The sequence below is a fragment of the Poecilia reticulata genome, chromosome 12, assembly GCF_904066995.2.
Source record: "Poecilia reticulata chromosome 12, P_reticulata-male-v2, whole genome shotgun sequence".
NCBI lineage: Eukaryota > Metazoa > Chordata > Actinopteri > Cyprinodontiformes > Poeciliidae > Poecilia > Poecilia reticulata.
Genome location: NC_088841.1, coordinates 4888924 through 5010819, shown reverse-complemented (window position 1 = coordinate 5010819; position 121896 = coordinate 4888924). Strand labels below are relative to the sequence as shown.

The following is a 121896-nucleotide window of genomic DNA, read 5'->3' as shown; positions in this document are numbered from 1 at the left end:
TAAGTCAACAGTAACACATTTGAACCTGACAAGGGCCCCAGAGGAGAACCCGGTTAGAGGATCGGTGTCTCACCTGTTTCACATTTCCACCACCACGCAGGCACCGGGCGTTCCCATAATGCAACATTAACTCTGCCTATTATTCCAGACAAAAATGGAAACACAATCCTATTAGAGGAGTAAGAAAAATGGTGTGTTAGTGCACACACACACACACACACACACACACACACACACACACACACACACACACACACACACACACACACACGTGGCAGTGGCAAATCACTTATCCAAAAACAACTAGAGGTTAAAACTGCTGCCAAAATATTCAGTCTGCAAACTTTTCCACGTCGTCATGATGCAACTGTGACCTTCGATGCGTTTTACTGCGATATGAGATAAAGTAGAACATTTGTGTAAAGTCAGAATTCAGATTTATTCTGTCTTTTGATCACAGAAGATTAAAGTCAGAATTCTGAGAAAATAAACTGAATTCAGGGATTGAAGTCAATTCTGAGTGAATTCTTTTTATTTTATTTTATTTCTTTTTCATTGGCCCTTAATCTTATTTTATATAGTGATCAAATGTGAAGCAGATTAAGAATAAGAATTGCCTTCTAACTCAAACACCAGACAATTATTGCACAATAATCTGACATGTTTTACTCCATGTTTGGACTTTGTTTGTCCAGAAGTAACTAACGAAAAAAAAGAGCCATTGATCCAAAATTCACATAACTGGTTTATTTTATCTTTCTGGAAATCTTTACAGAGTTTCTTTTCCCCCCACAGAGTAAACCAAACAAGTCAGAAGTGAAAAGCATTTCATGTAATGATCATCTACATGAAATGTAGTTTGTCCATAACAGCTGTTCAGTCACAGCTGAGCCCAGATGTTCAAACCTAACAGACTGTTTGGGGGAGAAAAGGTGTTTCCGAAGCGGCGGGAAAGTGGGCGGGCGGGTCGGCGTGTGACCCCTGACCTCAGGACTTCACCTCTTGGCTTTCTTCTCCTTCATGATCTTCTTGCTCTCTTCTCTCCGGCGCTTGTTGACGGGGTTGCGCGGGTCGTAGATCTCGAACGTGTCCTCGTCCTGCATGTTGGCGTCCTTGACTTTCTTGCTCTGCTCGTCAAACTGCAGGACGTGGGCCATCCTAAACCAGACGGAGAGAGGCAGGCGGAGTTAAAGCCTCCGCTAAGTCGGTCCTCAAAAGCACTTCTGCCTACAGGCTAATCGGCTGCCGACCAACTGGGAAACTAAATTATTGTCAGAAAAAAAAGCTAAATGGGGATAAAGAAAATTTGAAATCCCCTAAGCCTAAAAATTGGTTGAATCGACTGTTACAGTTTTGAGGAATTTTGGCCTCAAATCTGTATGTTATTTGTTTAACATACAGATTTATGTTACATCAAAGTACAAGATACGTGGTGCGGTACATTACATTAGTGTTTAAAAAAACACAAAAGAAACAAAGTAAAAGAAACAGAAAACATTGTGTTTTAATGAATTAATATTATTGTGTGAGAGTATCAGTATGTGGAGCATGTGGCCCACTTTTCTTTGCAGAATTATTCTAGTTATGGATGAACAGATGTGAAAATTTGTGCCAATATCGACAGCCGATTTTGAACCAAATATTGCTGTTAAGTCCAATCACCAATACTTACCGATACTGTTCAGATATTTCACTCTCCTTTCGATGCTTTGGGAAATAAACTAAACAAAACAAAACAAACCGCTGACTTCTCCACTACTTCTATGCTTCAGTTAAACTTCCAACAATCCTTTGCTGCATCGTATGCGGCAAAGGATTGTTGTCATTGTAGTCAGCCATTTTATAGAAGCGCTGTAGATTCAACATGTTAGAATGAGACAACCTTTTATGAGCTGTGTGACGCTGTGAGCTGCTCATTGTCAACCCCATTGACATAACATAAGAGTAGACCCCGCATTGGCTGCTCCGGCGCAGGAAATATGGCGGCCATCTTGGAGCGGTCGTCCCTCCCACTTTGCTCAATCAAAACAGCAGAAGATGCCTCAGCACTGAGGGATATTGTTGTTCTGATCTATGGATTATTGATGTGAGAGCTCCACAAACATTTCACAAGTAAGATGGACATATAATAATATGTGTATATTTTGTGATTAGAATATTACTTTACTGTATTTATGTCCTCTGGCGAGATACCAGCTATTATTAGCTACAGTGCTTGGTGTAATACGGGTTCAGCCCCGCTATAAAGGATAATTGAGTTTCTGTAAATCTAAAAAAATTATTATTCTCTAACATTGACTTAGATTATCTGACACAAGAGCTTATGTTAGAAATGAAACAATGTAACATCCATCCATCCATTTTCTTCCGCTTATCCGGGGTCGGGTCGCGGGGGCAGCAGCTTCAGAAGGGAGGCCCAGACTTCCCTCTCCCCAGCCACTTCTTCCAGCTCCTCCGGGGGAATCCCAAGGCGTTCCCAGGCCAGCCGAGAGACATAGTCCCTCCAGCGTGTCCTGGGTCTTCCCCGAGGCCTCCTCCCAGTGGGACGTGCCCGGAACACCTCACCAGGGAGGCGTCCAGGAGGCATCCTGACCAGATGCCCGAGCCTCAACTGGCTCCTCTCGACGTGGAGGAGCAGCGGCTCTACTCTGAGTCCCTCCCGGATGACCGAGCTTCTCACCCTATCTCTAAGGGAGAGCCCAGCCACCCTGCGGAGGAAACCCATTTTGGCCGCTTGTATCCGTGATCTCGTTCTTTCAGTCATGACCCAAAGCTCATGACCATAGATGTAGATCGACCGGTAAATCGAGAGCTTCACTTTTTGACTCAGCTCTCTCTTCACCACAACGGACCGGTATAGCGCCCGCTTCACGGCAGACGCTGCCCCAATCCGCCTGTCGATCTTCTTCTCCCTTCTTCCCTCATTCGTGAACAAGATCCCCAGATACTTAAACTCCTCCACTTGAGGCAGGACGACCCCCCTGACCCGGAGAAGGCACTCTACCTTTTTCCTGCTTTCTTCTTCTTGTGATGCGGAAAAAGTATTTCCATTACAGCTTTGCGAAATACATCTATTTTGATAGGGCTGGTAAAAAAACCCCACCTCACACTTGCGCAAAAACTTTTAATAAAAATTTTTTTTTTTCAAAATTAGCGAGTTTCCATTTAGCGAATTTATTTTCGTTATTTCAATTTGCGCAATTCTACAATTAATAGAAACACGGCTACTGTCACTTGACCGACCTTCCCCTTCACCTCCAGAAACAAACAGCAACAAGACGGACATGAATGTTGGTTTCACTTCAGTCTTTTTAAGGAAACCTCCCTGTAAACATGTCCCACTGTGCTCGTAATGTGGCGCAGAGGCAGACGGGTTCAAATTGCGAGAAGCCGACGTGTCTTTGATTCCTCCAGTCAGTATCCTCTTCTCCACCGTCAGTAAATTCCTCAGAGGAGATGTCAGTGTCAGGCACTTCGCAGATAACAAACCAAAAACATTTCTTCAGCTGTCGGACGGCGGAAGCAGCAAAGAAAAGACCGTCAAACAGCTACATCTGAGCAAAGGATTCAGCTCACAGTCCAAGCAGATGTTCTCCTGAGACAACTTTCCTCCACTCAGCCACAAACAGCAGAATTAACTCTATTATTAATTACTGACAAATGTACATGTATGCAGTGTTCAACATCCCAGCACATTTTTTTGTTTTTACAAAATCCAGAGTTTCCCCTCCTGATTTCAAAACGACTGTTGACGGATGATTTCACTGGAACTTGGAAAAAAAAATTAGAAACTGGAAGGAAGGAGGGAATGACAGAAAACGGACAGACAAGGAAGGAAAGAAGAACACAAGTAAGCAAGGAACCTCCTGAAGAAGAAAAGAAAGGAAGAAAACCCACAAGTAAGAAAAGATCGAAGGAAAAAACGAGGGGAATGTGGAAGGAAGAAAGGAAGGCAGCAAACAAGGAGGGAAAGAAAGAGGGAAGAACAAGGAAGGAAGGAAAGACACAAGAAAGGAACAAATGAAGGAAGAACAAAGGAACAGGGAATGCAGCCTGGAATTACAAATATTTTTTCATCTTTCTATATTTATTTTCATACTTTTCCTGACCTGGAAAATGCTAAAATCAAATTCCACACATTTCTAGACTTTGTAACATATTCTGTGCTGGCGCATGCTTTGGGGGTAAACAAATGATTTGCCCATTCAGAAATTTCCTACCCAAACTTTTTTTTTTAATCAAAGCCACCTGAAGAATAAAATCTACACACATTCCAGACTGGATGTTTAGGACAAACACATTCCAGGATTCTACCAGGAATATGTTTCAGTGTAGAGGCTGCAGCGCTGTGCGTCCTACCTGAACGCCTGACATTACACACACACACACACACACACACACACACACACACACGTACGTATATATAGTTTAGGAATTTTTGCAACTTTTAACATTTTTTCACACAAAAACATGGTGGGACGTTTGTGGATTACCATGGCGACCCCACCACCAGAGGCTGAACACGTCTTTGAAGAACCGAACATGAAAGAAAATCAGGACTGACTTCCTGGTGACCGTCTCCAGGCTCCTGGAGGAACTCCTGTCCTCTCTGTTCAACATATTTGGTATTTTCTAGCTTCCATATTGTCGGCTCCTTTGGCTTGGCGAGCCGTTTGGGGTATAGTTCTGTATCAGCCTCTGTGTGTGTGTGTGTTTCCTGTACTCATTTGTTGTGACAGCTCATCTAGAATGTCACAGCCAGAGCCTGGCAGACCCCTGTCGACCCCTGCTGTGTGAGCAGGCCTCCTCCGGTAATTCGTCTACCAGCCTCGGCGATGACAGCCTGCCAACCGTTTGGTCTCTGCGTGGCAAAACGCCGCGCGGAAACTCGACGTTACGCAGCTTCATCCAAACTACACTCTGCTGCCGTGATGCAAAAGGTGTTTGGTTTGTTTTTCCTGCGTTTCGTAACGGATAACGGCGAAGCGACGGTGACAGTCGGCCAATCGGGCGTCTTGTAGACTTTGGGAGGATGTGAGCTTAGCTGAAGGGGAGGAAGGGTTTGAGGAGGGAGAGAGCCAGGAGCCGTAGACACACACAGATGGAATAGTTTACCTCCTCTGGCCCAGACTTGACTTTGAGTCTCTGACCTGTTGTAACCCACATTCTGTTCACAGTTCCTCTAGAGTGGCACATACTTCCCACTGTTTTTTTTCTTCTTCTGGGACTGCTATGCAACCCCCCCACCCTCGTCCTTCCACCCTACCTGGCATAGTGAGGAGTATCTTTGGCCAAAAGACGCTCCGAGCGCCAGACGACGCTTCTCGCAAATTCATTAGGGCCCCCCCACACACAGCCAGACTACACATCCAGAGTGTGTCTCAAGACTAATAGCAAGTACAGATTTTGTTATTCTAAAATCTTTCTCCCTGCGCGCAGACACTTTTCTCAAATTCACACACATGGTATTCATTTCAAACCCCTCGCTCGGTGCCGTTTGAGATCTTTGGTGAAAAACAGAATATGAGAGGAAAACACAGCGTCAGGGTTGATTTCCTGATGGCCGATCTGGTGGCTGCGAGTAAAATTCTGAGCCTGACAAACACACACACACTTAGAGACACAACATACACACACACATAAGTACAACTTGAACTTTCATGTAACGTAAAGCGCAAAGCGAGCTTTAGCTCCGATACGGTCAGGTTCACTGCGGGACCTGTTCGCTGTCCCTTTCCAAAGCTGAACTCTTCTCTTCAGAACTAACAGAAATCTATGGGAATAACGGTTTTTAACCTGGAAATTAAAATACTGAAGTTGGTCCTTATCAGGGCTGAGGGCCCAGAGGAAGCCACTGTCTGAAAAGTTAAAAAAACATTTAGTTCTTGGTTAAAACAGTTTTTGGTTAAAACATTTTTATTCTTCAATCAGTGAAGAAATTTTACTCAAGTAAGTGTAGCAATAGTTCATAATAAACTTACTAAAGTAAAAGTAAAAGCAAAGCATAGTAAGAGTCATTTTTACTTCATAACTCTGCTCCTGGATGACATAAGCTAATGCTATTTCTTTAAATGTTATCTCCATGGAGACAAACAGCCCAGTGATGGTGTATTTTAAATCACATGCTTCTCTAGTTGAGGAAGTTAAATTAGTCATATTGTAATGAATCATATTTTTGGCTCTTAATTAGAAAGAACCTTAAAGAAATATTGCTGCAGTATCAGAAATGGTTGACTATTTTCCCAGTAGGCATCGAGTTTGAAATGGTGGTTTCATAAAAATCATTAGGTTACTATTCTGAACAAATCTTCCTGTCCAGTTAGAAACGGTAACTATGGCAACAGTGCTAAGCCAAAATGACAGATCAAATTGTATCCTTATTGGATTTACAAGACTTGGAAAACATACAGCCACAAAAAAAAAAAATAAATAAAAAATACCTGGACACAAAATCAAGCGTGAATCTTACTGACCATCCTTTGTCGTCGTCCTCTGCCAGCTCCTCCACGTCCTCCTCCTCCTCCGGTCCCTCAGTGATGGCTGATGACAGCTTGGACTTGAAGCTGTTGAGCAGGGCCAACGTCTGCGAATTCATTACACATCCATCTTAGCTTTCACGGATCCCAAACAGAGCAGCTCCGAGGAGAGAAACTCGGCGAACGAGACGTTACCTGCTCCTCTCTGTTTGAGACTTTTTTCCGTTTCTGTTGCCTGAGCTCTTCGTACTTCTTCCTTTCCTCCAGGTACTCTGCCACGGCCTCGCTGGTCGGCTTTTTCTCTGTCAGAACGATGACACACAAATGCAACACAAGTTAACTACATATGTAGGTGTTTCCTCTGTTTAATAACATTTGAAACAAAACCAAGAAACACAAAAACGCTAACTTATTTTTGGTATTTATAATAGCCTGAAAAAAGAAATTTACTTAAAGAATACTTTGAAAACTACTCGAGCTAAGCAATGTGGACTTAAAGTCTTACCACAATATTTTATTGTACTATTGTGATAACAATAAAAGTGATGATAATAAATACTTATTACTGATTTTTTAGGTAACTTTAGGCACAGCAGTCATAGCTCCACAAGCACAAATACCGCTCTTGGGGAAAAAAAAAACCCATACATAAATAAGTGTGATTAGTGTCACTAAGTTGCTCACACTAACTGTGATAATAACATATATTAGAAAGTAAAAACAAAAAGTAAGAGCAGAAATCCCCCCACAACAGTGGAATAAATGTCTGAACGTGCAATGACCCAACCAAAAAAAAAAAGATCAGAATCAACAAAATGAACAAATCAGAATTAACATAAAGCAATTCTTGTACAAGCATAGAATAAATATTTATTCAGATAAAAATTATACTGACAATCCTAACAGATAATGAAAGATTGCATGTCTCTTTATATTACGTAAATATCTGGTTCCAATATGAACTGGGATGCAGCATGAGACAAAATCACCAACTTTTTCTTTCCAAAAGATGTTTTAGGCAAGAACCCCCCCCCAAAAAAAAAAACAAAAAAAGAAAACACTTTTGGCAAAAAAAAAAAAGACTTGGGGCTTTATTTTAGGAAGGTGGCGATATTTAAAAGGTCTTCAAAGAGTAATCAAAGTCAAATTATTATATTCAACTGACCATTGTATTTATAAAAGGGCAAAACCCTTTTCCAAGCTGGCCTGTTAGTCTGGGACAGGTTTTTAAAAAATCACGTCTCAGACTTTGGGACTCTAGTGAACCACAGTGTGAGTCATTGTCCACTAATGGAGAAAACGTGATACAGAGGTGAACCTTCAAAAGATGGTCCCGCCAACCAAAATGACTCCAAGATCCAGATAAATGTGGAACAAACATCCAAAAAACTGCAGAATAGCCAAAACACTGACTTCCTTTAAATCAGGTTAAAAATCCACATGTTTAGAGCTGCTTTTGACGAACTGCAGGTTTAACATTGTTCAACGTATTGGATGTGTATTTGCTTAATGATTTTGATAAAGGCATCTGACAAAACGTAATGCTTATTACTTCATAATTAGTGCCTTGATGATGTTTTTGTGATGCAGGGTTTCCCCTATGAGTATTATAAGTCTGGCAGGCTGCCAGGCTTTACTTGGGCCCCCACCAGGCTAAGCATTGCCTACTTATTTTAGCTTATTTTTTAATGTTAACATTTTTTAAGACTTTATTAATCTTCCAATAACACATAGTTATCAAGTGATATTTTCAAACTTCCTGTCAACTTTAAATATTTTTTAACTCAAAAACATGACGGGCCGCTGAATGAATGACTGCCCGAACGCCCCAACCACCGAGCTTAGCAAGTTTTCACAGGAAACCCTGTGATGTAAAAGCACTTTGAACTGCTTTGCTGCTGAAATGTGCTATACAATTAAACTTGACTTAAACTTGACAAGACCGCATCAACGACTCAAAAAGGAGGTCAAAATAGAACCAAGAACAACATATGAACGACGTCTGCTGGTCTCACATTAGGTAGAGTCTAATGTGCTTGTGGAGCTATGACTGCTTACAAGTTTTTGCAAGCAGTCATTGCTTACAAAAACTTGTACGGCCAGAAAACTACTGACCACAAAGGAAACCACGAGGACTCGTCCTTCATTTGCCAAAAGACATTGTGAAGATTCAAAAGGCTTACTCGTCACCTGACAGCCAAGTCAAAGCCATTACATCACTAAAAGTCTTTTATTTTGCTAATTTTATTCTGTATTTTTGTGAAAGATGAGCATGGAGACAATTTAACCACACAAATTACCCTTGCATCCCTGCAAATAGATGCTCTCATGCCCCCCACCATAATTCAGTGAAGCTGTTTCGAAACCACCAGCGCTGCTTGTGAACGCTCCACAATCCTGATGGGCTAATCTCTCATCAGCACCAACAGCTGGGAAACGGGAGCTAAACACAGCTTTCGGAGCAAGATTTATGATCGCCACCTGGTGATTTTGAAAGACCAACAGGACTCGAGAACACAGTCAGAAATAAAGTTTATGGATTTGGCGGAACATCCTCGGCTATAAGCGGCACGTTGACCTACTTAAATTCTGGGAGGGTTTGATTTGAAAATAAACTGCAGGGATATGAGAGTTATACGTTCTGATGCTAATCGGACGTTTAGATTTATTTTCAGGGGCGGTTTTACTTTTTTGTGCTTTAAATTCTAACGATCTGAAACAAAATGTTTTGATTGGCTGCTCTTTCCAGCGAGCCCGCCCCTAGCTGCTAACCAAAGCGATTCTCTGATCTAGAAGAGAGGCGACCGTATGCCGAGTCCTTGGTGCAGATTCCAAAGTCTGAAGTAAGAGCAGCTTTTTTCACACTAAGATGCATGTTGCTACGTGCAACCCCACAGATAACATGGTGAAGTTAAAAGGAAAATTTAGTCCAACTTATGAGTGGAAACAGTATTCAGGACCAACAATCCGCATGCTGGCCCTGGCAGCTCATGCAGTCAGCAGCCTACCGTAAATCTGCGCTCCGACACAGCCTGTGAAGTCAGAGTGGCAGACGGTGAGCACTGTCTGCTGGCTGGAGGAGCTCTTTCTTTCCACAACAAAATGTGATGTCACACCGATGGCGAGTACAAGGAGAGTTTTACCTGACTGGACGCGATGTGCAGACAGTGGCTGGATGCTCTGACGTGTTTGGGTGAAGCCAAATAAACGATGTAACAAAGTAAACACCAGACTGCTGGGTTTTATGAAGGTATGAGTTTCAATGTCACGTGTTTCTGTTTTGTGTGTTGTGATTTTTGTAGTGATTTATTCAGAGGATTTGACTGGGGAGAGATGGCACACGAAAAGCATATGTCAAAAGCAACGAAGATTGACCAAAGGGCTGTAAAATTCAATGAAATAAAGCAAGATAATCATAATGAAAACAAGAAAATATAGATAAAGGGAAAGTTAAAACAAAGTACAAATATACTCCATACCTGTCATTATAAAAGACACTCAAACTCTGTTTGAATCAAATGCCAAAGAACAAAAATGGGCCTTGAAGTAAAGACACAACAGACTTGACAGTCTCTGCGGTTTGCATAAAAAAAGGTAAACCGTTCCAATGTGTATGAACTGCAAAAGCCCGATCACCTCTGAATGAATTTTAACCAGTTTTGGCTGACCAAAGTACTCTTTGGTCTGCCTGTGGACAGAGATATGATTGGGGCCAAGCCAAAAAAAACATCTTAAAATCCATCCTCTGCCAAACAGGAAGTCAATGAAGAGAAGCCAGAACTGGAGATACATGTTCTCCTATTTTAGTACTTGTTAAAAGAAAGACATGCTGCTCCGTTTTGGATGGCTTGTGGGCGATGTCAGATGATTTATTTAGTCCAACATGCAAGGAATTACAATAATCAAACGGAGAAGTAATGACAGCATGAATCACATTTTCAAGGTCTTTGGTTGGGAGGTATGACTTCACCTTGGCAATTTGTCTTAGTTGGAAAAAAGCAGACTTCACAAAAGCATTTGTCTGTTTGTCAACAAGTCAAAGAGCCAAGACTGCTGAAAGTTATACATTTCCCAAATACAGAAAATCATGTCAGAGAGAATTGCATTTCAGACATGGGTCCTCATGTTACAAGAGCTGTTTGCAGCTATAAACAATGTGTATTAGTATTGATGTGTTACATCTTCTTGAGTCTAAGGACGACGGCTTAAAATGAAAGCAAGTCTTTCGTTTAGCTTGGTTCAAAGTTGGTGCTGAGAAATCTCTGGTTTCCGAAGCAGAACTTGAACCTGAGGATGTGGTACAAAGTTTGCATTATTGCTAGTTCACTGGAACTGGTATAATGGAAAATTCATGCGTCACATTTTAAGTCAGTTATTCACCACAGCATCAGGACACACAGGTTGTTGTGGCAAAGCAACAACACTGAGGTCTGAATGTAAAAGTGTCAACTGCCAGCACCGCTAAAACCTCTAGTTGAATTCAGTCATGCAACCCTTTCGACAGCACAACAAGTCATACCCCACCCTTGACACATCTTCTAAGGCCATCATAAACCAACAAAGACCCTCTATTACAGTACAGAACATCACAGAACCCCTCTGCCCCCCGCCCCCAAAAAACAACCAATCTCTCCTTTGAAGAGAATGCTGGAAACGTCTGCAACCATTTAAACTATCAATATTTGAGAGCTTTCTAAAGACTATTTGATTAATTATTTCAGTTTTAAAAGTATAATTTCTCCATGTCAGTAGTTGTTAAGATTAGAAAGTGACACTGTGTCATTTTAGGGTTCTTGCAAACCGATTTTGGACTTTCTGGCGACCATTTTCATTTTATTCTTGGATCAGCTGGACCACAGTGTTCCACTGGTTGGCATGCAGTTCTCCCTCTGCCTCTATAAATGGAAACAATGTGCTCATTTGTCAACTGTCCATTCAAAAGGAAAGAAGAGGAGAAAAATGTTGATCGACTTACAACGCAATGTAGTTTTTCTTTTAGTCTATAGTTATATCTGCTGAGGTGCAGATTTCCAGTTGTGTGTTGCAGAGTGACCACAAGTAGCTCACAATGGGATCTGACTTCATTTAGATAAGCTAATAAAATGAATGGCATGATCTGGGAACATACACTTACTACATGCTATGATATCTTTTTGCTACCGCATCTATTCACGGATATTTTTGTGGAACATAATTATCAAATCATTTGAAGAAAATCTGCCTATTTGCAGATACAGCATATCTACAATATTAGAAAGAAAAGGCATCTTGGGAAACTGAAATAACTAGGCACAAAGCTCCTTGACATGCTATTGGCTGGCACATTTGTAAAGCAGCCATTCCAGGAGCGGCATTCATTTTTCTTGGTGTTGATTGGATGTACCGTACCCAACAGTGGAGACAAGGAAGACTGTTAACATTAGATTCTGCGGTAATGCTAAGACAGTTTCCACTACGAATACTAATGTATGTTGTAGCATATTTGGTGCTTAAACTATTAAAATAAGAAATTGTAAGCATCTTTAGAAGGGGTCTCAAATATTTGCGTATTGCAGATATCTGCAGGTGGTTGTGGTCGCTAACCTCCGTGAATTCAGGCTGTCCAACTCCACAGTAATGTGTTTTGTTATCTTTTTTTCTTTAAAGGTTTTATTGGCTGTAGTGGCCTTTATTTGATAATGAATTGACAGGAAAGTGGGTAATGAGAGTTGGGGAAGACATGCGGCAAAAGTCACCAGGCCGGAAATCGAACCTGTGACGGCCGAGTCGAGGACTTAGGCCTCCTTATGTGGGCTGTGCTCAACCCCTGCGCCACCACAGCACCGTGTTTTGTTATCTTTGTTAGAGATGAACTGTGAAATGGTCTGGCAGCCCGAATGTGACAGTCGCTTGGTGGCGGACATTTTTCGATAACTGAATGTACCGCACCCTAATTCTAATGGATCAGACCAACTACAACACTCTTCAGTGTGGAAGTTTTTATTACATGAAGTTACCTGTATAAAAATGACCTTCTAACATCAAGAAGGCACTATCTGGAGAGAAAAACAAATGATAAAGATCAATTTTGTGCAGAAACATCACATGTGATGAAGGAAAAAAGAAAGCCTTGAACTTTGGTTTGTCTACTGCAGTGCTCTCCTCAGTGCTGCTTTAGGGGAAACCTTCTTCAAATTGATTTACGAGGCCAACAAGTGATCTCCTTCCATCCCACCCTCGGTCACCTCTGCTACTCGGCCTTCTCGCTGCAGCCCGGGACACGCTGGATGCTGACTGATGGCGCCCTCGGGTTCCACACGAGAAACACACATCACCGTCTCCAGTTGTTGTCAGCAGCTACTATCTTTAAGTTTGATGGCCTTTCTAGCTGCATTCCTGCCCCTCTCCTGTCACCTGGGCTCCGAGGGGCAACAAATCAAGCTGCTAATATTGTAGCAACCGAAGGCTGTTGTGAATGACAAAACGCTGCTTCTGAGAGATGAAAACGTTCCTTATCTCTTAAACAATCGAACAATTTTGAAGGGAATTCACAGAGGGACGAGGTCAAGCTGTCAGGCAATGATATTCTTTATCATAGGTTAAAGAGTGTCCAATTAGAAGCTTTACAATATGCTCATAACGTTCAAGCAAAGACAGGATGTAAAGATACATCATATTAGAAAACTACTTATAAACTGTACCAATCACTAAAGAATTCACAGGTAGAATAACACACTGCATATGAAAGCAGGATTGGAAAAAGAAGACAAACCTACGTTAACAGATAAAGGTGAGGGAATCTGTACACAACAGTGGACTACAACAAGCGTCCACTGGACCAAAGTTATTATAGTTAACTAAAACTAGAGAAATAACAAAAACTGAAATTGGGAAAACATCTTCATTAACTGAAATAAATGAAAACTGTAATTAATGGGGAAAAATTACAGCAAACAAGAACTATAATGTGCATTGAAGAAACTAACTAGAACATACTGAAATTGTAGATATAACATATTTTGCTTCCTTGTTTATGAATCTATTTATTAGCCTTTCAAACACACACTGACAAGCAGTTCCCGGTAGCTATCGGCAAATTACGGCACTCCGTATCTTTCCTGGAGGGAATTACGCACTAGTTCATAAAATGGACACCATAGTCAGTTGGTTGATCAAAAATAATTTTTTGAAAATAGTATCCTCTGTTGCCCAATGGATGTATATATAATCACAATACTGTATGTACACTATACAAAAATTAACCAAAGTATAAAAAAAACTAAAACTACTACGATAGCTAATAAAAAATAAACTAATTCTAAACAATATTTAACTAATAATAAAAACTAAGGGAAAAAAAGCCGTTTTTCAAAATTATTTTTACAAAATAAAAATCTGAAAAATGTGGTATGCATTTGTATTTAGGCTCCGTTGAAAAACTCTTTGTAGAACCACTTTGTAATGCATTCTAGTGCTAACATTTTTATATTATTATATGGATTTCTGGGTTTGGACTGGAGGCCACACACAACACGCTAATTTTGCTCTTCGGAAATAACAATTATGAAAATTTGAATGTGAACGTGCATCAGGGCTCGCGCTGACCACAGGCGAGGTCTTCACCGAGATGACGGCTGAACTCGGAGAGAGATTTAGGGCTTGAGTGATGGTGGTGTCAATATGAACCCCGCGATTCAGCCTTGCCGTTTCCCCCAGTGGGACGAGATGAAACAAATCCTCGCCACAGTGCTCGTCTGTGGCTGAGCAGAGCACAGAGATTTACGGCGCTTGGGCAGACATCCGTCTCCCCTGCAGTGGTCATTGGCCCGTGACATCTACGGATTCCATCTAATGGAATTAACCGTTTCTTCCAACGCGGAGATGTAATGACAGCCTCTTAAAAGTCAACTCCCGCCTCAGGCTCAGCTGGTATGGAGGCCCAAAGCGTAGGTTGGATACCTCCTGTGGTAAAGAATGAGCTGAAAATGTATCTCCCTGGATGTAAGTAAAGGTTGGCCACCGTAACTATTAGGGATGCACCGATCCACTTTTTTCACTTTCGATACCGATATCTGAGGTTTACCAATACCGATCCGATACAGGAAAATGGAGCTGAATTGAATTTTTTTAAACACAGACGTTAATTAATTACCAGCACAGCACACTTGAATACACCAATAGCGTCACAAGCTTGGTCAAACATGTAAAAACAATACAACTTTAATTTGTTGAGTCTGTGCAATTAGGAGTAGAACAGTCAGTGTGAAATAAATTACCGTATTTTCCACACTATAAGGCGTACCTAAAAACCTTCAATTTCCTCAAAAGCCGACAGTGCTCCTTATAATCCGGTGCGCCTTATATATGGACCAATATTGAGCCACAACAGGTCTAGCAACTACGGTAAACAGCCGCCGACTTCATTTTCGCCCGTAGAAGAAGCGCGCAGTGCATGCTGGGATAGTTGTCAAAAAACTGGTTTGTTAATAAAGTTTGACTGACCTATCTACCTACCGACCTGATAATCAGGTCGTCTGCAGGTCATTTTAGCACCAAGTTCTCGTCACGAACATGCTGTGCGCGAATGGAGAAGGGTGACCATCGTCTGGCCACGCCCCGGCCCAGTCGCGGATGGCTTTCCTCGCCGACCGGAGTCGGACTGTGTTTTTAACATTCTTTATGTCAACAAAGTGGCTTTAGACATTCATCCGGGGTGCTTCGACTAGGGTTACCAAGGAACCAGCCCCTATACATTTAAAGTCGGGGAGGCGGGGGAAGAGAGACAGAGCCTGCGGCGGCAGCGTGTCGGTTGGTCTGTGTTACCCAGAAAGCAGTTGGGCACAAGATCGCAACACCAACACCGTGAGTGAAACATCGACTCGGGCAGACTACTATATAAAGAACTCGGGGACCATTGGTTCAATACGGAACAGGTGGAAACAGTAACTGTAGCGTCTATTCTATGCGCCTTATAATCCGGTGTGCCTTATAGTGCGGAAAATACGGTATAAAGAAATTGACCAATTACATTGGTCAAACATGCAAAAATAAACTGCAGCAAACAAACAAATGGTTCAGAAAGTGCAACTAGGAATTCTAAATATTATAGAAAATAAATAATACAGCATAGAATTAGACTGAATAGATCTGCCCTTATAGATTTGGCACATTATCACGATACTTGATCAATAATTTAATTCAATATAAGGAAAGATACAGATATTAATATTGGATCAGTGCATCCAAGAAAATCATCAAATTACACTGAGACCAACTTTGCTTTATCTCACCAAATATATTTCATAAACTCACACAAGTTAGGATTGGTCTCAGTTTCTGTACTAGAAAAAACAAAACAAAACATGAGTGTTTGCGGAGAGAAAAACAATGTTTGAGCAACTAAACCCCTCATCATTGTCTCCTATAAATTTTGGTTAATGGTAATCCTACAGTGAGGCTGGTCCCAGAAGAACCCCCTGCAAGCTTTCTGCTGTTGCACAACAGCACACACACACACACCCCTCCCCACACACACACACGCACACACACACACACACACACACACACACACACACACACACACACACACACACACACACACACACACACACACACACACACACACACACACACACACACACACACACACACAGAACCTGAGGCTAACCTCTGTGCCTAAGTGGGTTTTGTAATGTTAAAAACCAACAAGAGACAGAAAAAAAAAGACAACACAAACCGCCCCCCCCCACAAAAATTGACAAGAGCATGACAGACTGCGGTGTGGCGAGGACCCTGAGGAGATTTGGGGTCAGGTTTTCTTCTGTTTTTTTTTTTTACAGAATCGCATTGGCCGAAACTGCAAGCTAACAAAACACGCTATGGTTTTGATGTGCAACTATGGCGGCCACTCAACAATTTCTAACCATGCAATTTTCAGCAACTTTAACACAAAAATGCAGACCCCTGGGGAGAGGATAAACTTCTGCAGCTAATTGACTAAATCAGAGGGTTGTCTGACTCGGTGTACATTAGCAGAGAATGCAGCGTGGACCACCCTCTTAGAGCGAGTGTTCACACTAAAAGCTGGAGTCATGACAGAGTACTTTTTAAGCCATTAAAAAAAGGCACCTAAGTTATAAGATGCATGTACAGTTACAGTTTGTCCTGGAACGGCAATAAATTCAGCGTTTAATGGCTTGCGCTAGTAAACGTTTACATGTACATACAGACAAATAAAAGCTATGCACATACCCTCCTTGACTTCTTCTGCAGGAGGGTTTGAACGCTCTTCTCTCCTTTGCTTTATGGCCTGCAGTTCCTTCTTCAGCTGCCGGACCTCCTTCTTTAGTTCATCACTGTGAGCAAAGGAACAAACTTTGAGAAAACAGACACAACTTGCAGACTGCAAGTCCTTGCAACCAGTTCTAAACCTGCAATAAAGAGGAAGGGTAAGACTGCAGGCGACACAAAATAACAATTAAAACCAGCGTTTAATTTCGTTTTATTAAATTGTAAATATGGAGATACTATGTTAGGTGATGTGAGTCGTCTCAAACATTTATGAGATATTTTGACAATTTGGATATGTTTTTACTGTCACAGCAAGGTTTCCCCCAGAAAACTTGGGTCCTAATTTGTATAGAATAGAACAAAAAATATTTCAGTTCAGATTTATCTTAGAGAAAAATTGAGCTGTTAATGATATACTTAAATTCTATAAAATGTTTGGAGTAATGTGAATTAATGTAATGTGAAACGTGAGAAAAGACCATTAAAAGCATTAAGTGAAAAAAAAAACTAATTTGAGATGATTGAACGTAGGGTAAAGATCGTCAGCTCAAAAGTCAAAACCACTACATCTAAAGTTAAGGTCACCTTGTCTGAGGATGACTGAATCTAAAGTTAAAATCCCCAGGTTTAAACACTTGGTAGTTGAGTAAAAGCTTAAACTCACTGGGTTAGAAGTCAAGATCACTGAGTTTCATGTCAAGAAAACCATGTCTAGTTAAGATAACCCAGTCTAATGTTTGGATTGCTGGGTCTAAACCCAAGATGACCGACTCTAAGGCCAAGATCACTGGGGATAAATTCAAGACGGTTGAGTCTAAAGTCAAAACAACTGGGTCTAAAATCAACATTATTGGATCAAGATCTCTGGGCCTTATGCCAAGATTACTGGATGTAAAGTCACAAACATTAAGTCTAAAGTCAAGATCGGATCTAAGGTCAAGACCACTGAGTCTCATGTCAACATACTCGGTTATTGGATCTAATTTCAAGGACACTGGGTCCAAAGTCAAAATAGTTTGGCTTAAAGCCTTGATTACTAGGTCTGTCAAGATCATTAAGTCTAAACCCACGCCCATTGTTAAAAGTTAAGACAGAGACAGAAGTCAAGACTGGTAAGTGCAGAATCGAAAACATCGAGTCTCAGATTAAGGCCATTGAGTCGAAAGTCAAAATTAAGTCCAAGCAAACTGGTAGAACCAGACCATGCAGATATTAAAAAAAAACACAAAACAAAAAGCTTGTGTTTTACATCATGATGTAAATTTACGAGCAGCTCATTTCTTAAGACATTGGCCAAAGTTTCTGGCTTCTATTTAGCACATAGTTTTATATTTTTGTCCCAATTAAAAAAAAAAATCCACAACCCTTCAAGAAACACTGGCAAAAATTGAATATGCAAGTAAATCTGTACAACAAACTTTGATTGTGTGCAGTAAACCACAAAAATGTTCTGCAGTACAAGAATTGGACAGTGCTGTTAGTGCCAGAGGTAGTAAACAAACTTTATACTTCCTTTGCTCAAATTGGCACTACATTAAGATTTACAGTGACTGGTCATGGCCTCCCTTTCCTGTAAAACCTTTAACAGGATAGCAGAGGCAGGCAAAGGCACATCCTTGATCCAAGATATTGTCTCTCTTGGCTAAAGACTCAACTCAACAGGACCGTCAATGCCAGGTATTGTTCCTCTTCATAAGTTAGGGAATAATACTACTGTATGTAGAAATGTTATGTCAGAAAATAATAATATTTTTGTACTGCCCGACAACTATTGGTGTAATCCCGTTGACTTGCCGAGAAGCACAGGTAAGCTGCAGAGTCTTGGCCCTTGGCCCAGCAACATGTGAGGCATCTCCGGAACAATCAATGGAAGCTTTTGTTACCTACGTCTGCCTCTCTGGACTGACATTCGCTTCTATTATTTTCTTTGCTTTTATTTTTGGCTTTGGTTTGTCTGTCTGTAGCTCATGTTACACTAGTTGTATTCTGACTCCGTCAGAGGAAAAGCAATGAGGCATCCTACCAAGGGGTGTCAACTACTGGGGCCTGGGAAATATTAACCGATGTGTGTGACTTGATGTCATGTCTCTTCCTTTTTTGGTTTCCTGGGCTTCTCTGAGAAATTTACAAGGAATCAGTCAGATATAAGGTTGTTATTAATATTTTTTATGAGACATTGTGTCCATGATAGTAATGCCACACAGATTTTTGGGACCCCCTATCCCTTCAAAACTACCTTATTTCTGTATCATAAAGATTTAACAAGGTGTTTGAAACCTTGCTCAGACATTTTGGTCCATATTGACATGACAGAATCACATCGTTTCTGGAGATTTGTCGGCTTCACATCAATGATACAAATTATCCATTCCACCATACGTTCATGCTGCTAACTCTAATGTCTAGCTGTAGAATTTGGACTTAGCAACTTGTTGAGATTCAACAAACCATGCAACTTTTTTCCCCAATATGTTGTCCAACTTTGCTGAGCAACAGCAAAGCAACAGCAAGAAAACATCTAAAAGATCTAACTTTGGACATGTTTGCTAAGCGGTGGATGCAACACTATATTTACTTTGTAGATAGGTGCTAACCGGCTAACTACTTGATGGTTTTGCCATAAGTAACAAAATAAACACATGGTCGCGGGTTCTTTTAGATACCAAACAACCTACTCAACCACGCTGCCACATACCCCAGGGCCAGTGGTGGAGAAAGTACTCAAAAAATTTACTTAAGTAAAAGTACAAATACACAGACAAAAATGTACTTAAGTAAAAGTCAAAGTACCACATTAACATTTTACTTAAGTAAAAGTAAAAAAGTCCTGGCTTTTCAAAATACTTAAGTATTAAAAGTAAAAGTACTCGCTGAATGCATTGCCTAATCACTAATATCATTAAGTGTATCGATCGTATTTAATTTTAATACATCAGTAATGTGCCATTTTAATGAACAATGCCACAGATAAAGCATGTTTTTATTGAGTTTACTCTGTAAAGAGCTTAGATATGTGATTCTATGCATCATAATTTCAGGGATGGAAACATCTTGTCTCCTGTCCTAACATAACATGAACTTCACTTTTTTTGCCACACATTTATTTTGAAAGAAATCCAACTGGCAGAGGAGGACATGGAACCAAGGAGCCACGTAGCAGAGTTGTAGTCTAGACCACCGAACCCTAGACCAAATCAAAACCAGCACCCTGCGCTACATGACAATAAAATTAAGTGCACCTATCAAAATTGCTTCTCAAATTGATCTGAAAGATTCACTTTCCCATAAAAACACCTAGATATTAAATACTTAGAACTGAAATAAATTTAACCAGTGACAATTCAAACTCTTCTTCATTCTGTTTTGTTTTCATCTCTGTGCCACAATACACAGAGGTCTCCTGCCATCCCTAAAGAAATAACACCCTGGGCGGTTGCCCATATTGCCAATGTCAGAAATTGTACCATTAAACATAGCAATTAACAACGCTCAACTATGAACACTGTCCAAGGCCCAATAAGCAAGAAGTAACCAAGCAGGAGGAGCACCGTGACTGTTCTCATCCTCCCTCCTGCTGCAACGTCTGCCACCATGACAGGTGACGAAAACAAAGAGCAATGAGCATGCTCTGTGTTCTTACGTTCTTGTTTTATTTATTCGCCAATTAAATATAAAGATATTTTAATGAAATAAAATAGCTACTGCAGTGTACGCAGAGCATTACAAGAACAAAGAACGGCTCTCAGTGAGGTTTCAGCACTATAGGACTTGGTCAAGATCCGTCCAGAAGAATCGGATCGTCCATGAATGTCATATCACTATATCGCACTTTGGTCACAGCGTTGTCCCATATATGCTACACCTCAGTCAACATCTCCACACAGTAATTCAGCGCATGAGTGACAACTTTTTTTCATCGCAGATGGAACATGTGTCTCTGTACAGCTAGCTTTGCTAGCATCACGTCCACAGATCTTACCTTTCTTTAAGCTTTCCTTCCAAGTGACGCTAAAAGTTGGACGAAGTCCCACCATCTGTGAAAGCGAAGCGCTGCTGATTTTACATGTCGCCATGATTTATGCAGCGCTATTATATTACTGACGCTCAGAGGAAACCACTGCGCATGTCAGGAGCTCCGCGTGCGAGTAAAGGTGGAGCCAATGGGTGACAACAGACACTAAGTCACGTTATTGCTTGGATTTTACGGCGCCACCTTAAATCCCTGAACTTCACATTTCAACGGGAAAAAAAAGAGCAACGCGACTTGGATGTAACGAGTAACGAGACAGTTTGTAGAAATGTAGTGAAGTAGAAAGTACAGATACTTACTGTAAAATGTAGTGGAGTAAAAGTGGAAAGTATCCATTATTAAATCTACTTAAGTAAAGTACAGATACATGAAAACTGTACTTAAGTACAGTAACGAAGTACTTGTACTTCGTTACTTCCCACCACTGCCCAGGGCAGGTGAAACAGAGTATGAGGGGCACAGGATAAATTATTCTATAAGATCCACTGAATCACTGCCTTGGAAACAGCATGAGCTTTGTAGGACTTCAAACGTCAGCCTTTGATAGCAATGTACATCAATGAGCCATGGTCCCCACTGCCTTGTCAATGGTTTACTATTGTTCTTTCTTTGGAGGACTGTTGACAGATACTGAACATTACAGACCAGAAACACATCAAAAGAGCTGCATGTTTGGAGGTCTGACCATATGGATAGACCATCTGGTGTATCAGGCAATGCCCAGTAGGCCAAAACATACTTCTGGGCTAGCTTGGGGCTGTCATAATTTAACTTAAAAAGTGTATAATTTCAAAATTATTCAGCCTATGAATAATTTCATAGAGTGAAATATTCATAGACAGTTTATGTTCCAAGCATAAAATGTCTGCTTGGAAGACATTTTATGTCTCCCAACAGAAGCACATGTATTCACTGTGTGTGGTCTTGACCTAAAATTCAGAAGTAGTGGTTGGACATCCTGAAAATATGAGCGACATATTTGGAGATGCCTTGGTCTTTGATCTTGTCTCTTTACTCTTGGGATAAAGGGACAGCAGAATGAATCCTGGACGGTTCTGGCAGGCTGAATGATATTCTCACCTACGCTACCGGTAAGAATATCTTCTTGTCATGGATCAGAGATGAATCTCCTTCTAAAACATCTTGGCACAAACTTGTCATGGAGATTGTTCCTTAACCTGATCTCTTCATTCTACAAAGGGAGAATGTTCATGTATCTGGACTCCTTATCTCTACTTCACAAACTCTACTGCTGCATTCATACCAAACAGCATTGTGATAGATTAACCATGAATGTATGAATATGTACATATTTCTGTTGCACCTTGTCTTAACTGTGTTGATCTATGTTATGCTGAACCTGATTTGTGTCTTTTCTGTCCTAAGCTGTTCAAAAAGAAAATAAAAAATTTTTATTTTTTAAAAAGTAGCTCATAAGTCATTTTTATTGACCTTGGCAGTCCATTGTTTGATTTTCTTCAAGGAAATTGAGATAATCTAATAAAATCTCTCAGTCTTCCTTAGTGTCAACGTTTGACATTTGAGTTTTACCAGAGTTGGAGATGAAGTCCTCTTCAGAAAATAACAAAAATATCAATGGATTATAGAAAATGTTTTAAGGAATTAAAAACCAAGACTTGAAAATAAATAATATCGACATCCGGACCAACATATTGGCTGTTGATGTTGACTGTGTCGTCACTGTACAATGTCTTTTTTTTATTTAACTGATTTGGTAAAAAGGCTTAAGTACTCAACCAAGAGTTGGGTTAATGACCCCATCATATTTTTATTTTGCAGTCAAACATTAACTTGAGATTGGTGTGATGATCAGAAATTAGATCCAACTTGCCCGAAACATGACAGCAGTTATAAAAAGTGAAGGAAAAGTTGGTTACAACTCAGTTTCAGTTCAGAACTCAATTAAGAAAATGTTTCTGTTGGAACTTATATCATCATTTATGTAAAGAAATGGAGTACCAATAGAGAGCTTGTATCAGTTTCAGCAATTACCAAGAAGACTTTCTATCTGTTTACCGATCTTTCTGTTGTCTTCTCATTCCTCACTCATGTTTTGTCATTTACTTCCAGATAAATAGACCTAAACTAGCGAAGCCATTCTGATTTCTTTTTGTCACTCCCTACTAGCGCTGGCAGCCAGATTGTAGTTGGGTGCTGCCAGCTACTGTCACTCCTTCAGAAAATGTAAAAAATGTGAAAACCAGAAAGCTGTGGATGATTAACTTTTCATAAAGAAAGCATATAAGGTGACTGGCAGAAGACCAAGAAATCCCTCATGATCCCAAACCGTGCAGCGTCTGCTCGCAGTCTACAGCTGACACAGGAATTTGACAACCTTAAAAATAGTACAGTGATGATTGTACGGTTCATAAGCAAAATTCAGTAGCTTTTCCAAAATGCAAAAAACAGACACAGTTGTCTCTTGAGGATTTCTTTGTGTTCCCTTCTAGCCTTCAACTGTCATTAAGAAATGTAAATACTGGCAAAAATCAAGGAGCTCCATCTTGAGACATGGCAGCTACGGTGCTCAAATGAGTCAAATATATGTGTAAAAGTAAGATTTTACCTTCCAAGTCTTGTTTATAGTAAGTACACAGCAGTGTGTGGACTGGGAAAGAGATGCTGATGATTTCTGCATCTAATTCTTTGTCTCTAAATTTGTCCTTTAAAAGGAACCTTCATGTGATTGTTGCACATTGCTGCCTGGAACTATTGAGAAAGTGTCAAACATTTGAGGGTCTGGAAATGTGTAAACTTGGCTGCTCCAAAACATACACAACCCAGCTGCCAAGAACCGGATTATCTCAAATAGTTGTCTGCACAAAAGTGGCGCAGAATGCTTTCTTGATCTCTGCGACCTTTCCCTAAGAACTCACTGGGTTATGACCAATGCCAAGAGACAGGTGCAGCCAATTAATACGCAGTGACATGTTGTCTGTGCTATGGCCCCTTGGTCAGGATAATTAGGGCTTGATGTCCCCTTTAAATCACCTTTTCCTAATAAAAGTTTGCTCTCTGAAAATGCTGTGGATGTTAGAAAGATGTTCCAAAACGCAAAACACAACTTGAGTTGCGCCCTAGTGGTCAGATGATTAAAAATTAAAATTACTGGCTTATAAGGATTTGAGACACCTCGAGTGCTGGAATGCTCCATTTAAGGAGGAGCTGAAATAACTATAAAAATTACTAAAGTACTTCAGGAACACCACTAATTGCCAAACATATAAACATATCAAGAAATAATTTAAACTTGGGTGGATGGGCTGTCTGTTGTTGCTTCAGTAGATATTAAATAGTTCAACGGATTTTGTTAGACTTTTTCTAGGAGGGTTGCAGGCTAGCAGGAAAGATGCACCAAATTGATTCCCATGAAGAAGAAGATATACTGCATGACAAAGTCTCAGGGTGTTTTCACAACTGACAGTCCGGTAGACCCGGTTTGGTTGGGGACCGGTTGCATTGTGTCAAGCGAACTAAACCCTTTGGAAAACTTGTTCCCTTCTTGGCTGTGATGCATGGATTACTGCATCACTAAATTACTGAAGAAAATGACACAAAAACCTCTGAAGAAGACACTGAGCACCACTTTTTTCTCCACAAAATGTAAACGAAAAGAGATGCGTTAGATTTCAGCGTTTGCAGGATTTCTCTTTTGTCTCTGGCAAAAGGCCACGAGCCAATTCTCCCACTAGCGCAAGAAACGCGTTTGTTTTGGTTCCATTTACCCAGAATGTCCTGCACTACAGTCCACTTCCTACTTTTTTAGGGGTCTCTGGCCCTCTTGACCGAGACCTATGTTTGTAGGTGGATCAGAGTTTGCGTTTTTTGGTTTGCATCAGACAGAGTTTGATTAAAGTGGACTAAGCAGGGCTGGTGTGAATGCACCTCTAATCGCACGGCTCAGTAAAGTCTTTAAGTCTTTTTAACTTTTGATCCCAAAAGTAAAAAAAATGAGACAGTTGAGCAACTTGTGTTTCATCAGAGCTGTTGTTCTTGGTGACGAGGTTGGTGAAGGAATGCAGTCACGTCTTTATACAAGCCATGGTATCTTTGTTCATCATTACAACAGAAAGTTGGAATAGACCTCAAATGTTTCAAGCCATAGAGGCCTGAGGTATTAGCTGCTATCAGCAGTAATTATCAATACTCGCCCAAATTTTCATCCATTAAGTGTTCATTGGTGTTTTTTCATTCATAATATATCTTCTAACTAGAGGTGTGCCGATCGATCGGTCACCGATCATAATCGGGCCGATTTTTGTGAAAAAGTGCATGATCGGTGATCGGCGATCATTGGATCTTGTTGCCGATACCGATCACCTGCATCTCATTTCGCAGCCTGCCTGTGCAGCTGGTCTCCTCTTTCTTTCACACTGCGCAAACGCGCAGCAACAAATCTTAAGTGATGTGGAACTATAACGCACTGAGTGAATGGGAAAGTTTGCGTGTTGCGGTGGGGTGAAGCACGTCAAAAATGCATCAACACAACGAAGCTAATACGACATAAAAACAATGGCATACTTGATGGAGTTTGGCTAAATCGAGGCTCACTGCAGTAATAAAGACATACGGAGGATCAGATAGCAGGTAAAGCAGTGCACAGCTACAAACACTCACCTGGATTATTAGCATGACGGTCAGAAAGCTAAACAAATAACCCGCAAAATTATTTAAGTCTTCGAGTTGTGATGTATGACACTGGTTCTGCTCTCGCTGTTGAACCGCTGCTACGCTACAGGTAGTAATATTTCACAGACAGAGCGCCGCTTCTGCTCCACCTGGTAGTGACTCTCACACCGAACCTCTGTTTAAAGCTGCAGCATCTAACTTAAAAAAATACATTTTACATACGTATTAAAACTTTCGTTGTCCTAACATGAGAGAGATAATCTCTAAAAAAATAATCAATCTCCTCCCTGTTCTGCATAATTACTCCGCTCAGTCAGAAACAGCCACTCAGAACTAGCAGTAATCAGCTAGCCGCCATGCTATCAGGAAGTTTTCATTCAGTAACTCAGGATTGTTTATTGTAATGGAGCCTGCATTTGCCTTTGAATGTTAAGTTTTATACTTGATTTTTTTGGCAATGTTGAGAGGTTTTATTTTGGCTCTTTGCATTATTTAGCCTCTTCAGAGCCTTCATATGTTATCAGTCTGTTAAAGATAGTATTATTGATAGTAGTACAATTTGCACAATGGCTGTTTTGCTTAGTTTTCTTCTTAGAAAAAGTTATTAAAAACAAGTTTTTGTCTAAATTAAGGTGAATTCATGGTTCCTTTTTCCACATAATGTAACCGGTAGTGTTTATGATAAAAAAAAAATAATTATGTGATCGGTATCGGTGATCGGTCCTCATGGGTGATCGGTATCGGCAGGAAAAAACCTGATCGGCACATCTCTACTTCTAACCTGATAGAATTCACTCTTTAGACACGTCCCCAAACCTGGACCTTAAAGAAAATGTGTTGCCTCAATGGGAAAGAAGCCGATTCTCACCCAAGGAGGAAGGACTCCCATAAACAATCTTCTTTATTCCGGAACGTGCCGTAACAGGACTTTGTTTTGACAATGCTCAAAGCTGGATGTCACCTTCTATTTTATGGCTATGGCATCCCCCACCTGCATCATTAAAAACCTACAAAAGTACAGCTAGATAATACGAATAACAGGCTCTACAGCCTGTTATTCACAGGCTCTGCAGCCACATCGCCGTCCTCAGGCTGCAGAAACTGAAAAGCGATTACCAGGAGCGGCAGACGGAGCCGGGCCCTGCTGGCAGAAGCAGCTCACACTGTGTCCCACAGCCATATGGAAGCGTTTTGCTTCCCCCAGTCATGCCCCGTCGGCTTTAACAAAAGTGCCGACTATCGCATACATGGCTTTTGGGACTCCGTTTCCGTGGTGTCTTTCATGAAGAACCGCGTTCTCGATTAAAGCGGACGTCTTCAAACACAATACGAAGATTTGATCAATGGAGGGACAAAAGGCGTGTCAAACCCTGAGCCTAAGACCCCAACTGGATTCTACCACATTCCTTATTTAATTGTGTGCATGTATTTTTTTCAGCCCAGGTGAAGTTAACCATAACTTGGCAACCTCCTCTCCGAGTTTTTTGTTTCAACAATCATGGCATAATGCAGTAGAATATCATCTGGTGGCTGGAAAGCAAAGCAAAATTCATTTGACCTGATGTGAAAACCATTTGGTATTGAGAGGGACTCCTGATGTCATGGTGTTCCCCAACTTTGATGAGAAAAATTTACTATGGTTTATAAATTTTACTTTGGTACGCAGTGGACGCTAAAGACTCACTCTCTGGCTCTCTAAGCTAGAGAGAAGCTGGAACTTCTCTCTAGCTTAGAGAGAATTGTGTTTTATTCAATTCTCCCTAATGTAGAGAGAATTTAACAGCAAGAGGATTGCATCAGAGTGATGCAGCTGATTGAAGAGCATTTATATGAGGGATGAGGATGAAAATGATCCATGGTTTTCAAGAATTTTTAGAAAAAAAATCTCTGAAAAAGTGTGACACATAATTGTATCCAGTCATTTTTTAAAGGGGCAGTATTACGTATTTTCTATAATTTTATAGGACAATAAAATAACTATGTTACATTCAGTTGTTATAAAAATTCTGTATATATCAAATGTCACTTATAAGAAATTTGACCTCATAATTTGACACTTTGAAATTGGGTCTCTGTCTCTTTAAGAAGCTCCTGCTCTTTCTGAAACTCCACCTTCAGGAAGTCATCACAACATGTCTCGTCTATTAACACTTTAACAATGTTTTTACTAGCTTTGTTGAAGTATCTCATATAATGAGCTCAGTAGATGTGCTATTCCACCAGGTAAACACCTGCTAATTCCTGCAGGCTAGTCTGAAGGAGTTGAGTTGGGGAGTCACAGTGCTCTATGAGGCGGAAACTTGCAAACTGCAGCTCTGAGCAGGGTGCTTTGCACAGCTGAATGGCTGCCATGGGAGATTAAAGGATTTCTCAAACATGCAACACTCCAGTTATGTTTTAATAAAATGATATACAGCTCAAAAAAGTTGGTTTGACATAATACTGCCCCTTTAAACCATGGATAATTTTCGTCTCCATCTACAGTTCTGCAAAGCTTTGTGTCGGTCCATGTCCGTCACCTCAAAACCAAGTAGAATACATTCAAGTTTGCAGTTGCAACTTGACAAAATGTGCAAAGGTTAAAGGGGAATAATTCTGTATGACTCAGTGCCATCTTGCTTTCCCTTCTACCCTGAAGACCGGACGGCGGTCGTTGTTCATCCTCGCGCAGAGAGTAGCAGAGCGCTCACGGCGGTGGGAGAGCGGAGCTCACCCTTCAACAATGCCCCCTTTGTCCTGGACTAACACCGTACCTACCAGTCAGCTCTTTGATTTCCTGCCAAGACAAACCACTGTGTTGGGTTACAGTTCTTGTGGCAAAACAATCTGCACTTGTGTTTAATATACTACAGTCTGCCTGCATCGGGCTGGCTGTCAGTCAGGATGGACACACACACACACACACACACACACATAACCGAGTGAGGACTGGCTCCTTATCCCATTAGCGCTAATGAGAGAAGGGGACGTTCATCACGCCTGTTGAGGGCTACCTGCTCAGAGGATACGGAGGAGGAATAACTGGAGCAACTCGCAGCATCAAAGAGAGATGAAAGACAAATTGCCATCCGTTCTCCTCGGGTCATTTTTGGACTAATGTTGACCCGCACACCATCACCTTCCTTTCACACTAGCGCACACACACACACACACACACACACACACACACACACACTGCTGGCTCAGACACATTCGCTGTTTGTTTCAACAGAGTAAGTAATTTGTGTTGCGTGCCAACATTTCTATTTTTCCAAAAGCAGGCCGACTGATGTTGGTCCAGTGAGCTACAACTGAGGCGTGCGTTTTTGTTTTTTTTTTTATTGTGGGCGGGTGAGGGGGGGCGGGGTTGATGTGGATGGAAATGGGGCTCAGGAAAGTGGACTTTGCAAGAGAGTCAGGAAGATCTGTTGAGATCTCTCAGAGTTTTTCAGAGTTCTGGACCTTTTTTTATTGAAGTTTGGCCTCCGTCCAGCAGGGGGCGCCACTGGTCATCCTAATGCTGATACAGAGTTAAAGACAGCAGAGCCCATATCATAACGGGAAAGAGAAACAATCCAAACAGAGTCCGGTTTGGGATGCAACATGCACTTTTTGTTAGAAATCTAAACATTCGACAAGCTCCTTAAGTTATCACCTTTAATAACGCTCATTCATAACAAAAATGTATTCATGTGCTACGAAAATGGAGGGGATAATTAAGAAAAAATAGTTTCATGATGGAAAAAAAAGCATGATCCGATAAGCACGGTTGAGTTTGAGGGCTAACGGTAGATAATGCACTTCATGGAGTCAAGTTTTAACTTTGCTCCAAGAACAGCCACACACTGTACTTCTGTTCGAACAACTCTGTTCATGGGGAATTGAGTGTTTCACATGCTTTATTCTTTCCGTCTTTTATTTTTTATTCAGCAACATAATTGCTTGCTGTTTTGTTATATTTTACAAACATGTCTAAGTTTAATAATGTGAGAAAACCACAATTTTCCGTTTATTTGTTTAGTATTTAATAAGGAGTTCACCCGAAATAATGTTAAATGTTAATTATTTTATAATTCATAAAAAGGTTCCCCCCAGAAAACTTGCTAATCCCAGTGCTCGGAGTGTTTAAAGTTGACATGAAATTTTAAAATATCACTTGATAGTTATATGTTACTGGACGATTAATACATAAAGACCAACTATAAAGTCTTAAAAAAAGCCAATGATTAAAAAAAAAATTAAATAAATCTACGCCTGGTGGCAGCACAAGTGAAGCCTGGTGGCCCGCCAGGCTTATAATACACTGTGGGAAAACCCTGAGCATACTGTGAAAAATGTTGCCCTTTATGCTAGAGAACACGCTCAAATACACACCCATTAATATTTGGATAAATGCCTTTTTGTAATTAGAACTTTGAGAAAATACCATGACATTTTTGTTGCCGTCAACAAGCCACTGGCATAATTCTGGTTGAATATTTGAGGCTTTTTCTTTCAAAATGAATAAAATTCCTGTAAATTTATTCTTATATTACATGTCATAGTAACTGTTTGGAAGTTATTAGAGTAAGTGAACCTCAACTTTAAAACCAGGTCTAACTTGATATGTTTTAAAATTGATGTCTAATTTACATCTCCGCCGACATGTCACTCTCTGTGACAGCAGACTTTACAGGATTTCTGAGAGAGACGGAGCGATTTTACCTTTTCTATTAAGCATAACTGAGACATTTAACTTAGGTTGACAAACTTACCACCAGCTATCAAACATTTCTAACATGTGGCTCTCTTAAGAAGTTAAAAATATGTTGGCCAACATTTCTCTGAGCCAAAACTAACAGGTAAGAAAACCTGTGAAGGAGAACTGAGTTTCATTTTCTACTTCCTGACAACAAGCCAACCATGTTACATTAAATGACAGAGATATTTTTGCACAACAGCTATTTTTAAACTATAAAAGACACATCCCTTTGTTCATTGTTTGCATGTCAAAAAAAAGAAAGAAAAAAGAAAGCTTTAACAAAATCCACCACAAACCATTGGAGAAACCGACAGACGCAACAAAACTCCTGTTCTGCAGTCATTTCCTGCCACAATAAGACAAATTTAATACGACTTCAGGATTGTTTTAGGAGAGCCTCGCCCAGAAGCTGCCAAAGTCTTCCATAAAGTCCTTCATGTGGTTGTGAAATTTCAAGGTAGTGAAGAGGGAGTTTACAGACCTTTTTAGATCAAATTTGTCAAACAATCTCGGGGTTGAGTTTATGATCGTCTCAGGATGAGACATTTTTAGATTTCTTATTGTAGTACAACTCTTTGTTTTCTTTCCTCCCTTTTTTCTATTTTAATTATATAGACGAGCAATATGTTTGAAAACTGAGATGACAATTATGAGAATAGTCTGATCTGAATAAAATAACTCAAGCTATTGGTGGTCTCACCTGGACTGACGATCTGTGTTCATTGCTAATAAAACTAAGGTTTTAGTGGCAAAGATTTAGCTCGAGGCAGCGTTTTCAGAAGCACTACAACAGCACCACCTGCAGGTCATCACCTTACATTACAAGTGAATTAACCGTTTTAATGTTTAGGAACTAAATCCAAGAGCAGATGGGATTATAAATGAGGAAAAGCTGTGTTTAAAATTGTGAAAATGAAAATGACCTGCGGCTGGTCTTCTTCTCTGTCTCCGTCTCGGCGGGTTCAGCCGCTGTCTCTGCACCTTTCTCTTTCTTAAGCTTTTTACTGATGAGCTCTCTCATCCTCTCCTTTTCTTCTGAGTCGGAATCCTCATCGCCGTCATCTGCCTCGCTACCTGACTGGAATATAAGAATAATATATATATATATATATATATTATATATATATATATATATATATATATATATATATATATATATATATATATATATATATATATATTAACATAAGTGAACACAATCAGAGATGCACGACTCGTCTTTCTTTATCCGTTTAGCGCTCTGTCCGACTTACATTAGCCGCATTCCCAGGTCTGGCTTTCTTCTTTCCTCTTTTAAAAAAATAGGATAAACACAGGTATGTTTTTAAAATGAGAAATAACAGGTTCAGTAATGATTGTTTCATGGACGTACTTAACGGCTGGAACAGAGCTGAGTCTGGGATCGTCTTTCAGAAGATCATGGCTGCTTTTGCTTTTTCCCTTTAACGTCTGGTGGAAAAATAATAAAGATGAAGATAAAGGCTAGCGATTAAACAACATTTGAGAAAAGTGGAAAAACTCATTTGGTCTTCACAAAATTCTCTTGAGCTACAAAAACAACACCTATTGAGTGATTTAAACACCAAGCTGCAGTTTATCCATCAATTGTCCCAACTACATGTCTTCTCAAAGTATTCCCACCCATTAAAGGGGCAGTATTATGCATTTTCCAGGCACAAAGTATAATTTTATAGCACAATTAAGTAACTATGTTAACTTCAGTTGTTATACAATTGCTGAATATATATCAAATATGACTTAAGAATAATTTGACATCGTGATTTAACATCTTAGAATTGGGCCTCTGTCTCTTTAATAACTCCTACTGAATGGTTGCCACGGGAGATTAAAGGATTTCTCAAACATGCATGAAATAATCAAGGCAACACTCCAGGTATATTTTTGATGAGGAAATAACATTATAGCATGACAAAAAAGCTAAAAAAAAAGTCAATTTTACATAATACTGCCACTTAAACACATAAAAATCTACAACGTGGCATCTAGTTGAAGATGGAGCTGAAATGGGGGTAGGAATAAATCTGTACCTGGCTAACTTGAGTCACCATTTCCTCATCCTCCTCAGCTTCTTCTCCAAATGATAAAAGGTTGAAATTTCTACAAAAAAATAAAAAAATGTTTTAATGGTTTTCACCAAATCGTCGACAACAAACGTAACATGACGGAGATAAATATTACTTAAGGTGTCCGATTGTAGAGATGCACCGATTCGATATTGATATCTGCATCGGTCATGATATTGAAAAAAAATGTAGATCGAATGCCACGTAGAATGTGTCTTCTCTATAAAGGGAGGATCTATTCAGTCTACTTCTATGGCCGTTATACTCCTAAATGTACTGACTGAATAAATTAAAGTTGTTTTTACATGTTTGGCCAAGATTGTGAAGCTAATGGTGTATTTAAATGAGCTGTACTGGTTCAGAGTTATTAAATAAATTTGTAATTTAGTACATTTATGTCTGTGTTAAAAAAAAAGCAAGATATTGGAATCGGAAGTGAAAAAAGTGGATCGGTGCATCCCTATCTGATTATCCAAATAACACTATATAACAATGGCAGTATGTGGAAAGAAAGACAAATAAGACACAATGATAAAATTAATATGATCAGACAGCTATAACTCAAGTATTCCCATCAAGATCGAACAGTTTATTAATGCTTCATTTCACATGGATCAAAATAACGTCCAGAATTATTGATTTTTCAGATCGGTTTTTATACAACACAGAATATTACACCATGTTTAGGCAATGTTTGATATTTCTTTTAAAATGAGTATCTGTATGATTATTATTCATTTAAAAAAAATTCTGTTTCATAAAAGCCTCTAGTGCAATGGGCCTTCATCGGCAGCAAAAAGACAAAATCTGAACACTCACTTTGTGGCTTTGGACTGGGATTTCTTCACTTCCTCTTTATCCTTTTCCTTTCTTGATTTCTTGGTTTCCCGAGGTATGATGTCATCAAAAGGAGAGTGTAACACCTGGAAGATATTAGCAACAAACCCTTAAAACCCTACGAAAATAACCCCAAAACAAAACAAGACACACTGGTTTCAGTGAAATACCTCGGCCGTTCTTATCTTGTGCGGTTTCAGCGGCCGCTCGTTTGCGTCGCATTCGACTTCTGTTAACCGGAGCAGGTTGTAAATCGTGTCTCCGGTGACCTGCAGATGGATGGAAAACAGGGGCCATGCCGTTATCTCCGTCTGGAGTCCAGGTGGAGGAAATGCAAGGCTTCAAATGTTACCTTGCCAAATATCGTGTGCTTGTTGTTGAGCTCATCCGCGCGCCCCAGCGTGAAGAAAAACTGACTGCCATTATCGTGCTGCCCGGCGTTTGCCATGGCGACCAAGCCCCGCCGTATGAAGCGCAGCCGGGAGTGGAACTCATCCTGAACGTTTCAGGAGGAAAGAAGTATTTTGATGCCAGTTAAGTTTGGGATGAAGATTATTTTCTTTACAGACGTCTTTGGTTTGTAGATTTCTATAAAATGTTAAGGAATTTTTTTAAAAAAGCATCGTGACCTTGAATGGGCGCCCGTAGATGGACTCTCCACCTGTTCCTGTGCCGGTTGGATCCCCCCCCTGGATGATGAAATCCGGAACCACTCTGTGGAAAATGGTCCCATCATAGTAACCTAGATAAGAGAGAACCGCATTACAAAACAATGCAGCAGCACTTTCAGTTTTGAGTTAAACACAGCTGTTTAGAGCTTTAATTTGGCTTAACTTATTTACTTTACTATTGTAAGTATGTGTCTGTTTGTAAATTTATATTTAATGTATGTAGTGAGATCTGAAAATGCTAAGCTGTATAAAAATAGTTATATATTTTTGTATATTTATTATAGTTTTATTTTAATTTTGTTACTTTTTTTTTCGTTTTAGATGCACCAGTAACACTTGTATATGTGTATTTGTATTTATAGTCACACTTATAGGTTTCCTGTATTTTTCTGTGTGCTCTGATAATCAAGAAATGACATTTTGCTCACACTTTTGGCACTATTAAAGGATTATCTCATCTTATTTTACTGTGCTGTATCATTTGAGATACTTATTTAAATAAAATGTACAATTATTATAATTATTATTATTAATATTCCTCCAGACGTTTATAGACGAGCAGCAAAAGCAAATGATGTGTGGGTATGTCTTCATGTAAATCTTTTTATTTTTCTATGTGGAATTTGACTGCCACTAAATTAAATGTATAAAATTATTGGATTTTTCAATTGTTTTAATGGTTGTTTAGACTTCTTTAAAAGGGATGAAAATAAATGTGGAGGGTGCTCAATTTAAGGAAACCTTACCTTGAAAAAAATCTTTTAAAAGTGGATGCAAAGAGAGACAGTTATTTCTAAATAAAGAACAAATGCTACTTCCTTCATAAAACCTGATATTATTTTGCTCTCTGCACATAAATATAAAAAAATAATATTAGAGCACATTGGTGAGGATGGTAAGGTGATGCACCGTAGTTATTCATTTAAAAGGCAGCTAATATTTAGATAGTTTAGTGCATTATTTCTCAGCATAAACGCAACAATTTTCTGTCATATATTCTAGATACAGGATCCTTCAGCTGTAAGTTTGTGACTTTTTTTTTTCATTGACTGCAGGTTCATTCTTACCTTCCATGCACAGTTGCACAAAGTTCCTGCATGCTTTAGGAGCCTCTTTGGACCACAGCTCGATATCAATCTCCCCCGCTGTGGTCTTCAACAGGACCTTAAACGCAACACAGAGGCAGACATATTAACCTGAAACTTTGCATTCCGCATTTCCCCCACATTACATTCCGTTGACAAGGACACAGATATTAGTCAAAACCCCACAAATGTATAAACTTTGCAGGTTTAACAAGAAAAGCGCCCACCTTTCCACTCGTGGGAGGCTCCTGGATGTAAATGTTGCTCATTCTGCAGCTGAGCTAATACGTTTTTTTGTGTGTAATGTAGGGAGTGTTAGTTCACCTTTAAACACTTTGCTCATATAAAAAAATAGTAGCAAGAAAGTGAATTATCCTTAAACTGAGAATTGCTTTTCGTAAATGTGAAAATTATTATGATTTCCTTCCCACAAACATGTTGGCTAGTGTAATGTTTATTCCCGAGTTCAAGGGTAGTTTCAATAGGCATAATTATTATTTTGTTTTAATTTTATGACGTTTAGTTACAATTAAAGTTGAAAATATTTTTCTAATTATTTTTTAGTAAATTTGAATGAATATGGAGCAAGAAACCCCACCATACAAAGAAATATTTAATTTAATATCATACAATAGCACCCCTCAGTGGATGAGCATTGGTTTAATCCGAGTGCTCTGAGATAATTGGCACGCAAAAACAGTAACGGGTATTTGGTTCCGGAAGTCACTAATTAAAGTAGAAATGTATTTAGAATATATTCCAGTTTAAGCGCATGCTTAAAATAAATATTAGGAAAAACAAACAAAATATATATGTGCACTATAATGTATTATTGGAGCTATAAAAGAAATAGACTGAAAACCCGAGTCGACCGGAAGTACCGCAACCAAAGAAGGACCAGTCGGAAGCTTCGCAGAAATGGCGGCCACCGAAAACAGTGTGGAGTTGAAGCGAAAAGCTGATGATAGTCAGGAGAAGGAGAGAGGTTCTGATGGGGATGGGGATGGAGAAGATGCAGACTGGGTCGGACCCATGCCAAGCGAAGCCACGAAGGCAAAAAAGAGAAAAGGTGGTGTTTTCAGGAGCGAATTAACAACATTATGGCGGTCATGTCCAACTTCTAATGTCTTCTCTAATGAGCCCATCTGTTTATTTCTCCTTTGCTGGTTGTTTCTCATTAGTGCTCGAATTTGAACGTGTCTACCTGGACAACCTCCCGTCATCTGCCATGTATGAGCGGAGCTACATGCACAGAGACGTCATCACACACCTGGTCTGTTCAAAGTAAGTGACGAGCAACAAGAAAAGTTCACTCTTGAAGTAGGACTCATCGGACACTTTGAGTAAAGATCGACTGCTTTGATCACGCCTACTTTAAAAGTATTTTAAATTCTAATCTTAAGCTGATCAAAGGCAGTCCGAATGTAAGAATTGGCTTTTTGTTGTTTTGGATCTGGGACTTTCTCACGCATAGAGTCTCTTTAAATAGACTGTACTACTGCTAACCATCTTGTTAAATCATGAACTTTGACCTTACCTGAGATAAATCACACCTGCAGTGCTTTAGGTATTGTTCTGGGTTCTTTTGAGACTCGTTGATGGCATTTTGCACACATCGGTGCAAAATGTTCATTTCAAATATGTTCGTCAACAATTAAGTTACTCCAAAACGTTCTTTGCTGTATTGTTATTGCCATATTGTATGGCAGTTATCACCACCATTTCCACACCTTTGTGGGGTGAAAAAAAGACCAGATACAGATGGCAACAAGATCAAAATAAATATTGGTTGTTCATATCAACTCAGTTGCATTTATTGGACCAAGACTGGTATGTTAAAAAATGACTGATATCGGCCGATACCAATGTTAGTACCGATATATCGTGCATTCCTACTTTGTTCCTCGTCTGCTCTTGAAAGTCTTCAGATTGGTGCAGAATGTGTTGCTTTTTAAGATAGTTTAGAAATTAAATCACAATTTGAACGCTGCTTTTGGTATTTAATCACATTGTTTTTGACTATAATTAACATTCGTTTGACTTGAAAGACCAAGTCAGAAACCTGCAATGGGATGTTTTTAGCGTAAAGACAAATTGAATCCACAAACTTTTAAGTTTGTGAGAGAATAAACACAAAAAAAACATATAAAACAGCCACAGGCTGTGTAAAAATAACCTTTGTGGTCTTATTTATTTGGTAGACGGCTTAAAAAAAATGTATTTGAAAAAGTCAACATGTTTAAACGTATTGTGACGCTGCCCCCTTTTTCCAGGACAGACTTCATCATCACCGCCAGCCAGGACGGCCATGTGAAATTCTGGAAGAAGAAGGAGGACGAGGGAATTGAGTTTGTGAAACACTTTCGCAGTCATCTCTGTATGAACTGAATTGAAACTGAATCCCGTTCCCCTGCGGCTCCGGCTCCGGTTCTGAACGTTGTCGTTGCTCTGTGTGCAGCTGTGATTGAGAGCATCGCAGTGAGCGCAGAAGGAGCTCTGTTCTGCTCCGTCGGGGACGATCAGGCCATGAAGGTGTTCGATGTGGTCAACTTCGACATGATCAACATGCTGAAGATGGGGTGAGTCCAACACGGCAAAGACACAGATGATATTGATTTAATTATTTTTATACATTTTTTTTTTTTACATGTATTTACAGAGTTGGAGTAAAACGTTTTGTTCCTTCATGGTCCAGCCACAAACCTACATTTACTAAGTTGAGATAATGAGTTTATTTTTGTATTATTTCCACTTTACCTTTATACTATTTTATCCGCGAATTATTATGTCTTCATTTCGGTATTGTTACATTTTCTTGAATTATTATGACTTTAATCTCGTGACTTTTTGTCGTACACTAGTCTCGTATCATTACGACTTTTTGTTGTATGACATTTTTTCTTGTATAACCTTTCTCGTAATATTACAACTTTATCCTTGTGACTTTTTGTTGTACATTATTGTCATACTGCTACGACTTATTTCTCGTATTACTATGACTTTATTTTTGTATTATGAGTTTTCGTCGTAGGACATTTTTTCTTATGGTATTCTGACTTTTTTCTCGAATTATTCCAACTTTATTCTTGTATTATTTTTGTCATGGTAATATCACCTTTTTCTTGACTTTTGACAACCTTATTTTCATAATCTGACTTTTTATTGTGCAACTTTTTGTCGCACTCGTATTATTATGACATCTCACATCATTCTGACTTTTTTTCTCGTATTCTTACGGCTTCGTTCTCATAACCTATACATTTTTTTATTACCTTGGCCTTAGTACTCTGTCGTATAACCAGCAGGAAATAGAGCATAAATGTAAACTGGAAGGTTTGTGGTTGTAACGTTTCAAAATGTGTTCAAAGTTAAAGACATATTGATCCTTTTGGCTTGTTACAATTTTTCCTCTGTGCCTGCAGGTTTCATCCAGGTCAGTGTGAGTGGATCTACAACCCGGGTGACGCCATCTGCACCGTGGCCTGCTCAGAGAAACCTACAGGAAAGATCTTCGTGTACGACGGCAGGGGGAGCAACGAGCCCCTTCACCTCTTCGACAAGCTGCACTCCTCGCCGCTCACCCAGATCCGCCTGAACCCCAAATTCAGAGTCATCGTGTCGGCCGACAAAGCGGGAATGCTGGAATACTGGACGGGCCTCCGCAACGAGTTCAAATTCCCCAAACACGTGGGCTGGGAGTACAAAACGGACACGGACTTGTACGAATTCGCTAAGCACAAAACCTATCCCATCAGCCTGGCCTTCTCCCCCGACGGGAAGAAGATGGCCACCATCGCGTCCGACAGGAAAGTCAGAATTTTCCGCTTCCTGACGGGGAAGCTGATGAGAGTGTTCGACGAATCGTTGACGGTGAGTTGACCGCAAGTTGACCGCAAGTCCTCCGCGCCGACGCCGCGCCCTGCAGTGACGTCACGCTGGTGTTCTGCTCGCCCTCAGATGTTCACAGAGCTGCAGCAGATGCGGCAGCAGCTGCCCGACATGGAGTTCGGCCGGCGGATGGCCGTGGAGAGAGAGCTGGAGAAGGTGGACGCCGTCCGCCTGACCAACATCATCTTCGACGAGACGGGCCACTTCGTCCTCTACGGGACCATGCTGGGCATCAAGGTCATCAACGTGGAAACTAACCGGTGGGTAATGCATTTTGCCGGATGATAAATTGTCTCAGAAATGATTGCAATAAATGATAATGTAGTTATTGAGACCATAATCAAGTAATAATAGCTTAAGTAAACCCATTCAAAGATAAAACAAAACTTTTAATTTTACCACTGGGAATGGAAAACATTTCAAATATTCAAAATAAGCAAAACAACCAAAATAATTCAAATGGATTTTGAAGTCTTGTTAACCAAAATTACATTTCAACAAATAACAATCATCCATTTTAGACAGGGAAAAAAGTGGCAGGTAGTGCAGAATAAGTCCTTCATGCTGGGTGTCAAATGTTTGCAGTGTTTCTCAAAATGGCGGCTTTTCAACAGTATTACAGAGGAGGAGCTTTTTGTCCAAATTCAAATGATTGCGCTGATTTTAACGGTCTTTTACTGCTGAGCGGTGAGTTTATGTCAATCTGTGAAACTGCAAACAGAATCACATCTTTTTCAACATATCTACATGTCTCTTCCACAATTAAAACCAGAAGCTTATGTACACTTTTATTTTCACCCAACGTGTCTTGGGTCAATTAGAATTACCAAAATAATTTTGATTTGCCACAATAATGAGAGAGACAATCTGTCAGAGGCTGATCTAAACACAGGAGAAGTTTGGTCTGATTGAACTTCAGAGTGTTGCTGCGTTTCCATTACGAAAGCGCGCAGAACTTTTTCAGTCTTCCGCTAATGTTGAAGAAACACAATATTGGAGTTGCGGCGTTTCCATTAAAGAAGAAACGCAATGAAAATTCACGTGATAAGTCATTCAAAAACATGCTGCGCCACGATCCTCTGACCACTTCCTGTCGTCTCCTTCGTTTTCTTTGTGTCTGTGGCAACGTCCGGTTGTTGACGGTCTGACTCACGGGATGTGAAAAACCAATAAACTCAAACTTCAACTTGATGCCAAAACTTTTTACCAAAATGTTTATTTTTTTAATGTCGTGTTTCCATTAATCGCATTTATTTTCCAAATGTCAAATTGTGGAACTTTATGGCCAATGGAAACGCAGCTATGCTTGTCTCTTTATTTGGTGTGTGTAAACTTCTCATTTTAACTGTTTTTTTTTTTTAGGGACGGTAAAAAATAAGAACATTATCTAAAGGAAGGGGCAAAAAAAACATGTTTTACATTAAATCCACTAGTTTCCATTAAGACAACTTTGCTTCTCATATGTTTTAGTCACATAATTCAATTATTAAACTATTATTATTTCCTAAAACTCCTTGCCTTGCCGTCCGGCCTCTCGACCCAGATGTGTGCGTATCCTGGGGAAGCAGGAGAACATCCGGGTGGTGCAGCTGTGCCTGTTCCAGGGCGTGGCCAAGGCCATGGAGGTGGCGCCCACCATAGAGATGAAGGCCTCCGACAACCCCGCCCTGCAGAACGTCGAGCCCGACCCCACCATCTTCTGCTCCGCCTTCAAGAAGAACCGCTTCTACATGGTGAGACGGCAGGACGGCTCGTTTCAACGGCCACCTTCTTTTCTCACCTTTTTTTAAATTATTTTTTATCTCTCATTGTGATTTTTGTTGTCAGTTTACAAAAAGAGAACCAGAGGACACGAAGAGCGCCGACTCGGACAGAGACATCTTCAACGAGAAGCCTTCGAAGGAGGAGGTGATGGCCGCCACTCAGGCCGAGGGGCCCAAGAGAGTGTCGGACAGCGCCATCATCCACACCACCATGGGCGACATCCACCTCAAGCTTTTCCCCGTGGAGTAGGTTTAACTTCTGAGCACGAGGCGCTCCAAGCTGCTTCCTACGTTTCAGGATTTAGAAAGTATCTCTGCTTTTTCTTTTGTGTGTGTGTGTGTTTAGGTGTCCCAAAACCGTGGAGAACTTCTGCGTTCACAGCAGGAACGGCTACTACAACGGTCACATTTTCCACAGAGTCATTAAGGTAGATTTTTGTCACCAGCGGCAGAACAAAAGTTGTTTTCTGGGAGAGTGCTGAGTTTTAACAAACTGATTTTGATTGAAAAATCTGAAGAAAAAAAAAAAGAAAAGCTGAAGTCGAGCCTCTCGTTTTCCACAGAGCTTCATGATCCAGACCGGAGACCCCACAGGCACAGGCATGGGTGGGGAGAGCATCTGGGGAGGCGAGTTCGAAGACGAGTTCCACTCCACGCTGAGGCACGACCGCCCGTACACGCTCAGTATGGCCAACGCAGGCGCTGGCACCAACGGTTCCCAGTTTTTCGTTACCGTGGTACCCACGGTAAGTCGTGCTCACGGCCGACTCGCCAAGCAGGAATTACTGCCATTTTTAAGCATTTTTCCACTTTTACTAGTTTTTTTTTTTTGTTACTTGCTGAAGTATTGTCAGGTTTTGAACAAGCAGGCGAATCTCAGGTTTGACGTTTGACTACCTGAATGTGGCTCCCATCCAGATTCATGTATCTGTAGATGTTACTTAAATGTTACATGTGGGCGACAACGCATTGAAAATTTAAAAATGGAAAAATATAAAGATATCCACGGCGAGATTTCCCCTAGAAAACTAGCTAAGTGTGGTGCTAGCGGCACCCCATTGCTTTTTTTAAGTTTTTGAAAATTGACAGAAAATTTGAATGATATAATTAAAAATATATTTTTTTTGCACTTCAATTGTCTTGTCACTTTTTAAATACTTTAGTAATCAATCATTCTGTTGATTATTCTGATGATTAATTGTACAAAATTTAAAAAAAGATATTCTATAGATTTTTCATTTACCTTGTATAAGCTACAGTTTAAATTTTTTTTTCCTCTCTGGACTTTCCTGTCGAGCAACAGTTTGAGTCACACGCAGACACCTGTGATTCAGTGTGGCTGAGGCTATCGCTAACTAGCTAATAAGCACTTGTTAGCTACCTGGCTAGGCTTTTGTTTTTTTGCAATCGTCGCCAGTGTGCTGGACGACGATTGTTTCGGCATTCTGTGAACAAATATTAGATCTACAGGGGTTAAGGATGTAGAAAACATGGCACAATATGCAATTTTCTTGTCATTCCTGTCATGATGCAGGTCTTAAATTTCATCCATAGTGGTCTTAAAAAGTCTTAAATTTAATTTGGCGACTCATCCAGAAGCTCTGCTGACTGACTTTAACTCTTCTGGTTTTCTCTTGCTTTTCTGCAGCCGTGGCTCGATAACAAGCACACGGTGTTTGGAAGGTGCATCAAAGGGATGGAGGTGGTGCAGAGGATCTCCAACGCTAAAGTCAACCCCAAGACCGACAAACCCTACGAAGACATCAGCATCATCAACATCACCATCAAATGATTCGCTCTTTCAAATTCCTGTACAGTGATGGCCGTTTTTACAGACTTATTAAAAGAAAACTTTGGATTGTAACCTTTTTTTTTTTACCCATCAAGTTCTGGGTTACATAACTGTTGAAAGGAGGAAACTTCAGCTGTACAAATGATGTCAAACATTTTTAATGTGTTTTATAGCATCACATTATTTATAATTTACAAAAGCCGTCATCAAGTCCACTTGTAACAAAGGTTTCACTGCGTCCTGTGCTTCCACGTCTCAGTTCTCACAAACTACATGAAAAGGCTTTTTCACACGTGCATTGTGATTTTTTTTTCTTTTCCTTTTTATACATAGATACAAATATTAAACATTACATAGCAATGAATAAAAGATCCAACTCAAACCATGGTTCGTCGTTAAGTGTCAGTGTTCGGTTTAACGTCTTAGAATAAAACGGTGCGCCATCTTCTGCGTGCTTCCATATCAACGCGCAAAGTGAGGAGATAGTTTCACAGTTTTTATGTTTTCTCTCTAACAACGAGGCTAACGCTCATCTGGCTCCACAAACGGAAGTCTGTTTCTGCTGTGAGAAAATAAAAGCCCAACAGGAAGTCATATTTATGAGATTCGATGCTCCAACGTCAATTTCAACTTCGGACGCAATTTTATCTTTTTTTTTTACTTAAGTCAACTTTCAAAGTCATGGTGAGATTCAAACTCAGAATTATGAGATGGAAAGCGACGCTCGCTCTCTTATGTGTCAGAATCGTCACTTTAAAAGTCTGAATTATAATTTTGCATTTCAAGATCACGACTTGGAAAGTGGAAAATACGACTTTGAATCTCAATCATAACTTCCTGTTAGGCTTTTATTTTTCTCCCCCATTCATGGCGGAAATGGATTTCAAAATGGGGAAAAAAAGAAACTGGAATAAAATAAAATAAAATCTGGCATTTCATCTTCTGCTCACAGAAACGACCCCCCTTCTCTACGTCTCTCCCTCTCCTGTCTATAAATAAATTCAGTAAACAGTTACTCTAACAGAAAGCAATCCATTCATCCGGAAACAAGCAGTGCGACCCCTTCAAGTCCAGTCCGGAAAATCACACAGGTTCACACACTTGGAGAAACTGTCTTAAGACGACTCGAAATGAGCCGATTGCACTACAGCAGGCGTTGCTGACATCAGGCGATGAGGCAACGTGAACACCGACTAGACGCCACTGGACTCACTGAAGCGATAACTGGTTACTAGCTCTGTTGCTAACGTCATTTGCAAAGATGTGCTGGATTTACAATACAAGGTCACTGTAGTCGCTTACCTGAACTAGCTAACGGTTAGCGAGTTAAACTTACAGAACTGAAGCTAAAAAAAAAATCACAAGGACTGCTCTGAATGGAAAGAATAGAGTCTAGACTGTCGCAGCACAAGGAGCGTTTCAGAGTAAATAGGTTCAAGCCGGCTAGTTACTGAAATAAAGTTGATGACCACGAATGATTGGGGGTTCATTCTGAAAGTTTAGAAGGTGTCCGTGGTTTTAATGAAGCCAGGGGAGACATTTCCATCTTTACTCAAGAGGAAAGATGAAACGAGGGGCCGAGCTTTCAGCCGCGTCCTTGGAGGTTTGGGGGTAAAGTCAGTAAGTGCAGGACGCGTCGGTGGCAGAATAATGATGATGTTTAAGCTACATCCAGGACTCCGGCGGCCACCAGCTGCCTGGAGAGCCAGTCCAGCCCCTCGTGGAGGCCCATCCCGCTGCGGGCGTCGCAGCCCTGGATGTGCCAGCTCCTCCCGCAACACAGCTTGTGCAGGCTCAGCAGCTCCGTCATCTCCTCCACCGACACGGCGCCCGGAACGTCCTGCGAGGCGAGCAGCGCGAAAAGGTGAGGGGCTCGTTGCCGAGCCGGGACGGGGTAAAATTAAAAGTAATGATAATAAAGACTTTTACGTCGTTACCTGTTTGTTTGCGAAGATGAGCAACAAGGCGTCCCGCAGCTCCTTCTCCGTCAGAAGCTTGGCCAGCTCGCTGTGCGCCTCCATCAGTCGGTCTCGGTGGCAGCTGTCGATCACGTACACCACCGCTGTGAGAACAAACCACGGGTTTCACAAACTCAGATTCAAGGTTTTATAAGAACGCTTTCATAACCATTATGAATACATCTTAAGTCATGTATCACAACAGAAATGTACAAAAGAGAACATTGTATTTCTTGCACAAAATGCACTTACATTGTGGTTTGGCAACAGAAGTAAGCTAGTAGCGAACGTCGTCCAACAAACTAGCCATAAATGTACCTTTATGGTAAATTAGATAAACGATAAGATATCGATAATTTTTACAATATTGATCATTTCTACTGTAATATGATCAATTAGAGGAAAATACAACTGCGTACCAGGACTATTGTAGTTTTAAAAAAATTCTTTTGATTAACAAAAAAGAAAAGTCTGAAAAAGTCATAAATTTGTAAGAAAAACTTAAAAGTTTGCCATTAATTTCACATATTTTCAAGAAGAACATGTAAAGTTCTGGAGCTCCAAAAGTCGAAAATTAGACATGTACGTATGTTTTTAGGTGGAAATTTATTGCACTTTTACTTCTACCTACAATGACCCTATTACGCAGACGTACAAAAATAGCTATCAAGTTCGTTGGCTAGAAATATTAGCAGTTAGCTAGTGGCAGCCTGAACCGCCTGAACAGAATGAAGATGTCTGTGTGTGTTGGTTCGTACACATTTTCTAACTTTTCCCAAGCCTCCAGCGGCGCTCAGACTGGGCAGTGTTTACCATGACAAGTTGAGATGCTAAGAGAAAATCAATTTGTCTGCTTGACTGTTCTTTAGGTTTATTTTCTATTCCCACTTGACAGTAATTTTTTTTTACTAGTAAACTTTCTAAATACTCAACCTGAACCTGAACGTACCTTGAGTGTTCAGATAATAGTGTTTCCAGAGAGGTCTCAGTTTATGCTTTCCTCCCACATCCCAGATTGTAAATTTCAAGTTTTTATATTCTACTGTCTCCACGTTGAAACCTGGGAGAAACAGGAAGGAGAAACATCTTTGATTTAGATGTTAACTGTTTATACTGCAGCCTGGTGTAGCATGTTTTTAAAAAGAGGCACTACCGATGGTCGGGATGGGCTGCATGAACTCATCCTGCTTCAGCTTAAAAAGGATGGTGGTCTTTCCCGCTCCGTCGAGCCCCAGAGTCACGACTCGGATCTCCATCTTTGGACCGATGTGGACTCTGTTGTCCTGGAAGGAGAACACATCCGTCAGTCGTCTGGTGTTTTTTTTTTTAAGTGTCTGTGGGTGGAGACAGCGGGTACCTTAGTGAAGGTGACGGGGATGCCGGCGTCCAGCTGAACGTGATCGGCCAGCTCCGTGAACTGGTGCTGCTGCTTCTGAAGAGTCTCCAGCAGACAGTTGATCTCCTGCTTCGCCAGCACCACTCGGCAGTCGTCCTGCGGCGGAAAATAACGTGATAACTCCAGGACGTCTGTGAATCCGTCTGATTGTTCATTTGTGTTTGCTTAAAAAGGCTCCTGACCTGCTGGAGGGTTTTCTCGCAGTGCAGGCAGGCGGTGGAGACCTGAGACAGCAGGATGGTCATGTCCTCCTGCTGCTGCCTCAGCCAGATGAGCCTCTCCCGTACATGAGCGTCCACCACGCTCAGGGCCATCTCCTCCTGCCGGCACAACGTCTCATGGAGGTCGGCGAAGTACGCACGGACGCAGGAGCGCGCGCTCTCCGCCGTTCCAGGGACCTCCCAGGGTAAAAAGGAATGTTTTAAAACAAACATTTGCAGGAAAAAGCGTCATCATCCGGGTGGAAGCTAGAAGCCTTACGTGTTCCGTGTGCGCCATGCCGACACCGTCCTCTACTATCTGCTCCCCGCCCTCGATCTGCTGCACGATGCCCACCAGCTTCCTGGAATACTCGGACACCTCGTCTGTGAACGTTCGGATGCAGTGGGCCATGTCCAGGATGGACGCACGGATCTGGTTGGCTTCCGTTTCCAGAAGCGCGTGCTGCACAGAACGCATTCAGACGGGATATTTCATGGAGCCGTACCTTTTCACGAGTTGACAGACAAGGAGCAGCTGTAAATGTCAATGTTGAAGCTTTGCCACAGATTCTTGTTTGGATTTAGGTCTGGATTTTGTTCTGGATTTTGATTGGTCATGCCAATTGTTTTATTTTAAGCTGTTAAAAAGCAGTGGAGGGCACTGCTAACTAAAGAGTTAGCTGTGCTAACCCTAAAGCACTAGTCGTATATAATATACTTCTATTAACATGGTGTTTGCAGAAGCTAATGCTAAAGAGCTAACTTCTACCATCTTGATATTCTGGCATAGTGTGTTACCCTCAAACCAATCAAATCTGTTATTTTGTTCCCTTTTCTTCTTTTAAATAAAAGTCTTCACCCCCTTCAAAATAAGAGCATGGATATAATTGGCTAATTACTTGATGAAATGCTAACAGTTCATAACCAATACTTCAACATAGATGTTGAACTTTATTCAACTGACCATTTACAAAGCAACCAAGTAAATTATCCCTCTAGAGTTTATCTGGAAAAATTAATTCAGGGAAAGCTAAGTGTGCTAAAAAGCTTAAAGTTAGCAAAACGCTAAACAAAAAAAATTAATTTGCTCCAGTAATAGCGGATTAGCACAAGTGTGGCCACCAGTGAAAGTTTGTCCAACTGTTGTGGAAAAATTTCTAAAAGCATTTTGGCATAATTTTTCTTCACCAGTTGAGTCTTGTGTTAAAACATTTACTGATTTCTTTAAAATACTGATATCTAGTCTGATGTTTTTGTGTAGCTTTTGGAATAACTTTTCTGATAATTCTGTCTGAAATGAAGCCGAGCAAGATAAACGTTTTCAGGAGTTAGCAAAACCGCTAAGCTAAAAATGAGCTCATTAGCACCACGGTTAAAAAGTTTTGAAAAGCATTAAAATTCACGACCCCTGGCCTACCTTGTGTCCTTGGTGCTTGCCGTATTCCTTGCAAACGCAGCACATGAGAGGCCCCGACTGGCAGGCCTCCTCCAGGCAGACGAACTCGATGGCGTGGACTTGGTGCTGCGGACACAGCATCTTCTCGTGGGGCTTGTCGGCCAGCGGCACCCGGCGGTGTTTGGCCAGCGTGCGGGTGGAGTGGGTGAGCTGGGAGCACTCGGCGCACAGGTGCGTGGCGCATACCGTGCAGTACATGGACGCCGTGTGGCTCTCATCCTCGTCGCAACGGATTATACACTGAGGAATTGGGGGAGAAGAGGATTGGAGTTTGTACTGTTTTTAAAAATGCGTAGAGATTTTTCTGTGCCTGTGAATACGGCCGCCTTACTTCTCCCATGCCTTTCAGAGCTTCCTCGGCCATTCCGGACTGGTTGCTTGCTCCATTCTGGAGGCGCTCCAAGAGTTCGAGCAGAGCAAAGTTCTTCTTTAGACCCCAAACTCCAGAGTCCCCTACACAGACAGACAGACTGAGTAAAAGATTTTTACAGCAAACTGGAAGAAATGGAGAGAGGGTACAAACTGTACAATATATTCTGGACAAATAAGCTTCATTTCTGGAAACTAATCTGCAACCCCAACTGCTGTAAAGGCAGCTGGACAAGCCGGGCCACATTAAGTTGCGACTTCAATCACGACTGTACAACCTGAATTTTATTTGTCCCTTTTTAAAGAAAAGAACAATTTACCCACCAATATCATTGTGTAGTGTTCATCTTTTAGGGTCTGGTGCAGATCTGGATGGTAACTAGTTACATTTCCTTAAGTAACTTCTTAGGAGTATTATTACAAAACCGTACTTTTTTTCTTTTACTTGAGTAATTTTATTATGCAGTATTGCTAACAATTCAACATCACAGACCTGCAGTTTTTGTTAAAGTTTGATAAGTTTTATGTTAAAAGAATATGATTTGGAAATATTTTTTTTGCCTGATTTTATTTATATGCATCATTTTCATTTATATTTCAGTCCATGTGGTGATGTGATTTTGTAGTATTAAATAATTGATGTATTGATCAGTTACTCAGTACTCAAGCAGCCTTTTTACAAAAATACTTTCCTACTCTAACTTGAGTTATCTTTTTATGTTTTGTCTTTTTCCTTTCTATCTGTCTTTGTTAGCCTAACAGTCTTTTAAGGTTTTTTTCACTGTCTAAAGTTTGGCATTTGATTCCTTTGGTTTTTGACCTTTTGATGCCTTTTAGCATTTCAGTTGGTTTCTTCCCTTGTAAAGCACGCTGTGCACCCTGTGCTGTTGTAAACATGCTGTATGAATGAATTTGACTTGGTCTCGATTTCTTGAATGGCTACTTTTTGCGCCGTTACTTGAGCACAAGTTTTGGGTACTCTGCCCACTTCTGGGCTGGTGAACCCCACTGCATTTTTACTGCATGTAATTCAAAACAAACTAAAACTTTTCACATCAAAATACAAAAACATATTCAGTTTATTTCAATTACTTCGATATAAACAGCCTGTATGGTGTTCGAGTCTGTGGAACCAATTTTCTCTTTTTATTCTAACTTTTAATTAAAACATTTAGAAGAAAACTTTTTTTTAATTTGGCCTCATGAGTGTTGGGTCATTTTCTGTCAACATAATTCTGAAAAAAAAAAAAAAGACAACCACCCACCATTGGGTGCCTAGATACACATTTCTAGGCGTTGTTGTTTTCAGTTTCACCTAGCACAAAAATAATTAACGGTATAAATATTCTAATTTCCTGAACATGACTTTGTACTTTGTGTCAGTCGTCATGCATTGGCCCATTAAGATATACTGAAGTTTGTGGTTGCAGCATAACAAAATGCTAGGGGGGGCGGGGGGGGGAGAAGTCAAGGAGCTCTGTAGTTGTAGTAAATGAAACTATTTTCCCCTTTAGTCTTGCTATTTTACTTCATCAGTGCTCAGCTGCTCCCGGTCCCTCACCCAGCTCTGTGACCTGTCTGTCGAAGGGGCAGCGGACCGCTCTGCCATGCAGGGGCAACCGGGTGAGACAGTCATGGCACACCGTGTGACCGCAGAGCAGCAGGCGAGGGACTTTGTCTCCTTGGAGGGAGAAGACGTCCTCACACACACCACACTCCAACACCTGCAACAGAGACGAAGCTAAATGAACTGCCCGTCCTCTAAAGCTTTGACAACTGCAAAGAGAGGGTGATTAATTTGACCCGAAGCGGAAGGATGCTTTCAAGGAATGTAGTTAACGAAGTGTCAACCCGAAGGAGAAAGTTGCAATTAACTTGGATCCCTTGTTCTTTTTTCCTGTTAGCTTCATGCAAATGCAAAGCAACACGCAGCTTCTCCATAACATCCCCACAACGTGTGAACTTGTGATTGCTGAGCTTTAGTTTCAAACAGCTGCAGGGCTCCTGAACCAGTGCAAACGCCGACTAGCGATGGCACACAGAGCTCTATTAGCATGCAACAACGCTTCCCAACAATACCTGCCCGCCTTACATTCTACATATATCTTCAAGAATAATCAGAAAGCAATCCTTTCACGATAAATAAATAAATATATATATATATGCATACGCAGTTCCTATAAGAGCTAGATTGTCCTTTAGCATCCGTTGCCAACAACGCCAACGCAGCAACCTTAGCTCCTCATTATACCCGAAGAAACCGAGCACAGCGACCCGAGTCTGACTGTTAATGTCCAGTAACATTATTCCAACCTTGACGGTGCTTCCATTCGCTCCCCTCCCGTGCCGGAGACAGGGCTCCATCGTCGCTACAGTGCCCTGCTTGTTTATCCCTGCTGCAGCGGAGGCCATTCTCAGACGACAGCGGAGAGGACAACCCACCCCTCCACCCCCCCGAGCACTTCCGCTTTCGTTTGCTAGGACCAGCTAGCATCCTCAAACTTATGTAAACTTTAGAATTTGAAAATTTCCACACTTTATCAGGTCGACGCCATAAAAGCCAACGTATTTTAGTGGGTCTTTATGTGATAGACAGACACAAAGTAGCGCATAATTGTGAAATGTAAAAAGCATGAAACGGTGTGATAAACAAAGCAATTATAAACGCTTATTTATCTTTTTTATTTAACGTGCTGCCAGGCGACATTGTAGCTTACATATTATTGTTCAAGGCAGGTACGCTAACTATAAAAAAAATAGACGCTAAAGCTAAGTTTACATAAACTAACGAGCTCTAACAATGTCTAAGCACTTCTGACTACATATCCCACCATCCCGCGCGGCGTTATTTTTGCATCACTGACGCATTTTGGACGCGTCTTGTTTTATCAAATAATTCTATACGCCGTTACAAGCGGTAAACTACTCTTTTCATGACGACAATAATCCTACCGAAGCATTGTGAGTTGGTATGTTTGTTAATTTAACGTGTTGTTGTACTGTATGTGTTAAAATCTAAAAAAAAAAAAAAAAAAAAAAAAAAAACGGAAGACGAATGTGCCATGGTTTTATATTCGGCGGGAGCAACACTGATTCAGTTATTGTTATCGCCAATAATTCAGGTTTCCACCAGTGATGTCTCAGCAGGCCCAGCAGACGGGGGCCACGGCCCCTGACTCTCCCGTGATGGTCGTCACAAGTAACGCGCAGAAATATGCCATAAAGAAGAAGAAGGTCCTCAGTGCTGAAGAGAGCGAACTCTTTGAATTGACCCAAGCTGCAGGGATCACAGTGGATCAGGAAGTCTTCAAGTGAGTGTCCCAAATCGGCAGAAATGTGAAATCTTTTAGTTTTGCCTGGTGGAGAAGTGAACTGATTTGTCCTTGCCTGACCAGGATTATCGTGGACCTGCTGAAGATGAACGTGGCCCCTCAAGCAGTTTTCCAGACGCTGAAGGCGATGTGTGCGGGCCTGAGAGTCACTGAAAGCTCCACGGAGTCCTCGCACACAGCGAGCACGACTGCAGCACCTGCAGAAGTCAAAGGTCAGTGTGCTTGTTAAAGTTAGGACGAAACTAAAATACCTTGAAGGACCTGTTTAGATAAACATTAGTAGGAGTATTGATAGTCACAACTAGTCCACCTTACAACCGCCTTGTCTTTAAATGTCTTAAGAAGTTTGCTTTTATCATTTTCCAAGTTCAGATAAATATGGAGAACAGTTTTTTTGTAAACACAGATTTATTTGATAACTCTGCACCAGGACAACAGACTCAGACACACCAATATCTTCGCAAGCCTGGTCAAACATGTAAAAACAACACAACTTTCATTTGTTCATTCAGTGCAATTAGACGTCCCTCTGAGCACAGAGCGTAGAATTAAACTGAATAGATCTGACCTTATGGATCGAGACCAACACAGATATTAACATCGGATCAGTGCATCTCAACAAAGAGAGCCTAAAAATAATTGGTATTTCTTTTGTTTACTGCTTCATGCCTCAGCAGTGCCTTGGTAACGTGATAATGCCTGGAAAATATAAATGCTGTTATTATTATTATTACTACTAGCTTCCTCCCACAATTTTTTCTTTGCTCCTCACTTCCTGTTTCACATATGTAAAATGCACATGTTCCTTAAGTTATTGTTCAGTTCAAACTCACACCGATTCCTCCCTGTTTACATCACCAGTAAGGGGTTTTCAGTCCTCACTGGTGAAATGAAGACCAAGCACAGCCTCTGTGTTTGCCACTGTTTCTTCAGATTTCATTTCTGTTCCGCACAAATTGTTTCTTTTCTTTCTGTGCCCCCTGCTTCCCGAAGAGGAAGAATCTCTGGTCTCTGGGAAAAGCCCCAAGCCCGCCGCAGCCCACCATTCAGCATCAGCCCCCAGATCCGCAAGGGTCAACACTAAGATTGTGGTCTACGGCCCCCAAGATGCTAGCTCAGCTCACTCTCAAGGTCCCCTTTCCTTCACCTCCATCTGGGTTTTTTCCTCAGAAACAGCAGTTCTCATAATTTTTACAATACAAACCCAGAGACTTCCTCATCCCATTGATTGTTTTGAATGGAAACAGATTTTTTTTTGTGCGTGTGTGTGCGTGTGTGTGCGCGCAAGCATATAAAAACTAGAACGTCCGTGAGTGTTTTCACTTTCACCATGCATTTCTTTTATTTTGAATAAGAACATTAGCATAACATAAAAACATGTTATGCTAACATTTGCATGTAAGCATAAAAATTATATGCCAACTTAACATTTAAAAATATTATGCTAACTTTTCTTATGCTAAAACATTTAGTAAACATTTTTATGCTAACAAATAGTTTATGTTGGCATAAAAAGTTGAAGAAAAAGGTAGTGAGGGGAGAAACTGTTTTCATTTCTGACCTTTAGTCAGATTAAGCATAGGCAGTTAGAAATTATACATCTGGAAAATAATAAATTATTTTTGGATTCATTTAGCATTAATCAAAATTTGGCAACATGTTCCTCATCTTACTCTGTCATTCCCTTCCCTGACCCCATAAGTGCCGTTCTGCTTGGAACCAGAGATCAAAAAATCATTTTTATTTTATCTTAACCTCTAATTTGTTTGATTGGTTATGTTTTTGTTTCAATCAGTGCGCAATAAACCCGGAGCAAGCCAGAGTGAGAAGAGTCGAGAGCCCTCCAGCCAGAAGGTGCAGCGGCAGCCAAGCGCCACCAGAGGGCAGAAGACCAAGAGTTCAGGCAGCAGTAGCTCTTCGTCACAAATAAACTCGTCATGAAAGCCTCTTCAGTGTGGGACCTTATGTAAATATGTAGGCTTAGTTTCGTATAAATTATTTGTTTTACTCTGTCACTGTTTACGTCTCAAATGGTTAGAATTTGTTTTATGTCCATTTGGCTTGTCAATGACAAAAGAAATGTTACTTTTTTCATCTTGACATTCATTTTGACAAATAATACTAAACATTTAAAACTACTATTCCTCTTTAGTGAGTATGCTTTCACCACAAGGGATGATGGATTGTTTTGCAAACAAAACTTATCTCCTTATTCATGTTTTTTAATATAGTTATTGCGTGACAAATGGAGATTTTACCTTAAGTGACATAGCAATAGTAATGTCAAATATTTAGGGTTTTTTTTATTTTAAAAATCCAAAATGCATTCATGTGTGCATGTTTTTGTATCATTAAACTCAACTAAATAAAATCTGTGAATAACTTGCCATGTTTGATTTGGTGTTTTTTTTTTTTTAACAATTTCAACGACATGATCCCTTTTGTCACCCCTTACAGAACAAAGGGCATTTGTGTTGGCAGTAGTTTCAAAACTACTCATGCTTTTTGCAACGTTTTACATTGATTTGTTACTAATTTTGCACATCTATAGACTTAGCTAAATACTAGCTCAAGCTATATGAATATAGTTGGTTTAAGACAAGTTTTACATAAACTTCTGTCTTTCAGTAGCAGCTTACCAAAGTTGGAAAAATGACTAGAAATCATGCCTGAATTTTATTTATTTTTTCCTGAGATTCCAGTTTCGGCTTGTGAAAACTAAAACTTTGTCCACACTGCTGTTTGTCGGTGTGGACAAACAACAATTTTTTTAGTCTTTCCCAAGATTGTTTATTGGTTTTTGGTCTAGTGTCTCTAGACTCTGATGAGACAACGTGCCTTGTTTTCATCTAAACAAGGCACGTCCAACAGTGTCCTGCTGGTGTTTTAATATATGTCCATGCTCCAACTCAACTGATTCATCTCTAGATATAGTTGAATTACATCTAGAGGCCTGCTGATGAACCATTATTTTCATTCAGCTGTAAAACCTCCGGAAAAACTAAAACATGCAGGATACAGGCTCTTGAGGACTGCCTGAGTCAAATCTTTTGCAGTATCTAACAGGTTTTCTTCCAGAGTCTTCTTCCCAGATCTACAATCTGGACAGGAAATAAAAAAATAAGTTTGAATCAAGTGGAACTGTGACAATATTGCCACCATTACAGAGGATGGTAAGGTAGATGACAGAAGAAAAATCTCTACAGACGTCACTAAAGCACATTGTTGCATCATTGGGTCACCAAGTCTCCATAACAACCATGACATGCCAAACAAGCTTGACAAATACGTCTGGGAATTTTTTTATTCTTTTTTTTACATAACCATGTGGGTATTGCTGATCTTTACTGAGAAACAAGAAGTTTGGGCAGATGACACAAATGCCTCAACACGGGCAAAATCAGTCCACAGAGCTAAATCCTAAGACTTGTGGCCCAAAGAAGAGATATGTGGCTGAAGAGAAGAGAAAATGGCAGACGGCTCCTGACAATAATCTCACAAAGACTAATTGCTGGGTTGCTGTGGTAAGAGGAAGAGCACAACCCATGTATGGAGACCTTACATGGGTTGGACTCAAACCTGTAACATTCATGTTGCAGGTTCGAGTCCCGGCCTGATGACCTTTGCCGCATGTCTTCCCACTTTCTCATTACTTACTGTCGTGTATAACCACTATCAAATAAAGGCTGCTTGATCCAATGAAACATTTTTAAAAATTCTATTTGGTGTTCTAGTGACAAAAGCAGGTTTCAGATGCCAACCTACTGGCTTGGAATAATGGATTGAAAATAAGAAAAAAAAAGACTAAAATATACTAGAAAAAGAAAAGAAAGGTTAGTTGGTAAAGCGTAGAGGTCGTAGTCCTCAATGTGATTGTCCTGGGTTCAATTCCTGGTCTTGGCCATTTGTTGCATCTTTCCCGTTAAATCACTGTTCAAGTTCTAGTGCCAGAAAAATCTTTGGAAAAACAAAAAGCAGAAAAGTTTTATTATCTCAGCGCACAGCTCTGATGTTGGGGCCACACTTCCAGGCTACATCAGGTCACTCTCCATGAACTGCAAACCCCTTTGCATAATTTGACTTGTGCAAATTACAGTCTGACTCCTAGCTGAGACAGTAAAAAGGGTCAGCTAGCGACATGCTTGTGAATTCAACGAACATACTTCAAAAATTTCACTTTTTTTGCAGGCTGTTGCAATATCGCCACAGCTATATTCTTGAAATTCCTTCTGTTTAACTTCAAGACTCCAAATCACGCTTCGGCTGAAGATTCTCCAGCAACTAAAGGCGGAGGAAGAGCCGATTCATGTTTGAGCTGGTTGGGATCTCTGCTTTAACATGTCTTTGTGTTCCGCTAACCAAGTGTCCTTCTCGCCTTGAAAGGCTGATAACTTGGAACATCTCGAGAAATGAATGTTTTCTTCGGCATCTCGGGGAGAGGAAGTGCAGATTTCAAAGTGTTGCTGACAAAGAACGCTCAATGCTACTGCTCTTATTCTGCTATGATCTTATTGATTTTTTTTAAACAGTTTCTTTTTCTTCTTCTTTTGTGGCAGCGAGAATAAAAGCAGAGAGTATGAGGAGTGGAAGATACGTTTTTTTTGTGTGTCAAACAGTGTGTGTATGTGTGTGTGCGTGTGTGTGCGTGTGTGCGTGTGTGCGTGTGTGTGTGTGTGTGTGTGTGTGTGTGTGTCTGAATTTTTATTCTTATGACCTGAACGGTTTAACTTCTATCACAGGGGGGCAGTAGAGACACATTTCCAATTAACACCGTCGAATTGTTTTTGGCCCTTTTTTTTCTTCTTCTTCTTTACAAATCAGCTCTGTCATGAGTGACAGTGAACTTGAAGCGCGTCAAGTTGTTTTGGTTTTTTTCTTCTTCTTCTGCTGCTGCTGCTGTTTGTAGTTTGGTCACTGACAGACGAAGTGACACCTCGGAGGTGAAAGGTGCAAGGAGAGAAGGAGAGAGGAGACACATAGGAAGGCTGCGGGGCTTTTTTATGTGGCCATTTGTCCTGTTTATGTGTCCCTGCCTCTGCTTCTCCTCTCCGCGCGCGCTGCATTGATGGCAGCATGCCTGTAATTGATGGCACCATATTGCTGTGGTGTAGCAGGTTTAATGGGGCTTGACAGAGCAAGGGAAAGCAGCATGCAACCAGGGATGGAACTTAACCCTTTCACACTCGCGCCACCCTTTCATCTGCCCCTCCCCTCCTTTCTCCCTCCCTGTACATCGGTGCGTGCAAACACAAATGAGAATACAAATATGCCCTGGGTGATTAGCTTGTTTACGATTCCTACTGTTTATCGGCGGTCATGCTAATGGCGGTTTGGTTCATGATCAAGGAAGGCTCAGACGGCCCCTCTCCACACCCCCCACCGACTACCGCTTCCGAAAATAAACACTCGCCAGCTGTTGGTGAGCGCTGCTGTTTTCGCTCAGAGGAGCCTAAATGTGTTTGACAAAAGGTAAACGACTGGGAATTTATTCCTTCAAAAGTTAAAAGCCGGGGAATGCGGTTACCTGACGCCGCCTGCAGGGGTCAGTGTATACCTAAACTAGCGCTCTGCGCGGCCTTTCGCTTCCTTGGACTTCCAAAGGCATTCCATGTCCAGATTTTTTCTTTCTTCTTTTTGGGGATGTGTTTATTTTTGTTATGGGGAGGGAATTTTATAGCCCCGCACGTATTCTTCCATTAAAACAGCTGGCGTTATCCTTCTCTCGGGGCGCACGCGAGTCTGTTCCTGTACACACTCTTATGCGCCATTAATCAATAGAGAGGATGAAACGATGTCATTGTGCGCGCGAGGCGAAGGCAGAGGCGAACCAGCGCGCTGAAGAATGAGCTAGTCAAAGCTGTTGGCAAATCATTAATGGAAGGTGTTGGTCTAAACCAAGTTCTCACACCCTCTCTGAGCAAGCTGTTCCCAGGTGACAAAAACCTGGGAAGAGACGCTATTTTAAGAGCCAACATCACACCTCTGGCCCCCTCCTTTCATTTTAAAAAAAGAAAAAGAAAACCCTGTCACTTTTATTCCCCCGTTGAATCCCTTCCTCCTGAAGAGCGTTTGGGTGTGGAGGAATATCATCCAATACCCCCATCACTCCCCCGCGTCCGCTCTCTCCAACCTCTCAACAGCCTGTGAACTCTCGGTCCACGTTTCTCTCTGAATTTCACTTTCCACCCCTCCATCTCTAACCCTTTCACTCTCCATCATCTCCAACACCCTCCGCTCCCCACCCCTTTTTTTCCCTTTAACTCCACTCCTCCGCCGTCGCTCTCCTCTCCTCTCCTCTCCTCTCCTCTCCTCTCCTCCAGGCCCCGGCCGCAGATTGGCTATTTCCTGCACGCGCCCAGTAGAGCCCTTATCAGCGGTAAAGTGCTGATTGTTGGTCTGTCTCTCAGGCTGACTGACAGTTGGGGCTGTGCTGCTGAAATGCCTGATTTGGTCAATGTTTGTCTGTGGGGCCTTATCTCCACGCCTTATATTAACTGCCTTGACAGTATGTGCAGGCAGTCTCTCTCCATCTTGTTGCACCACCCTCCCACCACCACCACCACCCATCCCTCTGTCCTCCGTCTCTATCTCCCCCTCACTCTCTCTGCGCTCTTCAGTCTTTCATCCACCAGCTAAACATTTTTTCCCCCTGCTGATCCTCCTCTTCTATCTTTGTCCCTTTTGTAGCTGCATCAGCACTTGAAGACCATAAATGTCACTTTTTGTCTTGTTTTGTTTTTGTTTTTCCCTTTGTTTTCCTTCCTTCCAAAAGCAGCAGCGATGTTAAAGCGAAAAGGGTCAGTCTACCCAAGTTAGAAAAACAACCCCCCCCCCCCACCTTTTTTTTTTTAACTTATCTGTAGTGGGGCCAAGCCATGCGGATCTTTCTGCTTCGATCTGCTGAGCTCTCTGCAGTAAATAGAGGGGAACTGACTGGCGTTTGTGCAGTAGAAGCTAGAACATTGTGCATCAAGAAGCCTTATATATATATATATATATATATATATATATATATATATATATATATATATATATATATATATATATATATATATATATATATATATACAGTATTTTCTCACGTTGCAACCATAAAGTTACATTTATTGCAGTAGTATTTTACAGAGGAGACCAACCCAAAGTAAACCATATTTTTTAAATCAAAGTAAAATATGGCTGTAAATTTTTAATACTCATAAAAATCAGGAAAGTGCGGGGTGTGTGTGTTTACTATTTATCCGCCATGGTCTATAGCGGATAAATACAAACACAAACAGACCAGGCAGGTGTCAGGACAGCGTTTTACACATATTTCAGAAACGCTCTCACACACACTCCAAATTATATACATATTTTTGCATTGGCAGCTTGTTCATTGTCTGATTTTGCATGTTGAAGAACTTGACTTTAGAGATGGGGAATGTTAGTTTCTTAGATTTCTGAAACTAGCTGGAGTTTATACTAAGCTGAACAGAATAACTCAGCATTTTCTAATGCTGAGCATTTTCTAACTCGGTAATGACAAACATTACTGTTTATGTCGTTTTGGTTTATTTTGTATTAATAAACAATATGGCTGTTTCATTTGAAAGGCTCTGGGTCAGTGGCTTGTAGAAGCCTGATTCACTGCATTCACAGTTGTAAGTTTTTATAGATATAACAGCTTTTCAGTTGTAGAAACCTCTCGCTTGTAGAAAGGGAGTTGTTTCTTTCCACTGTATATATAAGACACCATATATATATATATATATATATATATATATATATATATATATATATATACAGTGGCGCAACTACACATTATTCAGGTGGATGCGAAAACATAGATCAGCTCCCCCCCCCCCAGTGATGGAACGTCAGGGTGAAGGAGCAACGCTTACTACCCCCCCCCAAGGCGACGATACGTGAAGGGTAAAACTCGCTGCATTTACCTCGTTATGTGCGCGAGGTGAAGGAGCGTAAGGCGCGCTGAAGTGTATGGGAAAACATCATCGGCGCGCCCCAGACGGGGTTTTGGCGCTCCCTCTGGTGCTGCGCCCCTATGCGTTGCATACCCTGCATACCCACTTTTTGCGCCACTGTATATATATATATATATATATATATATATATATTGTAATAAGGATCTGAATAAAATGTATAGGATTTTTAATGATTTTCTTTGGAATATGTCCTTGCATTTGATGCAAATGCTATTTTATAATAATAACAAAATGCCATCACTTTCTATAAGACTGCTGCTGATTAAAAAATAATGTCTGTAGTTATTTACAAAGCTAGGTCGCGGTCAGTAAGGATGACCTTGTTATGTGAAACATTGCAAAACAGAGCTTTGCTTCTGAACTACTGCTGTAGGTTAATGAGAAAATGTTACCTGATCCTGTTACTTTACTAAAACATCATCTTCATCAAGTACATCTGTTAAAGGGGCAGAATAAGATAAAATTGACTTCCAAATTTTGCATTGTGTTATAATGTTATTCCCAGATCAAAAACATAAATAGAGTGTTGCCGCGATTCTCTCATCCCTGTTTGAGAAATCTTTTAATCTCCAGTGGCAACCATTCAGCTGTGCAAAACACCTGAGTGGATCTAGCTCCGCCTTTGAGACGAAGCTCCTCCTCAAAGCTGCAGAGCAGCCCTCCACCCACTCGGCTCCTTCAGACTAGCCAGCAGCAATTAGCAAACATCTGGTGGTACTGTGCATCTGCTGAGCTCATTATAGAATGTCATTAAAAAAAGGAGCTATGTTTTAATAACTTCCTGAAGGCGGAGTATCAGAAAGAAAGGGAGTTTTTAAAAGACAGAGGCCCAATTTCAAGGAGTTAAAATACAAAGTAAAAATTCTTTTAAGTCAATTTGATATATACAGGACTTTTATAACAACAGAAGTTAGCATAGTTAATTGATTATATAGAATGGCTCTATGTGACTGGAAAACACAATACCGCCCCTTTAACAGATAACAAATCAGCCAATCATACACATTCGGGCATCTCAATGAAAATTTCAATGATGGTTGTTAAACCCTAAAATTCCTTGGAAGCCTAAAAACATAATATTAGATTCCATTCTTAACACAAACTTTCTACTCATGAAATTTTACTGTTTGCAGGGTTGGTATGGGTGCTTGAAAGCCTTGAAAATGCTTGAATTTCAAGGTGTTTTCTTTTTGGAAAGTATAAAATCTTTGAAAGTGCTTTAAATTCAAACAGTACAGTTTTCAATTAAAAGTCTAAATTTGGAAAAAGTTATTTACTCTTGAAACCAGAATTTTTTTTAAATCTACCTAATAAAAAGACAAACACACATTTTTTTTCCTCACTGTCTGAAGTTAAATCAGACCAAGCTTCTCTTGTTTTAGGTCAGGTAGAATTACCAAAATTATTTCAATTTACTAAATGCCAGAAACTGTAACAAGAAAATTTCTTAGATTTTTTTGTCACTTTTTTAGTATAATGAATTTCAGCATTTGAGTATTGAGGTCATTTACCTGGACATAATTTGTTTATTTCAATGTAATGAATATTTATTAATCCTAGCGACTTAATGACTTATTGACCTTTGTAATTGAATAAATGTCTTATATTTTATACGTTAAACAGTGTTATTGAAATTGTAGGATTTTTAAAAAAATGTTATATCTCTGTGTTTTGCTCTTGGAACCAGTCCGTGTGTGAGAGAGAGTTTTCAAAACATAACATTTTGAATAACATATTTATCATATTGACAATATTTCACTCCTGTGTGCCCAAAAGCTGAATGATCCAATGGTTAAAAAAACTGGAGGGTTGTCGTGGTTACCATGCTTTCTCATCAGAATTAGCACTCACATAGTGAAGTTTATTTAATGGTAATGACTGAATATCTTAAGTCATCAGAGCACAGTCAATCTATAACTCTAGGATCTTCCTAATCACAACTTGGTCTTCTTTTCCCAAATAAGAGGAAAGCTAAAACCCGAAACAGTGTATCTGTAATCTGGGCGAAGAGATTTACTGTCCTCAGCAGGAGTAAATGGCCCCTGGGCTCTGTGCCACACACCGAGGAGGGACTAAATTAAACACTGTGACCTGTAAGGACTCGCTTTTCACGGCTTTAGCTCGCAATAACAGAGATATACGTTATCAGGCGCCTCGTTTGTTGTCTTAAGCACAAAGCAGGGGTATTTTTTTCCTGCTTTTTAAGGCAGGAAAATAAAAACTTGAGAAAACACAATGTGAAAAGTAAAGTTGTGGCACGAGGCGAAGTAAATACCAACAGTAAATTTGGTTTATGGTTCTCAGAGATGATTTTTATTAAGGGCGATATGGGTTTCTGCCCAGGGCAGCATGGCCTGGATGGGGTGGTACAGGGGACAACACGTTGCAAGAAAAGTAAGAAATAAATGGGGTTTTGGGGAATTGCACTTTGAGGGGGTTTCTATTGCTTTTTTTCCATCTCCATTCAATGTGAGTAGGCAAATGCCAGGGCCGACCAAAACCTTTTTGGGGCCTTGAGCATAATTTCATTTGAAGCCCCCCATACCAGCATGCCAACACCAGATTCTTTATTATTCCTAAACTCCTCTATATATGCAAAAATACCTACAATCATTAGCATAATTCATAATTAGCTTACAGCGTACTGTTGTTAATATGGCTGTTGATTTTAACTGGCAGATATCTTCACTTATAACATGGGGAACATGTCTTGTTATAAGTTAAAAGAATAAATCTGCCAGCGGATCTAGTAATTTTTATCAACATTCAAGAATTATTGACTTAAAACAAGCAACTATATCTTGCTGAAAAGTTACTTGTGGGTTAGTTTTGTCTTACTTCAAATGAAATAAGATATTTGCACGTGAAAGAAGACCAAAAATACTTGTAAGATTTTGTGTTTTTGCAGTGTACTAAAATCTTGCTTGGCAGGATTGCAGAGATGACTGTAATTACCAGGGTAAATATATATAAACCCAAATCCACGCTTACAGAAAATCCTGTTTTTCGTTAAGTAGTACTAATCAACAGAGACCGAGGAGGTAAACAAGGCTTCTTAAGCTTTATTTATTTATTCACTTTGTTAGCAAGAGGCAATTCTTCCGTCTGCTAATGGCAGCTGTGGGAACGAATAGAGTTCACACTCGCCGGGACCCCTGTTGGGTGCCAGGCTGTCAGGTTACACACAAGCCCACACGTAAACACAGACGAGACCGAAGGGGTTCTGTACAGCTGTGAGCCGCAAACTCACGGTTTCTGTCAACGCTGCCGTTTGGTTTTAACTGGAAACTTTGCTGTTTGGGAGAATAATCGGATGTGTTTTATTGGGTCAATCCTCAACTTTCTGACTTTGTTTTAGGTGCAATTGGCAACTTTTATCTGCTGTCCCACCACACAAATGTTGCCTCTGTGTTTGTTATTATGAACTGACTAAAAAACATTTAAGTGTTTCAGCAAACCTTTACTTGTTTGAGGATTTATTGTGGGAATGCCATGAATTGTTTACACTTTAGGTAAAAATTATTCTTAGAGAATAATGAACCAAGTTTGCAAATAATTAAAACGCCTTATTTCAAGGTTTAAAAAGCTACTTCCTCTTATTTTTAGCATAAAATCTCCTTTAAATTTTAAATAGTCTAAAGACAATGGGTGATTTTCAGTTGTTTATATGTTTTTTTAAAAAGTTTTTTTGGCACTTGTGGTCTTTATTTGCAGTATTCAGACAGGAAATGACCTAAAAGAAATTTGACTGTCATTTAGTACCTTGAAATAGGGCCTCTGTCTCTTTAAGAAGCTCCTGCTCTTTCTGAAACTCCATCTTCAGGAAGTCATCACAACATGGCTCCTCCATTAACCCTTTAGCAACATTTTTTAACTCCATCCATCCATCCATCCATCCATTTTCTTTCACTCTTGTCCCTTAATGGGGTCGGGAGGGTTGCTGGTGCCCATCTCCAGCCAGCGTGCCGGGCGAGAGGCGGGGTCACCCTGGACAGGTCGCCAGTCTGTCACAGGGCAACACAGAGACACAACCATGCACACACACACTCACACCTAGGGGCAATTTAGACAGACCAATTAACCTGACAGTCATGTTTTTGGACTGTGGGAGGAAACCGGAGTACCTGGAGAAAACCCACCATGCACAGGGAGAACATGCAAACTCCATGCAGAAAGACCGGGGCCGGGAATCGAACCCAGAACCTTCTTGCTGAAAGGCAAGAAGTTAATTTTACATAATATTGCTTCTTTAATTTAATTTCACTTTCAACAAAGTTATAGTTAGCATGTTTGCTAATGCTAGGATGATAACTCCTTTTTGCCATTGCTAGTTATCCTTAAATGCTAATTTCAGCATGTTAGCTAGGGTTGTTAGCATGTTAGCATTTCGACTGTTCTGTCTTTGTAGAAATTAACATATTAATATAATTTACTTACAGAAAAACAATTATTACAAGATTTGACATTTGGGCTACATGTTACGGCTACAAGGAATTGCGAATAACAATTCTCTCTAATTTTGACATTTTGGTTTGGACTGGTTGGTAAAGCTGTTAATGAGAAAAGAAACTAACCAAAACAACCTCTCTCATAAGCTGTTGATGACGATAAAAGTAAAAACATGTCCTTAGTTAATCCTTTTTCTTTTTTTTTGAGCGGTAACTTAAAGTGTTGCCCAGCTAGCCATCTCGGTATGATGTCATTGTTACCTCTGGAAGAGCTCTTGTAAGCAGAAGTAATAATCATTCAACTGTTGATTATAAGCTGCCAATTATTGACTGAAGTATAAACAAGGAAGATGAGTTTAATCATTTCCCAATTGAGAGACTTCCAAAGGTGTTTTCTTTTTAACGTGTGTACGTGTGTGTTGGAGTGCTCAAAATTCCTTTTCATTAAGGCACAGACACTGGTTACTGGTCTATCTTTATCTCAGTTAGATTTTAATGAATTTTTCTATTCTGTGTATTTCAACTGTGAATGTTTTAATTGCCTTTATTCATGCTGATTTAATTAATGCACCTCTACTGTGTATGAACTTTGAAACTGGTTGAGTTTTAATAGATTTTGAGCTTTTTTTTTCCTACGTGAGGAGAACTTGTTTGCTCGCTGAGATGTGGATCGAGTGAAGGATTGTGAATAAGTATTCACACCGCCATTGATCTTTTTACAATTTTTTCTCACTTTGTCACGTTACCACCACTAACCTCAATGTGTTTCAGTGAGTTTTTACCAGATAAACCAAAATAAGGTAATTATGAAGAGGCGGAAAAAATATTCCCTGAAAGGTGAATGCATTAAAAAAAAAAAAAATCTGTGTTGTGTTCTGAGATTCAGACCCCTTTTACTCCAATAACCAAAATAAAATGTCTTTTTTATGCACAGATGAATTATTGACAAATATGCAAGGATAGGCAATATGGATTTAAAGTTTTATAACCATATCTTAAAGTATTATTGTGATAATTATAAAAGTGAAAATATGAACTCTCTTATTCATTTTCTGGGTAATTTTAGGTGACTTTTGGAATAATCATAGCTCCACGAACAAATACTGCTCCTGAATATATTTATGATTCTTTTGAACACCAGTCACATCAATAAGTGGGATTTGTATCACTAAACCACTAAATCAGTGAGTGTGTTTAATCATATTTTCAAATTTATTGATGCTTATTGATACTCACAACGGGAAAAAAACAAAGCAGTGGAGAAAATAGTATAACTAACATTCCCAACAATACAGACAGTTTTGGGGAATTGTAAACGTTAATTTAAATTTGTTGTGGCAACAATAAAAACATTGCATCATGATAAGAACTTTATCACGATAAGTGACAAACGATACAATAAAAACTGGGTTTTGAGTTTCCAGGAGCTCCTTGAAAAATAGGTTTTTGGCTGCATCTATACGTATGGTTGATTAACATGCATATCTGCCTATGTTATAGAGAATTGACCTAATTGACTATTCAACATTTTTGTTAATGTCATCATGCGACATGTTCGTTTTAAACTGTAAATGAATTAAATAAACTAATAAAAAATAATTTTCCTAATCCTAACTGAGCTAGAGAACAAATGTTCTAGTTTGATTTCATGATGGACAAGAAAAATAAGTCAGTTTTTCCCCACACATTTCTTGATTTGAATATTGTCACCTTCCTAAAATAATGTCATTTTTTGCCTCTTTTTTTTTTTTTGCCTAAAACATCTATTGGAAAGAAATAAGTTGTGATTTTATTAGCAAAAAAAATGACTAAATGTGATACTTTGTTGATTCAAAATAGCCTGGGGTTGCCATTTAAAGTGTGGTTCCCCAGTACACACACACACATACGCATGTAAATGCTTGTCCAGATGTGAGGACGGCTGGAGATAAAGAGGCCAGTGGTCCTGCAGGACAGCTGCCCCTCCCCTCTCCGCTAACCCACCCTGGAGGATTCCTTTATATGTCAGGTTTGTCGTGTCATGTCCTGTCACTGCCCTGCCTCATGCGCACAATGCCGCACCGCCATGAGCATTTTGAATGTGTAAAGACGTGCCTTCACCTTCCTCCACGTGCATGCATGTACGAATGTATGCCGCTGCGTCTGCGTGAACAGAAAACACAGGTTAGCCGCGCAACCCTCGGCCGTCTGCAGCGCCGCTTGCTCATTGTGTTGGATCCTCACTCTCTGGCTGCGTGCCAACAACTGCCCCCCATTGTACCCACCATGAAAAGAAAGAAAGCCCTGTCGCTCACACACACACACACACACCACACACACACACCCCACACACACGCACGCACAGACACAAACAGACTTTCAACCGTCCATCATAGCATGCAACAAAAAAGCCACACAATTAGCCTATAACATGATGAATATTTACATACATGGCCGAAGCCGTAGAGGTTAATCCCGTTTCCTGTTCGCCTTCGTTTCGGTGAATGCATCCCCGGTGGAGAGTTCACCGTGGAAGGTCGGTGCGTCCTGGTTATCCAGGTGCACCAAAATGAATCATCGATGACTTCAAGTAATAAATAATAGAGATTATTTCATTAGTCTGAAGGGGTACAGGTGGCTTGATATGTCAAACCTCCATACACTGGCTTGAATATTTCAACAAATAAATGCAGGACTTTCTATGCATCAGTTACAATGTACCTTGAATGCATTTCATAACGTGATTTTTTGGATCATTTCATTTTATATATAACTCAAGTAAGTAATATCTGTGATTCATTAAGCCATATTTACTTTGGTATGATGATCATTTGAGGTCATCATCTGTCATATTTCATCAGAATCAACCGGCCTAAATGAAAATCACTGGAAGTGATTTTGAATCCTGAAAACAATATACAACTAAACAATGCATATCATTTGAGTATTTTTTATTATTTAAGAATCACAATGAAGGACTAGCATAGTCAAGTAACCATTTTATCTTCATGTGTTTATGTTATAAAAATGCTATTCTCATCAAATATGACTTAAAAGAAATTTTACTTCAATATTTAACACCTTGAAATTGGGCCTCTGTCTCTTTAAGAAACTCCTGCTCTTTCTGAAACTCCGCCTTCAGGAAGGCATCACAACTTGGCTCCTCTATTAACCCTTTAACAATGTTTCTACCAGCATTTCACTGAGACCCAGTTTGTTTCAGGAGCTCAGTAGATGTGCAGTACCACCAGGAGTTTGCTAATGGCTGCTGGCTAGTCTGAAGGAGCTGAGTGGTCTCGAAGGCGGGGCTAGGTCCACCCAGTCATTTTGCATAGCCAGAACGTTGCCACGGGAGATTAAAGGATTTCTCAAACATGCATGAAGAAAATCAAGGCAACACTTCAGGAATGTTTTTGATGAGGAAACATTATAACATGATGTAAAGCTCACAAAAAAGTACATTTTACAAGATACCGTCCCTTTAAATTAAACAAAAAGATGTTTCCATGTATTTTGGCTAAAAAAATTACATAATGCATCAATACCACCATTCTACAGTATGCTTACCAAACGTAATTGGTTATTTTATCTTGGCAATATTATGCCTGTCCAGGCTCACTTAGTGAAAGATGATAAATGTTTAACATTTTTAACGTCACTGAAAGAGGCACAACGTTTTAATTCACATTTTATGATATTTCATCCAGTGTAGAGATATCTTAAAGCTTTAGTTTCAGATATTACACATGGACATTCCTGATGACGTAACATTACTTATAAGGCACCAAACCAGTGAGTTCTGCCCATTGCTTTTCCCTTTTAATAATTTTTAATAACTTGAATAATACACCAATTGATCAGTGATCACACTCGGACAATTTCACTAGATCAGCTTTGATCTGTGAATCATCTGGTTAAACAAAGTTAAAAGTGCATTAGGTGACAGTAGGCAGCACAATGATGTAGTTTAATATGTTTATTGTTGAAACAACAAGAGGTTAGGGGCTTGTGTTTTGATGCATTAATCGGGTGAATAAGTAATTGTTTGAAAAACACGGCATGGATTTCATCAAAATGTTGGACTATCCATAATTTATTTGTCAAAGTTGATTTAAATATGTAAGGCCGGATGCTGTTCTAGCTCAAAAATTCTTAAAAATGAGTCAAAGCATGCATCCACTCTATAAAACGTATTGATTCCCGTATCTCTTCTGATGTCAACACAAATATCCAAAAAGCAGAACTAGCTGCTGTTTTCGCTTTAGCGTTCGTGTTTTTATTGTCAGCGTGTTCTTATTGAAATAAGTACTAACACCTTGCAATCCTTTTTCCTCTTCTTGATGGAAAATGTGACCATCTTGCAGATGCAGTCCCTTTACAACGTCGCTGATCATGCGTGACAGGTTCATGTGATGCAACACCTGGACATGTTTTGATTTGGGGGAAGAAAAAAAAAAAGAGAACGTGAGAAATGTCACACTCAAGGCACTGACTAGCCAGAAAATATACCAGGAACATTTAATATATATATATATATATTCCACCCCAAATCGTAAAACCTGGATTTTCATCTCCATACCTGCTCTCACACTTTCAGTCTGTCTTTAAATTTTCACTTTCTTTCTCCTGACTCCTTCAGAATTGCTTTTTATTTCTTGTATTAAAAAAAATCAGCTCCTCTCCACCTGTCTCTCTCGGCCTTGCCTGCACCCTCATACTAAGTCTCACTCCCTCTACCTCTGCCCGCATCCCTCCTTCACTCCCCCCTGCTTCTCCTCACCCTCTCTCTTTCGCTTTTCCCCTGGCAGGCTAGTGATTGACACTTACAAATTACCCGGCGGCAGTGGCATTGTGTGTGACCCCTCTCTCTCATCTCCAGCCCGCTGCCGTTTTGTCATCTAATTACTGTGAATCCCCGGCCTGCTCCCCACTGCTGCATTTTTAATATGGCTGCCCCCCTCTACTCTCCTTCTCCCCGACTTCACACTCTTTCCTCCTTCTCCTCCATTCACCTACTTCGCCTTACCTCTCCGCCCAATACTCGCGAGCCCTGACCATCATCTCTATATCCTCTCACGCGCCCTCTCCGAGTGTCTCCTCTCCACCGCCTCCATTATCACACCATCGCCTCTCCTCCTTCCTTCCTTCGGCTCCGTCCCGCGCGCGGATCAGTCCACGTCAATCTGTCTGTTTGCTGTTCCAGTTTTCACGGCTATCATTAAGAGTGTTTGGTAAACACGAGGATCAATAGGTGCTAATGAACACACGGTGGTTCGCGGTCTGTCACAGGACAGCATGTGAGGAGCTTACGCCGTTTCCGTCTTCATTTGTTTGCTGCGACGGCGAGTTGGGGGCCATTGAAGATTGGGGGAAAAAAAGGAAGTATATTTCTGCCAAAAAAATAGAGTATGTTAAGAAATTTCCTAGAAAAAAACGTGGAAGTTTCTACGCTTGAAAAGTCAAAAACTTGCAACAATTTTAAGATCGTCAGAAAAAAAAATGGAAATTTGTGAGTTTTAAAAGTCAAACACTTTTTTCCTAGAAGATTTCTGAGATTAATCTAAAAATTTTTTAGGTGTTTTCTTGCTCATTTTTGACTTTTGAAACTCTGAAATGTCCTTGTTTTTCCTAGGTTTTTGAGTTGTGTGGCAGAAAGTTACCCCTCCTTTTTTCTTTCTACTATGGCCCTGATACACTTTCGTAGTTTTCAACTCATTGTAACTGTATTGGTTGGTTTCCAGGTTATGCTGTGTGTGTGTGTGTTTATTTAATAGGGGTATAATAGTAGTATCATAAAAAAAACAACCCAAAGAATAATTCAATTTAGTTTTGATTAGACTACATGTTTTGGTTTTTATGTATTTCTTACTTGAAGCCAGAAACATTGAAAAGATTCAGTTTTTTATTCAAATTTGAAAACGCTTTATTAATTAAATGCTGTTGTAACTCATATCTTCAAACGATTGTTGTGGATGCTGATGCTGTGGGCAGGAAGGATCTCCAGTAGCAGTCAGTCTTGCATGGCAAGTAATCTGAAGAGGCCTCTGACTGAAGACTGTTGCTGTACGGCAATCTAATGACTGTCATCACATGCCAAAAGCTCATTGTCCTGGCAGTAGATATGATATTTAATGATAACACGACACTATCAGTTGTTGGCTAGCATTGGCTAGCGACCTCATTTGCTTTTGCTGCTTCACTTTAAATCTGTCTGGCCATAGAGTTAGAAAGCCAGGCAGAGAGACGTTGGGGTGTGTGGTATGATCCTTACCCAGTGTGATTGATGAAAGAGATGTTTTCAACTTTGTCCTGCGTTTTGGTCCTTTTAACTCCGCTCTGATTGTAGGTTGTAGGTCACCTATTATTATTTCTTTTTTTTTAGCTTTTGAGATGCTAATCAGCTATTCCCATTTGTAAAAGCAATACCTTGTCCCCACAGTTACACAGTAGAGGAAGTAAAAATATATATCTTGTGATTACATGAACATAAAGATTTCATAAATCTCAAACTGTTCAAAAGAATCTCAGTTTCTCACAGCGTTCTGTAACTGTTAGGTGTTCAACACACCTGAATCAAAAGGATGAATTAGCTCTTCATCGTGCAGTTAAGATTCTACAGAGTATAGTTAATGACATTACAATCAGATCCACGTGTTGGACCTGGGACACATCTGAAGGTTACAATTCTAATCTACCTGGAGGACTGACGAAACGTCATAAATGTGGTCCAAGTGTTTCAGATCTTTAACAGGTGACAAAAACTTGTCCAGACTCTAAAAAACCTGTGACATTCCCGTTTATGCCGTATTTAGTCTTTGCAACCGTTAACGAGAAATCTTGTGTGAAATGAATTTCATCATCTGCACTCATGTTTGTAGATTTTTGCATCATGAATTTGGAAGGTATATGGTGAGGAGATATCCTGATGTGGATCATTATTTCCCTCAGGGACAAAAAAAGGACACAAAAACTACATTCATATTCCAACGAGTAATCTTCCCCCCCGTCTCTTTTCAATTCTTTTTCTCAACCATCGTCCGCTCCAACTCAACTCATCTGTTTGGAGGTTCTTAGCTGGGCTAGGTCTAGTTTTGAGCTCATCTTCAGAAGCAAGGACTCTTGGTCCAAACCTTCTAAAAATGGCAACTTTTAACCATCCGCCATATTGTTTTATGTCACATGAACCTTAGTGTGTCCTGAGAACTTGAGAATAATCCCACATCAACATCCAGGAGGGAAAACAGCCGATCTCTTCTTCTTGATTGGACGTGTGCTTGTTTGTGGCCGGTATTTGTATAGCACCACCCTTTGAAAGACTCTTGTATTGTCAAAGTCGACACACAAAGCAAGTGGGAGCCAGTCAACCGAATCATCTGAGTCAGCAGTGCTTTCTGGTGAGTCCGTTAATCCGGGTCAACGAACCGATTCGGTTGAATAATCTGAGCCTCTTGTGTCACTATAGCTGCATGGGAAACCATAAAGTTCCCAAATATCATACTTTAATGACAGGGAGTCTACATACCTCGCTTTTTTATGTATTTCTTGATGTTTTGGTGTCATGTTTTAAAGATGGCATTAGCAGAACATAAAATACTGCCTGTTAGTTCCTCATTATGTATTCAGGTTTAAAACATCAGTGTATTTGTTCAGTACCTGTGTGTGGTGAATCAAAAGGACTTTACCAGAAATTTACAGAATACATACACACATTGGTGACACATCAGAGCCTGAAGCTTACACAGAGCCATACTGGGAGTTAGGAAAAAAAGGCAAAGTATGAAGGCAACATGGGAAGCGCGTGCAAGTAGAGAAGACTGCACTTGTAACCGGAGCTATACGTTTTAGAGGCAACAAAGCCAAATATTGGAAAACTCAGCGTGTGCCATCTGTACGCCTACAATTTCATAGGTCTTGCTCCTCGTTTCTTCAAATAAGTTCATGTCTAAAGAGTTTTCTCTGGAACATTCTCACATCTCACAGCTGTTCTTGTTGCAACCTTCCAGATCTCTCAAGTCTTCTGGTTCTGCTCTGCATCCACAGAACCAGAACCAAACGAGGAGAAACAGCATTCAGCTTCTATGCACCTCAAATCTGGAACAAACTTCCAGAAAACTGTAAAACACTGAATTCCTTTAAATCTAGACTAAAAACCCAACTGTTTAGGGTTGCTTTTGAAACCTAATCATGAAATATCAACAATCTGATGTGCAAAACGTAATGTTGTTGACTGTGTGCTCTATGACCTTGTGTTTTTATGATGTAAAGCACTTTGAGATGCCTTGTTGCTATACAAATAAAATTTGATTGATCTGCATTTTAAAGGGATTTAACCCCCCCAACACCCTAGTAGTTGTATAAATTAACATAATCTTAATTTTAAAAGTGTTTTGCTAGTGCTGTTGCTCTGTTTAACTATGCTGACTGTTTAAAAGAAGGAATAACCCAAAACATCTGTTTTTGCTAAATTAATTTGTACAAAACATGTTTCAAATGCAAATATTCTTTCAATGTGATACAAATGTAACAATTATTACAAATGTATTTTAATGATACATTTGTATCACTAAAATGTCACCTCAATGTCTAAATTACAATGTTGAACCAACAATGATATAAAAAGTTACAGCAACAGTATTTGCTTCACTGTAAACCCTCCAATATCTCCCCCAAATAACATGAATATATATTCATTTATTGTGTTTTTTCTAAGTGTATCATTAACATTTGTAGGATTTTCCCTGTTTTTCATTAAACGATGGTGTGAAATAATGTATGCTCGTCTTGTACCGCAAGGCTACAAATATTAAGAAACTTCACAGATTCTCGATACTCTTTTAAGGAAGAATGTCATGGTCAAACATGGGAAGCTTCAATGAATAGCGGAACAATACAAACACACAAACAAACAAGGAACTCCATCTCCTGCTGCCTATAGATGTAGTTTATGCCGTTATAGGAAGATTTCCGTCTTTCATGCAAGCACAAGGATAACCCGCTCGGATAAAAAATGTAAAGAATGACACGGTACAAGTGTTAAGACACATTTACACCTACAGCGGCCTTGCATACCTGCTTCTTTGTGTGTACGTGTGTGTGTGTGTGTGTGTGTGTATGTGTGTGTGGCTCAGCTGCCCACAGCCAGACTGAGCTCCCCTGCCGATCCCCATCTTCCAGCTAGAAATCAGCAGACCGTGGCAGGCTGCTGCTGCACTACAGCTCTGGAGGAAGAAGGGAACGAAAGAGAGAGAGGAATAAAATAAAAAAAAAAAGTTATTTCATTATGAGAACTTTCTCAAGTTTTTTTTGGTGTTACTTTTCATAGTTTTGAAGATTAAAAAAGAAAAGTTTTCCGCGCAGAGCAGGTGCTGACAGATGCTAAAGCCGAAGCAGACATTCAGCCGGGCAGGCAGGCAGGGCAGGGCCCGGGCCAGGCCAGGCGGGAAACGACCTGCCTCCCCCCACCACCTTCTGATGTAGCTCCAGGGCGTGGCAGGATTTAGCATGGCCTCATTACCTTGTCACGAGCTCGGAGAAATATGGGCCTCCTGAGAGAGGCTCAGGGACGTGGACTGATGAAAACAGAAAAGGGAAAAGGGAGCTGACAGCAGGCTCACGCAAAAGGACGGAGGGGGTTGGAAAGAAGGGGTGGGCATGGAAGGAGAGCGAGAGGTATGAGAGCAGGAAGGGGAATTGAGAGAGAAAGGGAGGAGAGATGTTGACAGATCTGGAAAAATAGAGAGACAGTGGGGACGGCTGGAGTATGGCGGGGAGTGGCGAAACTAATGGTCCTGCCCGGAGAGATAGCAGTCGATCACTCATCTTTAAACAAAAGCAGCGGGCTCAGGAGGATATTTAAGAAGTGCTTATTTAATTAAAAGTCCCTTTGCTCATATTTATGAGCCATCGCTCCTTCAAATATTAACCTTCCAGGTCCTGGGAGGCCTCTTACGGCTGAGCCCTGCACTGTGGACTTGATGGCTTGGACAGGGGCGACGTCGACGATGAGCCCCTCTCTTCAAACCCGGAGTTCAGTGTGGTAATGCTCAGATTGTTCAGTGATGTGAAGGTAAAAAGGTGTGGAAATACGAGAGACTGAATGGACTCAAACTTTGGGCGATTCGCGTTTTCCACAAATTATTGACCAAATATGATTGGATATCAGTTTATTCCTGTTAGAAATGACACAGAGCAACGAGTACATGGTTATGTAGGAGTGCGTTGGAGATGAAAACATGTTTTCAGATTATTTTAAATTTTGTAAGGTTTTATGAAAATGTAAAATTTAAAGAGGGCAGTATGATGTATTTTCCAGGCATTTTGTAGCACAATCAGTCACTTATGGTGGCTGAACGTCAACTTCAGTTGTTATAAAAATGCTTTACATATCAAATATGACTTAAAATAAATTTGGCTTCATAATTTACGCCTTGAAATCAGGCCTCCGTCCCTTTAAGAAGCTCCTGCTCTTTCTGAAACTCTGCCTTCGGGAAATCCTCTCAACAACATTCGACAGGTAGAATTTAAGAATCCAACAAGAGCGACGGAAACCAAGGAGATTAAAAACTGTGGAGATGGCATTGTGTCAGAGACACAAGGTGAGTTTAATCAGTGAATGCAGAGCAGAGAGAAAATCAGAAATGTAAAATAACAGGGACAGGAGAAACAGATTGGACATAACCAACCAAAACTGGAATTAATACCAAGATGAGTCTGAAGTGCGACGCAAAGAACAAGAAAACAACCCCGAAACTCAACACCGATGAAAGAACCAACATGGAGCGACACTAAGGTAAATAGAAACACAAGAGAACCTGAACACAACCAAGGATCATGAAAACTATTGCCAAGTGTAAACCTGAAGAATTCAAGAGAAACAAAGTTAATTACAGAATTATTAATATCTCTCACAGATTTAGATAAATTATTTTCATTTAAGCAATAAGTGCATTTCTTTTTCAAAAAAAGGCGAGCATTTGTGAAAAGGTAAACAACTATGTTGGGGGGAAAAAAATCCTTTTACTTACATTAATTAAAAAAATACTGTCATCTTAATATTATTCACAGTTCTCAGAACAAAAGTGTTGGTCAAATAAAAAGATGACTTCTGTCAAGGGTTTGAATAATTTAGGTTGTAGGTATAAATGATAGGAAAAAAAGTCAACATTTATTAAGAACACCCATATTCCACATTCCAATACATAGTCAGAAATTAGGCATTTAAGAGCATTTTATTGTGTCAATGTACAATTTAGATTATGGACTTAAATTATATTTATCCTTTGAGTGTCAAAAAACAAAAGAAAAATCCTTTATTCTTTAGCAGTAGCTGCATTTCTGTTATAAATGTGAGCAAAACTTCATCAATTCTCCACTGGTATCGAAAAAACACAATTTCACAATTGCAGTGTTTCCATTAAATAAGAAACGAGATTAAAATCACACGTTCACACGACAAGTCGCTAAAAATCATGTCGTTCCACAATCCTCTAACTACTTTCTGTCCTCTAATTCATGGTTTTGCGCCAGGTGCAACATCTGGTTGTTGATCATGTGACTCGAAAAAAGCATCAACATTGAAACAAGTGTTTTATTTGCAAAATAAATCAATTTCGACATGGCCAAAAAAACCACCTCATCCTTGCACCAAAGCTTTTTGCTGAAAAACTTCCCATTTCCATTATGCTAATTTATTTTTAAAATTGAGCAATTATATAGTCAATGGAAATGCAGCTATTGTCTTATTACAGTCAAGTACTCCAAGATGCGTGAAAAATTATAAATCAAAGAGCAAAAAACATGTTCATTTCTACAGACATTGCTCTGTCTGTTGACCCAATATTATGCAATAAGTTGTAAAAATGCACTTTACTTCCCACAGCCACACAACAAATATAGTAACGCTAAAAACTTACCAGTAAAACCTGATTTTATGCCTCTCTATGGTGAGTACTTCTCCTGTTTCATCTGCATGCCATATTCCTCGGCGTAACTCATCAAACTGAAATTGTCACCACCCAACCAGTCAGTGGCTTTGAGGTTTGTAGATTTCTCTGTTCATATTTCTCTTCCCCTCACTGACTGTTTACATACATCGAGACGCGCTCTCCATACCAGAAGAGCATTCTGCATATTTATATCCAGACATCTGTTTAGAGAGATTAATGTTGCCTTGGAGTCCCAGTTTATAATACAGGCCTCCTCTCACAAGTCCAAACAGAGATAACTGGTATCACATCAAGAGAGGGGGAAAAAAAAAAAAAGATACGGCACATCTAGTTTCTTTGACAAAACTCAACAACAAGCACTGCTGAGCTCCGACGCCCCGAAGAACTCCAAAGCAAATCTCACAGTGAAGCGTCTGTAAGCCGCTGAAGAGATGATATTTGAATACAGCTGAAATCCTTGAATATTTCTATAGCCTTCGAAAAGTTATGCTAACACACATTTTGTTGCAAATAAAGGTCTTATCATGTGTTAAAAAATATGTCTGAGATATCCTTCATAAAACGTAATATTTTTGTCCTTGATAACAAAGCTTTTTCAATACTGTATTTTTTTTACAAAGCCCATCTGGTGACGTGGAAAAAAAGAAACAAAAACCCCAACTTGTGGCCAGAAGTTATTCAATACGTGGCCACGAGTTGTTATAATTAAGTAAATCCCCATCAGTTATTAAGTTGTGGTCACGAGTTTTTTACAATTATTTTTGCTCCCATGTCACCAGATAGGCTTCGTAGCTTTTTTTTTCTTTGTTGGTGCTAAAAATAATAGTAAAGTTTGGTTTGTTTTTTCTCTATTGTCCACCCCTTCTTTGTGCTGTAAATGGGTATGCAGTTGATAGTGAATAACTATTGAACCATTGAATAATAAACTAAAACAAAAAACAAACAAAAAAAACTATCATCACCCCAAGAAAATGACACGTTTCAACCACATAAACGCAACAACGTAGGAGAAGTTCACTGCTGTCGTTCTTATCACCCTTCTGCCTGGGTCAACTTTATCCCAGGTTTAAAAAACTACAATATAAGATGCATTGAGTCACAACTCCTAACATCGTTCTGATGGTGATGGAAATTTTGCACTTGGGTTGCACCTGCTCTCTGTTCCATCTCATTTGCAAAGCAAATAGCTGTAATGACACGTCTGAGCGAAAACAGAGGCATTTCATGCACTAGATCTGAGTTTTTTCTCTTTTCACAAAATATAAACTTATGCAATCCTAACGGACATAAAAAACATTATTTTTTTTAGTAATAGGGCTTAAAATGTTTAATTGAGTTAATTGCAGCGTCTGCAAGTAATTAATAGTGACAAAATACATTTTCAAATCAAAAAACATTTTTACTGATGAATTATGGAATAAAAAGCCACATAGGCTCAACAACAAATACATTTATTTTTAATATGTTATTTAGGTTATTCAACCATCAGATTGGTGCAAAGTGCTATTATATTCATTCAGCATTCAAGTGTTTCAACAATCCCTGATCATTCATGGAACTTCTTTAGAAACGTGGACTCTGGACAAAGACATTAACATTGTGGACGTCTGCACTGCTGCAACATGTTCAGTGCCGAGATGCTATTTTAGACTTGAATAGCTCCACTGATAGGCTGACTTGTTATTGTACAACTTGCACACAAAAGTAATCTTTCCCAGCATCTCTTCAGATCATCCTTTGCTGTTGTTTGTGGATGTCGCTTGTGAGTCAGGTTTGCATAAAATGTATTCTATCGTTGGGATTAATCAGCCCAAAGATTAATTGGGTTACTAATTTAGTAATCCATTTAAGCCACAACTGTACAAAAATATATTTACGTTTTCATTTAAAACACCTTTGTCTGTAGATTTGTTTTAGCCAAAACTTATCAAGGGGCCTAATTTTAGCTTCGCCCTGTTCAGATTGACTAAGGGTAGTATTATTATTTGCATCTTTTAATGTATTTCTAATAATGTATAAGAAGTAGTACCAGTAGTAGTTAAATAAAATATCTGTAGAATGTGCTATTTCTTTTACACGGTTCATAAATTAATCATCAGATTAGTTGATAGATTAATTGATTATGAAAATAATCGTTAGTTGCAGCCCTGCTGTTACCAATAGCACTGAACTTTGAATTGGATGCTTTTTCTCTATGCTGACATATGTATTTTTATAAATGTAATTTTTTTTATGAATACGTGCATAACGTTTCAGTTTTAAAGCAGTAAACTGTGCTAGAACAGAAATTTGCTCATTTGTATTTTATTTTGCCTCCTTGTTCATTTGTCGATGGCTTGGCATGTCATAAAATTTTTAGTAAGGTCTCTAATAACACTTAAACTCTATGCTCGGTCTTAGACTCAGATAAATGTGCTATGTCCTTGGTGCTACAAGGTGACTATAGCTAATATTTGCACCATCTTGGTTCTCCTTAGCAGCCGGATTAACTGAACAATAAAGTTCACCGCCTAAGACTTTGGCTGCCTCAGCTGCCAAAACAGCAAATTCATTCCCCATAGTCTCCTCCAACACGTTGTAGTGATTTAAAATATGTTCCCACTCCTGCCTTGTCTTTCTGCGGCTGTCTGCTGCCGCCATCGAGACAGGCAATCTGTATTTTTTATATATTTTTTTCCCTTCTCCGACATCAGCACTCTCACACATTCACGCACATCCTCAGACTGAGGCGACTAGAGACACTTCACAATGTTCTCAGTTTCTAATAAGAATGTGATCACAGGTAGTACTCAAGACCTTCAAAAACGCTCCACTTAACATAACTGTTTTATGAGTCCGCTGCTCACTTTGTGGTATCACCTCACTGTCTTCAAGCACCCACCTGAGCTCCTCTTTCTTTCAGTGCAGTTATTTTTTTTTTTTACCTGACTTTTTTTTTTTTTTCAAACCAAAAATTGGAAGTTCACCTCTTTTTTTTCTCCTTTACTGACTGAATATAATGAAACAGGTGCAGAGTTTTGTTTCTGTGGAAGAGGAGGCTGCACACTATGTCGTGTTTAGAGATTCCAAATAAAGCTTCAAAAAGCCGTATTATTGAGGTGATTCCCGTTTTGTTTTAGTGGGTGTGTAAATTTTGAAGTATGGCGTTGATGGAAATGCCGAAATTCGAAACAACTGCCAAAAAGTTTGACACTCGCTTGAGGTGCTTTTTGGCTTTTCTGGAAAAGAGCCAACCATGATAAACGACCTCTGCTTCCTGTTTGTTGCAGGACTACGTAACATTAACATCTGAGGAAATGATGCTTTACATGTCCTGGTTGATTCCAGCAGATGGAGACATGCCTAACTTGCATTGTTTTTCTTTTTGTTTTGTTTTTTTTCGCAACATTTTAAAAGTCAACTTAAAATTCACATGACAACTGAAAGCTGCCGTAGCTTGTAAGAATTGATGGGCTTTGCTAAGCTGATGAGTATCAACATAGGGTCTCATCTCATCTTCAGTAAGTCTGAGCCAGACTTAACCAAGAAGCCAATTTCTGTTCTTCACCAGTACTGAGGTTTCAAATTATATTTTTGCTTAACTTATTTTTTTAGTGACATCAAACAGCGATTAATTTTCACAAAATATTAAATAATTGTGTAACTGTGATTTTTTAAAATATCTACACACACACATTGCAGTCTGATATCAACATTACCAGTCTTTTTTGCTGTTTGTTTATTGTAATCCATTCTTACCTCCCACCTGAACACATTTCTATTATTATTATTGCATTGTATGCACACATGCAGTGGCGGCGCGTCGCTTTCCAGGTGTTCTTTTTCTGGATTTGTTCAGACTCAGAGCTAGCGTAATGTTTGGTGTGGGTTTTCTTCAGCAGTCGCAGCACATACTCTATGCATGATGTTTTGTTTGGGTTGCATTGTGTGTGTGAAAGAGAAGGAATTCAAGGAGACGGCTCTGAAAAAAAAAATATCTAAAGGATAAAGTGCAAGAGGCCATAGAGGAAGCACAGAACAAGCAGGGAGAGAGAAAGTGTGTGTGCGTGTGTGTGTGTGTGCTGCATGTATGAGTATCGGTGTGTGTTTGCACAGAAGCGACAGACAAACAGGCCAGAGAGAGAAAGAGGAGAGAGGTTATTGCTGGAAAGCGTGAAGACAATAATGCAAACTGACACTTCAGAAATTAGATGCCGGTTGCCTTGGCAACAGGCCCTGGGCTAGGGGCTACTGGTGGTGTGGGGGGGAAGGGGTGAGGACGGGTGAGGGCGAGCGGGGCTGCGGAGAGCGCTCAGATAGTGAGTAAAAAGCGCAATCGTTTGAAAAGAGCGGAGCGAAGAAGCCCGTGGCGACGAATCCGCCAATCAATGCCGGAGAGGAGCGGAGGCGCCGGGAGCGAGCCCATGCACGAGGGCTCCGGAGGATTTCCTGGAGTGTTTTCACAGGTGACACACTCGCCTCAAGGAGGGCGAGGATTAGTCTCAGGCCGAGGAAAACAAACGGCATCACTACAATAAACGTGACAGAAAAGATTTACACACCGAGCCAATGAACAGCTTTACTAATAAAAATGTGTCATGGAGAAATCAGACACCAGAGAAAAGCGCTAACAGGTATTGCTAGGCTCTTGTGCTAAACTTCGTCAGCAGGTCAAAGTTCACAATAAATTATGTAATAACAGAAATGACCCTTTGTCTTATTTGGGCCTTCAGAAAGTCGTGCGTCTTAAAATCCAGCGTAACAGAAATTGGAGTTAAATAAGTTTCTGAATAGATTTTTGTCTCGCCGTGCTTATTATAACACTAATTTACTTAGATAAACTTGTATTGTTAGCATAAGTAAGTATAGATTCATTAAATGATCACAAAAAACATACAGAAAAATATTACTAAATAATGGTCATAAGGAGCTAAAGTTGAAATTTTAAACAATTTAAAATAAATCCATCTAATCATGTTTCTTCAGGTTGCACTGACAATGTTGCTCCTTTTATTGAGAGAGCGTATCTTTAGTAGCGTCACCCTGCTGCTGTTTTTACTTGTACACTTTGAACCTAACAGAGCCCGTCTCTACCAGGTCGCTGGTCACTGTATGAGAGGTCAGAGGTTACGATGCACAGCTCGTCTTCTCTTGTCTGTAACATCAAAGTTCATTATATTATTTTAAAAATAAAACTAAGTTCATTAAAGATGCCATGTGAAGTCAGTAAGTCACAGTGGTCTCCATGTCTGGTCAAAGGTTAGTAATTAGATTTGGGGAGCCACCATTTTATTGTCCATGTTTTGATCCTTTTTTTTGTTGCTTTGAACACAAATGATTAAATTGTGAACTAGTGATCTAACAGTGAATTCTCTAGATTGACAATATTTCTGAATGCTATTTATTGAATAAATAATGTAGCGCACATGAAAACATCACATTTGACCTTTCACCCACAAGAGCAGCTTTCTTCTAAGTCCCTTCAAAGCATCGTTGCTAGACAAAACAGCTCCTTACTCCACATTCATGGTTCCCTGGAATCTCCAACAATGTAAATGAATTAATTTAAAAATGTCATCGGTTTGTGCGGCTGGCACAAATTAACATGTAACAGTAAGAAACTACCAAATATATCAATATACAAAGTTTGTTTTTCACTGGATATATTTGTAAAGATAACTGATAATGAAAAAGACAATCATCATTTTTACATCAGAAATGATGAAAAGATTGATCCATCCTTCCCAATAATTTAAATCTAAATGTATTTGCGGTATTTATTTTCTTTTAAGTTTTAGGTAGTGGGAATCCTTTAAGCAGATAAGGAGGAAAAAAACAACAGTCAGTTTTACTGTGACGTGACGGCTGTTCTCCATAGCCTGGTGACAAATACAGTTCACACATAAAGATTGTGCTATAATCAACTTACAGCTTAAAGAAACAACTCTGAACAAAGTGTCTGATTTGAGGCTTCTGACTTACTTTAGTCAGTGAACGCATCAATCGTCAAGCCTCCATTGAAGGTTAATACCATGCTATCTAGCTTAAACCAAAGTTGCCTTGCTAACAGTATTTAGAAATATTTGGGAAAATATGAAAACAATTATTTTTTACTCTTACACTTGTGAGTATATAAAGAACTATTGACAAGAAAACTAAAATATTTAAATAGCTAGCATAGCATTGGTACACTCCACTTATGGTAGGGTTTGAAATTCTATGACAGGTTTACTGTATGTTATACTTTTTTGTAATATGGATTCAAATGGATTCAGAAAAGTGTGATCATTCTTCATAGAATAAAAAAAATTGGACCAACTAGCTAATGCGCTTGTTACTGTGCAACAGGACAACACAGACGCTGCGTTTCCATGTCAAAGGTGAGCAAAGCTAATGGTGACATTTTGTAACTGCTGTGTTTAGAACTAGAAACTTGATTAAAATCCCATGTGAATAAGTTTGCTCATGAGATAAGTCATTAAAAAATATCTTCCTGTTCTCTTCTTCCTGGTTGTTGATCATGTGACTCGTGTGATGCAGGAAAAAACTGTTTCCGTTGCACTTTTGCGAAAAAAAAACAAACAATTTCGATACGACTAAAATAACCCTTCTCATCCCAGCAGTAAAACGTTTTATCAGAAAACAATTTTTTTCTAAATTGCCGTATTTCCATTAAGCAAATTTAGTTTTGAAATTTCAAACTGCGCAATTATGAACTCACACATCCAGCCCTCAAAGCAAATAACACGTTTTGCAACATAATCCTGTATGTTGCACTGATTGGATATACTGAATAGAAAATTCAGTATGTCAAACCATGATATAATGTATGGATTTCAAATGTCACTGATAAAGTTTCATCCTCAAGAAAACAAACATTTAGGTTGTCATTTAAGTTTATGTTCGGAGGAATTTTTACCCCCAAAATTTGCTCCTTTCTGTAACTCAGCAAAAACTTTTAAAGCCTAAAAAAAAGAGCTAAGCAAAAAGGGCCAAGACCTCAGAACATGGAGGCTCTGCTTGATTAGGAGACGCATTCTTCTGCTTTGAAAAGCAAACGAAGGAATTTATCAGCAGCAAATCACAAAGTGATCTCTGCTCCCGACAGAAACTACGCTGACACTCGAGCGCAGCTAACAAAACCCGTCTTTTCACACCTCAAATTCCACCTGAAGGATTTTTATCATTTGCAGCACCCCTTGTAAAGATGTGGTACAAAAGCTTTACATTCATATGTAGTCGCTGCTTGTGGCATAAACTCACACTGAGTAGAAAGGTGCAGTTCTGCCACGGCGTGTTAGGGCTGCTGTAGATAGAAAAGAAAAAAAAAACTCTGAAATTTTCTAGAAAAAAATTGGGAATTTTTGAGCTTCAAAAACAAAACAAAAAAACTTTGCTAGAAAAAACCTGGAAATTTCATTTGAAAAGTCAAAGATTTGATAGAAAAAAACGACAAAAAACCTGGGAAACTTCTGAGTTCGAAACGTCCAAACGTCACAAATTTTGAGATTAATTGCAGAAATTTTTGAGAAACAACATGGACATTTCTGTGTTTCGAAAGTTTTCACATTTAGACACAAAATTTCCAGCAGTCGAATATTTTAAAACAACTATGGTGGCTCTTGAGAAGCGTATGATTGTACGGCGATGAAAAATAAACATCATCTCTGCTGGAAAAACTTTTAGAATATATTAAACAAAGAAAGAAAACGGTGACGCGACAACAACAAACACATTAAAAGTACAAGATATATGCTTCAGTAATAATCAATATAAAGTTTTGTTTTAAATCACTATTATTATTGATGATGCGTAGATCGTATCTGTACTGAAAATAATTATCCAGACATTTAATCAAAAGTTAATAATTTACCAAAACTTATGTGAAAATTGTGAGATACTGTGTATATATTTTATATGAAGTTCTCATTAAGTAGACGTTATTTACTGAACATTCAAAGATTATTTTCACTTCTATCCGCTAAATATACTTTCCATCACATCATAATGTACATTTACTGCATGGAAATGAATCTGTTTAGACTTTTTGTAACTAATAGATTACAGACACACACAAAAGCAACAACTCTTTTAATTAATACCTACAGCTTCTGAGGTATATTAATATTTTTCCAGACAAACACTTGAGCAGATTGAATGTATGAATATTCCTTTAAAGAGTCCAGCTCTGATTTCCTTTAGAGCAAGAGAACATTTGAGATTATGGAAGAGGTGTCTAATTAAAGCTTTAACCTTTTTATTCCTCCCCTGCTCTCATCGCGACCGCTTTTAAAACATGACTTGCAAAAGCTCCAGACGTAAGACAAAGGACAAAGTTAGAAACTCTAACTAGCAACGTACTCTGGCCACTTCCTCTGAGTCATAAAACTTTGCATAAAGCTCAATGTTTTCATGATATAATGGTAGTAAAATAAAAGTTTACAGCAAAAATGTAAGTGTAAATTGTCAACTTCTTGTTTTTTTTCCTCTGAAACAAAACACTACTGCTGTATTACTATAATGTTAATTATTAGCGCTATTTTAGCACTTTTAATAATTTTTGATGAAAAGAGCCTTGAGTGGGCAATGAGTAGGTCTGCTTAAAATTAGAGTCAGCTAATTCTTGTCCCAATAACACCCAGTTTGAATCAGTTTTAGATTAAAAAAAAATACATTTAAGGATCAAGGTTGAAATCCTCAGACATTGATAAAATACAATGACAGCAACAGCAAAGAGCCAGCAGAACATTTTAAACCATTTCTGATTAAATCGGTTGAAAAACATTAAACAGTGGTGGTGTGATAAAATATTTTAGGGTGCTGCAACTAGACAAAAAAAAAAAGACTATGTGTATGAATTTATTTATTGGGTCATCCATTTACGTCTTGATTGAAGACGATGACTCTATCCCAGGTGTGTCCAAAGGACATTCGTGGACCTGGGATTTATCGGCCCCCAACTGCAGTTCAAGAATGACGCAAATTTGTTTACTAAACTTTCTATTTTTAATCAAGGTACAATTATTGCTGACACAATTTTTTTGCAATGAAAAATGCTAAATATGACACAAAGTATCTTTTTTTAACCAAACTGTAGCGATTAGTGAAGCTTCGTTTATCCAGAGACTTTTACAGAAAAGCCGACTTTGCTGCACACAAATCAGCTTTTATTTCATTTATTAAAGTTGGCTAAGTATTAGCAAGATTTTTGAAAGAAAGTGACCCTAAGTCCTATTTTTATTACTGAGTAAATGTTTTCAACCAAGCATAGAACATTTTGAAAAATTGTTGCTTTACGTGTAACACAACAAAAAAAAAATCCTTATTAAGTTTTGGAATAATACCCCTTTTTTAGTGAAAAAAAATCTGACTACTTTATTTACTTGATTTTTTTTAGACTCAACAATTTTAGTCCAAATGACAAAAATGGACCTGCATTTTTCCAGAGGTGGCCAAGATATAACTTTGACTTCAGAATTATTCAAATCAGAATTATAGCTTAAGCAAGACTAATAAAATTAGCTGCAACAAATAAGCTTTATTAATCCCTTAAAGTCGGTTAAAATACGCATGTTTTTCAGTGTATATGGGCTAAAAGTTGTGCGTTTTTTTCTTTAGTCGCAGCGTTTAAAGCACAGAAGACCATTTTCTCACCTTGTTAGAACGTAGGAATCATGAACGGTCTCCTGTGGATTTGCAGCTGTCGTTGCGTTTAGTGTATTCTGCTTACAGCAGTTGGATCGCAGGGTCAAAATGTGGAGATGCTAAGAAGGCTTTGTTAGTCGTTGCATCAGTAAGATAGCCACTTTTGGTTACTTCCCATTTGTCACCGGATGCACACTCAACAAATTAACAGAAGTCCCCTATAAAGAAGACAAAGAATAAACATTATTTGTGAGTTATCTCATAAAAGCAGAAGTTATTAGCCGCTAAGAACCTAAATCTAACACAGGGAAGCTAATTGCCTCTAAACTCTCAGCTTACTGGAGGTGATAAAGCGAGATACGGAGATGCTCAGTGTTGGGCTCACGTAGATCAGTGTTACACCAAGAGTTTCGCCTTAAAGAAGAGCCATTAACCATGTTTAATGTGCCGGAGTAAATTTTGAGTTTGCACAATTTGGGCTATATTCAGGATTTATCAAGTGCAAGTTGATCCAATCATGTCAAACGATGAAGATGATGGGATGACCTGCAGTTAGGTGTTTTTACTGCTCGCTCTCAGAATCAGCTCCAAAAGAGCTGCGTGATAAACAGAGTTTCAGTCGTCGTAGTAGGATTAGTTTGCACAACATCATCATTACAAAAAGCTCCTTAGAGGCAACATGTGGTAAGATATTATATTATAGGAAAGGAGAACAGGAGAGAAAAATATTTTGAACTGTGGTTGAGCTGCTAGAACTGACAGAAGGATGGGGATGTCTCAGTGATAGAAAGGAAACAAAGAGGTAAAGAAAATGTGAGTTAGTCACAATGAATAATTTTTATTAATGATTATTAAGTAGTAGCAGTTAGTAACACAGTAATTATAGGGGTATAGTGGTAAATCACAGTTTATCAAGTCTTCAATCACAGAAAACAAAAAGTGCTCACAGTCGGTTTACGGATTATACAACAATAAAACCACTTTGGAGTAGTTTTGATAATCCAGTGTACGAGATGCACTTGAATGCACCATTAAAACTGTCATTAGCTGCAGTTCAACTCACCACAGAATTGAACCGCAACTTGACATTTAGGAAACAAAGTTGCTTAGGAGAAACACGGCAACTTCGAAAAAAAAACTTGTTTTACGACCAAATGGAACAGGAAGTTGCTGCTGGTGCAAAACCACAAAGAAGAAGAAGACAGGAAGTAGTTGGAGGATCATGGCGTAGCGTGAACAAACTTATTCACATTTCTCAGTTAATGGGAATGTCTTTATTTTTTTCGTCATTAGTGGAGCATCCACAATGTTTTGCACACAATTGGAAACACAGCTAGTGTGTTGTTACATCTTCTACACTGTACGACGTGTTTTGGACTGGCTGAATGCTCCAGTTAGCTGGATTTGGACTTGAGCGGATTTTTCTCCAGTACCAGTGATCTCTACCGTCCGTTTGACATTGTTGAGGTGAATGATTCTGTCAACTACGGAAACAGAGAGTAGACGTTTTCTGCATGTACTTTCCCCCCGATGTTTTTCTCAAGATAACGAGTTCGTTTCACAGCGGTCGCTGGCCTCTGGGTTTGTTAAACCAGATTTTTTTTTCCTTTCTCCGCTAAAGCTGCCTTAAAAACCTTATTGTAGCAAAACAAAGAAGAGCTTAGAGATAACCAGAGTTGTCTTTGTTTTGTTTCGGTGTCAATTTCTGAAGTCGTGCTACAGAACGTCACGTCGAGCGTTGAGTTCCACGACTTAACATTCTGCATCTCTTCAGGTATGAAACAACGCTGGATTTGTTCGCTACTGGCAGAAATGTGCCGGATATTTTTGGTACAAATACATGTACTGTTCCACCCCTACTACTAATAAGGCATTGTTCAATTACTGGCATCAAGGTATGTCAACTTAAAAACTAAGGTTTCACATCTGCAAACATTTTCTGTCACACTGTTCCTTACCATGAGATGCCAGTGCACTTATCTCAATTCTTGGAGATTTCACTAAGGAATGCAGAATGGAGTGCTGCCCCTCCCCAACCTGCTGCTACGCACTACGTCAGCTGACTGTAATAAAGCACTTTACTGAAAAACAGTTTGGGTTGTAAAATTAGCCTGTCAAAAACTCTTCATGCATCCATTTTTTTAGATTAACAATCTCATTTTAAGATGATTCTTACAGGAGTAAATGGTTTTAGTAAGTATTCTTGGAAAAGTGTGGTTACTTGCTAATCCAGCTGTTGAAATCAAAACAGTGCTGAATTTATAAACCAGAACGTCCCCCTGAGTAGGTAACATCCAATATCTTTGTCACTGAATGTCAATCAGGGAGGGTGGTTTTATTTTTTTTTTGCAGCATTTCCATTCACTGAAAAACAAACCCAGAAACGCCCGAGCGTGATCATTCAGCATCAACAAAGTGTAATGTACGATAACACGGACAAAAAAACACTCATGGCTTCATGTTATTAAGCATTACAATAGCAGCAGCTATAAAAGAGACTCCATCTTTATTGTTTTTTTCCTCGCAGATGCTTTTTTTTTTTTACCTGTGGCCTGAGGGAAGAGGCTGAAAATCTGTAAAGAGGGGACGGTCTGAACGCAGCATGACACAGGCTGCATGTCTCAGCAGCTGAGTGTCATAAAAGCCCAAAGGCTCGGGTCGGAGTCCTTCCTAAAAACTTTAACCAGGCTATCGGGTCTGGTTTTATTGGCCGTGGAGAGATTACCGCGCCATTTCAGATGAAAACAATAAAAGCTCTCGATTTCCTTATAAAGCACAGCCGTCGTCATTCTTCTTTTGTTGCAGCGGTAAAACGTGTCTCAGAGGATTCAGGGAGGTAAAAACATAATGAACACAACAATGAAGTGAGTATTCATGAGTGCTGGATGTGCGAGCTACGTAGGTAAATCTCACCTAGAAGCAAGTATGTAATACTTTTCCCTCAATTTGTTCTGAAGAAGATAATTGGCTGTATAGCAATTGTTTATTTATATCTCAATAAATATTTATTTATATTGAAATTATATATAATTTCTTATTTGCATCATAATAAACGAAACACTAACCAACATTTTTGGTGTGTAATGGCGGCACTTTGAAAAATGTAATGATTCAAATTGTTCCGTTTTTGTGTTTTTATGATGTGAAGCATGCGCAAGGCAAATAAAATTTGATAGATTGATTGATAGAGTTTATGTGTTTCAAACTAAATCTGGGAATAGCTGAAGGTATCTGCTGATCCATCCATCCATCCATTGTCTTAACACCCTTGTCCCTCAGTGGAGTCCGGAGGGTTGCTGGTGCCCATCTCCAGCTAACGTTCTGGGCGAGAGGCGGGGTCACCCTGGACAGGTCGCCAGTCTGTCGCAGGGCAACACAGAGACACACAACCATTCACACACACACTCACACCTAGGGACAATTTGGAGAGGCCAATTAACCTGACAGTCATGTTTTTGGACTGTGGGAGGAAACCGGAGTACCCGGAGAAAACCCACGCATGCACAGGGAGAACATGCAAACTCCATGCAGAAAGACCGGGGCCGGGAATCGAACCCAGAACCTTCTTGTTGCAAGGCAACAGTTCTACCAACTGCGCCACTGTGCATGCCGCTTTTATTATTATTATTTTATATCACAAACTACATGTAGCACTTGTTTTTATTTGCAGGCTAGCTACCTGTGCATATCGACAAGCAAGTCAGCCAGCTAACATCTCGTCACTGTCAGTCAGCGTTATTCCACAAGCTTGCGCACACAAACAGGACGTTTGACGCATTTGCTCTCAATGAAAACATTTTAAATATATATAGGAAGGAATACACAAACAAAAGATTTTTCTGTAAATATCTAAATAAATACACAGTACTGGTGTGAGCACTCGGCAGAGAAACATCCTGGGAAAGTCTGAACAGCTTGTGTCCAGCTTATGTGGGGTCTGCAGAGATTTTAGCTGCCTTTTTCCTGACCCCAGACCTAAACAACCTTAGAAAATCATGATTGTGAGTCTTCTCTGTAGACCTATTGTTGATAGAGTTGATGTGATAAGGAGCAAAAATCTCAACGATATGATGATCTACGTAACAATGTTGAAAACGACTACTAATTAAGTTGGTGTCTATATTTTTGCTTATTTTGAAATTAAATAAAAACCAAATGACATATACCTCATTTCCTGTAAGTGGTTTAATAAATATGTTATACTATACTAGTAACAACGAGAATAAGTATTATTGTTCTGCTTTGAATAATAACAATTAGCTTTAAGAAAATCTCTGTATAAACTCCATTTTTTTACTCAGGAATCTCATACCAGTCTAAGCCTACTACAACAAAAAGGTTATTTTATATTCAGTATTAAATAACCTTGTTAAACCAACAATTACAATAAAATATATTGTAATTCTATTGGATAAGACGTGTCACAAAATTGACATAAAACCATAGAAATTGGGTCAACTGGTGAAAGGGGACATGGGAGATCGGACTAGATAGTAACTCCTCATTTGGGAAAGAGAAACGTAAATATCAAATGGTTTCAAGACGTTGAGACATCACTTTTATTGTAAATTATTAGCCATTATGCATCTTCTTTTTCACCTAGGCTTTTGCTCCACAACGTCAATCACTTTGCTCTTCTTCCTATTCCACATGTGTTTCTGCATCTATGCAGCGCTTTCTCTTCCTGCAGTCGCCCGCTGATCGCGGCGTCTCTCGTCCAAGGACGCTTTGAGACACGGGTGGCGGTGAGGAGCGGAGCTTTCGACGGCAGCAGAAGCACTCCATCACCCTGGAGCCACACCGGTACCGGAACGAGGGAAGCACAACGTTAAATCTTTATCTGTTGACACGGTTGTAAGGAAGATGAAGAGGATTTGTTAATTTGACTCATTTTCTATTGGGCAAGCTCGTCTCTGTTCCGTTTTGTTGAGTTACCAATTTGGTTGCTTCAAATGAATGTGATCCAATTTGCTAAGCGAGGTAGAAGCCGAGAGATAAAAGCGCGCATTAGGATTTTCATTACTGTAAACGCTACTGGTCAGGCTGCGGCAAAGCTTACCAAGGCCTTGTTTGCGCTAACAGTGTTGTAAAACAGAGACTTTCTTCTCTATTTCACATACAAACTTTAAAGATTTAAGTAAAAAAAAAAATCTAAAGTGGAGACTTGTCATTAGTTCTTCTTCTCAGTGCAGCACTGGTAAAAACTTTAAAGGGTTAACAGAGGAGCCGTGTTGTGATGACTTCCTGAAGGTGGAGTTTCAGAGAGAGTAGGAGTTTCTTAAAGAGACAGAGGCCCAATTTCATATTTGACTATACCGCATGTACAGCATCTGAATGTAACATAGTTACTTGATTGTGCTATAAAATGACACTATGTTGGAAAACATACTAATGTCCCTTTAAACCAAATGGTTTTGCAACAGGATGCTACTCACCTTCTGATAATAATACTATTTCAATATATTGTGTCTTACGATTTTCCTGATTGCAGGTTTGCTATTTTTCCACCGCTGTCTCGCCTCAGCAGTTGTGGTTAGTTTCATCTCATAAAAACGTCAGTCATCTAATCCCTCCTGCAGCTCTTCAGAGCAACTGTGCAAAGTCCTGCATTGAAAGACAAAATGATTAGCTTCTCAGCGCTAAGACAAACAAATCTCCACATGAAAAAGGTAAGTCGAATCATCCAGGAAGAGGTGTAGAAAATTTTTTGGTGGGGGGGCGAGAGGGAAGGGGGTTTTTGCACAGCACAATGAGTAATTACACACCACACACCTGGTTCTAGATTGCGGATAACGCGCTAGCGCCCGCGTTGTTTGTTTCAAACGATTAATCTATCCACAGGGTAGCAAAACAAACAAAAGATTGAAATAAACCTGTAATGGAGCAGTCGGGGAGTGGAGTTACAAGTTGAGATAGTTTCCTGCGGTGAGGATGTGCGCCTCAGTGGCAGTGACGGAGCACACTTCTTCACAGGCCTTCGCGGGAGCGCTCACTCAACGCTGTTAGATCCCCTGACCTCTCATGGCTACATTAAACCCTTTAGAATAACAAAGCGCAGTTTGAGAGACCCGCAGTCACTTCAATTCGAATGTGCAAATACACTTCCAAGGAAATAAATCCATAGCAAACTTGAGAAATGCCAAGAGTCAGATTTAATATTTTCCTAAAGTATGAATGTCTGGGGTTTTTTTTCTTTTTCCTCTTTTTGCATAAATTTGAAACCAAATATGATCTTAATTATGTATACAAAGTTTAAAATGCATTGTCTGTTGCCTGCAGATGCAAACACACGCGCGCGCACGCACAAGCGTGCCGCGTTCCGCGGAGCGGCACGTATGTACACACACGCACGGCGGCTGCAGAATTGAATGCGATAGGGAAGTGAAAAATGATTAACCCAGGGTCAGCTCTCAGCCTCAATCTCGGCAGCGCTCAAAGAACATCCTCGCCTGATTTACACTCGTCATGTTCCACAGCACACATTTGCATATATTTATTAAATTCACCACGCGTTGGAGAATAAAATATAACAGCGCGGAGGGGGGAGGGGGGGGAGCACCAGGAAAGGCAGCGGAGGAAGGGAGCGAGGTGGTGAGTGGGTGGGGGGGTTATTTAAAGGAGGTGTGTGTTTCTCATAGATTTGCTTTCCATTCATATTCATTCGCTCGCTCTTTTCTCCTTCTCTCTCTCCCTCCCGCTCTCTGTTTTTGTTCATTAGCATGGAGGTCAGCGCAGGCGTCAGATGTGACCGCGTGCCGCTTTGGGCGACACGTTGCTGTTGGTCAGCCTATTGAGTTGACCTTGTTATCGTTGTGACAGACGGTGTTATTTATCAGTTGGTTAGATAAGAGCAGCGTGGAGCGCGGTGATAGTCCGCCGCACGGAACGAGTCCCGCCGCTGAATCCCAAACACCGGCTGACGGAAACACGGCCCGTCCTCGGCGTTGTTTTTCACTTGTGCAAACGAAACTCGGTCGTCTTCGTGAAGCGCAGAGGAAATGGCTCTGTCTAAAGGAGAGCAACTTCGAAACGGTTTCCCAAAAATATCCCAAAAAAACGCCTGTGGTGTTGGCTGGAGTGAGATTTCTGATCAGTTCTAGCTCGACAGAAGCTAAATTTAAGCAGCCATTAGCTCGCGTTTCCATTACAGATGTGCACAAACGATATTTCGGTAATGTGACAACCCCCCTCGGCCCATCTTCGCAATTGTGGTGTTTCCATTTAATAAAACATAATGAAAATCACAAGTTTGTTCACCAATAAGCCATTTGAAAACATGCTCACCACGTCATGTCGTTTTCTTTTTCCGCCAGTGGTAATGTCCGGTGGTTGATCACGTGACGCATGACGTGAAGAAAGTATTTCGTTTCAGTTTTACAGAATACATAAATTTTGATAAGAGTCTAAAAAGCACCTCTCAGAATATAAGTATGATCTACTTATATTTTTTGATGGTCTTGTGGAACAAACAGTGGATAAATTAGTAAAATAACGTTTGCTTTAATAATGTCAGTTTTGTTTTTTACCTAACATTAACTGGAATTTATCGAGCGAAATTTTTTTTATTAAAAATGATAAACAATATGATCAATACTCACCATCTATTCCAGCTCCTGTGAGTCTTGTGCATGTCCTGATCAACGTACTAAATGACAAGTCACAACTTACCGCTTTAGGAAAAATATGTTTATCTGCCATCATTGGTGGCCATGCTAACTCGCCTTAGCATTCAGTGACAGCTTGATAGTGGTAAACCAGTGTAGCAGTGACAAAGGAGGAAGTTATGAGCAGTCAGTACACATGAATGATTGACAGCGTTAAGACCCTCCTCCTGCCTCTGATTGGTTGTTTCTGACGGAGCGGCGTATTTGTTCTGATGACAGCAGAATCATATGGAGATTCACAGATTCTCTCTCACATTATACTGTCACAATATAGTTATCTTTTTAACAAATATGTAAAAAACATTTTCCATAAGAGCTACATATTGCTGCTTTAAGTCAGAAGACATTCATTTCAACCAGTAATCTATAAGCTTTCTACATCAAAGAAAATAACCTAGCCCACTGTCTGAATGACGACTGCCGCGGTTCAAATTAAAACAAAGCGATCATCACGCTAAGCAGGCTCATTAAATTTAAATTCACATCTCAGACTTGCTTGAAACAACAAGACATTCCTCATGTTGCCTAGAAGCAGATTTACTCTCGTAATCAGATAAATGCTTCCCACTCACTCCACAAAAACTAGCACCAAGCTTTCCTCTTAACTTACATTTTCAGATTCCCCTCACTCACCGTTGCACCTCTAACGCTAACGGCGAAATGCTAATTATTCACCTGCGGCTTCGCTCAAGATAACCTCTACCAGGCCTCCCATTGTCCCCCCGCTTTCTGTCCCGTCCGCACACAAACAAACCCACCGCAGCCTGATGGGAGCAGCGTGGCAGGTGGGATCAATAGGGCTGAAACCTGTCCAGAGCGTTAATCCATCAGCGGCGAGTGGAGAGAAGAGGCAGGCCAGGAAAGCCATTTGCTCACACACAGGCCTCAGCTCTTTGTTTTTTCTTTCTTCTTTACCACGCTGTGTTAAATGGTTATCTGAGAAATATTTTTTAACCAAGAAACCTCCTCCGTCCATGCTCGCTCTCTGGAATCTCAAAAATGCTGTTGTAGCAGAGAAGTATTACACTTCATTCAGCATACTGAATGAGCGCTTTTGAAAAATCAAAGTCAAGAGTTTCTCAGTTGTTTCAAATGTCTGAAGGTCTTGGGTGTAAAAAGCTACCTTTCATAAGTGGGAAACAAGCATCTATTTGTTAGCTGTGTCTCATGTTTGGCAGCTAAACGTGAGACTACTTTAGGTTTTTACTTGAGTTCCCAGAAAAGTATGAAAGCAGAATCTCTCCTACTCTCCGTCAAGCATGTTATCTAATCTTAGCTGTTTATAAAACGCTGCATGCCGTCCAGTTTATATGCTAAGCTCAGGAATCAAGCTAAGGTTCAGGAATGATTGTGCGTGTCCACAGCGACCTCTCTTGTTTCACAAAATGACTCAATTCTCTTTTCCATTTGTTGCAGGAAGGATTTTTACTGTTGCTTTATAGAGAATATCTTTTTTTTAATGATCTATGGATGATAATGCACAACTTTGGTATGGAGGTGAATCGGCATGACTGACTGCTGAGGGCAAATTCAATTAATGTCCCTCCTCTGGACAACAGGATGAATTATTTACAGCTCCCAGTGCACATGTGTTACTGCTCAGCTTCGACCAAAGAGCTGCTGTTTTTGGTTTGTTTTGTTTTTCGTACAGCATTGATGTCCAGCTGGCGTATTAGCGGGCTACCACCTAAAGTATTCTCATCCAGAGGGCAACATAACAAGCTTTTTTGAGACTTAAATCCTTATGTTGTGGTGAATATGTCAAAATTTAAAGTTCATTTAAAGATGGGGTACATACATCACTAGCTGAGTAGTTACACAGTACTTTCTTAGACAAGAACTTTTGATAATGCCAATATTATCAATGTTATTATCCAATAGCGATAGAAGTTGGTATCAGTATCGGATTGATGCTCGTATGATAAAATCGATACTTTAGTTTTGCTTTCCCTCTTGAAAATGTATTCTAGCTTTGGTTTTGTAGTAAAATACATAGAATCTGTAGTAAATCAGTAGATTCATTTCCTTTTATGTCATCTGCTGGGCTTTTTCCACTGATTGAGTTTCATGATTCGACTGTCTGGTGTCTACATCTCAACTAATAGGGGGGGGGAAGAAAGGAAGACTGGAAATTAATTTTATGGAAATTAAATAATAAAAATAAAAGTAAAACCAACACTATAAAAAGTTTAGGTTTGGCTTTTTTTAAATATATATCTATATATATAGTTTACTGTAAAATAGTGTCATTTACAGTAAACATTTATAATAAAAACAAAAGCAAGTTAAAACCGTAAGAATAAAGAATGTAAAAACATTAATTTGAAAATTATTCAAAACATGAGTACAATTTTTATTATCTGGTAATCATTTCCTTACAGTTCAAAGAAGAAATAGTTTCTAGATCTACCACACACACACACACACACACACACACACACACACACACACACACACACACACATATGATCTAAATGTGTTTTTACGCATAAAACCAGCACTAATAATATAGAATAGCAAAAAAAAAAAAAAAAAAGACAATAGAAGATACTGGAGAGTCTCCATCACTCTGATGGGCGGGGAGCCAGTCAGCCTTGCCTCCCTGGAAGGCCCCAGTCTGATTCAGAGTAAAACAATTGGCAAGAGGAATGTAAATCTCTCCCTCTCATTGCTTCCTGTCTCTCTCTCTTACACACACACACACACACACACACACACACACACACACACACACATATTGAGTCAGGGATGGCAGAAGACCAACAGCCTGCGCCAGTGGGCGTAGTGGGACCGCCGGGCATGCTGGGACCAGCCACGGGAGTTAAGACTCGCTGAACTACAGCTGCAACCAACCCAGCCATGGCCGCAGTGAGAGGGACACGAGCTCCAACACACTGCTACAGATACACTCAGACACATATGTTCTCCAATAGCACACACACACACACACGCACACTCACACAAAAACATAACTGCCTGTCTGGTCCCATGCCATGAGTCTCAGCTGTGCCAGCCCCCTCCCTCCCTCCCTTCTCCCTCCCCACCCACAAGCCCTGGACCTCCCGCGTATCCCTCCCTCCCCTCCTCATCCCCCTCACCGCTCCTCCCCGTCGGTAGCCTTTGTGGGCTAATTAGCGGTGAAATTGGTGAATTGCAGGCTCGGGCACACGCATACATACACATTCACCCACACCACCACCCCCCTCTCCCAACCCCGAACCTCCCCCCTCCGTTATTCACACACACACACTCAGCACACACACACACACACACACACACAGCACACACACACACACATACAGTTGGTAAATTGCAGGCTCAGGCACAGCAGTTGCAGACACTTCAGCATAGCCAAGCGCCACTTCAGCCCCTGAAAAGCCTCTGAAATGGGGCATGCAACACAAAGACAGGAGTGGAGAGGAGAAGAAAGGGAACCGCGGTGGAGAAGGCGAGAAGGAGCCCGCGCGGGAGAGAGAGAGAGAGAGAGAAAGAGAGGGAAAAGTCGGAGGAATACATTTCGCCTCGGTTTTTCTCATCGCTCTCGAGCGCGTTGGCACCGCTCACCGTATATACGGGGAAAATTAAATTAGTGCCGTTTTTTCTCTCTCTCGTCAACTTCTGGTCCAAACGTCTTTGTCGGAGAGCCACCTGACTCTCACCTGTGTGCCATCAGCTCACGTCGAGGAGTCGCTAAATGTCTATTTCGCCCCCACTCTCTCCCTCTCTCACTGTCTCTCTCTCCCTCTCTCTCAGAGTAAAAGAGCTTCCAGTCTGTAATGATTTCTGTGATGGACGACATTCATTCCATCATCCCTTCATCCCACACACACCCCATAAATTACCTCTCATATTAACAGGCAGTATTAAAACCCTGCAACGTGTCAGGACTCTCATTTAAAATTAATAAGTGGTAATTATGGAGGGAGGGAATCTGATGAGGAAACATGGAAGGCTGAACAAGGTGTACAAGTTAAGGAAGGAGGGGGTTTAGGGAGGGAAAAAGATCAAAACGCAAAGAATCGGAGCTCAAAGACCGAAAGATGTCTGAGAGATCTGTCCTAAAACAATCAACAAATCAAAATTTGGAAGTATGTAATCTGAAACAGATGGTGTGATTGATTGCCAGCTCCTTCAGTCACAGACACAACATGGCTTCCCAGCTGAGCATGTAGCAAAAAAAGAAAAAAAAAACAACAACCCTGAAAGGGATGATGACAGCCGGACAGTTACATTGTTGGACTTGGCTGAGCCTTGCATTGAGTATGGACTTGGGCAGGTAGTGATTCTCAGAGAAAAAGTTAAAAAAAAGTTTTGCTGAACTGAAGCCTAGTCCATGTATATTCAGATATCTGGCAAACCGTAACATGTAACTTCCGTTTAAGAGCAATATATAATTAAAACTCCGGCCAAAGTGAACATTTGCACATTCTTTTTTTTTTTCTTTTTTTTTTGCGTTTCCATGTTGACATGGAATCTCCTGGCCTCATGTTTCATTCCTAACAGGAAGTTGTGATTGTTGAAGGATTATGATTGGCTGATATAAGTTTTAGCTTTGCCCTGCACTGCCCCCTATGGGTTTGGCATGTTTAAAACAACGCTCAGTAATGTAATCCAGTGGGATCGTGTAACGAACACTTTTCTTCAGGTGTGGACGAGATTATTTAACGCAAACAAATATCTCTGCTACATTTTTTTTTAAAGGTGGACAAGGTCTTAGACGTTCAGAAAAAAATAAACAAAAGAGCTAACAAGATTTAATTCTATTTATTTAATTTAGAAATGCAACAAATATTTGCATTGCAAGAAGCAGAATATACTATTTTGTATGTTTAAAACACAATACCATGTTTTGTGTTGATGACAGTAGTGAAGGGCTCATGGCCCTACAACCGCAGAATGTTGCTATGTTAACCATAATTTTCATGCTATATGGACTGAATTTGGCTTTTTTTAAATACATAAAACTATATTCTGCTATTGGCCTGTTTCACATGTAGCCTTATAATTACTGTATTTTGTGTGTGTGTCTGCAGAGCAGACCAGAACCAGAAGACCTGAGTGGCCCGGGGGATTGACATAACGTTACTTCAACTGCCGTTCAGTGACTTATAAACTAACAGAAGTATTTTAAAGTCTATTCACTGAGCCACAAGGAGCCAATGTAATTATACTAAAATAATTCATGCAAAACTTTGTGTGAAAACTGTTTTACAAATATGCATGAGTACAGAAAGTTGTCGGGAAAGCATTGGGACCAACCCGGTTGTCTGATTTGTCTGGTTGTGACAGATTAAATTGAAAACTTACTATATTTAGATGACATGTATAAAATACATACGTCAACATGTGCGTATAAAAAAAAGACAGTCTCTCAATCAACGAACAACGTTTATCTTTTCATACTGACCATTTTACAATTAGATCATCTTGGCAGTCTTTAAGCCATCAGCTGCCACCTTAAACGGATAGTTCTTTGGATAATAGAAAGCACAGCAGTGTTGTCGACTAAAGTGTCCTACTCATCCTTCTTTGGCCTTACTGTCCCCCAGGGACACATTAGTCTCTTAATGCTTTGTCATCACCATTGGTTAATGGACCTCAGAGCAGTCTGTTAAAAACAGTCCTGATCAATACACAGTCTGTGCAGAAAAGGATAAGGTGCAAAAGCAAAGCAACTTTTCTTCATGCCTGGGAAAAAAAAGTGTGTACTTGTCAATATCAGCCATGGCTGCTGGCTAGAACTGATCTCTCGTTCAAGCTATGGAGCTCAGAAACAAAATGCACAAAGTCAAGCAATGTCTGATCCTCGTATGAATAGTAGACTCTTGTGCTTGTGCAAATGGATGAGCTGAATTGTTCACTCAGGATTTTATTCACAACAATCTGTAAATTAGAAGCAAAAAACCCCCAAACAAATACGTTCAAAATTGGTGCAATGACCCAGCTGAAATAGTATGCACTCCTTTAATCTGAAATTTTGTTCAATAACAACAATTCTATTTAAGTATGCCGTTATGAGGGTTCATCATAGTCCCACATGTTTTACTTGGCAATTTTTGCCAACTCTACCTTGCAAAAGTTTCCCAAATCTTATCAGGTTGTGAGTCATGACGTAGTATGCGCGACCCCACAAATTTTCTGTCAAATTTTTCTGTACCCTAGTCGGGCTATTCAAAATTAATTAAAACTTTTCTCTCATTAAAGTCCTTTGTTGATTCAGAGTGATGCTGAAAAAATAAATGAAATGCCTCGTCAGCTTTCTGGGAGTTTTTAGTAAAAACTTACAGATGTGTGGGCTTTTTCATAATGTCGTCCACAATGAGGAAAATTGTTCCTTTCGAAGAAAAGTAAACAGCATCAAAGCAGACATTAGGATAATTCCAGACTAGTTAGTTCGGGAAGCGCAATTAAAAAAATCACTAAGACTAAAGACTAAGACTTGTCCTGTCTTTAAACAACTGCAATTTAAAAACAATTCATGTCAATGGTAATCTACCAACCTTAACTCTGTTGTCTTGTTTGCACTGAGTGGTCATGTACAAAGGTGTGTCCAAATTCAGGATCTGAAGACTTCGTTGACCGTGAAACCTGGAATTGAGTCGCCGAGAAACTGGAAAGTCAAGCCTTCAGATTTATTTTCAATGTATAATCTGTAATTTATGGACTATAAGAACCGACGTTTTTCCACATGCTTTGAACACAGCGACTTAAACAACGGGGTTTTAAAGGGCTGGACTGTTGTGTGATGCTCTTTAGCACAAACTAAAGGGTGAATTTGACTTGAGATGAAAGTGACGTTGAGAACGACGATGAAAGAGAGAGACTGAGGGAATGAGTGTGAGGCTGTTCAGTTCAGATACTGAAGAAGACAACTTCAGTGGTTTCACTGCGAAGATAGCAATGACATATTTTATTTAAAGTTGAAACAAATCTTTCTCTGTAAATACCTCAGTAATTCATCTTATAAGATTATTTACTTGTGCCCCCACTAGGCTTAGCATTGCTCATTTATTTAAGTTTTTGTTTTTGATGTTTTCATTTTTAAGACTTTATAGTTGGTGTTGTTAAGAAAATATATTTAAAATAAGCTAGTTTTAAAATTTAACATGACTTGATTGAAATAGCCTAATTATAGTTTAAAAATTATAACTTATTTTAGCCTATTGATCTTTATTTTACTTGTAGTTAAAGCAGATTGTTCGCCAAGATCTCTGTTCTGTCCTTTGTCTGTCTGGAAACAATCAGTAGGAAGTTCTAGCTTTTCACACTGATCTGTGAAAGCCATAATTCGGAGATTCTGCTTCCACTTTATTTAACAAAAGGTGTTTGATCTTGTGAACAAATTGCAGGGACTTTTCTAAAGGGCCAGAGATGCCTTCCAGTTGGTCAAGTAGAGATACGCCTTATTTGAATACATTAAAGAGGAAAACACACCTACAGGTATAAAAGTTTGTGCACAAGGAAAACAATTCAGAAAAAGCTGATTTATTTTACTTCTGCACCAGCTCTATCTCCAAGGACGTCCTTGATATTTCTCTGTCTTCTTGTCTCAGGTAACAATGTTTGTATCTGTGTTTTCTCCAGTTTCCTGTTCTATCTTATACGTTCTACTGATTGGATTAAATTCTGTAATTCTGTGACGTCAACACGCATTGTTGTGTTCTTGTCCCCACACGTGGCCGCGCGAGAGAACCCGGGATCAACAGGAAGAATCAGTGCCAGATTTTTTGCTAAATTTAATTGTTTAAAAAATTCTTCCTTAACAGTGTTCAGATATTAATATTCCAATAACACATAATTATCAAGTGATATTTTCAAATTTCCTGTCAACTTTAAACATTTTTTAACTCAAAACGCGACGGGCCGCTGGATGAATGACTGCCTGCGCCTCAACCACCGGGCTTAGCCAGAAACCTTGTTGGTATTTTGGTAGCTTGCTACAAGACCAACTAATCTGTATTTATCTTACGTGAAGACACCAAAAGAATTACCTAGTGCAGGTAAAACATCACCCCAGTGTAACCCTTTGAACATCCCACAGTCAGTCATTGCACTACTATTATCCATTTTTGTTTCCATTTGAAGAACAGTCGGTCAGTAAATTGCTAAAAAGCTAAGATTATCTTGCTACATTTTACAGCTCTCATATGTAATGATGTTATCATTCGACAGCTTCCATCACATAATCAAGAGTGGAGATATAAAGCCGATAGAAGAGGAAACATTACTGATACCCACGCATTTAAAATCTGTTTAGCACTTCTGTTAAGTCAAACTCATCAAGCAGCACAAGGTTAGAGGGGGGCAATCAACACTGTCCAAATGGTAAGTAAACAAGCTAACACTTGTTCGAACAACAACACACTGAAGACCTCATCTGCACACACAGATATAGACACAATCAGTCCTCTGTACATCATTATTTCCCTCTTCTCTCGATCTCCATCTCTAGCAGCGTGAGTCCCCGTTCTGGCTCGGGGCGTCTGGCACCTTTTGCCCAAATCGTACTCCGAATGGGGGCCGAACTGAAAGGGGGTTAGAGGGGAAGCAGGAATGAACTAAAAGGAAAGGAGGAAGGAGCAGGGATGCAGGAAGATGAGGTGTTAACACCCTTTTCAACACCAGTGCCCCCTTACACACACCAAGCAGAGGGAACAGTCTAATTGCAAGGTGTGTGTGTGTGCGCATAGATTTGTGTGGCTAATATGGAGTGTGCATCAGTGTTTTCTTTTCTTCTCCTGGCCAGCTTCTCTTTAGTTTGTACATTTACGTTTTGTATAGTCACACTGCATGTTATTGTTTACAGCTGGAAATGTCAGACATGCGCACAGCGCCGGAAGGCAAAAGGGACAATTGTGTTACTTTCCATCCATAGAACAATTCTGTTGACAAAATGAAATATGGAGACGTAGGTGTTATTAATTTAGTGCCGTGAGACACAGCAAAGGGAAAAATAATTGAAGAACTCAAATTTGCGTTCTTCCTTTTTCTTGCTTTCGTGTGCTGGCTACACCACGCACAGGCCCTTTTGCCATAGCAACTGACTGACAACAGCTCCACTAATATAACAGGATTCAACACCCAAAAAAATATCCAAACATTTCCCACACTTTGAACAGAACATTCAGTCTGTTACGCCATTATGTTTTCAGTCTTGTTTATTTTGCGATTATTAATCAGTGATCATCTGCTTAGCTAATTTAAACACCTACTCTGCTGCTTATCTGTCAGAGAGTTGGTACGTGTGCTGCCTTTTCATTATTCATTATTTTTTAAACTGAACCGAAACACACTGAATTCCACAGCACATCTACATGTTGACAAAGTCAAGCTAGCATAACTGCTAGCTAATAGATTTTATCCCTATTTATTCTTTTTATTAAAACTTTTCCCCAACCTTCTTACCTTCTTGCTGTCATGTTGACAATTAATAGCAAAGCTCTTATATATATGTCATGTGCATATTTAAGATTTAGCGTGTTATGTTGACAACTTCACAGCTAAAACCAGCGGGCGGTGGCGGCGGCTAGCACCTTGCTCTCATGATGTCATGTTGCAACGTGTTCATACAGTCTTTGTGTGTTTTTAAACTTGAAGAAAATCTTTTTTTTCTTCTTCTACTAAGATAAGTTTCTTCAGAAATCTTCTTTTGAGCGCCGACCCCCCCACCTCCTTCCCCCACCTTTATTTCATTTCTTTTTCCATTTCTTTTGTGTCTCCTGGTATGACGCTCTCTCACCTCCATCCAATATGCTCTGACAGTCTCTTTATTTCTCATTAGTGCATTTTGACAGTTAATGAGTGGACTGTGTGAGCTGAGCCTGAGACTACAGTGAGGGAAGAAGGTAGCGGGAGAGGAGGGGGAGGGAGACGGCGAGGGGAGCGAGAGATAGGGAACGAGGGTGAAATTCGTGTTGATAAATCATGTGGTCAGTAGCACGGGCCTATGTTTATCTCCAGCTGTCAGAAGAGTATGGGAGCTGAGATACCGCTCGCACATTCACACACACGCACACACACTGAGAAGAATTGTTGTTACCTGAGATTTTTTTTTTTTCCTTTCCCTCCTCCTTGCCTTACACCATTTCTCCCTCTCCCCTCCATATGGAAGCCAGATATAGAGCAAACCTCCTGTTTACATCTTTGCTTTGTCCAACCTCTGAATCCCATCAGTCAGCTGTTGGTGCTGATTACTGTTTGACTAATAGACTTTAAATCAGTCTCTCCCGCTTTCATTGTTTTGCTCCCAGCTTGTTAAAGACATTTCTAATTAAATGTGGTTCATTTTATGCACACACCAGCAAAATCTGCATCTATTTTTGTTTCAGCTTTGATTTTTTTTCCCTCCCCCATGTAACTTTTCTGCAAATCTGTACCATGAATTGAAGAACAACTTGGCCACTTTGTGGCAAAAATGACTGCTGGTCATATTCGCTGAATAAAGTACACAATGGTGTGAAAAGTTAAAAAGTTACCTTTAAACAATTTATTTCATTGGCATTTTACTTGGTAGACAAAAGTAAAGTGGTGTTTAATTGTAAAACTGCCAGACTTTTTGAAGCTTTTCTTGTAACAATGACCTTCTTGCTGTCATTCCACGCTTATCTTGTCCACAGACACTAATACACCACAATAACAATAAAATAAACTTAATTTCTAAACTTTGAAAAGGCTAGAATAATTTTATTGCTTTTTTTTATTTTTACCTGTTCAACAGTGAACTTATTGTACAATATTTTAATTAAATAGACAAAGTAGCCTGATTTCTTTTTACTGAAAAGGAATCAATAGATTATTTAAGAAAATTTTATCCTCTGCTTAGCAACAAGATTGATATATTTTGGTCATTCTTCAAAACACAAATACACAACACTACTTTTGTAGAGAAGTTCAGTTCAGAGCACTTTATTTATTAATTCATTCTACTGATAAGCTGATTCCATTCTGGCCGCTGCCTGCCAACGCAATTCCCCTCGATTCTCATCTCCCTTCAGAGTTCCATCTTGGATTTCTCTCTTTGAGCTTGATTTCAACCAGGCTGGTTAATCAAACAAAAGTTGTGATGATAGCATTTTCTTCTTACATAGCAAGAAGAAAATGCTTTTTTCTATGCTTACTATGTAAGCATAGAAAATGTTTACTATGCTTACATAGTAAGCATTTTCTATGTTGCTTCTATGGGACTGTCTAGGTAGAGTTTTAGTTTGGCAATGGCAGCAGAGAAAGTGAACAAAGCCGTTCAGTCCATGTAAATATCAAGCAATTAAAGTTGGGGGAAGAGGAAAATGTAAGACATTTTATTGCTAATGATGTTGTTGCTCTACTTCCTATGGGGTTGTTTACAGCGTTCGCAATTTCTGATACACTTCATCAAGCTAGCACATTACATATGTCAAGGCTGGACATTGAAAAAAATTGAAAACTATGATAGAGTCCTGTTGAAAGCTAGCAATCGTTTTGCAATAGTCAACAGTGCAGATCCTCTATGCGAAGCAAAGCATAGAACCAGCAGTTGGTTTTTACTAGGCTAGACTAGTTTATTAAAAGAATTTTAAAAAGTTCGGAGCAAATTAAATGAACTCTCAAATGGCCAACTATGAATCAATATTAGCATCAATATGCTAGCAGCACCATTACTGAATGTTTTCAGTTCTATTTTATTTGAGATTAAAAGCAAAACAACTTGCTTTATAACTCACCATTATTTCTTGTATCAGTCTAAAGTTGAAGCCATTTACCTCGTACATCCCTGGTCTGTTACCAGACTGATAAAATACACAGAAATTTGTGAGTTTTGTGTCAAACAAAAATTCCAAAGGTATGATTATTTTTTTAAGGCGCAGTAATAATAATTATTCAAAGTAACATATCTCATCTACTGCTGAACAGGATGCATAAAGTAGAAATATCTACGTTCTTACCTAGAACCTGATCTGTTGATTTAGCCGTTCTACAGTCAAGTGTCTGGACATGGATGTGCTCATTGTTCATGTTTCGCCCAACTACGTGTCGTACATAGTCCATGCATTTACATAATGTGTGTGAGGTGACACACTCCGTGAAGTGTGCACCAGCTCTCACACTCGTGCCTGACAGTTGGGAGTGTCGCGGTGACACGGCGGCCCCCTCTGTGAAACGGCCATGCGGCCGTCGCGCCCGGCAACAGGCCGGCGGGAAGGGAGACAGATTGGGTTTTAACAGCCATCGCTGTCATCTCCCAACAGCTGTCCTCTTCCCATTCTCCCATTCAGCCGGCCTGTGTTTGCATTGTCTCCCCCGTGACCTCCCTTCAAAGACCTATACCGAAGACAGAGCGGGAGGAGTGAGAGAGTGAGAGGAGGACAAAAAAAAAACGTGAAAAAGAGAGAAAGGAAAAGATTGGACAGTGAAAAGGAAAATGGAGCGAAATGCAAATGAGGGTGGAGAAAAAATAGAAAAGAAGACAAGCGGTGAGGCGGCGGGTGGAGGTGGAGGAGCTGATGCCACGACAGAGGCGACATTCGCTGCCCCGGTACCGTCTCCCATCCCTCTCAATTTCTCCTTCCCCTCCCCTGTGCTCTGGATGTGCTATATTCTGCCTTTCTTATTAAACCACAGCCGCCACCTCTCCACCTCCCACCAGCCTTTACCCCCTCTCTCCCGTCTTGCATCTCTCCTCCAGCTCTGCACCGTTCACCCCACCCGCAACACAAACTCCTCCTCCACCCCTCCGCCACCACCGCCGCTGCTGCTGCCCTGTCTCTCTCCCATGTTGTCTCTTATCAGGTAGAGGAGAGATAAGGCCGCTATCTTGCCGTGCCAGGGCTTTGACATGACGCTTTAATGCATAATAAGTTCACTCATCTTTTAATCAATGCAGCCAAACCATGAATTTCTGAAGGGTTAACAGTCAGTCATTGGCAGATTTGGAGCTAAAAACACAGAGATAAGGTCTGCCTCCGAATCAGACGGACACGTATGCAAATCAGATCTACGCATGTAGTGTGCAGTCGCTGTCAGATTGTGTGCAGACCTCAGAACAGAGCATCTCAGGCTGGTTTAAAACAGAAGTTAGTTCTTTGTTTTTCTGTGCTTTGATGCTGTCAGGAGCTTATTGAATGTATTTGCCGTTAAAACTGGGTAACTTTTATAAAAACTTACTTTTACATATTTGTTATTAAAACCTGACAGTGCCATTTGAGACAGAAAATCTGTGAAAAGAAATTAAGTATTTCCATTGTTTTGCAGAGCTAACCAAAAAAAATACACAACTGTTAGAAACAACCAATCAAAGGCGGGAGGAGGGTTTTAGCGCTGTTAATCATGCATTGCTTACGCCGTCCACCTTTTTCTGCTACGTTATCCTCTCCCACTCAGCAGAGACTGCAGTTAATGCTAAAGCTAGTTAGCACGGAGACCGATTACTAAGGATAAACTGTTTCCTTGAATAATAAATTGTTTCTCCGATTGATTGAAAGCGCTATGGTCCGCCTCCTAGCTATGATTGGTTTGCATTTCTTCAGATGGCAATAATAGCATTGGAGTAGTCGATTTTTTTAACACATTGTCTGTTTTATATTGTCATGACATGGTGACAGTTTTAAGAAATATGTAAAAAAATAAATATTTCTATAAAAGTTACATCCTCTAACTCTGGAAATAGACTTACCCTGTTGTAATGAAATATATCCAGGTTCCTGTTAGAGTCAACCAGATTGTTATTTGACATTCCTTTATATTTGAAAGAGTTTATGGCAACACAAACTCCAATAAGAGTCGCCGGGTCTTCACAAGAGAAACAGTCCCACAGCAAAACAGATCCTCTACCATACCTTACAGTGGTGTCAAATTGATTTATTTTCCACATATGGATCTTTGATCTTATGCCAAAATACAGCAGTCATGTTTTTCTTACACATTTTTTTAGCAGTTGATTTAATGTAGCACTAGTGATTTTGGAAGAAAAAAAAAAACTAAAGAGAAAAATATGAATTAAATGTTCTCAAGTCACAAATGTGAGGTTTATTTTTAAATTGGCCAGGCACACTTAAACTCTGATTAGAAGTTGTTCTGTGCATGATAAAACAACACAGTTGTTTTTTTTCTAAAGAAAAGATCTTTGCTCCATAAAACACTTCACTATCAAAATCCAAGACACAAATATTAGATCTAAATCCAATCTGTTCAGTCCTGGATGTTGTCTACCGTTGGTTTTCCTGCCCCAGATTTTTGACACTATGTGACTATTTGTGAAAAACACATATTAAAAATAGTGCATAAATTTTTGAACAGTAGCGTCATAAGCAGAGTCATTTCCCCCTGCAGCCATCATCATAAACACACTTCAGAAAATTATGTTGACATGTTTTTTTCGCATGCGGTTTATTTCTGCAGATAGCAGTAGGAGCACTGGGAGAAGACAGAGGAGTTCGATTTTTTTCACAGATTCTTTCATGCTGTGACACTTTCATAAATACGTTAAAAAAAACCTTTTGTTTTATGAAAGTTACATAGCTGTTGAAAGTTTAGTGAAAATTATGTTTAAATGTGTTTTAAAGGTTGTTGTTTTCAGAAGGTAGTTTTAATCAGTCCATCGTCATTCACTGGGTATACTATAAATGATTGAATATGACTGTAAGCAAGTTGACATCGATGTTGTGGAGCACTTTGCTGTTTTGTCCCTGAGCTGTTTACAACCCTGTTAAAAAATGACAAATTACCAGGTTAGTTGTGCTTTTTAGGATAATACTAAATGTGTTGTAATGTAAAACTGCAGCATAAAAAAAACCCCGTTTTTTTTTCTTTGGTTGAAACTGTCACCATGTCGTGATAGTTTGGTATAAAAAAAATGTTGCTCCTGTTTTCTCCCAGTCCTAACCAGAAACAACCAGTCAGAGCTAGGAGCCGGATCTTAGCACTGTCAATCATCTTCATCCCCTTGATCTCTCTGTGCTGCAGCTACTTCATGATAGCAGAGCCTATTGTGAATGCTAAGGCTAGTTAGCATAGCCACTGATGACAGAGGATAAATGGTTTGAGTAGCGTGTACATGACGTTGATTGACAGCGCCAAGACTCGCCTCCTGGCTCTGATTGGTTGTTTTTGACTGGGAGCGGTGCATTCTTCAGGCAGGAGGTGGACATCGATCTTTTCACAGATTATCTGCCTCATCACAACCTGTCAGAACATATAAATCATCAGAATATGATAATTCATATTCTGATATGAATCAGATACCAAATTTTAGTAAAAGTTACTGCAGCTTTAAGTTCAGCCACCAGGGAAGTTATTTTACAACATCCTCTTTTTATTTTTTCCCTAACGAAGTTGAAGAAGTCCTTATCCTCCTCTGTCAATCCTCGTCCTCTTAACGGTTAGTTCATGGGTCACCTAGGTGACGGGGTATGAGCTGGGAGATAAAAAAAAAAAGTGGTCAGAATGGCATTACTACATCAGACCCTCGTAAGAGGGTGACGGGGCTGTAACGGCTGCACGGCGAGAGGTGGTTGAAACCGGAGCAGAGGTGTGTGTATGTGTGTGTGTTTATATGCGTGTGTGGGGGCGGGGGGGTAATCTGCTGTGGTCTGAACTAATAATACATTGGTGATAATCATCGCTACACGCAGAGGAGGCAGAAGGACGGTTCATGCGGGCGCACGTGCAGCGACGGAGACAAACAGACACAGAGACAACAAACGGGAACCCAGAGAAGAGGCTGATTCTTATTCCGTCGCCGTCTCTCACTGTAAATCACAGCGCTCTGCGTTTCCACACAGCCACACGGCAACCCCCCCCCCCCTCAACCCCTCAACCCACATACACCCTTACCTTCTCTTCCTCCAATCCTGTGTGGATATCAGGCTGGTGCAGAAGGGCTCAGCCCAGCTGATAGCAGGTCTTCTGAGGGAAGGGGGGGAGGTAGGAGTACGGAGGGGTGAGACATGGATGGGTGGAGTTAGCATGTGTGTGTGTGTGTGTGTGTGTGTGTGTGTATGCGTTGAGAGCAGCAGTTCAGGGACTATAGGAGCTTACCCTGCTTCCCCAGATATAGAGGTCAGGGGTCACACTGGGCAGGATGGTCAGAGGAACACGAGTGGAGTGTGTATTTGTGTGCGTCTACTGTGTGTGAGTCCATTTTTTTTTCTATACATGTCCCGCACCGTAAGATAATCCAAAGTTTCTGAAAATATTACGAAGAACCTCCCTCAATGACCCCTCACCCCCCGCAGGTCGGATGCGGCGGCGGATTTTCCTGGCGCCCCGCGCGTGCAGCTGGCAACAGCTCATAAAGAGAAATGGTCCTGCTTTTTTCTTTCTCCAGAACGATTGTAGAAATATAATCAATTTGGAGGACACTTCATCTCGCGGCAAAATGGCAATTTGACCCCCGTGGAGCTCAGGCCCGATGTGACAGCGAGTGGCGTATTGTCACAGGTGCAGAAATGCTAGTGATCCGCATGCTAGCATGGGGGGAAAAAAAGAATGAGAAAAAAGAGAGAAAGCAATTTCCTCTGTTTGTTTGTCTCGCCTGTTCCTCGCCCTGGGGTTTTGACGACACCGAGCTGAAGTTTGATAAAAATTAACAGATATTTTCTTCCGCTGAGTAACAGTGCCTAAGACAAAGATTGCTTTGCAGCATCCCTGAGTGACAGTTTTTTACATCACTGAAACTCCTTAATATTTCTCATGAAAGTCTGATTAGAGTGACTTCTTTTTGTATAAATATTAACTGCTAAAATGTTTTTTCCCCCTGGTAAACAAACCACTAGAGTCCATAGCATTCTTTATTTATTTATTTTTTTTTTTACCTCAAACAGGAAGTAGAGAAGCAGCTCAGAGTCAAGGCTCCCAAACTAATGGAGTGACTACACCAGACTTCTATCCATCTTGCATACATTTAATTATTTTGTATGTTAGCATTACATTGCAAACTGTATAACTTGGGTCAAACGCTTTGGGTGTCCTTCCGACAAGCTTCCTGATAAGATGGATGAAGTTGAATCAGGTTTGTAGGCCGCTTTGCTCGCACAACTTTTAGCTCTGTCCACAAACTTTCCAAAGGAGTGAGATCAGAGATTTGTGCTGGCCACTTAAAAACATTAACTTTGTTGTCCTTACACTACGTTGTAGCTAATTTCACGATGTGGTCAATGTCCAATTTGAAGATCAGATTATGCACAGTCTTTAAATTCTTTGCTTGCCACCTAAACCTAGTAACAGCTTGGGTTACTCTTAGTAACAACAACTCCAGTCAAACATTGGTATGATGGTTTGATGTTTCCATGCCGTTTTTAATTGTTTTAACAGAAGAATGAAGCACCTTTAGTTATCTGGAAATTGTACCACAAGAAAGATCCAGGCTTGTGGACATCCACAATTCTCTTCCTGATGTCTTCGTTGATTTGTTTGACTTTCTTCGTGTAGGCAGTGTGTTTGACGTCTTCCTTTAAAATATACCAACTGAGGAAACTCGATGCTTTCAAATGTTGTTGGAAAAAGTTTTTAATGCCAGGACATCATTATATGGGCTTTTCTAAATTCTTTAAAGGTCCGCTGAATGGTTGAAATAAGAGATTAAAGGATTTTTCAGACACATATGAAATATTCAAAGCAACACTCCATGTATGTTTTTGATGAGGGAATAACAAAACACAATGTGAAGCTTAAAAAAGTTGATTTTACATAATGCTCCCCCTGTAAAGGCACAATGATATTTGGGGATGCGAATTTCTTTAAAAAGTTATACATTTCTCAAAAGTCGTTTTTCTATTTCACAAAACAGAAATCATTCTTGTTAGTCCAATTTTACACAGATTTAATGTCAAACAGTAAGAAGTTACGGTATGTGCTGAGAAGTTTACATACAGTGATCATTAGCATGTTAATTCTTAGCCTGATAAAAACCAGTTCTTTGCTGTACACTTAGCATTGTTCAGAGAGTCTGGACTCTCGGCTATTGAGAAACAATTTTTTGCTGGACTCTGTTGAAGTTTTACATAATTGGATCCAATTATACCCAATCACTAACACTTGGCCATGATGAATGTAAAACATTTACAAATCCGGCTTACCAATGAAGCTTGCCTGTGTCATGATTTGTGGTTTGGTGAGGTGAGGGAAGATGCAGGCAGACCGGGATGAAGATGAAGGATGGTTTAATAATGACAATCCACAGAACAGAACAACGGGCAGCAAGACGTTAAACGCCGAGGATCTGACAAGAGACAAAGGCAACAGGTGGGACTAAATACACTGGAAGGGTAATCAAAGAAGCGAGACACAGCTGCGGACAATCAGGAGGGCACAGAGACTCAGGGGAACACAGGACACAGAAAATCTCAAAAATAACTACACAGAAAACACAGATTGTCACAGTCTGAAATTGCGTGCGCTGTGAAACAACTTCATGTGAAGTCACAACATTTTTGTCAGCAATAAAATCTATGCATTCCTCTCCTCTGGCTTGCGTGGCCAACACAGACTGAAAAGCTTTGCTCATTTCCTCTACTGTCATTGCCAAACTACACCCATATGTAAGCAGACTACAATTCTAAAACCAGGCAAAAAACATTATCATTCACAACTTTTCCTATTAACTTAAATCAAACTCAGTTGGAGGAATATCAGACGGAGCACTGAAATGAGATGAGAATCAAGTGGAACTGTGTAGGAAAGCAATGGCTAAGCTAATTTCCTGCTGAATCTTGAACAGTACTGTAGATGTTGGTTCTTTTATGATCTCCTGGATGGCTCGCCAAAACCCAAATTTTAAATACAGCAAGGAAATGTAACATTATAGTTCACAATTCTACCTTCTTTTTGCTTATCCAAAATTAAATTCAACCAAAGAAATTGAGCTCAATGGAAGAAATTCCATACAAAGCACTGCAGGGAAATGAGAATCCAATGGAGTTACGTAGGAAGGCAGGCGCTAGTTAATTTGGAGCTTTTTAATGAAGTTTTAGATTTGTTTTTCCAATGTTGCATGATTACACCACAACCGAAGTACGTTTTATAACCAAGAACTGGGTTTCAAAGTTAGAACTTATTGTATGTTTCATTAAAAAAATAAATAAAAAATAGCCAAAAATATACACCCCCAAAATATTTGGCTAAATGTTCTTTAGCCTTAACGACACATTTTGCTATCGGCAAAATGTTGGTGCTTTACCAAAATTCATAGCTGCCTATAGACAAGCAAAAACGGAAAGTTTCATGGTCAGACCAGACGATGGGTGGGCTACATGACCACAACGAGAGGAACAATTGGAGAAGCTGAGTTAACACTTTCAGACCCAAACACACCGCATGAGCATTCGAGAAGTAGACCGTCTTCAAATTCTTCAACTTCACCCTAAATAAAAGAATCAAGAATTGTGTCCTTTAGCATTACCATGATCCCAAACAAACATCAAAACTGGTTCTGGAGTCCCTGCAGCAGATAAACATGGGGTTCTGAAACATCCTCACCGCTGTGTATAATTTGTGAATGATGCTTTAAAGATGGATGATGCTAGAAAACATACCTGTCAATTATTTCTATTTTTTTCATAGTCACCCAAAGTTGTTCATTGTACAAGCAATCTACTCTGAAAAAGATTGTTTTAGATAAACTCTTAAAGGCCAAACATTTATATGTCACTAGTGACCATGATGATGACTCCAAGTAAGCTTCTCAATGGAGCTGGATGACGGCTCCATTATACGTCTATGTATTCAACATTCCAAGCGGTCAACCAGAGCAGCTCAGGTATTCACTTTTATTCGTGAACCAGATAAAGATACAGTCTGCTCTCTATACCTTTATTATTTGTAGCTTTACTGTAACAGAATGAAAAAGTTAGAAAAGAAGCATGTTTTCAATGGTTGTACATGATAACATTACTAAATTTTAAAGCAAATTGTTTGGAAAGCAAACGGTTGGATCAGCTTCAATGAGGTCTTCTCTTTCTTGGACGTATGATTTTCTTTTAGTTCCATTTTATTGGATTTGAATATTATTTGGAGTGGATTTCAACAACAAGAAATACATTTAAGCTTAATGGAGGTTATGTTAATAATCAGTTTCAGCATGAAAAAAAGTCACATAATATGTCTCAATTTAAATGTTGACTTCCATCTTTAATTTTTTTTAAAGAAAATTTGTGGCTCTTCAATGGTTGAGCCACCCCCCACACCACCACCACCATTACTCGAGCTTTGGAAATACCGCTGTGTTATAACTTGACTGGTCACTCAATAAAAATGTGTGGAGTAAAGAAAAAACAAACTGTGCTTTTCAGTGCGTTTTTACCACTAATCTTAAATAAAAATTAACATCTTCTACATTTATGTTAACTTTAAAAGGAGGTCAGACAGAATGTATACAAACAGCAAGGACATTTTTATTTGGATGATTATTTCTTTGGTCTAATACAGTGCTTCTCAACCTTTTTTGGGCCAGCGCCCCCCTAGCCTTTATCCAGGTCCCTCACCGCCCCCCACCAAAGAATTTGCAGGCTACTTTACACTGACCATTATTTTATCATTAATATTACTATCACTATTGTAGATGTTTTGATTTTTATGTTTTTGTTTCTGTATTTATCATCAAAAATAATTTCCCAGAGAACAAAAAAGTCATGGGAATAGAAATTATTTTCACAGGCGTCTACAAAAAATGCAATGAATATTCAAGTTAAAATTGGTAGGCCTAACAGCAGCCAGTCAGAGTGGAAAAAAATATTCTTATTCTTTGCCATTTTCTAGTTGTTAAATATTCCACAAAATGACTTTGAACTATTTGCAAACGACTGAGGTCTGCAACATTAAAACATGGATAGAACTGTAACTACATTAATCATAGCTCTTCTTCTCTTCAGTGTTTGTCAGTTTCTGGTGGTGCAGCTCTGTGCTGCCTTCAGGAGAATGGGACATCAGAGTATCATCCATAAAATTTCACCCACATGGCATTTATTGTGCAAACCAGAGCTTTTAGTGGAAAAACAAAAGTTTCAGGTCCTTTTAATGCCATACAAATATGAGACAGAAACATGGATTATATCTTTATATAGACCTGTCTATTGATTATAGATTAATAGTTTTACTGGACAGAAATTACAAAGAACAAATCTGGTTCTTAATTAAATCCTAATGAGTCAAATTGAAAGTGTCATGGAGTCATCAGCCTCATGACATTAACACTCACATGAAAAATAATATTGAAGAAATAAATATATCAAATCTAATTAAAAACATAAATAAGTGATTAGTTCTTTACTGTTATGGTCTGTAAGATATATTTATTCTCAGTACTAGATGTGGTCTCAACAAACCCATGACATTTCAACAATATTATTTTACCTTTTATATGGAAATAGTGTCTGTTTATTCTTGCCATACAGTCCTCTGTACTAATTATTGCTCGAAATGTCTTGCCATACCAGTTTATTCCTCTGTATTTACTTTAGTTTCCTAGTTTATTCTTGCATTTTGTTCTTAATTCATTTCCATTTAGTTTCTTTTGATTAGTATTATCTTCTCTTGGTTTATTGCTATGTCCACTTTAGTTTCTTTTCTGTTGCTACATTTATTTGATCATTTATTGACCCTCACCATCAGTAATCTTCACTCATCACCTGCTGCGCCGCCTAATCGTCATGTGTTTCCCATCATGTGTTGATTTTTCCACTGTTCAGCGTCGGATTCTCTGTTTTTATGCCATAATTCACATCTAGTTCGTCGCTCCGTTTTATGTCCTGCTTCTCCTGTTTCAGAGTTTTGCGCAATGTGCACGTCTTTTTTTTGTTTTTAAGCCCCTAAGGTGCAGGGCGGTCGGGAAGCTTATCGATGGGAAAAGGCAGACTGACATAAACCTTTTAAAACAACGGAAACAATTTCTGCATTCTGATTAATGAAATTTAAAAGTGCTGTGTTGTTCTATCACCCCCGTTTCATACCGGACCACTTACAGCTCCGTGTTAATGCTATAAAATGAACGCTCTCTATCGTGGTATCACTCATGGAGGGATTTCTTAATTTCTTTATTTAAACTGGTTCATTTTTCAGAGGGTTACACAGTGAGGGTATCGTGATTTTAGCTACCAGTAGCAGGAGCGGAGCTGCGCCAAGAAGCTAACAGAAGTTAACAAACACTGAATAGAAGAAGAGCTGCCATCGATACAGCTGCAGCCAAGCATGATTTAATGTTACACAATACAGTTTCACCTCAAAGTCTAAACTGGTATTGTTGTGCATTTAAGGTGTAAAGTTTACCTTCGACCAAACGCCCCCCAAAGGCATCCCAGCGCCCCCCTTTTGTAAAAATGTCCGCCAGCGCCCCCTGCCGTCCTCTGAACGCCCCCTGGGGGGCGGTACCGCCCACGTTGAGAACCGCTAGTCTAATACATCTTATACTGCTAGAAAACCAATTTAGTTCTCCTTTAAAGGTGGCATTTTTGTAGCAGAAATTCCTCGAGAATGTGGGTTGACGAATAAAAAACAGCACATTCTGCTATTTACTCTTGCTTCATATCATCTATTGGGTTGCATAGTTAAAGTCTAATTCAATTTCACAATTTATTCAGCCGGCCTAAACAATGAGGGTCACCAGATAGGTCACACACTGCTGTGGGAGGACATCGCATTCTCAGAAAAATATGGTGGTTTTAGAAACCTTGGCACAATCCTAGCTAATTGTAAAAGTGTTCGGTGGGAGTTGGACAGAGAACATTAATTTGTATGCTTGTGTTGATGAAAAAATACTATTTCCACTGGCGGGTTATTTCACGTATAACATGGGAAAAATGTCAACTAAGAAATAAAATACACTGCTAGTGGAAATAGTATTTTTGGATCAATATTAAGAAATTATCGACTTAAAACAAGCTCCTATATCTTGCTGAAAAGTTATTTTTAAATAGTTGTGTCTCATTTAAAGTGTACAAATATCTTATTGCACTTGAAATCAGACAAATCCAACTTACAAATAACTTTGAGTCAGTCATATCTTAATATTGATGGCAAAATACAAGTTATACTGACAAATTTAACTTTTAATATGGGAAAAATGTCTTGTTGGAAGAGAAAAAAAATGTACCAGTGGAACTAGTACTTTTTAAAAATCAATATTAAAGAATTATTGACTTAAAACAATCTCCTATAACTTCCTGGAGAGTTACTTATCAGACAGTTTTGTCTTATTTCAAGTGTACTAAGATATTTTCAGAAGAAACTAGGCAAAGAAAACACACTTGGGAAGAGTTTATGGGATTTTTTTGTTGTTGCAGTGTTTAAGGTAGAATTTATGTAAAAAAAATTGTTTTTCTGATAGCTGTTTCATCTATTGTAAGAGTCATACAAAGTAGTGTGAGAAAGAAGTAAAATAGTTAATTTTAGCCTTTCTAAGAGGATTTTTTTTTACGGTAAAAAAAAAAAATTGAATAACAGCAGTGTGATCCTTTAATAAATTCCACATGCCGAGCTCCTGATTTTTCTCTACCCCTGCTTCTCCACATTGTCACCGGACTTTCTACCTTCCATCCTCATTCTCTCATGCGTCACAGCCTCCTCTAATATATCTTTACTGCACTCCTTCTTGCCTCTGTAGTTTTTCTAACCTGTCCCCCTTCTCTCTCTCTCCCCCCTGCTCTCGCTCACCATTTCAGCTCCTGCCTCCTTATCTCTGTGTTGCCGTCCTCAGTAATTATTATTATGTGCTGCCGAGATAATTCGAAAGCTGTGAGAAGAGAGAGGAGGGGAAAAAATGGGATGAAAGAAACAGTGGCTGTGGCTTCCTGGGCTGTGCTTCTCTTATCTGACCTTGGGCAGAGCCACTTATTGTTAGGCAAATCTCATGTGCAGAAAAACGGAGTGAACGGCTGTGTGCGAGAGGGAGAGAGAGACGAGGTGGTGGTGGTTTGGAGAGAGAAGGGGGTAAGGGAGGGAGAGTGAAGGGGAGATGGATGGAGGTGGAAGGGGAGAGCCGTCAGAAAGCAGCGGGTAGAAGGAGTGTTTTATGGAGCGATAGGAAAAGAGCTGAGCGGCAAAAGAGATGGAAAGAGGTGGGGGAAAAAAATGCAGAGGTAAAAAACAAAAGGAAGAAAGAAAGAAAAAAACAGGGGGGGCTTGAGACAGGAGCGTAAAAGAAAAGAGAAGACGTGTGTTTGAGACCGACCATGATAAAGACGGGTATAAAAGAAAAGTGGGAAATGGAGGAAGTAAAAAATAAAGAAAGAGAAGGACGTGAAACTTTTGTGGAGGAGGGAGGGAGGGAGAGAGAGAGAGAGAGAGAGAAGAAGAGAGAGAGAGGGAGAGATAGAGAGAAAGAGAGAGAGAGAGGTTTGGTTTATTATGCAGAATCCGGTTTTCATTGCTTGGTGAAGTACTGCACACACTTCTGGCTTGTTCAAATAAATCCGCTTCCCCTCCAGAAGAGGGTTCATAAAATCAATTTACTTTGTGTTTGGAAGAGAGAATGCTCAAACCTGTCTTCACTAAACTGCACTCCTGGCGGACAGAGCCATCATTTGTGTCTCTGGGTTCCCCGTTTATGTCTGGGTTGACCTCACGCGCGCTACGTTCGGGTTGACGTGCAGCTAATGTTTACTGTACATAAACTGAGGTAGCGCTAGCTTAAACTCTTACGTTTCTGCATCTGCTCGGTGCGCCTCACGTGCGCCTGCGTGTGATTCCGGAGTTAAGGTCAGGTCTTGGACCTGCGTGAAGCTGACACCCCACCCACGTCAAAAAATCCAGCAAATAGTCTGAATGGTTAGTGCTCCGTTTGTGCAGGTTTGTGCCGTTAAAATTTTCGTTTGTGCAGTTTTGGTTTCTGAGATATTAAACATTATTTTTTAGGTCATCTAGAGTTCACCATCCCCCCATATCTCTCCAAAACAAACCAAAGTGGGCTACTTCGTTAGTGCTCCGTTTGTGCAGGTTTGTGCCGTTAAAATTTTCGTTTGTGCAGCTTTCATCTTTGAGATATTAAAAGTTATAATTTTGGCCGATGACGTCATCATCCCCCCATATCGCTCCAAAACAAACCAAAGTGGGCTAGTACGTTAGTGCTCTGTTTGTGCAGGTTTGTGCCGTTAAAATTTTCGTTTGTGCAGCTTTCGTCTTTGAGATATTAAAAGTTATAATTTTGGCCGATGACGTCATCATCCCCCCATATGCTCCAAAACAAACCAAAGTGGGCTAGTTCGCTAGTGCTCTGTTTGTGCAGGTTTGTGCCGTTAAAATTTTCGTTTGTGCAGTTTTGGTTTCTGAGATATTAAACATTATTTTTTAGGTCATCTAGAGTTCACCATCCCCCCATATCGCTCCAAAACAAACCAAAGTGGGCTAGTTCGTTAGTGCTCCGTTTGTGCAGGTTTGTGCCGTTAAAATTTTCGTTTGTGCAGTTTTGGTTTCTGAGATATTAAAAGTTATAATTTTGGCCGATGACGTCACCATCCCCCCATATGCTCCAAAGCAAACCAAAGTGGGCTAGTTCGTTAGTGCTCCGTTTGTGCAGGTTTGTGCCGTTAAAATTTTCGTTTGTGCAGTTTTGGTTTCTGAGATATTAAAAGTTATAATTTTGGCCGATGACGTCACCATCCCACCATATGCTCCAAAACAAACCAAAGTGGGCTAGTTCGTTAGTGCTCCGTTTGTGCAGGTTTGTGCCGTTAAAATTTTCGTTTGTGCAGTTTTGGTTTCTGAGATATTAAAAGTTATAATTTTGGCCGATGACGTCACCGTCACCCTATCACGTTCCAAATCAAACCTAAGTGTGGGCTACTTCTTGTAATTCTTCAGATTCTCAGCTGTTGTACAATGTGTACATTTTGTTTTGAACTTCAATAAAGACTTAGAACAAGAAAAAATGTGTCTCATTTCAAGAAATGTTTTAAGATAGCAATGTTTTTTCACGAACGTAGCGTTCTCTCCACAATAATTGAATCCTGCTAATAAAGGACATGCAGCCTGACCCTAACGTAATGTGTATAACCTGTTCAACTGTGCTTTGATTTCGGAGGTGGTCTGAAGAATTATATTCACATTGTTAATGTACTGTCTGCTGATTATGCAGCAAACGTGTAAAAAAATTACATGAGCCTATAAAGGCCAATTTGCTAGTTGAGCATTAATTTACTTACCTTGTTCAAAAATCAAAATCGGGGTTGAAAAAATTCCAAAAATGACTTATTCAAAACGATTTGAGACCGCTAGAATATTAACGAGAGGTTGAAATTACACTTGCTCTGCAAAACAAGATCGGGGGGAGGGGGCAGGAGGAGGCTCACTACAGTGTGGGTGGAGCCAATCCCAGTTGTGTGAGAACTATGTCAAAGTTCGCAAAACATGTCTCCTTGAAGCCCATACACATTTAATGTAAGAAATTGGATGAAATGAAAGTCGTTGCATTGACACTATATTTACTAAATATTAAGTACATTACTTGGATGAACTTTGAAATAATGACACATTTCCGTTTTTCCGTTTTACTCGGCAAAATCTTTGCTCAAGCAACTAGCAAATTGGCCTTTATAGGCTCATGTAATTTTTTTTACACGTTTGCTGCATAATCAGCAGACAGTACATCAACAATGTGAATATAATTCTTCAGACCACCTCCGAAATCAAAGCACAGTTGAACAGGTTATACACATTACGTTAGGGTCAGGCTGCATGTCCTTTATTAGCAGGATTCAATTATTGTGGAGAGAAGTGAAAAAACATTGCTATCTTAAAACATTTCTTGAAATGAGACACATTTTTTCTTGTTCTAAGTCTTTATTGAAGTTCAAAACAAAATGTACACATTGTACAACAGCTGAGAATCTGAAGAATTACAAGAAGTAGCCCACACTTAGGTTTGATTTGGAACGTGATAGGGTGACGGTGACGTCATCGGCCAAAATTATAACTTTTAATATCTCAGAAACCAAAACTGCACAAACGAAAATTTTAACGGCACAAACCTGCACAAACGGAGCACTAACGAACTAGCCCACTTTGGTTTGTTTTGGAGCATATGGGGGGATGATGACGTCATCGGCCAAAATTATAACTTTTAATATCTCAAAGACGAAAGCTGCACAAACGAAAATTTTAACGGCACAAACCTGCACAAACGGAGCACTAACGAACTAGCCCACTTTGGTTTGTTTTGGAGCGATATGGGGGGATGATGACGTCATCGGCCAAAATTATAACTTTTAATATCTCAAAGATGAAAGCTGCACAAACGAAAATTTTAACGGCACAAACCTGCACAAACGGAGCACTAACGAAGTAGCCCACTTTGGTTTGTTTTGGAGCGATATGGGGGGATGGTGAACTCTAGATGACCTAAAAAATAATGTTTAATATCTCAGAAACCAAAACTGCACAAACGAAAATTTTAACGGCACAAACCTGCACAAACGGAGCACTAACCATTCAGACTATTTGCTGGATTTTTTGACGTGGGTGGGGTGTCAGCTTCACGCAGGTACTTCTTGGGCCTAAAAGCTGAGCGGGGAGCGCGCGCGGGCGCGCGCACTCGAACCATAAATTCCCATCAGCGGCACCGTAAGCCCGCGAGGGGGGCTGCTGACGTGTGGCCCTTTCCGCCTTCTCAGCCGCCGCTCGGCTTCCTTTAATTACGACCCATTCTGCAGGAACAACACGCTGTCCTTCCGCCAGATTTAAAATGACCTGCTCCCGGTAATTCATGGGCCCGCGTGTCCTTCACAAGGTGCGGCTTGTCGCCTCGTCGAGGTGGGCGAGGAATGTGCCTTCCTCTGTTCAGACGCACACTATTAAGAAGAAATCCGTTATAGAAACACAAGGTGTGTATTAGCAGCCTGGATAGTCAAGGAGAAATCCACAGCGTCGTTTTTCTTAGTAGTAAAACAAATGATGTCTTTTAGAGGGCGAGGAAGTTCACATTCTTTAGCAAAGTAAAGGGATAGCTCAGGATTTTTAAAGTAAGACTGTGCTCAAAAAGGTTAGAAGTAGTTCATATCTTAGCTGCGGTTGCTACTGACCATAGTAGCCAGGAAACGAGGTTTTTCTTCCTGTTGTCACCTCTCCACTGCAAACAGGGTTTTTTTTTTTACAAAGAAGAGAAAAAAAAGGAATTTATGAATACTAATATGAAAAACAGAGCAGTGATTCCCAACTAAGTAATTTCCCCCAAGACGGAGGCTCTGGACAACATCTTTTTGACATATTATAAATAGTAGCTGCATTTCCATTACAAATACGCACAAATCTTTGTTGTTATTCTGCTAATGTCAAAACAGCATAATGTCGCAAATGCTGCGTTTGCATTAAATGGGAAATGAAGATCAAATTACATTTGAATAAGCTTGTTCACAAGACAAGTCATTAAATATTATGGTAGCAACAAATGTAAGCAGCTACATGAAATATATTCACAATTCAGGCATGGCACTAGAGCTCCTCATCGGTCAGCCATCAGAGGAAACGTCAGTGTCTTATTTCGGCATTGGAGCAACAAAACCCTAATACTTTGGTGGCGATTTTACAGAATAATTATGAATTGAATACATTAAGATGAAACATTGTCAAAAAAAACCTCCCCAAATATAAACCATCATCCTCCTACCACTTTCTGTTGTCTTTGTTGTTTTTATCAGTAGAAACATCTGGCTGTTGATCATATGACTGGAGAAAAAAGTGTTTCCATTGCATACATCTATTGTGATATGTAAAAAAAAACCCCACCTCATCTTACTTCAAAAACCTTTATTCAAAAACCAAGTTTTTTCAAAATAGCTACGTTCCCATTACACAAATTTATTTTCGTAATCTCAGTTTGTGCAATTTAATGTTTAAATGCAGCTATTGCGTTTAACCCTCCCTCCTGACTTCCCCACTCAGCACCTTCAGACTAGCCAGCAGCAATTAGCAAACATGCTGAGGTCATTATAGGAGGTCATTTCATTTCAGCGCAACGCTGGTAAAAATGTTGTTAAAGGGTTGAAAGAGGAGCCATGTTGTGACGACTTCCTGAAGGTGAAGCTTCAGAAAGAGCAGGAGGTTTTAAAGAGACAGAGGTCCAGTTTCAAGGAATAAAAGTACGAATTCTAATTTCTTTTAAGTCATATTCAATATACAGCATTTTATAACAACTAAAGTGAACATAGTTACTTGATTATGTTGTAAAATTGCATTATGTGCCTGGAAAACACATAGTACTGCCCCTTTAAAGAAAGTAGAAGTCCACTGTGGTCCATTAGGTCACTTTTGGGGACCAGATCTGGACGTCCTTCAGATGCTGTGGAGCGACTTGAAACAAGCCTAGAAATCCTGTAAACATGTC

At 39.8% G+C, this 121896-nt stretch overlaps 4 protein-coding genes and 1 long non-coding RNA gene across 8 annotated transcripts; 2 read left to right on the top strand and 3 right to left on the bottom strand.

Annotated features, from left to right (window-relative positions):
- Positions 1-732: 732 nt before the first annotated feature.
- cwc27 (CWC27 spliceosome associated cyclophilin) lies at positions 733-35290 on the bottom strand. The gene is made up of 14 exons (XM_008423381.3): positions 35050-35290; positions 34805-34901; positions 33696-33808; positions 33419-33562; positions 33237-33335; positions 33049-33152; positions 32194-32263; positions 31518-31594; positions 31399-31435; positions 31069-31223; positions 16707-16810; positions 6672-6778; positions 6474-6583; positions 733-1158 (listed from the first exon to the last, which is right to left on the bottom strand). Exons 1-14 carry the CDS (start codon positions 35089-35091, stop codon positions 996-998), a joined length of 1422 nt encoding a protein of 473 aa, XP_008421603.2. The 5' UTR covers positions 35092-35290; the 3' UTR covers positions 733-995.
- Positions 35291-35601: 311 nt separating this feature from the next.
- Positions 35602-42652, top strand: ppwd1 (peptidylprolyl isomerase domain and WD repeat containing 1). Its single transcript, XM_008423382.3, has 11 exons — positions 35602-35891; positions 36004-36106; positions 37096-37199; positions 37281-37401; positions 38245-38692; positions 38780-38970; positions 40254-40443; positions 40538-40719; positions 40820-40901; positions 41037-41219; positions 42122-42652. The coding sequence occupies exons 1-11, from the start codon at positions 35741-35743 to the stop codon at positions 42263-42265; spliced, it is 1899 nt and encodes a 632-aa protein (XP_008421604.2). The 5' UTR covers positions 35602-35740; the 3' UTR covers positions 42266-42652.
- Positions 42408-50114, bottom strand: trim23 (tripartite motif containing 23). Of its 2 annotated transcripts, XM_008423383.3 has the most exons (11): positions 49958-50114; positions 49206-49368; positions 47607-47728; positions 47237-47515; positions 46100-46282; positions 45802-46017; positions 45581-45715; positions 45377-45506; positions 45173-45283; positions 44203-44327; positions 42408-44105 (listed from the first exon to the last, which is right to left on the bottom strand). In XM_008423383.3, exons 1-11 carry the CDS (start codon positions 50054-50056, stop codon positions 43926-43928), a joined length of 1743 nt encoding a protein of 580 aa, XP_008421605.1. In that variant the 5' UTR covers positions 50057-50114; the 3' UTR covers positions 42408-43925. The 2 variants fall into 2 exon arrangements, with proteins under 2 accessions (XP_008421605.1, XP_081469378.1); XM_081613252.1 differs by lacking the exons at positions 47607-47728; positions 49206-49368; positions 49958-50114 and having other exon boundaries at positions 47237-47320; positions 47392-47515.
- Positions 50115-50265: 151 nt separating this feature from the next.
- Positions 50266-53363, top strand: mzt2b (mitotic spindle organizing protein 2B). 3 transcript variants are annotated; one of them, XM_008423386.3, is made up of 5 exons: positions 50266-50605; positions 50767-50955; positions 51040-51188; positions 51970-52107; positions 52772-53363. In XM_008423386.3, the coding sequence occupies exons 2-5, from the start codon at positions 50780-50782 to the stop codon at positions 52915-52917; spliced, it is 609 nt and encodes a 202-aa protein (XP_008421608.1). In that variant the 5' UTR covers positions 50266-50605; positions 50767-50779; the 3' UTR covers positions 52918-53363. The 3 variants fall into 3 exon arrangements, with proteins under 3 accessions (XP_008421608.1, XP_008421607.1, XP_008421609.1); XM_008423385.3 differs by having other exon boundaries at positions 50267-50613; XM_008423387.3 differs by lacking the exon at positions 51970-52107 and having other exon boundaries at positions 50291-50613.
- Positions 53364-65737: 12374 nt separating this feature from the next.
- LOC103473281 (uncharacterized) lies at positions 65738-94681 on the bottom strand. Its single transcript, XR_534993.3, has 5 exons — positions 92239-94681; positions 90828-90991; positions 90429-90558; positions 84964-85172; positions 65738-67806 (listed from the first exon to the last, which is right to left on the bottom strand). It is a non-coding gene; the product is annotated as an uncharacterized LOC103473281 (long non-coding RNA).
- Between the last annotated feature and the right edge of the window lie 27215 nt (positions 94682-121896).

Bases quoted from the DNA above. Each gene is read 5' to 3' on its own strand.
- cwc27 (XM_008423381.3), bottom strand. From the start codon at position 35,091: ATGAGCAACATTTACATCCAGGAGCCTCCCACGAGTGGAAAG. The intron at 33,153-33,236 runs GTATTTCACTGA...AATATCTTCCAG, and splicing joins ACAAGATAAGAACGGCCGAG to GTGTTACACTCTCCTTTTGA. The intron at 31,436-31,517 runs GTACGTCCATGA...TTTTTTTAAAAG, and splicing joins AGCTCTGTTCCAGCCGTTAA to AGGAAAGAAGAAAGCCAGAC.
- ppwd1 (XM_008423382.3), top strand. From the start codon at position 35,741: ATGGCGGCCACCGAAAACAGTGTGGAGTTGAAGCGAAAAGCTGATGAT. The intron at 37,402-38,244 runs GTGAGTCCAACA...CTGTGCCTGCAG, and splicing joins ATCAACATGCTGAAGATGGG to GTTTCATCCAGGTCAGTGTG. The intron at 40,902-41,036 runs GTAGATTTTTGT...CGTTTTCCACAG, and splicing joins TTTTCCACAGAGTCATTAAG to AGCTTCATGATCCAGACCGG.
- trim23 (XM_008423383.3), bottom strand. From the start codon at position 50,056: ATGGCCTCCGCTGCAGCAGGGATAAACAAGCAGGGCACTGTAGCGACG. The intron at 47,729-49,205 runs GTGAGGGACCGG...CTGTCTGTGTAG, and splicing joins CAGACAGGTCACAGAGCTGG to GGGACTCTGGAGTTTGGGGT. The intron at 45,716-45,801 runs GTCAGGAGCCTT...TTTCCGCCGCAG, and splicing joins GCGAGAAAACCCTCCAGCAG to GACGACTGCCGAGTGGTGCT.
- mzt2b (XM_008423386.3), top strand. From the start codon at position 50,780: ATGTCTCAGCAGGCCCAGCAGACGGGGGCCACGGCCCCTGACTCTCCC. The intron at 50,956-51,039 runs GTGAGTGTCCCA...TTGCCTGACCAG, and splicing joins GTGGATCAGGAAGTCTTCAA to GATTATCGTGGACCTGCTGA. The intron at 51,189-51,969 runs GTCAGTGTGCTT...TGCTTCCCGAAG, and splicing joins AGCACCTGCAGAAGTCAAAG to AGGAAGAATCTCTGGTCTCT.